The sequence below is a fragment of the Sus scrofa genome, chromosome X (genome assembly GCF_054392235.1).
Source record: "Sus scrofa isolate SSC_HxYL_T2T_F1_AM1 chromosome X, Sscrofa_HxYL_maternal_Yorkshire_Landrace_v2.0, whole genome shotgun sequence".
NCBI classification, from domain to species: Eukaryota; Metazoa; Chordata; class Mammalia; order Artiodactyla; family Suidae; genus Sus; species Sus scrofa.
Window position 1 is genome coordinate 65,173,774 of NC_139401.1, and position 143,206 is coordinate 65,316,979.

General features: G+C 49.2%; 1 protein-coding gene and 1 long non-coding RNA gene across 8 annotated transcripts; both read right to left on the minus strand.

Annotated features, from left to right (window-relative positions):
• Nucleotides 1-24,959: 24,959 nt before the first annotated feature.
• LOC106506983 (uncharacterized) lies at nucleotides 24,960-88,150 on the minus strand. Of its 2 annotated transcripts, XR_002340616.2 has the most exons (9): nucleotides 87,993-88,150; nucleotides 84,679-84,807; nucleotides 76,038-76,067; nucleotides 75,441-75,541; nucleotides 62,598-62,777; nucleotides 48,100-48,470; nucleotides 43,000-43,212; nucleotides 31,487-31,527; nucleotides 24,960-27,313 (listed from the first exon to the last, which is right to left on the minus strand). It is a non-coding gene; the product is annotated as an uncharacterized LOC106506983 (long non-coding RNA). The 2 variants fall into 2 exon arrangements; XR_014834766.1 differs by lacking the exons at nucleotides 76,038-76,067; nucleotides 87,993-88,150 and having other exon boundaries at nucleotides 25,452-27,313.
• A 20,732-nt stretch (nucleotides 88,151-108,882) lies between these two features.
• Nucleotides 108,883-115,094, minus strand: PJA1 (praja ring finger ubiquitin ligase 1). Of its 6 annotated transcripts, none has more exons than XM_005673705.4 (3): nucleotides 115,014-115,094; nucleotides 112,437-112,625; nucleotides 108,883-111,869 (listed from the first exon to the last, which is right to left on the minus strand). In XM_005673705.4, the coding sequence occupies exons 2-3, from the start codon at nucleotides 112,562-112,564 to the stop codon at nucleotides 110,822-110,824; spliced, it is 1,176 nt and encodes a 391-aa protein (XP_005673762.1). In that variant the 5' UTR covers nucleotides 112,565-112,625; nucleotides 115,014-115,094; the 3' UTR covers nucleotides 108,883-110,821. The 6 variants fall into 6 exon arrangements, with proteins under 6 accessions (XP_005673762.1, XP_005673761.1, XP_005673760.1 ...); XM_005673704.4 differs by having other exon boundaries at nucleotides 112,437-112,631; XM_005673703.4 differs by having other exon boundaries at nucleotides 112,437-112,957.
• Between the last annotated feature and the right edge of the window lie 28,112 nt (nucleotides 115,095-143,206).

Below are 143,206 nucleotides of genomic sequence, written 5' to 3' on the forward strand. Positions count from 1 at the left end.
ATTTAGGATCCCACATTACATTTAGTTGTCTCATCCCCTTAAGCTTCTCTTGGCTGTGACAGTTTCTCAGAATTTCCTTGCTATTGATGACTTTGACAGTTTTGAAGAGTATTGGCTAGGTATTTTGTAGAATGCCCCTCAATTTTGGATTTTAAAGAACCGTGATGCTTTCCTCAAGGTTAAAGTGGGGGATGGGTGTGAGGAGGATTATCACAGGGATGAAGTGTCCTTCTCAACACATATCCCTGATGCACACCATCTATTGACTGCTGATAGCAACCGGGATCACCTGGCTGTGGGGGTGTCTGTCAAGTTTCTCCACATTACTTTTTCCCCTTTTTCACAAAATCCTCTAGGAAGTAAGTCACTATGCGCAACTCATACTTAAGGAATGGGGAGTTATACTCTACCTTTTTCTTTCAGCTGCGCCTGCAGCATGCAGAAATTCCTGGGCCAGGGATTGAACCAACACTACAGCAGTGACCAGAGCCACAGCAGTGACAAAGTTGGATCCTTAACCCACTGAGCCACCAGGGAACTCCTATACTTTGCCTTCTTGAAGGAGGACATAGTATTGGATTTTAACCTGTAGAATAAAAGAAATATCCATTGGTCTATATTCACACTAATAAATAATTTAATGAATAAACAGAGAAGAAGGGACAGATTTTCCTTGCAGTAAAATTCCAATGAACAGATGTAGAAAGAAAGAAGGCTATAGAGCATGACTATTATTAGGATGGCATCACAGGAATAAATATTGATTCACCAACGAATGCTATAATTAGTAGACAAATGTGAAATGTTTAAGGAGAAATATGACTTGCATAGTTTCAAAATAGCTTCCCAAGGTATTTGTCAACTACACATCAAAAGGAAATACAGTAACTTTATAGTGAGGAAAGCCCACAGACAGCAACTTAATCAAGTGACCACAATGACATCACAAACCTCGTGGTATGATCTGCTGAGAACATCAGGTCTCTGGTATATAAAGTCACTCTAATTATGAGAAAACATCAGGCAAATCCAAACTGAGGGGTGGTCTATACAAGACCTGTCTAGTACTCTTCCCAAGTGTCAAGATCCTAAAAAATGAGCAAAGACGGAGGAACTGTCACATATGGGAGGACGCTAAGGAGAAACTACTCAAAGCAATATGGGGTCCTGATTAGGATCCTGGAAAGAAGAAAGGACATTAGTGGGAAAACTGGTGAAATTTGAATAAGATCTATAGTTTCACTAATAGTATGATACCAAGGTTCATTTCTTGGCTTGGAGCATTGTACTAAGGTTATGTAAGATGTTAATATCAGGGGAAGCTGGTGAGGGGTGTACAGGAGCTCTCTGTTCTATTCTTTTTCCATTTTTCTGCAAGTCTAAAATTAGTTCACAATAAAAGGTTTAAAAAGTTGGAGCATAAAAGAGTGAAGGCAGATACCTGGAAGGCCTCTCTGGTGGCAGAAACATGAGATGTTTCAGCAGATTTTTGAAGGGTGCTTGTCTCAGACAGTTAAAGGAAAAAAAAAAAAGCCAGGGATGAAGGCTGGGAGTTGCACCTTTGGGTTCGCAGAGATCCTAAGAATGTTCTGGCCCTTTTTGGATCTGGGTTTAGGAGACTTCCTCTCCACAGAGCCATCCTCCCCAAAGATGGGATCACTGGAGTGGCTCAGCATCAGCTGGGCTGTCTCCAGCGCAGGATCTGGCTGGCCCCTGTGTACAATCTGGGACTGCAACCCTCCCCCTCTCTCCTCTCCAGCATGGTGCCAGGAGGGGCAGCCCAATGCACTCCCCCTCCTCTCTTCCCAGGATTCCCACCCTGCAGGGCGAGGTGGCTGAGGTGAGGCTGACGCAGTTGGGGGAAGGCTTGGCAAGCAGGCCAGCAGCAGAGCTCAGCCTCCAGAGGGAGGGCAGCTCAGACAGTGGTTAGCTTCGGGAGTGGGGCTTAGCAGAGGGAAGGGGAAAGGGAGGGGGCTGTCCTTCTCAAGGGGCCCTTTCATGTTGAAATCAGCCAGCGTGAACGCCGACGGCGGCCCAGGAGCCCAGCCGGGGGAAATGTGAGAGCCCCCTTATCTCCCCTCTTGTCACAGCTCCGTCTGCGGTTCCCAGCCGGCCAGCGAAGATGCATTAGGAGAAGTGTCGGTGGTGGGGGGTGTTCTCTTCAAGACCTTGGGCTGGGACCTCTTGGTTAAGGGGGTGGGGAGGCTTGGATAAACAGGTTCCAGACCCTCCTGGCTCTGGAGATGGGGGTTCCTGGAGCGCCTCACATCTTGGAGCAAGGAGAGACTGTGGATGTGGTGGGAATTGGAACAATGGCCTCGAGTCCCATCTCTGTACAATATCCCCTCACCCGCGCTGGATGAGCAGCCCCTGATCATACACCTGCAGGAATGAGGAGCTCACTCTCTCTTGGGAGAGCCCTGGAGTCATGGTGCTGGTTCCACCCTTGGATTCAGTTCAAATTTCTGGGCAGGAAACCTGGGGCATTTGACCAGGGAGGTTGTGGCCCCACCTTCCCCAGGACACTTTCAGCCCAGGAGTGACCCCTGCTGTCCAGACAACCTTGGAGGCCTGAGGACTGATCCAGTCAGCTTCCTGTCACTTGAACTGGGTGGCCTTTCCTGCCCCCTTCCAACCGTACAATCTTGTGTTTTTTTTCTAAGATGAGCTGTGAGGTTCTTTGTAAATCTGCTGCTGCAGCGGTGAGGTAGGTGAGGCCAACATCTGGACTGTGGGGGCACTATTGGCCCCCACAGCTGGAGCTGTCAGCAGCGGGTGTTTTCAGACACCACTTGCCCATGCAAATTTCTGGCCCCCAACACGTTCCCACTGCCCAGGGCTCCGAGCCCCCTCCCCACCCCTGCACAGGGATCTGAGAGAACCCTGTCTGGCCAGAGCGGAGGTCCTCCCAGGAGCCTCTACTGCCCGAGAGAGGGAAGGGTGAAGAAGCCAAGGGGGCTCTCATCAAGGTGCTGGTATGCAGAAAGTAGGACGAGGCGAGGGAAAGAGTGCGAGGAGTCTCCAGAGACAGCCTGGCACAGGGAGAGACACAGGGCTGTAGATCGCTGGGTTCTGTCCTGAGTTCTGCCAGCACCTGCTCAGTGACCTTGGGCCAGTATGTTCCTGTGTCTTCCCAAGTGTCAAAGGGGAAGAATCCCTTAGCACCCTACTGAAAATCGCCTCCCCCACCAGATCGTGCTCTTTCTTGCCTGTATTTCCTTCATGGCCATCATCATCATCATCTGAGATGCTCTGTCACCTCCACTGGAACACTGATCTCCACACCATTGCACCCTCAGCTCCACAGCAGGGGTGAGGTGATCCCTAGGGCCTGCTCAGCTCTGGGCACTACCATTCCACATGCTCCAAGTGAGATTCTGGGTTCCAGCTAGGGAGGGGTGAACCATGATCTGGGAGTGGCAGGTGCCTAACGAAAGAGGATTTTCTCCTGGAGCTGTAAGAGCGTGGACCATGGGCTGGGCTCCAGGGTGGAAAAGGCTAGACTAAGGCCCCAAGGAGGAGGGTATGGGCCTGAGATGGCCATCAAGGTAAAAGACTTTGATTCACCCCAGCCCGGGGACGGGCCCTGGAAGAGAAAGGACTGGATTTGACTCCTTCAGGCATCCTTAGAACCAAGCTCAGGACAGAGCAGGGCAAAGGGACTCAGGCAGTGTTTGTTGGTTGGAGACAACTGACGGTTCACCATTTTGCACCTGCCTTGATACCCGTCCTCTTGGCTTCTGGAACTTCCTGACACTGTCCTAAGTAGGCCCTGTATCTCTCACAGGATGGCTGTGCTTTAGACATCACCCCATTGCACACTCACAGCAATGCAGTAGGTACTATAGTATTATCCTCCTTTTCCAAATAAGGAGACAGAGAATCAGAGAGGCTTAGTGACTTGCCCAAGGTCACACAGGCAGGAAATTCCAGAGCCAGGATTTGAAAGCAGGTCTATGTTCTCCTCTTTACCCTGCTGCATTCTGTAAAAGGCGTACAAGGTTCCAATTTGAATTGCCACACTCTAGTGTTTGCACACGTTTTTTGCTATCTCATTGCATTTTTACTCCCAGCCTGCATGGGGAGCAAGGCAGGCACTATTACATCATTTCACAAACTGGAGAGGGGCTCGGAGTCACTCAGCCAATAAATGGCACCGCCAGGACCTGAGCCCAAGTCAGCCTTATCATGGACCCTTACCTAGAAGTAGAACCCAGGCAAGCCTGACTGAAAATTCTATGTTCTCAATCCCTATGTCATCTCTCCAAAGGGGCCTGGACCACTGGAGAAGCAGGATTGATCAGGAGAGGCCAATGAGGGTCCAGCTGACTCCATGGGTGCACAGGGGCCTTGGGGAGATAGTGGCAGTTCCCTGCAACACCTTCTCCAGGATCCTTAGGCCTGGGAGCCCTGAGTGTGGCTGAGGTAAGGCTTGCTGGGCAGAGTAATCCATCCCTGAATGCATGGGAGTGTTCTGCTGGTGCTTCCTCTACAAAGCAGATGGGCTCAGGGCATAGGGATGGCAACACAAAGGACCGAGAGAGAGCAAAAGAGCAGGATTAGGGAGGAGGGATGATTGGAGAAATTCTGGCTAGGAAATCTCTAGAAAAGCTTTCAAAGTAAAGGATGAAGCCTTTAGAGTTGTGAGTCAGGAGTAGCATGGAGGACGTGGCAGGTGGGAGGCACTAGGGCTTCTCTTAACAAAAGATTGCAGACAGTGTGAGCCAGGCCTCTATTCTTTGTCAGGCAAATTCCATAGCCACCATCTCCCTGCCTTCCCTTCTTTCCCTCCCACCTCTTCTTCCTCAAAGGGATGGGACTTAGTAGCCCCGTTTTACAGAGACCAAAACTGAGGCCCCAAAACAAGACCTCAGGAAGCCCAAAGTGCATAGTTATAGGAGTTCCCCTTGTGGCTCAGCAGTAACCAGCCTGCCTGGCTAGTATCCATGAGGACGCAGGTTCAATCCCTGGCCTTGTTCAGTGGGTTAAGGATCTGGCGTTGCAATGAGCTGTGGTGTAGGTCGCAGATGTGGCTTGGGTCCCACATTGCTGTGGCTGTGGTGTTAGCCGGCAGCTGTAGCTCTGATTCAACCCCTGGCCAGGGAACTTCCATATGCCACACTTGCGGTCCTAAAAAACAAAAAACAAACAAACAAAATTGCATAGTTAGGAAGCAGGCAGATCTGGGCTGTGAGCATGGGTCCATCTGGTGTCAGAGCACATGCTCCCAAATGCCCTAAAGGAGGAAAGAGAGAAGAACCCTGGGTGGTGGCAGCAGAAAGAGTCCCCTGAGCCCAGAGCTGTGTGCCTGGGGCTAGTGTAGCTCAGCCTCTCAGCATCCCCTGGACAGCGGTAGCTCCTTCTTAGAGACACCCCAGGCTGAAAGGGAAGGGGAGGACATCAGGTCCAAATCCCTGCCTCCATTCCTCTAACACTTAGGTTCTCTCTGCAACATCCATGACGAGGGAGATTTCACTAGGCAGAGATAGGAGTCAGTATTCCAGGCCAAGTGTGCAGCCTGAGGCATGGGGGCTGGTGAGACATGCAGGGCAGTCAGACTAGTGCTGCCAGAGCCAGAGGAATGGGAAGAAAAGTGGGAGCCCAGCTGAGTCTTGGTCTGAAAAAAAAAAAAAAAAAGGGACCTCCAAGAGTCTTCAGACCAGATTCTCACCCTGGCTTAAACCCCCTGTACAGCAGCCCTGGGCCTCGTGATTAACGTCCATCCCCTTCTCCCCCAGGCATCCTGCAAGATGTCCTGCAGGAAGCCAGAGGAATCTTTACAGCTCATCCAGCCTGGTGTCAAGGCCCAGAGAGGGAAAGTGACTCATGAAAGGGCACACAGCCAGTCGGGGGTAACACCGGGGCAGAATTTTTGTGGACACTCAGTAAATATCCATTGACTCGAAGCTTGCTTCTGAGCAAGAGTACAGTCAGCTTTTGGTCAGAGAACTCTGTAGACATCCTGTAACCCTCTCTTCTCCAGAGTGAGCATTGCCAGCTCCTGGGGCCCCTCCTCAATACTTATAACAGTGCCTGAGTAGGGCACAGAGTAGGAGCTCAGCAGTATTGGTTGAATGAATAAAAGCTTAGGTCGGCAAATGGTGGGAACTTTAGGGCAGCCTTGAGACACTCAGGCAAGGGGTGTCCTAGGAGCAGAAATCTAGCCCAGGCTGCTTTCACCAACCCATGTGCCTTTTTTTTTGCTAACTTGACACCCAAAGGAGGCACTTTTTGCTAACTTGCACTGAGACACTGTCTAGGGTGCTGGGGACCTCAGAGGGCCAAAGACCCAATCTTCTCAGCAGACTGTTCTCTTCCAAACAGATGTTCCTTTGGCCATAGCCTATCTAGCCCACCCCCAGAGGGATGCCAGAGCAAGAGGAATGCCTTTTGCCCTTCTGGACCCCTGCCATCAGTTAATGCAGGAGCTCTCTGGGCCACTGTGGCCCGCTGCTGACTCACACTAAGTTTCCAGACAGGTACTTCCAAGTCCTTTACTGCTCACTCCCTTGCTCACCACCTGATGATATACCATCATCTGTGGAAGCTTTTTCCCCAACATATCCTCCCATTGTGGGCACTTAATAGGCACTTCCCTCCTGGAAACTTGAACAGTGTTGGGGCAGGCATTTTACAAATGAGGGAACCAAGGCTTAAAGAGGTTAAGTAACTTGGCCAAAGTCAACCAGCAAGGACATCCCAACTTGGATTGAAATTGAGATCTGTCTACTCAGATCTGCCTTGCCCGTTGTTCCCCTGCCAGGATCTCCCTCCTGATGCCTGATGACAGAGCCTTGCCCATCCTCTCTGCTGCAAGGTGTCTGTGTCAAGTTGACATCAGCATGTCTGGCCATGTGCTGCAGATGCCTCCTGTGTAACTCCAGGCAGGAGCTCCCACCTGGCTTCTTAGTAGGGGACAGATGGACTTTTGTCTCACCCACTGACCCTGCCACTTACAGCTACAGTAGGATTCTGAGAGTAGCCCCCGAGTCTATCCAGCCTCCAGCCTACTCGGGTTGGTGGCAAAGGCTGGGCAGTGTGCTCAGGATCCAGGCCCTGACTAGACGAACTGCCATCTATAACCTGAGCAGCATTTCCCTGAGAAGGAGTTATCTGCAAATCTTGCCATCCAACCCCCCAGAAGGAATGTCAGCTTCAGTCCTGCCCTAGGTGTGGTTCAGTGAGGCTGGTGGGCAGATGGGAGGAGGGGTCCGCTGATGCCCTATTTCAGGAAGACCCTGGACTTGTGTGGGGCTGGGGCTGCCTGCCTGGTGGCCTGATCTGATGCTGATACCTCCTGGTGGAAGGGGTGAGAAGGCTACTCCACAGGAGATGGAAGCCTCAGGCACAGTCCACCAGCACACTGCTCATCTTTGGCAGGGCCGGCCAGAGAGCACTGAAAGAAGTTCTGATGACTTGGAAGCTCCAACTGTTCAGACCCTTGGAGGCAATGAAGAAGACATTATGTAGTGAAGGACAGGGCGAGTGAGAAAGCCAGCAGCAGACAGAAAGAGGGTGAAGAGAATAGAGAGAATGAGAGTCAGTGGATGAGCAAAGGAGACAATGGGTTTCAAGAGGCCTGGATGCCAGGCCCAGCTCTATCACTGAACTGCAGAGGGCCCCGCCTCACTCACTGCCTCTCTTCAGGTCTCTAAGTCCCTTTGTCAGGCTGTGGGGGGCAGGGGTAGGACTGACTTAGGCCCCTTCTATGGGCCTGCTAGCACCAACCCTCTCAAGTTCTGTGAAAGAGAACTTACTCTTTCTGTGATGGCTCTGGAAGTGGGCGTTTCTGAAACTCCCAGTAATGAAAAATAGCACAAACCCAACTTTGGAAATTCCAACTGTGTCTGTGGCCGGGGGATGGGGGAGGCCAAATTGCAGAACTGCTTGTCTATGACTCAAAGCCTCTTGGAGGAAAGATCACACATTTTCAGAGGCAGGACCAGCCCCCTCCACCACCCTAGCTGCCCACCCAGCTTGACCTCAGTGGGGCTCTGGCCCGGCCACCACCACGTCCGCTGTTGTGGCCACCACCCATTTCCTGCTGACCCTCCTGGAAGAATCAAGAATGAAGCCAAGGCCCCAAAGTCTCATTAACTTGTCTGAGGACACTTAGAAGTCTTCATGTTGGAGTTCCCTTCGTGGCTCAGCAGAAATGAATCTGACTAGCATCCATGAGGATGAAGGTTCGATCCCTGGCCTCACTCAGTGGGTTAAGGATCCAGCATGGCCCATGAGCTGTGGCGTAGGTCACAGACATGGCTCAGATCTGACATTGCTGTGGCTGCAGTGCAGACTGGCAGCTAGAGCTCCAATTAGACCCCTAGTCTGAGAACCTCAATATGCCATGGGGTGTGACCCTAAAAAGACAAGAAAAAGTCTACAATTGCTTTTGGAATTGATTACCAATGAGATCCAGCTGTGTAGCACTGAGAATTATCTCTAGTCACTTATGATGGAGCATGATAATGTGAGAAAAAAGAATGTATACATGTATGTGTAACTGGGTCACCATGCTGTACAGTAGAAAAAAAATGTATTGGGGAAATAACAATAAAAAAATTTTTTTAAAAGTCTTCATGCTAATCCTGACATTCTGACCCTGAATGTGGGAAGGCAAAGGGAGGGAGGGAGTTGTGTTCCACTGCTGCAGCCCCTCCTGGTGCTAAGCGCAGTGCTGTCCTTCCTAGATATCATTTTCCTTAATCTTCAGAATCACTCCTCAGAGTGGGCCTTAGTAAGCCTGAGACCAGCTCTCAGAAGGGCACCTTTGTTTCTTCGAGGTCACTCAGTTAATAGATGATAAAGCTAAGATCTGAAATTCAGATGCCAAGTTTGTGTCATAGACTGAGGGTCCTGTCGTGGCCGCAGCAGGGGTCCTCCCTATAGTTGGACTTTGTCGCTCTGACCGGAAGTTTCCTTGTCCCACACAGGCCTGGCCCTGAGGCAGGGGCTCCAGCTGCATGCTGGCCAGCTTGGGAGTGAGCGAGGCTGAAAGAGGTTAGCCAGGAAAATCTTGGGGAAAATTGATGGGGTATCTGTCACTGGGCTTGTGCCTCGTTACATCTCTGCCCCCTCCCCTGCCCCTAAGAGGGGCACTGGGTGCCCCCTAAAGGCAGGCCTTAGTGGCCTTTCTGGGCCCTGGAGCCCTGCCTTTGAAACTTCAATTTGATCCGATGAGGGGCGGGCAAGTGGGAGTTACTACCCAGCTTACAAGAGCAGAGCAGGCCACAGATACATACGCACATAAGGAGCTGGAGGCTGAGAGGCAGAAAGACCCAGAGACAGGGGCAGAGAAAAGTAGAGACAGGGAGTTCCCATTGTGACTCAGTGGTTAGCGAACCCGACTAGCATCCATGAGGACACAGGTTCAATCCCTGGCCTCACTCAGTGGGTTAAGGATCCGGCGTTGGCGTGAGCTGTGGTGTAGGTTGCAGACACAGCTTGGATCCCGAGTTTTCTGTGGCTGCAGTGTAGGCCAGCAGCAGCTACAGTTCCCAGCAGCTGCAGTTCCGATCGGACCACTCGTCTGGGAACCTCCATATGCCACGGGTGCAGCCCTAAAAGCAAAAAGACCACAAAAAAAAAAAAAAAAAAAAGAGAGAGAGAGAGAGAGAGAGAGAGAGAGGGAAACAGAAAAGTAGAGACAGACCAGACAGAGCCAGGGAGACAGGGAGAAGCAGCCAGATAGAGACCTAGAGGCAGAAAAGCCTACAGAAAGATAGAGATAGAGCCTGGAGAGAGATACAGAATCAGAGAGGCAGTGAGAAATGGAGGGAGAGGCCAGGGAAAGTCCCAGAGGCAGAGAGACAGAAAAATGGAGACAAAAACAAGGACAAGGAGCAAGGGAGACACAGAGAACAGCAGCATAAGGCAGGGCCCAGAAGGACAAAGAAGCATGGCTGGGAGAGGTAAAGAAGCATGGCTGGGAGAGGTAAAGAAGCAGTGAGGGAGGCCTGGGCACCTCTCAGATCCCTATCTCTGTGTCCTCCCCCCACCCCCACCCCAACCCTCACCAGCTGTTTTTATCCTGGGTACACAGAAGAAAAACATGACTATTTGTATGCAAACTGGAGTAAGTGGGGGCTGGGGCCACCTCCAGCCTTACTGTGCACCCCCCGGAGGGCGGAGAGAGTGAATATCTCAGCAAATCTGTAATCCATTTGACACAACAGTTGAGAACCTTTGTCCCCAAGCAGTGCTGGGATCCCAGCATGGCACCAGCGTTAGTCTACAGCCAGAAGGGAGGAGTCCAGAGCCCTGCTTTGCTCTTACTTTTTTTCCATGCGCTCTCAGCTTCCCCAGTGCCCTAATGCTTCCAAGGCTCGGTGTGCCTGGCCCACAGGGCAAAGGGCCCAAGGCAATTGTGGAGCCCACCAGGAAGCCATGGTTTCCTCCCCAGGAAGCTAGGCACCCTTTCTCCCGCTCCTCCTGGACTCATTTGTGCACCCACCTCTGTTGCTTGCCCTCTGCTCTCTCTTCAGGCTCAGCTGAGGCCCGCTGACATGTCACCTCCTTCTGGCCACCACCTGTCCATTGGCCCCAAGTTCCAATCTCCCCCTTCCAAGCCAGGTGAGCCCCAGGAAGCCAGGATTTTGGCCAAGATTTCAAAGACTCCATGGCTGCTGCCTGCTTAAACCCAGGAAGAGGGCCCTAGTGTCCCAAGGAAAGTTTCTTCCCGCCATCTAAGCCCTGCTTGATCAGGCTAGTCTGGGTGAGAGAGAACTTTCCTTGGCAGGCCTGGGTCAGGCAAGGGCCCATGCAATGGTGCCTCCCTCCCCAGCATCCCACTTCCCACACTTCAACCCACAACCTTATCATCTGCATCTTTTTCTCCAAGCCCTGCAAGGGAGGAGAAATGCCCACTCAGCCACCAGCAGCCAGCCCTGCCCTATGCTAGCTGCCAAGGTGATGGGACCCCAAACATCCATGGGGCTTATGGGATTGAGGTTTCAGGCTTCAGACTAAGAGGTGTGTGTGAATGTGCGCGCGGGTACGCGCATGCACCCTAGTGGTAGTATACTCCCAGAAAGCCGTGGGCTTTCTATGGGTGCAGGAAAAGAAGGTGGCAGACTCTTAGAGGACCTGGGGACAATACTTGACCTGATGGGTGGAGCAGCTGCTTCAGACCCAGAAGAAAGAATTCTCCATCTCAGCCAGAATGTCTCTGCCTGGGCTTTTGGGGATGAGAGGAGAAGTCCAAAGCCCATTCACTCAGTGCCCAAGAGAACAGGCAGACCAGGACAGTTTTGGGGGTGTGGGGAAGGGGACAGAGGCTGGGGTGGTAACCCTCCTTGTTGCTTGGTCACTCAGGGCTGGCATGGAAGGGGGCATAGATAGTCCTGACATGGATCCATACCAGTATCTCTCTATGCCATCTGCTCCCGTCCCAGCCAACAGTCAGGGCCTTGGCTGGCATCCTTTCCCCAGGCACCAAAGGAGGTCCCATGCAGTCTGGTCATCCAGCCCAAAGAAAAACACCATTCATATGTTGTCTACACATTTCTTACCTTGGAATACTGAGGCCTAGTCAGTAGGAATGGCTGAATGAGATCTCCCTCAGCAAGGCCAGGATGCCCAGAGGCCCTGAGTGACTAAAGCCTGTTCCTCAATAAACCAAAGTCTGTTCCTATATAAGCATTGCCAGCAGCAGAGAGAAACCCCTAATCCCACACTGGGCTCACTTGGTGTGGCTGTCTCCTGGACTACATTATGTGCCCACAGAGATGCCCACATGGCACCTGCCAGACAGCTGACCCAGTTTCTTTTTTTTCTTTTCCATAATGGTTTATTATAGGATATTGAATACAGTTCCCTGTGCTATAAAGTACGACCTTGCTGTTCATCTGTTTTATATATAGCAGTATATATCTGCTAATCCCAAACTCCTAATTTATCCCTACCCCCCAACTCCACCACCTTTCTCTTTTGGCAACCATAAGTTTGTTTTCTATGTCTGTGACCCATTTTATTTCTTTCAAAGAGGCAGCACGATATTGAAAAAAAGAACATCCATGTTTGTCTTCCTCAGGTTTAAACCTAGGATCTGCCATCTTCTTCCTGTGGGACATGAAACAAGTCCTTGAACTTCTCAGAGATCACTTTCTCATCGACCCAGATGAGGGTAAATTCTAGTGCCCGCCTGCCTTTCCTACCTCACAGGCCCCAGGTTGAGGGGTTGTCATTCACAAATCCATTCAAAAATAAATAAATAAATAAAGATTTGTCAGGCACCTACCATGGGGCCCTCGGGCCAAGGGGTACTACAGTAAAGAGAGGAGACAAAGTCTCTGCTCTCTGCAGTCAGGACAAATAGCTCACATAAAATCAAGTGGTGACAGGTCCTAAAAGATAACGCCAAATGAAGGGACAGAGAATAAGGGCAGAGGGGCCCCAGCTCTGCCTGCCCCGTCTCCCTGACCTCTGGAATCCGAATGGCTCCCCGCTTGTGAGTGGCCCAGCCAGGTAGGCAGAGCAAGATACTGATCTGGAAACCCAGTGGCCTGGCCTACTTCTGTTCCAGAGCCCTGGCCCCGATCCAGCCCCAATCCCAGTCTCCTTTGCTTCTCCAGCTCCAATTCACGAGCTGTGCAGAAAGCCGGCTCTGCTTGCCCTCCTTCCAGTTGCCCCAGCCACCTGCCAACAGTCAGGCCGGGCAATCCCTCAGGCCCGGCCCCCTGTATGGGCGCTCCCCTCCCCACCCTGGTCTCCTACTCTGGATACAATCGAAGCCGCCGCTGTCCTCCACCCAGGAGCTAGAAGGCAGCAGCTTGGCTTCATTGAAGTGGTACTAATGCCATCTCCTATGACCTGACAGGAGAGAAGGAAGGAATGAAATCAGCTTGGCTTCCCAGAGGCCCTCCAAAGCTCAGCCCCTCCCCACCAGCCTCCTCACCAGGGCGCCAAGGACACTGTGGCATCAGGTGTGGTGGAGGGTGAAGCACCCCAGGGGGCAGAGCAAAGGGGTCTCTACACCAGGCCCTCCACCTGGGCCTCTCTTTGGCTGATAGGTAGGGGGATTAGGGGCCTGGGGGCAGGTCTTGTCATTCCTCCTAAATGTATTTGCTTTTGCTTTTATGTTTTGATGACTTAACATGGATGGAGTTACTGTGCACATTTAAAATTGTTGAGAAAAACAAATGTGTTTTCCTGTTTGCAAAAGTTAATCAGGCTCATCATAAGAAATTGGGGAGGTATAGAAAGGTATTAGGAGGACAAAAATATATTTCTTACCACTCACTACCCAGATATAATCTCTTTTCACATTTTGGGTGTATTCCCTGTTATCATTTTTCTCTAGAGCCCTGGGTAGCTATATCAATACCTAAACACGTACATTTTCATATACTTGGGAACATGGATAATAACAATAGCCAATGCTTATTGCATGCCTACTCTATGCTGAACCCTGTTCTTTGCACTTTGCATGCATTAACAGGATTGTACTTCCCAATAATCCTTAAAGATAGGTGCTATTATTAACCCCATTTTCCTTCTGAGGAATATCCAACCCAAGGTCATGCCTCTGGTAAGTGGCAGAGCTAGAGAAATGAACCAAGACTATTGACTTCTGGAGTTGCCATCGTGGCGCAGTGGAAACGAATCCAACTAGGAACCATGAAGTTGAGGATTTGATCCCTGGCCTTGCTCAGTGGGTTAAGGATCCAGCGTTGCCATGAGCTGTGGTGTAGGTCACAGACGTGGATTGGATCTGGCATTGCTGTGGCTCTGGCGTAGGCCAGTGGCTACAGCTCCGATTCGACACCTAGCCTGGGAACTTCCATATGTCGTGGGAGCGGCCCTAAAAAAAGGACAAAAAGACAAAATAAAAATGAATAAATAAATAAAATAAAATAGTCTAGGATGTCTAATAGGCAGTGTATTTCAAGGGAAAAAAGAGCTATCGACTTCTGGAATCTATGAGCTTAATAATAATTATAGGAATTCCCATCATGGCTCAGCGGAAACAAACCTGACTAGTATCCATGAGGATGCAGGTTTGATCCCCGGCCTCGCTCAGTGGGTTAAGGATCTGGCTTTGCTATGAGCTGGGATGTAGGTCGCAGATGCGGCTCGAATCTGGCATTGCTGTGGCTGTGGTATAGGCCAGCAACTGTAGCTCTGATTTGACCCCTAGCCTGGGACCCTCCATATGCATCAGGTGCGGCCCCAAAAAAGATAATAAAAATAAAAATTATAGACTGCTTTCCTGTTTTTTAAAATAAATAAAGTATATAACACGTACAAAAGACTATATACGATGGTCATGCTCAGCTTAAGAGATAGTAATGAAAAGAGTGCCTCTGATATCACCACTCAGCTTAAAAAATAGAGCATCACTGTTGATGTTCTTTTTCCTTTCTGTTTCACAAGCTACCAGGCCTATGTCCCTAGATCAGCCCAAATTCTTGGTTAACATGGCTCTTTCGATGGTAATGAGACTTCCTCCCCCCCAGGTTTCTAAAATTCCCCTGAAAGCTATGCCTGCCAGTGACTGATGATAAGGCGCAGAGCACACTTCCCTGCCCCTTCTGGGCCAAGCCCCAGGACCCATAGTGGCTGGCCAACTGGGATTGACCAGTGGCCTAGGCAGCCTTGCAGGGCTTGCCTCTCCTGGCATCAAATACTGTCTCAGCCCTGCAGGCACTCCTTTCCTCTTGCTGTTGTCCATCAGCCTGTCCTCTGGCAGATGGGGGAGCAAGAAGAAAGGATAAGGGGGGGAGGGGAAGGGAGAAGATGTGAGCTCACAGAGCCCCTGAGGCCTGGACCTGGAGCCTGAAATGTGCTAGAACATGGTGGGGAGGTGAAGGGCTGAACGCACTACCTCAGCTCTAGGTCCCAAGGTGGGGGGCTGTATCCTTCAAATCTGGAAGGTAGGTACCAAACATTCCCATTCCAGTGGGCCAGGAGACACTCATTCATGTTTGCCTTCAATGTACTTTTTGGACTGCCCTGCTCTACAATGCTGTGTTCTGGGGACATTAAGATAGAGGACATAGATACCCATCCTGATCCCTTGGGGGGTTTAATCTAATGTAGGACAGATATTTGATGGTTACTACCTAAATAGTGAGTCAACTATGGTTGACATGAGTAAAGAGGGGCAGGTATGTGCTGCTAAGAGGGCACATAGCAGAGGTTTCTGACCTAGCCTTGGAGCCAAGTCTGGGCAGTGCATAAGAGCATGGCCTGACTCTTGTTCTGCAGGTGGTGGGGGTGAGGAAAGGGAGAGCAGGCAGGGCTCCTATCCACCTAAAGTCACTTTAAAGAGCCAGGATCTGCTGGTTGTGGCCCTTATCCTGGGCCCAGGTGAATAGGGTAGATTTTTCCTCTTCTTGCTTCCAAGTAGGGGAATGCTTGGCCCTGCTTCTTTGCAGAGTCCTAACTCTAGTGACACAGATTTGGACTGAGCATGCTGGGCAGCCACTGAGGCCAGAGCTGCCCCAGTCAAGCACAGTCCTGATAATGAGGCACCGGTGTGCCAGGGCTTGCCCACACTCCTACTGGCCCAGCCTATGTGGTCTGGAGCTTCACCCTCAGCTTCGGCCCTCCCTAGGGGTCTCTCTTCCTCATTCTGCACCCACATGTATGCGTGGGTCCTGGGGAAAGGAGGCTGAAAGTATCTCTGTTCCAGGAGTCACATGGAAAAGAGGGGATGGAATGTCAGGTGTCCAGGGCCAAACCTGGCTCACCTCTGCGGCCCCAAGTGGCAAAACAAGGCCTCTCCCTCCCCTTGCTCATCCATCCATTCTTAAGGCAAAGTGCTTAAATAGCAGAGTATACTGTGGTGAAGAACACAGGCTCTTATGCCAGGTGGCTGGGGTCTGAATCTTGGTTGTACCATTTACTAGCTGTATAGCCTTGGGCAATTTACCAACCACCCCAGGCTTTATTATCTCATCTTTAAAATGGAGTTGACAGGGGTTCTCTCTGTGGCACACTGGGTTAAGAATCTGACTGCAGCAGCTGGGGTTGCTGCAGAGGTATAAATTCAATCCCCAGCCCAGTGCAGTGGGTTAAAGAATCCAGCGTCATTACAGCTACTGCTCAGATTCAGTCCCTGGCTTGGGTACTTCATATACCATGGGTGAAACCATTTTTTTTAAAAAGCTGGAAAAAAAAAAGATTTGATAATATTAGTACCTATCAGCTGGTGGTCACAAAGATAAATGGATAGAAGGGCAATTGGTAAGAAATAATAGATATGAAAGTTAGCCCTTTGTAGCTTTGCTATCTTCCAGGGCCTGAAGTAAAAGGTAAGTATTGCTTTGAGCCCTGCCTTGGACTCCCACCCCCACCCCAGCCTGAAGCAACCTACTGCCTAGAATGTGGAGGATGTGAATAGTTTGTTTCTTTGTCCCATCAGAGAGTCATAGAACCTACAGCTGTCACAGCTGCAAAAACCCTCAGAGACCATCCAGGTCAGCCATTTCCTCCCTCTCAGTGGATGGGAAACTAAGGTCCAGGGAGTGAGTGACAGAGAAGGGGCTATGACCTTGGTCTTGTAGGCACCACTTTAGTCTAGGTTGGTTGCTAAGCACTCAAGCTGGGCTTCAAATCTGAGATTTACACCTCCTAGCACCTGGTGGCTGTGTGACCTCAAGCGAGGGATTTAACTCATGGGAGCCTCAGTTTCCCAGTCTGTATAATGGGAATAATAACATCTACCTCATAGAGTTGTTGAGAGGAAGAACTAGAATGATGCATATGAAGGGCTCAACATGGGGCCTGGCACAGAACAGCATATGTTAGTTGTCATTCTCAAGTCAAAGGGCTTTCACCGTACCAGGTTGCTGCTGCTGGTGACCAGGTGGCATTCATCGAGTAGGCCAAGCTGGCCCCAGGGGCTCACTAACTGATTCTGTGCCCATTTGGCTGGCATATTCCTCTCCTCTAATCTCAGGCCCTCTGTGCCTTCTGTGAAGGCAGCCTGACTGGCTTAAATTGTAAATGGCCTGTCAGGGGCCTGGCTAGATTAGATATACTCAGGCCCAAGGACAAAGGAGATACCTAGTGGCAATGTGACAATATCACCCATTCTTCCTGCCCAAAGGGGCAAACATGGCTTTCTCTGTGTTCTTCCTTATGCTGAGCTGGGTGAGAGACCAAACGGCCTTAAAGGTCATTTCTGGGGTCCCTTTGAGCCAGTGTTATTCCCTGTGGAGGCCAGCTCACAGGCCAGGTGGAGTTGGAGCCATTTGACGAAGAGGCTGGCACAGAATGTCCACCCCAGCAGTTTTCCTGCCTGGCTGCATGCCAGAATCTTCTAATGCAGAGTTAGAGAATGGTCATGTCTGGGCTCTACCCCTAGACTCTGCTCTATTGATCAGGGCTGGGTCCTGGGCACAGACATCATGTTGAAGTTCCCCGTCTGATTCTAATGGGAGCTCCTGCACCAGACACTGTGTAAGGTAGAGCAGGTAATTCTGAGATGCTTCGGCTGAGGCTCCTGGCCTCAAGAGACAGCCAGGTTAGTGAAGAGACAAGTAAAGAAACAAGGAAATGGTACGTGTGCTCTGACAGAAATGTAAAAGTATGCTGGTGTCAGAAACATATTTTGCCTGGGCTGCTTTGCAGAGGAGGTAGTGTTTGAACTTGAATCATCCATGCAGTCAACACTCAGGGACTATTCCCTGAGCATTTACTATGTACCAGGGACACTTCCAGGTGTTGGAGATCCAGCAATGACTAAGAGGAAGTCCACAATATCCTGGAGCCAATAAGGATGTCCTGTGACATGGAAGGCACTTGACAGGCATGGAAGCAGGGGCAAGGCATTTATTTTAGGGAGATGGAATGTCACGAGCAAGTGGACAAGAAGAAAGAGACTTGTTTTATCAATGATGTTTGACATGATCAAAGCCTTGGCATCAAAAGCAGAAGTGGTGAGGGAGTTCCTGCTGTTGTGCAGTAGGTTAAGATCTGGCATCACAGGTTCAATCTCTGGCCCAGTGCAGTATGTTAAGGATCTACCATTGCTGCAGTTGTAACATAGGTCAAAGCTACAACTACAGACTTGATCCCTGGCATGGGAATTTCTGTGTGCTGCGGGTGTGGCCAAAACAAAAAGCAGAAGTGGTAAAAGACGAGAAACAAGACCTGGGAAAGACCCAGATGGTGAGAGCAGGTATGCAGAAGCCAAGGTGTTGGAATTTAGCCTGAGGACAACAAGGAGCCAGGTCAAGGTTGTAAGCTGAGGAGTGAGTTGCTCAGATTTATGTTTAGGAAGATGACTCTGGGACCATGTGGCTCATTCTGGGTACTTTTTTCTCCTGAGTCTGCCACAGCCAGGATCCTAAAATGTTGCTTTTCCTTGGAGGGAAGCCCTACACGAGGTGAGAGTTGGAGGCAGGGAGTGAGGCCATCTGATGAGTATACTCTCCCAAGCATTGTCCAGATATTAACTTATTTAATCTCCACAGAACCCCCTTAGGTAGGCATTGTTCTTAACCTCATTTCACAGAAAGTAAGCCACTTTCTCAAGGCCACATAACTGGTAAGTCACGGAGCCAGGATTTGATCCCAGAGAGTGGATACTCTTAAGCGCTATGTATACCACTTCTTGAAATACCCATTAACTCCAAGAATTCATGGCCTTTAAGGGGTACCATGGGGGAACCAACATAATTCCTGTGCTTCTGGAAAGGCAAGGGGCATGTAAGCTCATTTTGAGCTTGAGTTTGTCCCCTCGAAAGGAAAAGATTCCCACTGGAGCAAGGCTGGCCCTGACCTGTTGGTATTTCAAGTTCTGACCACCTTGATGGTCCTGCACAGCAGCTTTATCCTAGATGGCTTCTCCTCAAACACATCTGGGGCAATTTGGAGGAATACAAGGAAGACATATGGTCTCTCTGTGCCTAGCACAATTCCTGGCACAAGGAGGTTATTCAAGAGACAGCTGGAGGTTGAATGAGTAAGTGATAAACAAAGAATGAGTGGTGCATTGGACTGAGCACCCCCAGGGGCTCCTGGGGAGCAGTAGAGCATGGTGGCTCAGCATGGGCTTTTGTGCCAGGAAGGTCTGTGTTCAAATCTTGACTTGACCAATTACCAGTTGAGTGACCATCCTAGACACCTAGACACACACATACACACACATACCCCAATTCCTGTCCAGGGCTGTTTGACTTGAGAACTAAAGCTAGGAGGTCCCTGGGAAGCCCCCTGAGAATCTAATATACACACTGGACTGTCTCCCCAGAGTAATCCACCAAGCTTCCGATTTTCCACATAAGATCAGGAGGTAAGGGAACCTCTAAAGACTGGAGCCCACATTTAAGACTCTGGCTCCAGGAGTTAATTACCCATATGGCTCAGTGAAAACAAACCTGACTAGTTTCCGTGAGGATGTGGGTTTGATCCTTGCCCTTGCTCAGTGGATTAAGGATCTGGTGTTCCTGTGAGCTGTGGTGTAGGTCGCAGATGCAGCTCGGATCCCAAGTTGCTGTGGCCATAGCATAGGCTAACAGCTGTAGCTCTGATTCGACCCCTAACTTGGGAACTTCCATATGCCGTGGGCATGGTCCTAAAATTAAAAAAAAAAAGGAATCTGGCATCTGGCTCCAGGTGCCATCACAGGAGTGATGCTGGGGTATAGGGTGTTCTTTGCTCACCCCTCTATCCACCCCCTCCTAAGACCTTTGTGTTTGAGGGAGCAGGTTAGAAAGAGAAGTTCAAGGAAGCTCAGAGAGATTCAGAACAAAGGGCCAGATCTCTTACCATCAGAGACCGGGTGGATGAGGCTACCAGATTTAGACCAGCTTGGACCAGGGGTCGGGGCAGAGCAGGAGTTAGGAAACAGCAAGGAACTAGCCAGTTGCTGAATAGCCACTTGGGCCTAGGCTGGGGCCTTTACAGCCATTCTTCTCCTTCCCCTCATATGCAAGACTACTCGTATCAGAAGAGACATTCACCCAATTTGCAGATGGGGAATGCAGGCTGGGGGAGAAGGGAACACAAGGCCCCTGAGCCTAGAAGCTACCGAGTCATGAATGGAGCTCCAGCCTGTCTCACTCCAATGCCCTATTGTCCCCACCACCTTGCCTTGAGGGAAAGCATGGCTCCCTGGCCAGCTGAGCTCAGCCTTGTGGGTAGGTGGCTGGTGGGCATCCCTGAGCAAGGGGCCTCAGATACCCAGGCCTGAGCACCCACCTCCTGCCCCACTAAGGTCTCAAGCAAGCTGCATCAGGACCAGCAGCCACCCATCCGGTGGGGGTGGTAAAGCCACAGCTGGGTTTATTAAGAGCAAAAGACGACTCCAGCTGCACAGGAAACTCAGTAACCCTGATTATGTGTTTATTCTTTCCCTTCCCTGTCTCTGCTCCCTCCCTCAAACCTCTTTCTCCTCATTCTTCTTGCCTCCTCCCTGTCTGCCTGCCCATCTTCAATCTTCTCTAGAATCAGCCTACTATGAGCTGCCCTCCACCCTCATCCTCTCTTTCCTCAGCCTCAGCCCAGCCAGCTTGCTCTAGTCTCCGAGGCAGGCATGGCCCAAGCACCACACAAAGGGGCCCAAGCCTAATTAATCCCTCTGGGAAGAAGCCACAATCTAGAGGCAGCCTTAGAGATCAGCTGTCCAACCCTACTCTCCCTTTCTTTTGGGTGGGGAAACTGAGACCCAGAGAGAGGACAGGACTGTGGTCAAACAGCTGTAACAGAGCCAGAAGTAGAATTCCAGATGCCTAGGGAAGACTTCAGGGAGAATAGGTGACATGATACTACGGGTACTGGAGGAAGGGCCAGGGAATGGGAGCACCTGGGGTCCTAGCTCTCCCAATAAAATTTAGAACATACTGATCCAGCTGACTCCTTAGGTTGGTCCAGAATCCTAGAGCTACCGGCTATGCAAGGTCACAGGAGCCACTAAGATCATCTAGCCCAATCCCTTGTGACTCAGAGAAGGAAACAGAAAAACAGCGCCAGGATGATCATTCACCCTGAGCCACGGAACCCCATGGCAGGACTGGAAATGCTCCAATGGTGTGAGCAACAGAAGGAAGAGGAAAGATTCATGTTCGACAAGAAATTACTTCCTGCCAGCAGGCTTTGTGGGCTAATGGAAATGGGTGAACAAAAGTGGCTAGGACCTCTCCTTCCCCAGAGAGCTCTCAGAGGAGAGCCTGCCAGAAGCCATCAAGATCCTGGTCCCTTGGCAGCCTTGTTTTATGTGGCACACAGGTGGGATGCCTCCTTTGGGGAGAAACCTGGGGATGGAGGTGGCAGGAGGAAAGGAGCCTTTGCTCGGCTGAAAAAAAAAAAAAAAAAAAAAAAAAAAACTCTATTAACCCAAGCTGACACATCAGTATTAGCTTTTCCTACGCTAAATTACACAAGGATAAACTTGGGGCTGGAAGAGAAACCACGCCGATTAGCGTCAGCTCCAGACCCACAGCATCATGACCAGGGGCAGGGACAGGCATTTGTGAGGTGGTTCTTTCCCTTCTTATTTCCTCCTCAGAGATTTAATTCCCCTGTCTTTCTGTGGAGTGCCAGAGACACAAAGTTGTCTCATCACTGTCTCTGCCGAGCCAATACGAACTCTCTGCAAGCTCGAAAAGTGGGCGGCAGGAGTGAAGAGCCATTCTTGGGGCCTTGGGGTTTGGGAGACTAGAGAAGCAGAGAGTAAAAGAGGAACTCTTCATTCAAGACATCAGTGGAGGAGTTCCCATTGTGACTTGGGGGATAAAGTCCTGATGTTGCTTCTCTGAAGATGTAGGTTGGACTCCTGGCCTCACCTTGTTGGGTTAAGGATCTAGTGTTGCTGCAAACTGCAGCATATGTCACAGATGAAACTTGGATCCGGTGTTGCTGTGGCTGTGGCATAGGCCTCCGTTGCAGCTCCGATTCAGCCCTTAGCCTGAGAACTTCCATATGCCACAAGTGTAGCCTCTAAAAAAAAAAAAAAAAAAAAAAAAGACGTCAATGGAGAGGAAAATTATGAGAACTTTAATGAAACTGACCAGATCTCACCTTGTTGCCAGAGTTGATTCCCAGCCACTGGTCACTGGGACCTGGGGTCTCTGAGAGGCTCCATGCCATGGGCAGTGAGACAAAGAGAGATGGGGGATTGGAAGGCACAGCTGGGATCCTACTCTGGGCTGGGGGCAGTGGACCAGTGCTCACCAGACACTACCTATGGGCCAGGAATTTCTCCAGGCACATTGCCCCACTTCTCGTTGAAACCCCCACAACAGCACTCTGCAGTTGGGATTATTAACCCCATGTTGCAGATGAGGGAACTGTAGCTCAGAGAGGTCCAGCAACATGCCAGAGGCCACACAGCTAAGAAATGGCAGAGCCCAACTTGAACCTCGGTCTCTTGGACCCGCTTCCCCAGTCTTCCTCCACACCCCACAGCATCTGAAAATCATCTTTGGAAGGGAATTGATGAGAAACAAGAAGCAATGGAGGAATCCCTTTCTTTTCTTTTTTTTTTATATTACAAGATTTTAAGATTTAATTTTTTTTTTTTCATTTCCAGATGGCTAGACGTCTCTTTGTTTTTTTTTTCTTTTTTTTTATTTTATTTTATTATCCCACTGTACAGCAAGGGGGTCAGGTTATCCTTACATGTATACATTACAATTACAGTTTTTTCCCCCACCATTTCTTCTGTTGCAACATGAGTATCTAGACATAGTTCTCAATGCTATTCAGCGGGATCTCCTTGTAAATCTATTCTAGGTTGTGTCTGATAAGCCCAAGCTCCCGATCCCTCCCACTCCCTCCCCCTCCCATCAGGCAACCACAAGTCTCTTCTCCAAGTCCATGATTTTCTCTTCTGAGGAAATGTTCATTTGTGCTGGATATTAGATTCCAGTTATAAGTGATATCATATGGTATTTGTCTTTGTCTTTCTGGCTCATTTCACTCAGGATGAGATTCTCTAGTTCCATCCATGTTGCTGCAAATGGCATGATGTCATCCTTTTTTATGGCTGAGTAGTATTCCATTGTGTATATATACCACCTCTTCCGAATCCAATCATCTGTCGATGGACATTTGGATTGTTTCCATGTCCTGGCTATTGTGAATAGTGCTGCAATGAACACGCGGGTGCATGTGTCTCTTTTAAGTAGAGTGTTGTCCGGATAGATGCCCAAGGTGGGATTGTGGGGTCATATGGAAGTTCTATGGATAGATTTCTAAGGTATCTCCAAACTGTTCTCCATAGTGGCTGTACCAGTTTACATTCCCACCAGCAGAGCAGGAGGGTTCCCTTTTCTCCACAGCCCCTCCAGCACTTGTTATTTGTGGACTTATGAATGATGGCCATTCTGACTGGTGTGAGGTGGTATCTCATGTTAGTTTTGATTTGCATTTCTCTTATAATCAGCGATGTTGAGCATTTTTTCATGTGTTTGCTGGCCCTCTGTATATCTTCTTTGGAGAAATGTCTATTCAGGTCTTTTGCCCATTTTTCCATTGATTGATTGGCTTTTTTGCTGTTGAGTTGTATAAGTTGCTTATATATTCTAGAGATTAAGCCCTTGTCGGTTGCATCATTTGAAACTGTTTTCTCCCATTCTGTAAGTTGTCTTTTTGTTTTCTTTTTGGTTTCCTTTGCTGTGCAAAAGCTTTTCAGTTTGATGAGGTCCCATGGGTTTATTTTTGCTCTAATTTCTATTGCTTTGGGAGACTGACCTGAGAAAATATTCATGATGTGGATGTCAGAGAGTGTTTTGCCTATGTTCTCTTCTAGGAGTTGGATGGTGTCCTGTCGTATATTTAAGTCTTTCAGCCATTTGGAGTTTATTTTTGTGCATGGTGTGAGGGTGTGTTCTAGTTTCCTTGCTTTGCATGCAGCTGTCCAGGTTTCCCAGCAATGCTTACTGAATAGACTTTCCTTTTCCCATTTTATGTTCTTGCCTCCCTTGTCGAAGATTAATTGACCATAGGTGTCAGGGTCAATTTCCAGATTCTCTATTCTGTTCCATTGGTCTGTCTGTCTGTTTTGATACCAGTACCACACTGTTTTGATGACTGTGGCTTTGTAGTATTTCTTGAAGTCTGGGAGAGTTATGCCTCCTGCTTGGTTTTTGTTTCTCAGGATTGCTTTGGCGATTCTGGGTCTTTTGTGGTTCCATATAAATGTTTGGATTGTTTGTTCTAGTTGTGTGAACAATGTCATGGGTAATTTGATAGGGATTGCATTGAATCTGTAGATTGCTTTGGGTAGTATGGCCATTTTTACAATATTGATTTTCCCAATCCAGGAACATGGAATATCTTTCCATTTCTTTACATCTTCTTTGATTTCTTTGATTAAGGTTTTATAGTTCTCGGCATATAGGTCCTTTACCTCTTTGGTCAGGTGTATTCCGAGGTATTTGATTTTGTGTGGTACAATTTTAAAAGGTATCGTATTTTGTATTCCTTTTCTAATGTTTCATTGCTGGTATACAGAAATGCAACTGACTTCTGAATGTTAATCTTATATCCTGCCACTTTGCTGAATTTATTAATCAGTTCAAGGAGTTTTGGGGTTGAGTCCTTAGGGTTTTCTAGGTATAGTATCATGTCATCTGCATACAGTGACACTTTGATCTCTTCTCTTCCTATATGGATGCCTTTGATTTCTTTTGTTTGTCTAATTGCTGTGGCTAAGACTTCCAAAACGATGTTGAAGAGCAGTGGTGAGAGTGGGCATCCCTGTCTTGTTCCACATTTGAGTGAGAAGGCTTTCAGTTTTTCCCCATTGAGGATTATATTTGCTGTGGGTTTATCATAAATGGCTTTGATTATGTTCAGGAATGTTCCCTCTATACCCACTTTGGCCAGGGTCTTGATCATGAATGGATGTTGAACTTTGTCAAATGCTTTTTCTGCGTCTATTGAGATGATCATATGATTTTTGACCTTTTTTTTTTTGTTAATGTGGTGTATGATGCTGATTGATTTGCGTATGTTGAACCATCCTTGTGAACCTAGGATGAACCCAACCTGGTCATGGTGTATAATTTTTTTGATATGTTGTTGGATTCGGTTGGCTAAGATTTTGTTGAGAATTTTTGCATCTATATTCATCAATGATATTGGCCGATAGTTTTCTTTTTTGGTGGTATCTCTGTCTGGTTTTGGAATGAGGGTGATGGTGGCATCATAGAATGTCTTTGGGAGTATTCCTTCTTCTTCAACCTTTTGAAAGAGTTTAAGGATGGGCACCAATTCCTCTTTATATGTTTGATAGAATTCACCTGTGAAGCCATCTGGTCCTGGACTTTTATTTGTAGGGAGTGATTTTATGACCTCTTCAATTTCATTTCTAGTGATCGGTCTCTTCAGTTGGTCTGTTTCTGCTTGATTCAGTTTTGGCAGGCTGTAAGATTCTAGAAAATTGTCCATTTCTTCCAGATTGTCAAACTTGTTGCCATATAGTTGTTCATAGTATTCTCTTATGGTTTTTTGTATTTCTGCTGTATCCGTTGTGATTTCTCCTTTTTCATTTATAATTTTGGTGATTTGGGTTCTTTCTCTCCTCTTTTTAGTGAGTCTGGCCAGGGGTTTGTCAATTTTGTTCACCTTTTCAAAGAACCAGCTCTTGGTTTTATTAATTTTCTCTATTGTTTTTTGAGTCTCTATTTTATTGATTTCTTCTTTGATCTTTATAAGGAATCCCTTTCTTTTCATGGATCACAGATCAGTTCTGGGGACTTATGTCTTGCCCAGCCTGATATAGTCTCTCAGTCTTCATCCCATCTGTTCATTGGCTGGCCATTCCCAGTCCCTGGGAAATATACTCACTTCCTCTTGTTGGATGTAGGGGTAAGTGAAAGCAGACCTCAATCTGTTCTTAGCCCTTGGCCCAGGGAGAAACAAGCCTCTGACTCATCAGACCCAGGAGCAGAGTCAACCTAGTGGTTCAGATGACCGGATTCAGACACTAATACTAGCTAAACGATGGATTGGTGGTGAGGTCTCGGGCCAGTTGCCTAATTTCCCTCTCTATTTATTTCCCACCTTATATAATTGGGGTGATCATAGTACTCTTGCCATAGGACAGTTATAAGGATTATGTGGGTTAACACTTGCAAAGTACATAGAACAAGGTCTGGCCCCTGGGAAGTGCCAAGAAGATGTTAGCTCTCATCATTATTCAGTGCCACAAGGAACTTCCGCACCACCAATAGGAGAAACTGCTCAGCAGGAAGCCTCAGGGGATCTCTCGTAATGATTCAATGAGGACTAGGATTGCCCGGTAGCAGGACTTAGGATGCCTGCTCTAATGATTCAATATGAAGAGCTATTGCTCAGGGCGGTCCTTGCAAAATCCACTTTACCAATTCGCTCCCAACAGTTAGGCACAATCAGGTCCAACCTGTATGAAATTGCCAATGCTTGACTACTTTTAACCTAGAAAAATGGCAATTTTATATGGCTTAACCTAATAGCAGAGTTCATTTCGTGGTGGGGAAGGACTGGTTCAGTCCCCATTCATTTCTTACCTCTTCAGCTGAGGGAGGTTGCTAAGCATATGTGACCCATTTCTACAAGGAGTAAATAGTTGGTTTCTGGTAGGTGCTTCCAAAGTGCTTAAAAACTGGGCTTCTTTGCGGAGTTGAAACATTCCTCCTGGAACCAATTTTGCACTATTAGAGCCCTTGATACTTAGAGCCAAGAGGGATCTTAGGGAAGAAATAAAAACCTTTATTTTTAGATGTCTGAAGATGAGTGGTGAGTAACCAGGGATATTGATGACACTGCTGGAGGTGCTGAAAGGCAGGGGTCACTGGCCATGGAGTCTGCAACCCTGGGACATGGCCGAGCCTTGTAGAAACTGAATCGAAAGGAAGATAGCAGGGCCCTGTCATCCCTGCTCTTTGATGGCCCCCAGATTTATGGAAAATGGCTCGAGAAGGAAGCATGTGTGCCTGTGTGGCATGCTTGCTCTTCTTTTATCTCTACTTTGCTGCTCATTCTAGTGGTGTCCATGGAGTGTTACAGTCCCCTTTGAACCTCAGTTTTTCCTCTGTAAGCTCCATGACATCAAGGACCACATGTGTCTCCTGGTCATTGAATCCTCATCACTTCTCCCATCGCTGGGCACAAAATAGGCTCTCAATAAATATCTTCTGGAAGAATGAATTCATAAACAAATGAAGCCATTGGGCTCTATCTTGCTTAGCAATCCTAGTTTCCAGGAGGAAACAATGAGCTCCTAATAAAATCCTTTCCAAGAACTCGAAGTGCCATACAAATGCCTGGGGATGTCACAGGTGTTGTCCAGGATTGCAGTCAAGCCTCCCCAAAGCAGTCAGAGCCCAAGGTCTCAGAATGATAAAAGCCAAGGAAGAGGAGGAAGCCAAGGGGCAGGCTGTGCCCCCACACCAAAAAAAAAAAAAAAGGATAATATGTGTCAGTAGCTCTACCAAGGGGTGATTAAAAAAATAGGGTTTAGCTGCTGCAAAAAGGATTTAGATCAGAGCTTCCACACACTGTGAGGAAGTGAGGCAGAATGGATGTCCTTCTCCAAACATCTTTAAAAAAGAGAAAGCTGTCATCTCATCACACCATCCCCAACCACTCACAGGTGGTGGGGTCTTGGGTTAATCCCTTCGCCTCTTTGGGCCTCAATTTCCCCATCTGTAACTGGGGGTTGAGGGTCAGTGGTAGACCCCATGGTCTCTACGGTTCCTTCCAGCTCTTAAAGTCTGGAATTCCGTCTGGAGGCTGGGCCATGCTGGCATAACTTCAGAAGGATGTAGACGGCCATAAAAGCAGTGGGATCCCTGGAGATGGAGAATCCTGCGGGGAAGTCCCCTCCCCCGGCCCCCCACCTCCTGCCCTTTTAACTGCTGCAACCACAACCTCCCCTGCTCTCCCGGGTTCCTCCTCCCCAAACCCCCGCAGCTCTGTCTGGAGGCCCCATTCTCTGACCAGCTTTGTTTGCTTTTAATAAAGTTAATCGCACTCCTAATTTGTATGTAATGAAAAGATAAAAGGGAGACATGGGGGCGAACCTTCCACTGGAGTGGGAGCAGTCCAGTTCCAGGGCCGCCAGCCACCTCCCCTGCTCCACCCGCACTGTCCTCGCCCGGCCCCGAAGTCTGAGCAAGGGCTGCCACCTGGGCCCCAGTCCAGCCCCTTTGTCCCTGAAGTCCTCCCAGGGAAGCCTCCTGGGGCCCTACTTGCTCTCTGCCTTCCACCTGTGGATCAGCTCCTTGAAGGCAGGGCCTGGCTGGGGCTACTCATACAGCAAAACTCAGTTCTCTGCTTTTGACTGTGTGCCCACCCAGTCTCTGGGAATTCCCTGGATTCTTTCATGGGAAAAGAGAGGAATATACTTGGGGTGGGGGGGGGCGATTTGATTATACCCAACTGTGGGTTTCTGCTCCATTAGCAATCCCTTCCTGGCACATCTTTTCCTACCTAAGTCCCACTCAACTAGTGAGTCATCTCAGGTCCTGGTCCTCAACCCAGCCCTGCCACCAGCTTGGGACCACACCTTTCACCTCCCTGGGCCTCAGCACTCCCATGTACCTCAAGGGAAGGTAAAGAGTTTGGTCTCTGTAGGTGGCAGATGGAGAGATGGCCGACTGTGATAGGAGTGGCGCCTACAATCCAGCATGCTGGAGAAGCTTGCGGGGCTGTTTCGAGGAGGCTAGGCCCCCCAGAATAGAGTCCCCGACACCTAGTGGAATTTCCCCCTGCACCTATAACCCTGGGGTAGTCCACAGGAAACTGTCCCCTAAGGTAGTGGTTTGGGGGGATAGGAAAGGAACCCTAGGCTCCCCATGAGATCAGCTTAATGACACAATTCAGTGAGGACTGTGGCAGGGGGTAGCAGCAGCAGAGGTCACCTCCACCTCCAGCCCTTGTCTCAGAGGCCTGTGTCCCAGGTCTTTGACTGTCCCCAGTAGAGAGACAGACCTGAGACTGGTGGGGGTCGGGGATGTCTTCATGTGCCGGGAAGAAGGCTGCAGAGCAAGCAGCACTACATCTGCCCTCCTGGGGCCAGGTCAGGCAGGGCGCAGGCTGGGCTCGAGACCCAGATGGGGGTATGGAGAGAGCAGCTCCACTTGGAGGGGGGCTCCCAGCATGGCACGCCTGAGCAGCAATCTGGAAGCTATTGGGCTCGTGCGTTTCTGCGATCCAGCGCGAATGCCATGCCCAGTTCATTTCCTCTAAGGAAACACAACCTCAGGGGATAATTAGAGCTTCTTTGGGTACACAATCCCATATTGTTTATCCAACACAAATTAAAAAACGTGGGCCCTGAGAACAAGGAGCAAGAGATAAAGGAGACCTCCTCCTCCTCCTCCTCCTCCTCCTCCTCCTGCTCCCGCCCAGCTGGATCTCATTACCCTGCCCGGCCAGGCCAAGCCCCGGCCCAGCCTCGTCCCCCCCACCCCTGGCCACCTCCTGCTCCTCATGCAGTCTTTGTGCACCCTCAGCCCTAGCCCCTCAGAATCAGAGCCTGGGATCCTTCCTGGCTTTCTCCCGTGTCTATCTGCCTGTTGCTCTCTCATGAAAGGTGGCTCTGGGGCAGGCTTCTCTGGCCAGAGTACTTGACAGAGAGTGACCATTTGTCCATGTGTCCCCTCAAGAACACTCCCACTGAGGAACATTGGGAAATGCCAGCCCACAAACATCACTCAGCGCCCAGGAGCAGAGGCAAAGCCCATGCCCTGGGGGTTTCTGGGAAGGAATGGCTGGTTCTCTTGGCCCTGGCCTTGGCCCTAGGTCCCTTCCACTGCCCAGATGCACTCCGCCCAGACAACAGGGAGCCCAGTCAGCCTGGCCTGGGGGCCTCTCCGCAAAGCCCAGCCCCTCTTTCCCCAGGCTTCAGCCCAACAAAGGAGGATTCTCAGCTGGGGCGGCTCAGGGCGGGAGGAAGGAGGGTTGCGGGTGGAAAATAGCTTCAGAACTCAAGGTTGGCCATCTCTATGAAAGCTCTATTATTGCTCGGCTTGCTAAACGTCTTGCTCAGCATGGCCAATTCAACTGCCTTCACTTCCCTGTCTCCCCCTAGGAATTCACATTCCAGTCCTGCACTGCCAGCCTTTCTCAAAACCATGGGAGGCGGGACAGGAGGCAGCATGGGCAGGGAGGGGATAAGGGGGTGGGAAGGCTGCCGAGGGACAAGTCACTTTCCCCAAGCCTTGCTGGCTTAGGGAGCAAAGATGGCCCCATGAAAGTCAGTGCATTGTCAGCTCTGACCTCCTGGTTCCTCTTCAATCACCACCTGCTTCCCAGGGGGCCCTCAATCTGAGAGGGCTGCCTGGGCTTTCCTCAGGGGCTGGGAAGGTGTCCCCTAGCCACTGGCTGCTAAGCAGTGTGGCCTGGGACTGGCAAGGACTGGCCTCTGTGTTCTATGCCCCTGACCCTTCCACCTCATCACTAAAAAGCCGAAAGGGCTGGGAGGACCAATGGACTCTCTCCTGGGGGCCAGGCCCTCCCCGACTCCCGCAAGCACAGAGCAGGGCACTGGCCGGCTGGGTGAGCAGGGAGTTTGACTCGAGGTAGAATTTTCTCTGGTTGAAGTGAAGAGGAAGTTGTGTGAGCTGAAAACACATTCCCCGTCTGGTCTGTCCTTTCAGCTCTCCCAGTATTTTTTTTTTCTTTTGGTTTGTCTCTGAGCTGGAAAGAACATGTGCTTGGCAGATTTTTTATTAACTCTGTAGCTCTCTCTCTCTCTCTCTCTCTCTCTCTCTCTCTCTCTCTCTGTCTCTCTCCTTTTCGCTTGCTTGACAGAATTTAGATTAGACAAAACATGAGCTCATTTCTGCCTGAGGGAAAAAAAAAGAAAACCACTCCTCCTCCCCTCCCCCACCTTCTCCTCTCTTCCTAGCCTCACCCACCTCCGCTCAAGAGGAGGGGGCGGGCAGGCCTGCAAAGACATCATCTCTAAGTCACAGCTTGGGGTGCCGTTGACCCCATATGGCGCCAACAACAAGCTCTGAAGGGCAGATGGCCCCAGGGTTTTGCAGTGGCAGGCCCTCTGTCTAGAGTAGGGGCACAGTGTAGGAGGTGGGGGGTAATCGGGAAGGGACGGGCCTGGGGTCTTGAGGGGTGAAAAGGCAAGGCAGGTTCTGCCAGGAGTGGCCAGGCTCCTGGCAGCATCTGTACCCAGCACCCAGGCCCCAGACCCTAACCCCACGTGGCCCTTCCCCTTCCCTCCCTGTCCACTTCACACTGCCACAGACATTCCTGGACAGTTGTACTACTGGCCATCACCAAGCCACCTAACCAGCTCTTCACCTCTCAGCACTGGCTGGGTCCCCTCCCAAACTGCTGACCAAATCACCGAAGCTCTCACTTGTCTCTTCCCAGATCCAGACATTTGGGATGGTGGCTTAGGAGTCCCATCTAAGGTTGAAATCACAGCTTTATCACTCACTTGCCAGGGCTTGGGATAATCATTATCCCTCACTGAAATTGACTTTCTTTTTTTCTTTTTGGCCACGGCCTAAGCATGTGGAAGTTCTAGGACCAGGGATTGAACCTGTGACCCGAGCTACGGCAACGACAATGTATGGATCCTTACCTGCTGAGCCACCAGGGAACTCCTGAAACTCGGTTTCTTCTCTGTGAGACAGGGATAGTAAAATCTACATTATAAAATTGCCCTGAGGTTTTGTGACACTTAAATCAATTCTGGCCTCCTGAAATTGGTGAAAACAGCTAGGAGAATCTATGATATATGGTAGATGGGCAATAAATCTCTTCCTCCTACTTCTCTCTCTTTCTGTCTCATCTTCCCCCCCACTCTGTCTATGTCTCTCTCTTTTTCTCCCCTCCACAACCCATCTCACTGACCAGGGGCAGAAACACAGCAGGAAGGACTGTGCTCATACCTAAGAAAGAACTTTGTACAAGTGCAGTGCTTAGGACCCAAGAGAAACACCCACTGGAATCGAATGGGTAAATTCACCTTTCAGTAGAAGACAGAGGAAATTTGCCCACACTGGAAGCCAAAGGATGACTGGAGTCCTTCCCTGGAGGGTCTGGGACAGTGAAATAACCTTGGACTCTGGTGGGACAGAGTCCTGACTTTGGTCACTAGTCTTTCTGGCCTTTGATTTTTCATCTATACAACAGAAAGAAGCTTTCCCCTCCTCTCAAAATTGTCATGAAGTATCCTCACAAGGTCCTGCTGGCCATCCAGATGAGTCCCCTGTGTCATTCCACAGCAGCAGGGCAGAAAGCCAGAGTGGGTTTCTGGGGCCTTCCTGGGAGCAGAGGCTGCTGGGTACTCAGGGACCCTGGCGGGCATCCTGGCAGGCATCAGTCCAGCCCAGTGGGGGCTGCAGCTCAGCCTCCAGGACTGGTGGGCCCCTCTGAGTCAGTTGACCTCCCCAACCTTCACAACCACCCCTCCGCAGCTCCCACCCTCTAGCTGTCCCTTAGCCAGCAAGGCAGTATTGCTCATCTAATCTTGTTTTATAAATTAATCCCTCTCTTCCCGTAATCATTTTCATTGCCTGCCTCTGAACCCACTGCAATCCATCTACTGCTCCTGCACCTTCTCCCACTTATCATCCCCTTCTCATCCTCTGATTTCGGAGGGGCCCCCCACATGGCCTGCTGGGGTTGCCACATTTGCATCCCCAGGTGAGGGTCAGCCCCGGTGCCCAGTGGGTCTGGCCGCCTTTACCTTTGGCCCTGTGTAGACAGCAGAGGGGAGCACATGAGGGCTGGAAACCGATGCATCTGGGCAGAAATTCTAACCCTGTCATTTACTGGCTCAGTATCTGTACGGCTGTCCCTCTAGCTCTCAAAAGCCTCAGTCAACTGCATCTGTAAAATAGGGCATCTGACAGGGCCCAAGGTGAGAAAGCATTTTGCAAAGGGCTGGACACATATTAGTCACTCTTTTCACTTGAGGGGAGGGCAAGTGTCAGAGTCTGCTCTCCCCTAGCCCCATTCTGCTTGTCTCCTCAGCTGAACCCTGTCCCCACGGCCCTGGCTCCCCAGTATGCTGGGAACAGGGTGCCACGGCCCTCCTTGGCCACAAACCAGAGCCCCAATCCCTAAGCTGCTGCCAGAAATAAAACAGTAGCCAGGGGCCCCCAGTGGTACGTGAGGGGGCCTTCTGGCCCAAAGCTCAGAGGGATAGTCAAGATGCTGGAAACATCTTGCCACCTCATCCCCTGGATTCTTTCCAGAGAGGGCAGCCCCTCTGTTTGGCCACCCGTGCCTCAGGGGGTAGGACAGGGTTAAAGGGACTTACTCTGGAGTACCTGCTCTGATGGGCCTTGGAATTTTCCCAACAATAGGCCGATGAAGTGAGCCAAGAGGATTCTCTCCATTTTCAAAACAGAAAAACTGAGGCTGACAGAGCTGAAAAAAATCTTGCCAGAGTGCCTGTGCCATGCCAGGCTTTTGTGAACTCGGCAGCAGTGAACAGGTGTGACCACCCGCATGCAGCTTACCGTCTAGACAGTGGCAGAAGCAGATTTTGAACCCTGGTCTATCTGATGCCAAATGCCTGTGTTTATAACCAATAACACTAAGATCCTCCATGTTTCAGACAAAAAATAAGTAAAACCATTCTATGGAATTCAGGTTATGGAGCAGCAGAAATGAATCTGACTAGGAACCATGAGGTTGTGTGTTCAATCTCTGGCCTCGCTCAGTGGGTTGGGGATCTGGCGTTGCCATGAGCTGTGGTGTAGGTATCAGACAGGGCTCTGATCCTGCGTTTCTGTGGCTGTGGTGTAGGCCAGCAGCTGTAGCTCGGGTTGGACAACTAGCCCGGGAACCTCCACATACCTCTAGTGCAGCCCTAAAAAGAAAAAAAAAAAAATTCTAGTCATAGGACAAAGGAGGAGGCTGACAGTGACCGACAGGCTTCTCAGGATCAGCTCCAGCCCTATAGGAGCTGATGATCTAGAGGAGTAAAAAATTCTCCTGCAACGTGGCTGGGACAAGGATGGGGCACACTATGGGGCAGGCCTCGTATGTGGAGCTAGGCAAGGCTTGCTGGGCCAGAACTTTTAAGCTAGCTTTTGAAAGAGGCCTAGGAGTTTGCCAAGCTGACAAGAGAGGGAGTGGCATCCTAGATTGAAAGATACAACGTAAGTGCCAGATCTCTTATTGAGATCTAACCCTCAGCCTGCCCTCCTTCAAGGAAGCAAGCAGTTTGCAGAGCCTGGGTTCTTAGCTTTGCTTTGCTCTTTACTGGCTATGTGGCCTTAGATGAGAACTGAACCTCTCTGAGTGAGCCTCAGTCCCTTGATCTGCGTTCTTGGGTACCCAGTCAGTGTGGGATGCTAAGGATCTACTAGTACTATTGTCATCACTATCTTCGCTAAAACTATTACCTTGAAATACACTGGGCTGCAGGATACCTCACCCCAAGCAGTTCCTGCCCTGTCCCCACCTGTTCTGCCTACTCTTTCCTCCAAGTTTCCTACCTTCTCTTACTTCACCCCGTCTCCAGCTCCTGTCTCCCCTTCCGTGACAAAATGGCTTAGCTCTGGAATGAAGTCCACAAGGTTGGGTCCTAGCAGCCTCCCTGTAGACTTTAGGGAAAGCACCACTCTTCCTGCCCATCCACACCATTTTGAGTCTGAGGTTGGGGGGAATGGAGAGTGGTCGGTGGAAGAAAGATGGAGCAGGAAGATCTTCTCTCCTGTTCTGCCGTGCATACTGCAGATCCAGGCTGAGGGCTGTCTCCTTCATCTGCTCTGTCTACCTCAGAGGCAGGGCCTCCCTCAGGGGAGGGAGAGTTATTTAGAGTGAGAGGGTGGGTGCAGGAATTATACCCCCCCCCACTGCATACACGCAGCTCACCTAGACCTCTACACTGACACCCAAAGGCAGCCCATCCCGAGCAGCACGGGGTTAACCCTCCCTGGGCTTCATCCACTGCTGAGGCCTGGCCACTCCCAGCCCTCTCCCCAGGCCAGGGAGACTGGGAGGGGACAGTGAGGGAGGTTGCGGGGGGAGGTCGGGGCCAGAAGTCCAGCCTGGTTCTGATTTCCCTGGCTAGAGCTGGGAACCAGAGCCTGGTCTGTCTTCAATACGCCACACCACCCCCCCCCCCCCCGCCTCCCCCTCGTGCAACACTTCTCTGTTTTCGGGAGTGGCCCATAACCGCAAACACATTTGCTAATGCAGCTAGCCTGCCCGCCCTGGGACAGCTGGCTGGGCCCTGTGCCTGGGGCCAGGCCAGGCAAAGGGCAGGGGGCCTGGCTGGGAAAGGGGCCTGAGGCTCCTCCTCCTGTGCTGAGCCGCATGCATGGCCCTGGTCACTGCCTCTCTGGCTCCATAGCCCCTCTCCACCACGACTCCTTCCAGGGCTCAACTGGGCATCAGAAAAACAGGTCATTACACAGCTGGCTGTCCTGCCCAAGAACACGGCAGCTTTGCTCTTTGACCAAAAGAACACCTTGCCCTGCCGGGCTAAGAATGTTTCTGGGCCTGAGGACTCCCACATAGCCTGTCCGTCTGACAGGGGTCTCCTACATGAATGGAAAACCTAGGGCTCAGGGAGGGCTTGGAGTTTGTGGGTTGCCCAGGAAGGCAAGAGCAGAAAGAGGCCAAGACTTTTCCTCTCCGTTACCATGTGGCTTGGGTCATCGTTTCCCTTCTCTGAGCCTCAGTTTCTCCATCCTGCCAGACTACATCATACGCTTTGCTATGGGCATAAACAGGCAAGCGTCTTGGAAACAATAAAGTGCTGTGTCCATGAGACTGATCAGTCTCTCAGACCCTATGCTCTGCGAGGGTGGGCATGGCATCTGAGCTCTCTCTGTACCGCCTATGACACAAGCCCGTTTAGGGGGATGGCTAGCAAGATGGGCCTGGGGACTGAGAGACACAAGTCAGTTCTATCTCTTGTCAGCTTGAGCTCCTGCAGCCTCTGAGAACCAAGACTGAGTCCCTGGATTCCAGAGCTGGAGCTGTGACTGGAGCTCACCCCCAACCAGACGTCAATCCCAAGGCCCCAGCCTCACTCAGCAACCCCCATCCTCCCCCCACCTCCTCCCATCGCACACAAAGCACACGGCTCAGCTTCCCCCTGCCAAGGCACCCCCACCCAGCCCCACAGCCCCTCTCCAAAGACAGGGGCCTTTCTCTGCCACGTTCCTGGAGGCTTTTCCACTTAACAGGGCCTTGAAATCCATTTGCCGCAGACTGTGAACTTCCTCTTCATGCTCCTGCCCGCTGGCCCTCTTCTAAGCTGACCCCCCCCCACCGACTCCCACCCCACCCTGGCGTCCGCCAGCCCATGGCCCAGCAGCCCATGGCCCGGCAGCTGTCACCATGATCTCCCCCTCCTCAGGCCTCTGAGGCCAAGCAGGGGGCACCTGGAGGAGGTATTTGGGGCCTGGGCTAAGACAGGGAGCTGAGAGCTTGCTCGCTTAGAGTGTCCTAAGTTACAGCTGAGACACAAAGGGCTGCTATCCCTTCTCCCAGTCTGCTAGAAACAGAGGCTGCTTCCTTCAGGCCCCTAAAGGCACCAGGTGTTCTCTCCTAGATCACACCTCCATCCTCCGTGGCCCTGGCTTCGACTGCTGGTGGAGATGCATGATGGCGCCTGCCAACCCTTCAGACATAGCAGGGAAGGCAGGCAATCTGGCTTCTGGTCTTGCGCAGCCAGAATCCATGACCTTGGGCCAGTCTGGTTCCTCCTCAGGCCTCTGATTTCCTAAGAGTTTCATCTCACCCAGCCCTGACCTCCTTTTGTTTCCTGAATTAAACTCTGCCCTTTGCTTTCCCAATTGGTTAACTCCAGGTCTCTGTGGCTTTCTTCCTGGAGTCCAAAAGGCTTACATGTTCAACCACAAACTTAGCTGCTGATTCCACGAGTCCCTCTGAAGCTGGAGAAATGGCGGACAGTGACCATCCACTGAGCACCTACTATGACGAGGTATTTCACGCCTTCTAGCTCCTTTTGGCATTGGTATCTCCATGCTACAGGCTGAGGAAACCAAGGCTCAGAAAGGAGAAGTGACTGACCCAGGGTTCCAGGGCCAGGAAATGGTAGAGCCATGACTGGAACCTGGATAGTTAGACTCTTCCATCTACCTTCTTCCCTCGCCTCTCCATAGCTGTGTCTGCACAGCAAATATACCTTGTAATGGAGAGAGAATCAGTGAATCCATATTTGCTTTGCAGTAGCTATTCACAAAGCTTCAGAGCCTGGTCAGGCTTCAAACGAGGAGGTCCGTGCTGACACAAGTGCGACTTGTGACACACTCTGACCTGAGGCTCCATCTCAGCTCCATTTCCCTAAAGTTACATTAGTCTAAAGCTAGAGCTCAGAGTGAAAAAGAAACATGTGCCCCAAGGACAGAGCACCTAGAAGAAGGAAGGACCACCTTCAAGCCCCTAGTCACCCAAGGCAACCCAGAACCAACTACATATCCGCTACTAGTGGCCACTTATACACGTTCTGTCTTGTTTAAATACTCACAACACCCTTTTGGGCTAGCAGTTACCTTAGCCTTATCATAAATGGGGAAACTGAGGCACTGACAAGGGAAATAAATAGCAAAAGGCCACACAATGAGAAGATGACACAATATTTCTCCCACCCCTACTCATATACCCTGCCTAGATTGTCCCTGGGGAAGGAGAAGTGATATCTACAGGAAGAGAACCCCCCTGTCCAACAGAAGCAGGGCCCAGACAAGAGTGACATAAGCACAGAGACTCTACATGGCAGGGGGAGTGCTCTATTGCCCTCAGTCAAAGCTGCTCTCACCCAGGCCACCTGGAACTCACCTTTGCTCTGGCTCTGGGGGCTGCCTGCCTCTCTCCCAATCTGTCTGTTTCATCCTTCCCCACTCCGCTTCTCAGCAATGCATTTGTGGGAAACCTGGACTGAATTAGCACCCATTACCCAATCTGCCTCATTCCAAATCCCTGGCTTTAATGCAATCAATGGATGAGAAGCAGGCTCCCTTCAGCTGGCTCCCTGTCACGCCCGCCCAGCACTGGCTTCCCGGTGCTGTGCCACATGGAGCTACCCCTCCTCCTGGCTCATGGATGGCCCCAGACGGCCCCGCGTACCATTCATATGTGCGCCTGTTGAAACCAAGCGGTTCTCTTACCCACACAAGAGGCCCTCCCGAAAACTCAATTGAATGAAGCAGGTATGTGCATATTCATTCCTCTGGTGAGCAGGTGTAGGGCACCAAGTATGCGCCAGGCACCACTTCAGGGCACTAAATGCAGAACAGTGAACAACCCAGAGTCCCTGCTTTCAGGGACCTTAGAGTCCAGCGAGAGAAAAAGAGGCTCACGGTCAAGTCCAGCATACAGCATACCCTGCCCCAGAGTGGGGCAGGAAATGTGGGGAAATTAAGGCAGGCTGATGTCATTGTGATGTTAGGGAGGCTATTTTAGTTTGAGTGGTCAGGGAGAGCCCTGATGAGGAGGTAATGCTTGGACTGAGGCTGATTGACAAGAAGGAGCCCTGTAAGGCACTGCAGGAAGGACTTGAGGGAGAGAGAATAGAAACCATAAGGGCAGTGAGGTGAGAATGAACAGGGGAGAGAAAAGGGCTCTCAGCTGAAGCTGAAGAGCTAGAAAGGGATCAAATCATATAAGGCCTTCTACGTCATGGTAAAGAGTTGAGTTTTATTCTAAGAGTGGTGAGAAGCCAGTAGAAGGTTTTAAATGTGTTTAAGAATATGACCAAATTTGGGTTTAGGAATGATTGCTCTGGGAGGTCCTGCTGAAGCACAGTGGGTTAATGGTCCAGCTGTCTCTGTGGCGGCGCCAGTTCGATCCCAGCCCAATGCAGTGGGTGCAGTGGATTAGGGATCCATCGTTGCTGCAGTTGCAGCACGGATTTGATCCCTGGCCTGGAACTTCCAAGTGCCAAGGCAGTGGCCAGGGGAAAAAAAAAAGATTGCTCTGGACTTCCCTGGTGACCTAGATGTTAAGGATATGGCCTTGTCACTGCTGTGGTGTGGGCTCGATCCCTGGCCTAGGAACTTCCATATGCTACAGGCATGGGGAAAAAATGAAAAGAATGATTCCTCTGGCTGCTACAAGGAGGATGGGTCTTTGAGGGGCACAGGTAGAAGCGGGAAGTCCAGGTGCACTAGAGCAGATGAGATATGGTGGTGGCCTAGGCTAGGCTGGTTGCCACAGAGAGAAGTGGATCTCAACTCAGTAATTAAATAAGGCAGTCTGGGCTTCAGTGGAGGTGTCAGGCTCTTTCTGATGACCTCAGATGGATGGTTCCTCCATACTCCACTTGGATGTCCAAGCGGGCATCTGAAATATACCACAGCCGCAAAAGAATCCTTGATTTATCCACCGAACCAAGCTGTTAGATGCATAAGCCTGGAGTTTAGGGAAGAGATCAGAGATGGAGATGCAAATTCGGGGGAGGTGTTGGCATTTAAATGGTATTTAAACCCATAGGGCTCAATGAGACCATCTGCTAAGAAAGTACAGGTAGAGGAAAAGAGAGCTCTAAGACTCATTCCAAATCCCTGGCATTAATGCAATCATCTGTGCTACAACAGTTAGAGAAGGAGCCGGCAAAGAATCAGAGAAGAGCAAATAAAGACATGGGAGGAAAACCAGCAACCAAGAGAGATTTTCTCCAGGAGGGAACGGTCCACTGTAGCAGATGCTTTTGAGAGAGAATTCCAGAAAGGCGAGACAGATCACTGGGTTTGGCAAGGTGGGGGTCACTGGAGCACAAGCTGGGGTCACAAGAGCAATTTCAGTGGAGATGGAAGTCCACTGGGATGGTGAGAATGGGTTGTGAGGAAGCAGAGATTTCACATGTAGAAAGCCTCTGGGGAGGTTTTATGGTGAAGGAAGCAGAAGAGATGGGGCAGAAGCCAGAGAAGCCTGTGGGTGAGGATGAAATAGTAGGGCCAATGAGTTGGAGGCCTAAATGAGGAGGCAGCATTGTTGGAGTCAGGGTACTAGAGAGAAGAAAAGGGGAGAATAAGAGATGGGGGTCAAAGGTAGGTTGGTTGAAATCAAGATTTTGAAAGTGCTGCAGTTAATAAGGACAGTAAGGTCAAGGGTATGGCCTTGGGAATTGGAGGCTGAGATGAGGTGGAGGACCAGATTGATGGAGGTGATGAACTCCAGGAATTGAGAAGCCAGGGTGGCACGTGGGTCATCTGTGTTGATGAAGAATTTTCCAAGAATGCTGCCAAGATTAGGAAGTGGAAAGGAAGCATGGAGCAGCCTACTGTCATCTCAGTGAATGGAGGGCACTGACAAAGAAGGGCAAAAATGACAACCTCAAAAAGAGCTAGGGGATGAGACAGTCTTAGGAGGACCCATGGCTTTGGAAAGAGTAAAGAAGGCAAATGGTCTGGAGGCAGTCATGGGAAACAAGCAAGATGTTGTCCCTACCTCCCTCCCAAGAAGTGTGTGGGGCATGGGAGAAACATAGAGACCCCACTTGAGGGAGTTGCAGTAGAGTTGTCCTCAGGGCATAGGAATGAAGGAAATGATCTTAAGAGATTGAAAGTGTAGGGAGGGGAACAGTGGCTGACTATGGACCACGGGTACCGGAAGGCAGAGTGTAAGACTTTGGGCAGCTCATAAGGAATGCAAGATATGGCCCAAATTAAGCAATGTCTAGAACAATAAAGGCATTAGAGTTGGGAAGATGATGGAAGGTCAAGGAGGCCTAGGATTCTGTAGTGATTCAGGTAGACAGGGATGTGATTCCTGATGGAATTGATGAGAATTTCTTAGAGAAAGCGTGGTCATCAGTTCAAATCAGAAGATGTTGGGGAGCCTGAGTTGCCAACTTCCTACTGCTGGGCTGGAGATGGGGAAGCCAAGGGTGATCTAGGATTTGTGACTTTGGTAGGCCTCCCATATAACCTGCAGGGGGCAGCGTCTCTGTGGAGGGAGAAAAGGTGGTACCCAAAACAAGCAAAGCATGTAAGCACACATCCAACCTGGCACACATGACCACTTACCTGCAGGTACACACTTGCACGTACACAGAGGCCTTAACCCTCCACCCACCCACAGCATGAGCATGTACACAAAATATTCCGTATGTGCAAACATGGGATGGGCACTTTTACAGGCACCCACATACACATACCACGAACACAGGCCCAACACACCGCACCCATATTTCCCCAAACCATCCTGACATACTCACACATGCGCACATGTACACACACACACACCCCCCAGAGGAGACTGGGTTTTCTTAAGTCTTGCCAAGCCACAGACAGCAGAAAATCAAGCTGAAGTTGAACAATCCAACCCAGAAAAGGGGGAGGAGACGAAGGGGCGTGAGAATGAGGTGTGTGCTGGGGGAGTCAGGCGGGGGGCGGGGGGAGCAAGGAAGCCAAGTGCTGAGGAAAAAAAAAAAAAAAACTAGACCTTTTGAAAAAGGGAAAGCCTTCAGACAGAGCAGGAATGCAGGCTGTAATTAGAATCGCTTTAACCGTCTCTAGATCCGAAGAGGATAGGCAAACTGGTTGCACATGCAGCATGGTGATCCCTAGCCTAGATAATGTCGGAAAAGCATGTGTGCGTGCGCACATGAGTGCCTGCGAGGTCTGTGCACGATGCACTTGACCACCCGGCATTGGACCCTGGGGAAGCCAAAGTGAGGTGTCCCCAATACTTGCCCTGCAGGCACCTGCCTTCAGGCTAGACCCCTCACTCATCCCAGGGCCACACCGACACACACACACACACACACACACACACACACACACACACACGGCCCGGAGGGCTTAGGACTTGCCCAAGGCCACACAGCCTGCCAAATTGAGCCCAAGGGGTAACATAGTGGCAAAGGCACTGGATGAGGAGACAGTAGCCCTTTAAGTTCAAGTCCCAGGTCAGCTACTGACTAGCTGCCTCACTGGGACCCGCAACCCTGTCTTTCTCAGGGACACTGTAGCCTAAAGAGACATCTTGAGGTCCTTCTAATCTGGCCCTGAGTATTCAGGTTCATCCAGAACGATTGGTTCAGGGCAGCTGGAAGCAGGCAAAGGAAAGAGATTTGTGCAGTGCCTGCAAGAGGAGGAGCTGGGCCAGGAGGGATGTGAACCTCTCTGGCTCCCCTGGCTCTGGCCACAGATTTCCCTGAGTTCAAACCTTCACACATTGGCCTGGCCAGTGTGCTATGGGCTCTCAAGGACTAAAATGGGCCCCAGAGGAAAAGACCAGTTGGCCAGACAGGGCCCAGCCAGCCACAGACATAATCCTTCATAGTCCCTCTGGCCCTCCCCGCCTCTTCTTTTCACCTTCCTCCTCCAGGCTAACTAAGAGGGCCTTGGGGCCAGCTGCTGTCGTCACTAAAAATAGCTCAGCCAGCTTTGGGTGTGAAAGAGCCCCTCTTACTTGCAGGGTCCCAGAGGCCTGGCAGGTGGCAGTTGGTGTCTATGGCCCCTCCAAGCCTAAGAGATCACATTCTCCTTTTCAAGTGCAAGTCCCAGCTCCAGCTGAAATCTCAGGCTCCCCACCCACCACCCTCTTTGTTCCCCAGTATCCCAGGGACTCCTCTTTAAATGTTCACACAGTGTATGGCTTGGGTTTGGATGCTTAGAGAATAATAATAATAATAAACACAGAGCATTTATGGTACATCTGGCACTCTGCAAAGGGCTTGGCCTGTCTACCTCCTGACTCCCCACAACAGCTCTTTGAGATAAGTGTTGTTACCCCCATTGTGCAGGTAAACAAAATGAGGCACAGAGAGCTTAGGAAAATTATTCAAAGTTACACAGCTAGTAAGTGGTGGAGTGGGGATGTTGTTATCCATTTAATAGCAGATTCCTTCAGGGAGAGAAAAATTCTGGTTACAGTAAGAGTGAGAATTAATATTTATGCATCTGCATGCAATGGGCCTCCCTGAACACTTCAAACTGGCTTTATGGTAGAGCCCACTGGGGCAGCTGAAAAGGCCCCGAGGCTAAAGGGATAAAGAATGAATTCCTTGGTTCACCCCTCATTGGCTGTGCTACCCTGAGCAAGTGCCTTCTCCTTTCTGAGCTTGAGCATCCTCATCTGTGAAAGAGAAGTACTAATAGCAGCTGGCTCTCAAAGTGGCATGAAGATTCTAGGAGACAACGAGTGAGAACAGACCTGGCACACGTAAGACTGTGTTGTCCTCTTCGCCCCATCCTGAAGACACCTGGGGCCTTCTTGATCTCATTCTTTTCAGTGGCTCTTTGGGGACCCCAGAAGTCCTGTGTCTGGACCGTTTTCTCCATGTGGCACTGTCAGTGTAGTACCCAGGGCCTCCAAGCTTTCCAGGGGCCTGTGCGAATGTGCAAGCCCCAGGAAAATTTATGGGCTCTAAAATATGAAAAGAAAACAGCAGAATTAGAATTAATAAATGTTCTATTATGTGTCTACAAAACATAACATCGACCTCATTAATTGTTAAATTTAGTATTTCTAAAAATTTCATTACATTTGAAAACAATTTGTTGGTTAGATTTCTTCACTTTGCAAGAATTCCCAAATATGCATGATGATTACCAAGAAATCATAACCAATTGGGAATGAAACGAGTTACTCACAGGCAAATCATTTCAAAAGCGGAATTATAAAAATCCTTTGAAAAAGTTTATAGCAAAAATTACATTTAATATGGGATGTGGGTGCATTTTCATATATTTGATATGCTGTGGGGTAAAGCCATTAAAAGTGAGAGTGCCTGGGGCCTTCGAAGGTCTAGAGAGGGCCCTGCCCCTGAGCGGAAGAGGAGCAAGGGCCCTGCGTGAGGAATAAAAGCGCCTCTGTGAGAATTGCTATTTGGGGGAAGGAGTCGATGGGCCATGGCAGGCGCCCACTCCTCTGGTTGTTCCCCTCATCTCAAAACAAAACAAAACAAAAACCCACCCGGGCCACATGCATGTAGGCGCTGGCAGAATGGCCCTCACGGAGCAGCCCTTTCATGTACTGCCCTCGGCTCTTATCAAAGGCCCTTTCAAGAAACAGGCATGCCTGTGTGCCTTTCATAATCAAGAAGAGAAATAAACATTATCTGATGAAAAGCGAGAAGAAAACAGCCATGTGTAAATGGTGTCTTTTGGCTTGTCAAGCCGTTACCCAGGACATTGTCCACTGGGCTCCTCGGTGCCCCTGGGCAAGGGCCCACACGAGGCATCTCTCTCCCAATTAAGCACCAGCATCAACTAGGGGTCCCTGGAGGGCCTGTCAGTTTCCTCCCCTCTGATACCCAGAGCAGCAGAGCACTCTGCTTCTGGTGGACTCACCATGGGAGGCCGCCTCGGCTTAGGCAGCAAGTGGGAGGAACACAGGCCACCACTTACTTCTACGTGACCTGAGGCAGGTCGCTCCCTGCTGAGCCTTCTGTGCAACACCAGCAGCATAAGTCACAGGGTTAGCGTGAGGACGCATTGAGATAATGAATGTCAAGTGGATAGAATAGGCCTCCGTGCAGTTGAGAACTCCAGATCAGGAGTGGGTTTGCTCTGGATGGCTGACATTTGATGACTCAGACCCCCTACCCCAGGATGCCTGCCTGCTCTGCACGGTCTCCTACACCTGGGCTCCGTGCCCAACACATGCCAGCAACCCTTGTCAAATCTGCACTCCCTGGAATCACCGAGGAGCTCAGGGGCTGGTAGCAGAGACTCCACCGTGACCCCACCTCCCCAGAAGCTAAGATGACTCAGCCTCACGTCCTTCAGACCTTGTCTCTGCTCTAGTGAGCTACCCTGGCCTGGTTTCTGCCCACTCTTCCTCACCTCTTCCATGTGGAAACCCCGTGAGGATACAGCTCTGCTAAGAGCTCTGTCCTACTTATTGCTGAGACTGATGCAGGGATGAACAAGCCCAAGAAAGAGGCTGGTGGCATCATGCCAGCTCATCAATGGCAGACCAGTACTTGGGCTAAGTCACCATCTGTAGCTGGGCCACCCCCTTCCAGGCCAAACACCTTGCTGCCAGCTCAAGAGCTTAGCCCACTCCTTGGAATGCTTTCTCTCCTCTGCCCCCACCCTCCCTCCCTCAGACCCCAGCCTCCTTCTGCCCCTCAAACACCATTAGCCCTCCCTCCTTTGTGCTCTTGCCATGCTTTGTATGTGGCTCCATTGCAGCTCTTAGAAACTCTTGGCTCCTTAGACCAACATTTCTGGGGTCTGGGGTGTGTAGCTCTTAGATGACAAAGGCAGAGGCTATATGGTTCATCTCTGGGTCTCTTGTGCCCCGAACTGGTCTTGGCACAGGTGTATCTGCTGAACGTGGGGGATCTCAACAGAGGCAGAGGGAGCTGGGATTTCTCCTTCCAGCCCGAGGTGCCAGGACTCAGAAGATCAAGGCTCAAGTCCTTGACCATTTTTAGTTGTGTGACATTAGGTAAGTCATTTCCCTTTCCTATGAGCCTCACTTTTATCACCAGAAAAATGAGGCTCCCCATTTCTTCTCTGTTCCTGGCAAAGGCCATTGTAGAGGTCCGATGAGAGAATGGCTGGGCAAGTCCATGAGGCCTCCTGGACTGCTGGACCGGCAGCTGAGGCTCTGTTCATTTGCCCATCCTGGGAATTCCTCTGAGTTTATTTCCATGAGGGGACAGAAAGCCCCGGGGAACATGCAGATGGTCCAGCTACACACACTCATGCCTTGCCTGCTAGGTGGCTCCGTTGCAGAGAAATCTCACTTGCCTATTATCACAGGACGACTCCCACCTGTGCAGTGCAGTCCCCAGCCCACAACATCCAAAGTGATTTTTCTGCCCTCTCATTCCCTTAATCCCCACTCCCACCTCACCTGCCAGGCATCCTGAACCCCATTTGTCAGGTGATAATATGATTCATCATAACAGCAGCTAGCACTTATCAAGGACTGACTATAGCTCTGAGTGTCTTATACTGATTAACTCAGTTCTCATGACACTAACAGGTACCGTGATTTCCCGCATTTTTAAAGATGGGAAAACTGAAAATCAAAGAGGTAAAGTCACTTGCCTAAGATCATAGAACTACTACACTGCAAAGGTGTAGTTTGCCCTTAGATATCCTAGCTCTAAAGTCTGTAAGTTTAACCATTTTGCTGCACTACCTGCCAGATAAGACACTAGGCTGTGAAAGAAAGTGACTTGCCCAAGGTCACGTACACAGTGAGTGGCATTGCCGGCATCCTCTAACTCAGCTTGTTAGCCATTTCTATAACCTGGACTTTTCTGCTAAATAGTAGATGATGTAGAAATGAACACTTAGGGACACTGTCTAGATGGAAGGGGGGAGGCCCTATGTGAAGGAAGTCAATCATAGGTGTTTCCTACGTTTACAATTCAACGAGCATTTCCCCTTGCATCCAGGAGATATTCATTCTAATATTCCACTGGAGGAACAGAGGTACTCCTGAACTGACAATAGCCCTGTGGACCAAGGAAGGGGCCCCTCATTTTCCCACTTGGGCTGGACCTGGGAGGTTGCAAATTGCTGGAGAGGCAGCAGTGAGTCAAGGGGCGTCGTAAGCAGGGCAATTACCCAAGGAGAAGCACTGCTATAGGGAAAATCTTAGCGTGTTCCAGGGAGACTGAGGAATCCAAAGCAACTATAAGACATTCTGGAAGAAGCTGGATCAAATGGATAAAGGATTTGAAGAGCAAGCTAAGAAACTGGGGCTTGATTTTTGCAGGTGACAGGGAATTTACTTAGATTCTGGTTGCTGACAGAAGTCCCACTCACAGAGTCATTCAAGAAGAATAGACCTGGAGTGTCATGGTTTGTCCCAGCTAGAAAGGATATTGAGACCTCAGTGGGGGCCAGTGGCTTGTGCAGGGTCAACTATGAGATTGTGGGAGGGATTGGGCCTTCATTTGGGTCTCAGAAGAACTTTCAGACTTGTACAAGCAGAGAGGAGGGAGGAAGGGCCACGAGAACAGGGACCCCAGAAAGAAGGGAGGAGAAAGGCTTGGCTTTGGACAGCTCCACATCCCATCCCTACACCCACCCAGGCTGGCAGGTGTAGCTTTGAGTAGTGGGCTCCTGACTGGGACAGTCAAGGTGCTGGAATCTCGGGCCAGGGCGTATGTCCCAGGAAGGACCCCAGAGCCGGGCCAATGGGTCTCCTTCTTCTCAGAAGCAGAAAGCCCACATGGAAAGTTTTGTCATGGGAATGGAAGGCCTGGCTGGGCCTGGATGGCCAGACAAGTGCCCTGGTTTGAGAGAAGCCAGGCCCAGCTTAGAGAGGGCAGCCATCCCAGCTTGCTTGGAAGCCAATTAGAGCAGGGGTGAGGTGGGGTCTTGGCAGCCTCTGCCCTGGGTTCCCCACTCCCACCTGGCAATCATTAGGTTGGTTCGGAGGATCCCTGCAAGAGAGACTTCTGGGATGGATCAAGGTGAAAGGGAGGCTGATGGAAAGGACCCCTGTGCCGAGATCTCACACTGATGGCCCCCCAAAGCTGCTGCCACCCCTGGGCATGTCAAAAAGACATTTCAAAGGCCTGGCCGACCCTTATCAAGCCACATGTGCTCCCTTCCACTATGTGGCAGGCCACATGTCCAGCTCTCCTGGGAAGTGTGGACCTTTGGGCTTAGAGGGGAAGGGCTGCTTCTCAGCGCAATGGGCTGATTAGTCAGACAAAAGCTACTAGGAGGGTGCTAAACTCTGGGACCGGAAATATTGGATACAGGAGTCCCCAGGATGCATTGCCCTGGGGGAGCATGTCCAGGAGCTGAGATCATGCCTCTTCTTCCCCCAACCTTCAAATTCAACGATCAATTCTCCAAAACTTCAATGTCCTCGTCTATAAGATGGGTGTAATTCCTTCCTCACAGGGCTGCTGTGAAGCTGAAACAAGAGACTGAACATACAACTTTCAGCACAGTCCCAAGCACAAAGTAGGCACCCAGTAAGCCCTAGGCCGGCTGACTCCCTTTCCACCCTTAAGGGTTAGAACAAAGCAGTTGAGGAGTTCCCATCTGGCTCAGTGGTTAACAAATCCGACTAGGAACCATGAGGTTGCCCGTTCGATCCCTGGCCTTGCTCAGTGGGTTAAGGATCCGGCGTTGCCGAGAGCTGTGGTGTAGGTCACAGACGTGGCTCAGATCCCGCGTTGCTGTGGCTCTGGAGTAGGCTGGCAGCTATAGCTCTGATTCGACCCCTAGCTGGGAATCTCCATATGCCACAGGAGCGGCCCAAGAAAATGGCAAAAAGACAAAACAAACAAACAAACAAAGAAACAAAACATAGCAGTTGAAAATTCACCAGTCTGTGAAGCTCCTACATAGTGGAATTTGGAGGGCGCATATCATCTAGCCCCTCCCACCTCCATCTTGCTGATTTGGCAGCAGAGGCCCAGAGAGGTTAAGTGGCTTATCCAAGATCACACAGCCCATCAGCAGTAGAGCTGGGACTGGAAGCCAGGGTGCCTGTATCATAGAACACTGGAGTATGGCTGTCTCATAGCCCTGGCTCAGCTCAGTGGCAATGCTTGGTGACTTCTGGAGTATCCCTCCTTCATAGGATGTCTCGATGAGGACGAGGACCGTGGAGCTGCTGTCCCAGCAAGGCTTAAGGCTGAGATGGGAGATCCTCTGCCTGTGCTCTGTGCTGCAGCAGCCCCGCCCCATGCAGGCCTTGAGAGAGAGAGAGAGAGAGAGAGAGAGAAGCTTTATTAGGCTACCATCACAATGCAAGCTCCTATTTTATTTGCTGTTCACAAGGCCCTGCCCCCCCTTCCCTTGCTCTTTCGCTGGCAGATCTGCATGGTTTGCATTATTTCCCTTCCCGCCCACCCCCTACCCGGATATCTTGGTTCCATATTTTCCACGCTGAGTCTCAGTTTACTCCTGGCTGGGCTCCGGGCCTGCACCTGGGTTCTAAGAGAAAGGTCCTGGGGTGGGGGATGGAAAGGGCAAGCATGCTGGCTGGGATGTTGCTGGTCACCCTGCCTTTCTCTCTGGGGGTACAGGCCACCAGGGCATCTTCCCTACCTCTGCCTTTCTCTACCTCCTCCTGATGCAGCAATTCTCAAAGTCAATGCCATAGACACCTGCCCCTGAATCTCTTGATCCTAGTTGAAAATGAAGATATCAGGGCCCCACTCTGATGGAATCAGGATTTCTGGGGGGACAGCCCAAGAGTCTAGATTATGACTAGTGTTTCATCTGTAAATATTCTACGTGATTATTTTCCTTTAACTCCTTACCAGCCATGGGTAGCAACTTCTCTCCTTATGCACGATGATCTTGATCACACCTATACTTGTTAAGTTCATTTAACAAGTATTTGCCAACCACCCCTGGTTCCCCTCCTAGCTCTTGGGCTATTCTTCTGTTTCTTTTACTGGCTCCTCTCTCTCTCCAAATCCTTGGCTGCTGGAAAGCCCAGAGCTCAGTTCTTCCTCCTATTTTTCCACGCCGCCCAATCTCCCCACATGAGCTCATCTCCTCTCAGCTCCAGCTCCTATCTGTGTGCTGATAATCCCCACCCCAGGCCTCTAGCCCAGCCCTCTCCCCTGAGCTTCAGCCCCATCCCAGCTTGAGCATCCCGCAGACAGACCCCTCGAATTCAATAGGACCCATACTGAGCTCATCTTCTTCACACGCCCAATGAACTTTCTGAAACATGCATCCGATTACATCACTTCAAAACCTTCTGGGAACTCTCTTTGACCTACAAGATAAAGTCCACACTCCATAGCCCCAAAGCAGGGCCTGGCCCCTGTTTACCTCTCCAGCCTGCTCCCTCCCGACTCCTCTCCTCAACCTTCCCCCACTTCCCCACCTCTGGCTTCCCTGCTCCAGATGATTTGAATGACTCACATTTCTGTAAAAGCACCCGGTGTTCCTCACCTCTGGCCCCTGTATATATTACTCCCACTTCCTAGGACACAGGGGCATAAGGAAGCGGGGGGTAGGGGGGCAGAAAGGGACCTCTACCTTCCAGGCTGGTCTATGGGGGTGCTAGTCTCAAAGTCCTTAGCAAGACTGTGGGAACCAAGGGTACAAACACATCCCCCCAGCACTGTTCCCCAGCAGTGCCATTGTTGGAACACCAAACCCAAGCCTACTTGTCTTTAAGGCACTTCCTCCTCTTGGAAGCTTCTCCTTATCCTTCTGGTCTGAGTTACGAGCGGGATAATGATCATAGATAAGCCTCTAAGAATAGTGCCTGGCAATAAATCTTTGTTAATGATTGAGGGAATGTGTTCCTCTAATTTTCCTCTGTCAATATATTATGATGGACAATGTCAATTCTCATTCCCACCCTAGAGCAAGAGTCCACCAAGAGCCCAGGGTAACGTCTTCTCTCCCTGCACAGCCCCTGCATCCTGCACACATCGGGAGGTGCTCCATGGATGTTTGATGAATGAGCTTATTGAGGCCCCCACTGTGCCTGGCCCTGCACTGGTGTTCTGGGGAAGCAGGCAATGATTAGAAAGCTGCTGAGATACTGGGCGCTCCACCTGGTGTACTGAGGGTAGAAGAACGGGCAAGATCACTTGCTCTTTGGAGTGGGGCGAGGAGGAGGCAGGGAAAGACTTCCTAGGGCATGTAGCTTTTGGCAGAGCCTTGTTGGATATGGTTATAAAAATGATTATAAAAATGAAGATTTTTTAGGGACTTTCCTCATGGCTCAGCAGGGTAAGGATCTGTTGCTGTTGCTGCTGTGGCTCTGGTTTACAGCTGTGGCACAGCTTTGATCCCTGGCCCGGGAACTTCCACTTGCCAAAGGTGTGGCCAAAAAATTAAAAAAATAAGTGTTTTTAATTTTTATTTATTTTATTTTATTTATTTACTTATTTTTGTCTTTTCTAGGGCCGCGCCTGTGGCATACGGAGGTTCCCAGGCTAGGGGTCTAATCAGAGCTGTAGCCGCCAGCCTACACCACAGCCACAGCAATGTGGCTGCCAAGCCACGACGGGAACTCCAAAAATAAAGTGCTTTTAAAATTAAGACTTTTTGGCCTATTGAAGCTAGGTGCTTCTTATTTAATACCTCAGTTCATCAGGATCACAATCTTAAAAATAGGTATTATTGTCATCGTTTGACCAATAATAAAGCAGAAGCTCAAAGGAGATAGCGAAGTGGTCCAAGTCATTCAAGAAATGAATAGGAAAATTGTGACTTGGTACCAGATTTCCACGACACCAGAGATTCCATGCTTAATGCCACATTCTCCTGCCTCCAAATCCATACACACTGCAGAACACAACAAACATGGTCTTTCCTAAAAATCACCTTCCACCTGCCCCCCTGGAGAGTGTCACAGTTAAGTTAGGCACAAAAGTACAGGCGCCTTCTTCTCTTGCTGTGGCTCCACAAATGAGAGTCTGCAGAGTCTGAGGACTGGAAGCCTGGACTCTGAGCCAGCTCTGCCACTTACTAGCTGTGTGTTACTGAGCGAGATGCTATCCTACTATGGGCTTCAGTTTCATCATCCGGAATATGGCAGTGAGAATAGTGGTACCTAACCCATAGAAGGGTTATGAAGATTAAATAAGTTATGAAACACTTAGAATGGAGCCTGGAACATAGTAAGCCCTCAGCAAGAATAAGTCATTATTATGTACCTTTTCTACAAAAAATCAGCAAAAACAAACAAACAAAAAAAGGAATGTACTATATATGTAGCTTGGTATCCTATTTCTTCCTGTGGGGTAGGATTTTGTCAGGTGGAGAAGGGCAACCTAAGCAGGTAGGAAAATGGGTACAAAAGCATGGAGGGGGAAGTTCCTGTTGTGGTGCAGCAGAAATGGATCCGACTAGGAACCTTGAGGTTGCAGGTTCGATCCTTGGCCTCATTCAGTGGGTTAAGGATCCAGAATTGCCATGAGCTGTGGTGTAGGTCACAGACACGGCTCTGATCTGGTGTTGCTACGGCTCTGGGCTCTGGCATAGGCTGGCAGCTGTAGCTCCAATTGGACCCCTAGCCTGGGAACCTCCATATGCCGTGGGTACGGCCCTAAAAAGACAAAAAAGACAAAAAAAAAAAAAAAAAAAAAAAAAAGAAGCATGGAGGTCAGGAAAATATGTGATGTATGTTTGGGGAAGTTCGGAGAGGACCACTGTAGCAGGTGATGTGGACGAGGGCTGGTCATGAGCGCCTGGAAGGCTCCCTTGACATGATAGGGCTGGGAAGGAAGCCCAGAACTCCACGAGGCTCCTGGGAGCACAGCTCTGCTGTTGGAGCGCAACATTCTCAGTCCTCGTATCCTCTGGCAGAATCCCCAGTGGGGCAGCTGGGATGGGGCCTGGCTTTCCCCAGGGGCCAGAGTTTGTGCAGGCCAGGCTGCTGTCTGCCCAGCCCCAGGCTCCAGGCCTGCTTTTCACTCAGGCATCTGTGGCATTCTTTCCTCCTTAGAGAAGAGAGGAGGGGGAAGGGGCTGCAGGGGGCAGGGCCCCCTCAGCATCTGGAGGCACCACCTTGGGGTGAGCCTGCCTCTGAAAGCCCAGGCTCGGGAAGGCAGGGCGAAGGGGCCAGGGCAGCCTGCCAGGGTGGGCTCCCCTTCTCAGCAGAGGTCTAATGGGAGCTGACAAGAGCAGCTGTGGGCCTTTGATCTGCCCTTCAGGTATGTGTCCCAGCTTGGGATGGGGAAACTGGAATGAGGAATGTTGATGGGGGCGGAGATAAGAGAGGATCAGTCCAACCAGGCAGAAAGGGCCTGGGCCACCAGGCCAGGGCTCAGAGGAAGAAAGAGAAAAACGGAGCTAGAAAAAGACCTGCATAGCCCTCAAAGGAATGGCCATTTGGGCCCTTCCTCACCCACTCAGGGGGAGGCCCTGAAGGTGAGAGAGGCTCATCTGGACTCAGCCTCGGCCTGGCCAGGCCCTACTCGCATGGGTGGGGCTCAGACTGCCACGTGGTCTTCATTTCAGGTCTGCACGTGGGCACTCCACCCTGCCGCACCTGGCCAGACAGAAGGTGGGGCTGCGCTCAGACAGGGGTCGGCCTGGGCAGGCGAATTAGGATGGGGGCCTCCTGGAGCTGCCAGCCCTAAGATCAGAGGCCCAGCCAGGGCCCAGTGGGTATTTTTCCAGTTGGCCCCGGCCCAGGAGACACCTGCTTGGCATGGCCCAGACAGATCCCAGGAGTCTTCCCCTTACAGATTCTTAGGCCATTAGGACTCCCTCAGCAGTGCTTTACCCAGTGGTCAACCAGCATTTTCTCGAAGACTTCCAGGGACAGGTTGCTCATCACCTTTCCAGGTGGCTTACAGGCTTGCTTTGTCACACCCAGCACCCCTGCCCCACCCTGGGCTGATTCTGTCAGCCTTGATTGCTGCCTCTTTCAATGAAATCCCCAGATGTGGACCCAGAAGGAATCAGGACATGAGCCCAGTGGAAGATTAGGCAGCGATCCTATCCTAGGGCTCCTCTAGGATGCAACAGACTCTGGGGGAGCCAAACCCATGGACGGCTATGGTTCTTGCTCCACGTCGGACTGTCTCACTTCAGCGTCAGGCCATTTCACCACATTCCCACCTCATGCCCTACCAAGAACTTCTCTCACACCTCCAGTCCCAGGGGACTTGGCACCTTTCCCTTCTTGGACTTGCTCTGGTCGTTAGGAAGTGATTCCCTATGAAGAGTCAGAATTCTCCTCTCTATCCCTTTCCTCTTGGGCCTACTCTGCTTTGTAAACTCTTAGAGTGGCAAAGCCAACTTTGGGAGCAGGAGAAAGAGTACCATGATCTACACTCCCACCTTGAGTTTTCCCTGGCCTCTGGCTGGTCCCTCCCCCTCAAAGTTGGACCTGAGGAGTTTTGTCCAGATCAAAAATGCTTTATAGATTTTCTGCCCCATGACAACTCTTCACCTTTCTGAAAATGGACACCACGCCTCCTACCCGTCCCCATAGTTTTCTCTGTTCCAGAATAAACAACTCCAGCTCCTTCAAAGATCCCTCCTACCCAGGATGTGAGTTCTTGTCCCCTCCACAGCCAGTTAATTCCCCAAAGTGGGGAGGGAAGGGCAGAAATCCATAGTGGCCTTCCTCAAGGACTCAGAAATGTTTGCTTAGGAAAGAGTGGGGAGGCCCATGTTGGACTCTCATCTTCTTTCTCTGCCCAGTCTTGCCCTTGGCCTTGAGTTGCCCAGTCACCCCTAATCATAATGCCCCCAGCAGCAACACCCCAAGCAGCCACCTGATGCCACTGCCAAGTCTTTGTGCCCTGCTGACTCCTCCTTTCCCCTCTTGCATAGCCTAAACTTTGTAGAGCACAAGGAGCTCCCCAGGAAGCAAACCTCCCCTCAGGACCTTGATCTTGTTAGTTCCTAAAGAACCCAGCTCTGTGAGCCATGCAGGCTTGACAACCTCTGTTTGTTGCCTGACTTTACAGTTGCCCCTCCTTCTGGATCCCCCTCAGCTTCTTCAGAGGCCAGACCTAGAAATCTGACAGATGCTAGTTTGAGGAAAAACGGGATCTGCTTCCATTTAGGAAGTGCGAGCTGGCCATCCCTAGCTCCCAAGGGCCACTACAGCATCAGAGGTGGGGCTGAACTCAGCGGCAATCCTGGGCCAAAATCTGAGGCCTGGCCCAGAACCTCGGGGGAGGCCTGGGACCCTGGCAAGCCCTCCAGGAGATGACAGCATCAGAGGGAGCTTGCAGACCAGCCTCCTCCATCCCCATCCCCTTGCCCCCTTCCTCCTCCTCTTCAGGCTGCTGAAGAGCTGGAATGTTACCCTCTCTCCCTAGGGTGGTCACCTGCTTCCTCCCCACCTGAGCTGTGGGCTGCTGCTGAGGAGGTGGAGGAGGGTGGGGAAGGGGCTGGGGAGCACTAGCTAACCTTGGACTAGAAGAATGTGCAGAACAGGCAGGCAACAGGGCCTCTTTCCCCGCCAAGGGCCCAGTGATAAAGAAAAGGGGAGGGGGGCAGCTGGAGGCCGGTGGTGGGGAGTACAGAGAATGTGCTGTGTCAGCCTTGTGCTCAGCCCTGAACTAACAACTCCCTCCCCCTCTCTTCCCGCCCCTCCCCCCCTTCCCTCTTTCCTCTCCATTCGAGGTCTCCATAGCCCGTTCTGTCTGTCTTTGTCTCCTCCTCTCTTTGTCTCTGACTCTTTCTGGTGGCCTCTGTTTCTCTTTCCAGCTCACTCTGTCGGCCTCTCCCTGCCCCTTTCCCCCCAGCCTGGCCTGTGGCCCTCTCTCCATTTTATTTCTCTGCTTGGACCTCTCTCTGTTTGCTTTTCTCCCAATGCATCTCTTTCTCTAGGTTTGGCCATCTCTCAGTGTCCCCATGCACATCTTCTTTTTATTTTATTATTTTATTTTTATTATTTATTTATTTATTTATTTACTTTTTAGGGCCGCACCCATGGCATATGGAGGTTCCCAGGCTAGGGGTTGAATTGGAGCTAGGCTAGGGGTTGAATCGGAGCTATAGCTGCTGGTCTATGCCACAGCCACAGCAAAGCCACACGATCCGAGCTGCGTCTGTGACCTACACTATAGTTCACAGCAACGCCAGATAGATCTTTGACCCATTGAGTGAGGCCAGGGATCGAACCCCCAACCTCATGGTTCCTAGTCGGGTTTGTTTCCACTGCACCATGATGGGAACTCCCCCCACATGTGTCTTCTTTTCTCTCTCTCTCTCTGTGTCTCTCTGTCTTTCTCCCTGCCTGTCGCTCTCACTCTCTGTCTCTGCTCTGCTCCTTCCCTGCCAGCTCTCCCTCTCCCCCACCCCCACTGTGTGGTTCCCAAGAGGATTTAGGCAGCTGCTGAACCACCAAAGGTGAACCCGGGCACCCACTGGTCGGCTCTGCCTCTGAGAGTGGCCAGGGCCTGGCTGCCTTTCCCAGCGCTGAGAAGGAGGGAGTGAGAGCAGGAGGAGGGCACCAGGGAAGGTTTGTACAGGAAAGACTGGAGAAGGAGGAAAGCAATCTTTCATGTCTGATGAACCATGCATAATACCGAGCACTTTCACAGATCTCTTCCTTTATCCTGTGACGGAAAGACCCTTTCATCCTTATTTTCCTGGTGAAGATACTTAGAGACGGAAGTGACTTGGCCAAGATCACACAGCGTGACAGTGGAAGAGCTGCTGGGAATTGAACCCAGGACTTTCTGCCCCCATTGCCCATAGGGAGAGGGCCCATTCTTTGGCTGTCCTGAGGTCACCTCGCCAAGCCCATGCCCACCTCTGTTGAAAGTGCTCTTGCTCTGGAGTTCCCATTGTGGCTCAGCAGAAACCAATCTGACTAGCATCCATGAGGATGCAGGTTTCATCCCTGGCCTCACTCAGTGGGTTAAGGATCCAGCATTGCCATGAGCTGTAGTGTAGGTCACAGACATGGCTTGGATCTGGCCTTGCTGTGGCTGTGGTGTAGGCCAGCAGCTGTAGCTCCAATTCGACCCCTAGCCTGGGAACCACCATATGCCACAAGTGCGGCCCTAAAAGGCAAAAAAAAAAAAAAAAAAAAAAGAAAGTTCTCCTTCTCTGGGATTCAGGTCTTTGGCTTTCCTAGTAAGAGCCTCATTTGAAGACCCACTGGAAAGCAGGGCTGCTGAGATTCGAGGTATCACAGTGAAGCCACCCTGAACTGGCCTCCAGGACAGAAACCCCTGGGGCCTCTGGGAGATGTGGCTGAACAGATGGCATTTTTCAGGTGACACAGAGAGTCCCTGCTGGGAGGGTCTTTGTCCTTGTCCTAGTCCAGCCCCTTTCATGGCAGACAGGGACACCGAGGCCCAGAGTGTGGGAATGGGCCCAGGCCACCTCAAGACGTGCCCTCAGAGGAAGGGGGAACAACACTGGAAGAGGAAAATTCTTAGGAGCTAGTTTGGCATAAATAATACGAAAATTCTGTGCAATCCACCCCTATCAAGCCATCCACAGCCCAGCTTTGGACAAAGCACTTGGGGAAAAGTCTGGGGCAAGTCCCTGTATCCAGTCTTTTCTAATCTCTGGGGCTTGCTGGGGTCTCTTGGTCCAAAGCCTTGGGCTCCTCCATTCTTTCCCTCTGGGGGGCTGTCAGGCACCAGCCAAGGCTGGCCATGCAGCTGGTCAGGAAGAGAACTCTCTACTGAGACAGAGACAAGAGAGAATGAGAGGAAAGCAGAGAAAAAAAGGACAAACAAAGAGAAGGGATAGCAAGAGACAGAGGCAAAGAAGGAGAAGCAGAAAGCGTGAGCAGGCGAGCAGGCCTGTGGTGGGCCCGGAGGGAGTGTTCTTCTCGGGGCAAAGAAGCACTAGTCCTGCCCAAGTGCACCATCTTCAGAGGACTGTTCCCGCACATGATCTCATTTTTCTCCTCACAACAGGCCTGAAGAGTTTCCTGGTGGCCCAGTTGGTTAAGAATCCAGCATTGTCACTGCTGTGGCGCAAGTTTGATTCCACATGTCAAGGGCAGGTCCAAAAAAAAAAAAAAAAAACAACAACAACCCAACAACAACAGGCCTGTGACCTTGGCAGGGCTGAGAACATTGTTGCCCATTTGCCAGAAGAGGAAATTGAGGCCCCGCAGAGCAAAGCCATTTGTCCAAACTCTGGTGCAGAGAGCCAGTGGCCAACTGGAGGCCTCCAGCAAGCTTCTGGTGGCCTTTGCCACTTTGCCCTTGGTCCACCCTCGGAGACAGTGGCATGGAGCTACCCTGAGAAATTCTCAAGTGAAAAACAGTCAAGGTAGAGAAGGGAAGCCAGAGTTGCTGGAGGGTGTTTAGAGGGAGAAAGAAAATGATTAAGGAAGAAGAGAGATTGGCTGAAAGGGGGATATGAAAGGAGCCAGCAGACAGGGTTTGGCGGCTGGGATGAGTCAGGCCAACGGCCTCCTGAGATAGAGATCTACAAATATCTCTGAGGTGTTAACAGCCAAGTTGGCTTCAAGGAAGAGGAGGAGGAGGAGGAGGTGAAGCATAGCCAGAGCAGGAAGAAGAGGGGAGGAGTGGGAAATAGAGTGGCCTGGCCATTCAGTGAGGGGACACCTGCCTCGGGAACTGCAGGAACTATGCTGGAAGAGGCAAGGTGGGCTGGGGACAGGGCCTTGGAGGGCAGCCCCAGAGAGCTACAAGGGACCAGAGCAGGAGCCCCCTGCCCCAAGGCGGGTGCTGACCTCAACCTCATCCCACCCCTGGAGTAGGCAGGCCACTGCTCATTTTCTGCCCCCCACCCTGAAGTCAGGCCCCGAGCCAACTTGGGTCTCTTTCATTTCTAATAGGACTGACTCTGATGTCCTCTGCCTATTCCCCAGCCTGGGCCTGACCAGCCATCTTCATGCACTACCTCAGGACTGGTCCGTCACCTAAGGGTAGGAGCTGTAGGGAGCAGGAGGCCACCATCCTGGGCTTGTCTCCTCCTGTCTCCCAGGGGCCCAGGTGCTGGGAGGCCTTGGTGACCTGGAGAGGGTGGAGCCCCCTTTCCTCAACGCAGAGAAGAGGCCATGTAGAGATGCCACCCACAGATGGCAGAGGCTGGTGCCTGGGCCTCACACCCACACACTTTTCTGTACTCTGCCCAGTGTCCTGATGAGAGGCCTGGGGCACTGATCCCACTTTAATCAGTTGTGGAAACTGACACTCAGACAGGGAAACGAGGTTCCTGTGTTTCAGATGAAAATGTGGCCTGGAGAAAATGGAAGAAATGGGACGGCCGCTGCTTTTCTTGAGGGATTTGAAATATTGTCCCACCCCACCATCAACCAAAGTGTACACAAACCTCTCTCTCTCTCATACACATACACTGACTCACTCACTCACATATGCATGCAGGTATCTCTTCTAGAAGCGCTCCCTCCTGCAGTAAAATGGAGGAACATGGGCAGGGCTCAGAGGGGACCGAAAAAGCCTCATATGTTTTTTTTTCTTTTCCTGTGTAGTAGCTCACTGCTGCCATGGCTCTGCAAGGTAGAGCTCATGATTCCATTTCACAGATGAGAAGACTGAGGCTTAGCATGATGGACTGAGTGACTGGCGCCCTCACAGCTAGAGAGTGGTAGAGCAGGGCCTCAAACTCAGGTGTATCTGTGTCCACAGGCTGTAGTCTTTGTAGTCTTTGTGGCCTCCTCTGGGGATGGAAATTCTGTAGCTTCCTCCCTTTTCCCCCTCTGTCCATTTTTTTTTTTTTTTTTTTTTTTTTTGCCTTTTAGGGCCACGTATGGAGTTTCCCAGGCTAGGGGGCAAATCAGGGCTGTAGCCACTGGCCTACACCACAGCCACAGCAACACCAGATTGGAGCCGCGTCTGCGACCTACACCATAGCTCAAGGCAGCGCCAGATCCTTAACCCACTGAGCAAGATCAGGGGCCGAACCTGTGTCCTCATGGATCCTAGTCAGATTCATTTCCACTATGCCACAATGGGAACTCCTCTGCCCACTTTGGTTGCAAGCTTAGCCTTCAGGATATTCTCCTTGGGGCCTCCTCTAAAGCCACATCTGAGGAAATGAAGCCAGGCCAGGCACATGGGCAACGGGAGATACCTGGTTTTCATTGCTGCAGCAGGAGGGATGAGTAACTTCTGTCTGCCCCTCTTGGCTCCCTGCAGGGAGGGCTGGATGGGCAGCTCCTTCAGAGTAGCCATGCTGGGGCCTTCTGTCTTGCAGCCAGGGATCCCCACCCTAGGGATGCTCTGGTACAGCCCACATGGGGTACCAAATGGCTGAGATGCCCCAGAGAGGAAACAGAAGGATGAGAGAGGGACAGGCACAATGGAGACTATCGCCTCCAAGACATAACTCCTATCTTCAAAGTGCTTCCTGAAATATGCCATGCAGACCTCACGCCAAAAAGGAATGAGAGAAAGGGAGAGGTTATTATTCCTATTTTCCACATGAGAAAATGAGGACCAGAGAGGGCAAGCAACTTTTGCAAGGTCACACAGCTAGACTATAGAACAGTGCATTGAGGGTTTTTCTAAATTGCACTCCATGGTAAAACAAACATACACACACGCACATATACCTATATAAAATACATACACATATATAGAATACATACATATATGTATTCTATATATGTGTGTATATGTAAAAGCATGTATGTATAAAATGGAAACAGAAGTTTCATGAAACAGTACTTATCCTTACTGCACAGACGTACTCTATTTCTTATTTTTTATAATATTTTGAGCATTTTATATTTCTTGAGATTTGTGTAATGATACTTCAAATGGTCTATGTGAATATACCTTTTTTTTTTTTTTTGGCTGTGCCCACAGTATGTAGAAGTTTCCCAGCCAGGGATTGAACCCGAGTTGCTGCAATGACAAGGCCAGATCCTTAAGCTGCTGCGGCACAAGAGAACTCCTCTATTTCCTATTTTTAAAATCCTAATCAAGGTTCCCGGAACTGATTACAAGACTTGCTAATAACTTGCACTCTGCAGTTTGCAAAAGACTGTTCCGGGGGCCTACAGGTCATAGACTCGGTTCCACCATCTCCAAAGCCAGAGTGGGCTCCTGGGTTGTGCTCTGCTGTCTAATTTTGAAAGAGAGCAGAGAAAATGGGCTGAGTTTGGTCAAGCGAGGAGATAAGCTAGTGGAAGATTGAACTGGGGTGTTGTGATTTCTGAGGCCAGAAGATCTCCTGGTTAGAGCTTCCTGCGCCTCCAAGCAAGGTAAAAGCCAGAGGGACCTCAAAATGCTGCTCCCTGAAGGTACAGAGAACCAGGATGCTAACACTGAGGCCTGATGGGGTGGGTCCCATGACATACAGGAAGGGATCTTCTAGAAGGGGAGGTGGAATCATTCTGTGAGAGGTGCAGCCCTCACGCGTGTGTATGCATATCAGTACACACACACGAACACACCAGAAAACTTCTATTGCAGCCCCCTCCCCACAGTCAGGGGTTTGGTATTCCCTCTCCAGACAGGTGTGGGCCTCAGACCCCTGCTGCTAGAAGGGGGACAGGCTTTAGTGGGCCTTGGTGACTTGGGCAGCTCAGAGGGCATGGGCCAGTGGCATCTCTGGTTCAATCCTGGCCTCCAAGGAAGACCTGGCTGGGAAGGAGGAAGTGCTGGGGGCCCTGGGAGGAGGCGAGTGAGTTGCTCAGGACTGGCTCCCATTTTGAGTCAGGGCTGAGCCCCAGCATGGCCCCCGAGCACAGCAGATGCAGAGTTCAGAGAAGCCAGGGCAAAGGCTGGGGTGGAAGATGGGCGGACTATGATCTCATTGCCCAACACCCTTCAAAGGATGATGGCTTGAAGGCTCAGGAAGGATGGGAGGACCAGAATAGCAGACTTGAATGTTGGAACTGCCTGGAGTCCAGACAAAAGAGGGAGGGTATTGGAAATAAAAGAACTACCAAGAAGATTTTCTAAAAGAACTCAGAGGAGTTTCCACTGTGGTGCAACGGGATCAGCAGCACCTGGACACAGGTTCAATCCCTGGCCTAGCACAATAGGTTAAAGGATCTGGCCTTGCTGCAGCTGAAGCATAGGTTGCAACTGTGGTTCAGATCTGATCCCTGGCCCAGGAACGCCATGTGCCACAAAGCAGCCAAAAAAGAAAAAAAAATTAATTAATTTTAAAAAATTTAAAAAACGAACTCCAAAATGGAAAAGTCATACACAAGGCTACCAAGTGAGGCAGACAACCATGCCATTGGGGAATGGAGTCACAGTGGGGGAAAATCAGAAGGTAGTGATGCCAGCAGAGAGGCATAGGCAGCGGGAAGTGTTTAAGAGCTCTACTTGGAGGCCACAAGATCCAAAGGAAAGGGCTGGGCCTGCTGTTCTGGGAAGACAGGGAGAAAGCCCACAGCCTGGTACCCAAAAACACTTGTGACCAGGAGGGAAAAGCAAACAGAGGCAAAGATGCAATGAAGAGCAACAGAGGCTACAAGATGGAGACTTGGGTGACTTATTAGTTAAGAATAAAGGTTTTGGAGTCAGACAGCTCTTGCTAAAAGGCTTGGCTAGGCCACATGCTAGTTGTGTGACCCTAGGCAAGTCATTGAATCGTGCTGAGCCTTTATTAGCTCCTGTACCAAATGAAGATGAGCATGCTTCATATCTTGTGTCTGCCTCACAGTAGGTATTGTGATTCCATGATAATATATGTAGAGTGCTTATTACAATCCTGGGCACATACAAAGGCAGCTATTATGATTATCACTTACCGTCCATGCTACATACCTCCAGCAAGGTCCCCACCTCCATGCCTTTACTCGGTCTCTTCCACCTGCTGAGAAACCCTCTCACCTCCTCAGCACTTATTCAAATCCTGCCCATGCTTTAAGGCCCAGCTCCAAAGTGACCTCCTCCACAAAGCCAGCTCTGATTGCCTCTCAGCTGCCCGGCTCCTTTTCCTCCAAAGCTCTCAACATTCTATCTGTGCCTTTTTCAGGCACTTGTCACCTTCTATCTTTTATTAAAACCTTTGGCATGTCTCCTCTCTCCCACTAGATGGGCAGCTCACTGAGCAGAGGAATCACATCTCACTCGGTGCTAACTCACCACAGTGCCCAGCCCAGGGATGTTAAATGCACTGTTGTCATTTTAAATGACTTCATCTCTAAGTCCAGAGTCCTGAAGACATTTGTAGGTATGAGGTGGGAACCATCAGTGACTCAAAGAACTCACGGAGACTGGAAGATTTTTGAGTATAGCATCGATTTTCAATGGGGGAAAGGTAGACTTTGCCAATATGAAACCACTTAGCTCAGTCTGGAACTTTGACAAAATTGTCAAGAAAACCGTCAAGTTGCTAGTTGTCAGGAAACCTCCCAGGAGGTGAGGAAGCAGTACCAGGGCCAACTGGGCCTCACTCTATTTTGTGACTGTGTCAGTCTCTGGAGTTCAACAAAGCTCTGACAAGTCTACTCACCCTGTGCTTGTGAACAAGGTGGAGAATTGTGGGCTGGAGAAGTTCCGGTGAAGGGCTTTTGCAGCTGAACAATGGAACTTGAAGAGTCTTGATTGATGTCAGCCAGGAAGGAACTATTTAGCATGCTGCTACAGGGTCTTGGGCCTCCATTCTTGCCTGCACATCAAGGTTATCAGTGACCTGGAGGAGGATGCAGAAGGCATGGTCACCAACAGATTTCCCAAGACCCGAAGCTGTGAGGCCTAACTAATATGTTGAATTTAAAAATGAAAACAACACAAAAAAATCTCAATGGACTGGGAGCAGGGGCTAAAACCCACTAGATAAAACTGAATGGAGGTCAACGTGAAGTCTTGCGTTGAGACTAAAAGCCCAACTACATAAATACAGGCTGGGGAGACGGGGCTTAACAGCCACATGTGTGAAAAAGTCCAAGGACTTTGAGTTGACCACAAGCTTCACAGAAGCCAACAGTGTGACGTGGTGGTGACAAAAGCTAATGAAATCTCAGGCTGTATGAATAGAAATACAGTTCCCAGATGCAGGGAGTTAATAGCTCTATTGGACTCTGTCTGTCCAGACCATCTGGAATATGGGGCCTGATTGTAGTCAACCCACATTTGCCAAGGCATGCTGATAAACAACAAGGGCAGGTCACCCAGGCCAGAGATGTAATGCATGAGAAATAGAGAAACTGGGGCCATTGACCCTGTGCAACAAGGCCCCTGAACCTTGGTCTAAAAGAGCAATGTCTTCCACAGGTTCAATCATATTGAGCACTCACAATATGCTGAACACTGTGTGAAGGGATTCGTGGATGTGGAACCCCCATAACCACCCTAAGAGAGTCACCATCATCTGACTCAGAGAAATGGAGTAACTTGCAGGAGGTCACACATCTAGAAGTGGCAGAGCCAGCCCACAACCCAAATCTGCTTGGCTCCAAAGGTCATGCTTCTGTGCAAATAGCTAAAGATCAACACAAGGCAGGGGGAACAAGGATGGTCTGTACGGTCTGAGTAGGCATATCGGGGATCTGTGTGTGGAAACTGCTAGAAAGTATGACTTCAACTCAACACATACATGGTTTTGCATTTTTGCTTTGTTTTGTTCAGTTTTGCTTTCACTTTTTATTATGGAAACTTTCACATATATGTAATAGTAGCCAAAATGGCTTCATGAGTTCCCATGTATGTACCAACAATCCACCTTTAACAATTATCAACTTATGGCCAATCTTGTTCCACCCCTATCTGCACCCACTTCCCATCCAAGGATTATTTTGAGGCAGATTCCAGACATCCCACCAGAGTGTAAACAAACAGGGATTTTAAACAGACTATCTATCACAGGACAGTCAGCCCTGTCCTGAGATAGAACTGGAATCCAGGAAAGAGATAGAAGGAGCATATTGTCACTGGAGGGGCGAAATTGTCTCTGAGGCCATTCTCCATTCATATAAATGAGGAATAGCCACAGCCTGCTCCTCTCTTGGACATAACTAAATGGATGGAGGCAGATCAAAGAGCGGGGGTTGGTGCTGCCATCTGGGCAAAGAAGGCTACTAATGTGCACTGAGCTTGCAAGACTTTTCCCCAGGGGCATAAGCTAGGAAACCCCTTACCCTCTTCAGCCCAGAGTAGCACTGCCCTACCCTTGGTACCCAGAGTTTGCTCAGAAAGAAAATGGAATATATTTCTCTACCCCAACACACACACACACACACACACACTAACACACTCTTAAACACACTTACATACTCACATACCCTATTAGAGTCTTTGGTAGGCATATCCTAGGCTGCCTCTCACGCCTTGCCCTGGAGCCTGACATGAGTCACCTCCTCTCCATTAACATTTGGGCACAGGTCTTCATGGGAGCCAGCCGTGGGAGCAAGCAAACTTCAAGGCTTTGGGGACCTCCAGACCCCAGGTCTAGCCTACACTTCTAGCAGGTGGTTCCTCTGGGCCCTACCCATCCCCTGCCAATAGCCTTTTAAGCATGGCCCTTCTTCACCAGCCCCTCCCTCAGGCATCAGTAGGGCTTCCAGCCATGCCCAGATGAACCAGGGGAACAGCACTTGACCAAGTCAAGGCCCAGAATTCCCTCCCCCTTGGCAGGGCTGTGGTCCCTGACCTGAACAGACACTCTCAAACATGTCAATAGCATGACAGGTATACAGGTTGGGTTTGATGGGTCCCATAGGCACATGACTATGTTAGTTCATCAGTCTTTGACTAGAGGGCAGAGGTTGGGCTCCTGATGTTCTCTCTGAATGAAAAGCAATGCCAATTAGTCTTTTAAATAAGTAAACATATTTTCAGAGAAGATCATGGAGGAGGTAGCAGTAGGGGGAAATTACATGACTGGCAGTATTGGTGGTTGTTGGTGATAACAGTTGTGGCACAAATGTTAAAGTTGAGGCAGGTGAGGACAGCAATGTCAGATCTAATTAACTTAGTCATAATGCTGATGAAAGTGTCAGTGGTGGCAATGAAGGTAGAAGAAATCGTGGTGGTGGTGGTCATGGTGGTGGTAATGACTGAAGGTTTGGGCTCTAGGCAGTTATCTTTGGTGATGTGGAAAATGCTTCCCACAGCAATTCTAAGAACCAAGGCAATTTCTGCAGGCTCAGAGCCTGCCCTGAGAACAGCCCCCTGGCCAGGAGCTGACTTGAACACTCAGGTTCTTGAGATTTGTCATAACGATATCTGTTCAGTTAGGTCAGAGGAGGCTGGAGGATAGACTATACATATGACATCTCTGAATACCTCTTGGCACAGGATTCTGTAACAGGCCAGACAGTGAGTTCTGACCTACACTGGTCTCAGGCAAAAGAGGCACTCCCAAGCACTTTTTATCCAATCCCCCCATCACTAGATATGGCTTCATAAAGACTCGGTCAGGGAGAGCACAGGACTAGACTCGGCCTCTCTTGTAACTAAGGCTCCATCTAAGCTGGGAGAAAAGAGGCTGGATCACTGATGGAGGCTCTTTTCTGTCTCCAGGCAGACAAACCCCATCATCCTGGGATAGAAGCCTAGCAGGGCGCAAGTTGCATTGACTGCTGAATCCTCAGGAGTTGAGGCCTTCTGAGATGGTAACATGAGGTCCCTAGGGAGAAAGAAAGTGATTTGGGAGCCTTGGCTACCCCAGATCAGCTGGTTTTCTTGGGGAGGGCCAGCCCCACTCATTCTGTGGGGGAGTGAGAAAAGGAAGGTTTTTGAAGCTAGATCTGGAATCCAAGCTCAGCTGCTTGCTAACTTTTTGCCCTTGCTCAAGTCCTTCCACTTTATTGCACCTTAGTTTCCTCATCTGGAAAATGGGCTTCTGGAATTTGCAGAGGCTTCCATGACATATTTCTTAACTAGGCCTGGGGGGGCAGCATCAACCCAGGACAGCATCTCAGGACAAAGTCAGGGGTGATGAAGACCCCGGCTGTGTGAACAACATTACTGATAAATTAAGCAAAGGGAATTACTGAAAGAAAAAAGATATGCAGGACTCAACTTCCAGCTTCTTCTTCTCCAATTCATCTTTCTCTCTGAGGCCAGAATAATGTTTCTAAAATTGTTTCTCCTACCTGGAATAGAAAATATCCATGGGTCTCCTCTCTGCCCACCAACTAGAATGAAAGCTCTGGGAGGACAAATGTTTTGTTTGGTTGACTGCTTGATTCCTGGTGCTTAGAACAGACCCTGATACATACTCAGTGTGTGAGACATATGTCAAACATCTAATCCACAGAATTACAAGATAAGAAAATTGTGTTGGAGAGACAGGATTAAGATGGTGGAATAGAAAGACTAGAGCTCACCATCTTCTCTCATGAAAACAACAGAATTACAACCAAATGCTGAACAATCTTCAACCAAATGGACTGTAAACCTTCAAAAAGATATTCTACTTCAGAAGACAAAGAGGAGACCACATAAAGATGGCGGGGGGGATTATATGATATAAGCAACCCCATACCATCAGATGGAAAGCCCACAGACTGGAAAGTAACTGTATCAGAGACTCACCTACAGAAGTGAGAGTTCTGAGCCCCATGTCAGGTCCCCACGCCTAGGGATCTGGCATTGGGAGAAAGAACTCCCAGAGCATCTGGCATTGAAGGCCAGTGGAGCTTGTGCTCAGGAGCTCCACAAGACTGGGGGAAATGGAAACCCCATTCTTGAAAGGTACACACAGGCTTTCATGTGCACTGGGTGCCAGGGCAAAGCAAAGGCTCCATAGGAATCTGGATCAGATCTGATTGCAGTTCTCGGAGGATCTCATGGGAAAACAGGGGGTGACTGGCTTGTTGTGGGGGAAGGAGATAATGGAGGAAAAGGTCTCAGGAATATTCATCAGCTGTGTTCCTCTAGAAGTGGCCATTTTGGGAAAACTGGCCCCACCCATCAGTCAGCTGAGAAGCCCCAGGGCAAACAACAATCCAGGCGGGATTACAGCCCCACCCCTCAGTAAACAGGCTACCTAAAGACCCCTCAGGCACACAGCTGCCTCTAATCTCACCCAGAGACAAAGCCCCACCCACCAAGGGGATAGGAATCAGTTCCACCTACCAGTGGGCAGGCACCTATCCCTCCCATCAGGAAGCCTACAGCAAGCCCCCATGCCAACTTCAGCCACAAGGGGGGCAGACACCAGAAGCAAGAGAGATTGCAACTCTATTGTCCGCAAAAAGGAGACCACACCAAAAACCTATAAAAATGAAAAGGCAGAGAACTATAATTCAGATAAGGGAACAAGAAAAAAACCCAGAAAAACAGTTAGGTGGTCTGGAGATTCTCAGCCTTCAGGAAAAAGACTTCAGACTTACGATGCTGAAGATGATGCAAGGCTTTGAAAACAAACTGGAGGCAAAGACTGATAATTTACAGCAAACACTGAGCAAAGAAATACAAGATTTAAAACTTAAGCAAACAGAGATGCAAAATACAATAACTGAAATAAAAAATTCATTAGAAGCAACCAACAGCAGAATACAGGAGGCAGAAGAATGAATAAGCGAGGTGGATTACAGACTGGTGGAAATCACAGATGCAGAACAGAAAAAGGAAAACAGATTGAAAATAAATGGAGACAGTCTAAGAGAACTCTGGGACAACGTTAAATGCACCAACATCCATATTATAATAGTGGTGCAAGAAGTGGAGAGAGAGAAAGGGCCAGAGAAAATATTTGAAGAGATAACAACTGAAAACTTATCTAACATGGGGAAGGAATCACTCAAATCCAGGAAGCACAACGAGTAACATATAAAACAGACCCAAGGGGGAATACCCCAAGACACATTAATTACACTAAACTATGCCTGTCACAATGTCCAGCACACAGTGGGTGTTCTATGACCAGCAGGAGTTCCTTTTCCTCCCTTTGAATCTCACTGAGGCATCATGGCCTTCCCCATCACCTTACCCCCTTTAAGTACCTGAATATCCCCTAGTAGGAGGCTAGGTGGCTGAGAGACATGAGTTGCCACCATTTGACCCAATTCATTGGGAAAACTCCAGGTTTTTCACAGGGAACTCTCCCAGAATGCCAAAGGCTGATGATTTCTTTGTGACCAGGAGAGAGGAAAGTGGCTCTTCCCTGATTCCTTGGGCAGATGTGGCAGGGCTGGCCAAAGAAAGGCCACTGTGTGCTTTCTTCCTGCTCTAGTGTCCTCTGGCACCTATTCCCAAGCCCCTCCATCTGGCACAAAGCATATGCTATCTGGTAACATCTCATGCATTGTTGTTAGGAAACTTTCTATTATTTAACTTGGCGTGTGTATCTGTGTGTGTATTTATGTGTGTGGGGGGGTGTTTTCTGTCTCTTCAAACTAGACTGCAAAGTCCCCAAGAGCACAAGACATTCCCTTCATTCCTTCTCTCTCCTCTTAGCACAGGGCTGGGCACCTGGAAGGTTTCAGTCCAGTCGAGTTCTTGCTTCTATGATAGGGCAGCTGTTTTGGCTCCTTCCAAAAAGTGTGGAGATTCCAAATCCCTCCCAAGCTCTGGGTCTCTGGACTGAGGGGCCTTCCTGGCTCCACTGAGACCATCATCCTGGTTGTTTCTCTCTCTGGGAAAATCTGTGCAAGCCTCTGACCTGAGATCTCTTGTTCTCTCAGGTGTGTCTCTGTGCCATTGTCTCTACAAGTGAATGTCTTCCAGTCTCTGGGAAATGAAGGCAGGGCCAATGCAAACATTGCAACTGAATCGAATCTTTGTGGCCTAATGATTTTGGAAAATGATTTGCATGGCAGGCTTATTATTTGCAGGATGGGAACCAGCTGTTCCCCCTCTCCCTGACAGCAGGATAAGAAGGAGTGGACTAGAAATAAAGTTGCAGAGACTGAGGTTTCTGACCTAGAGGTCCACCAGCATCCTCTCTAAAATCTCCCAGGGTGGATCATATTCTCCTCCAGCTCCATCTGGCTGAAGGGTGCCTCTCCTTAAGAGGCTCATGGAACAAGAAGCCACAGGATAATCAATAATAGGCAAGACATGGACAGGAAGCTGGAAGTAAGAGGGCCACATGAAGTCTTGAGATGGAGATTGGGACTCCTTGGACCAGGAACATTTTTCTAAGAGACTGTGAGTGGCCACAGGGGGAATTATTCCTCATTGATGGCCAACTGTGTCAGGTGATCTTGAATTTATTCATCTCACTTATCCCTCAAGGTAAGTTTTCAGGGCAAAGGGGCTACCGTGTCTATTCTACTTATGAGGAACCGAGGCTCATTTGGAAAGGTGAAATGACTTGTCCAAAGTCAAACACAGACTACAAACCATGGGGCTGAGATCTGAGACTAGGTCTGGCTCCAAAGTCAGTGCTCTTTACACCGCTCCCCAGACTTTGGTGTCCAAAGAAAGCAGTGACAAGTTGGGCCACTGCTGCTGGTAGCGAGGAAAGAGGGGAAGGGTGTGGCACCCATTCACTGGCACTTGCCAGGAGCAAGGTGGTACCTCAGGCCAGGTTTCATGTGTGAAGCTCCTCGGGACCCAAGTACCATTGGACCTTGATGCTCCAGGCTGGGTGCCAGAGATGGCTGGGGGGCAGCCTCTACACTCCAGCCCTTGCTGGCTCTGAGGAGAGCAGGTGTCAGCACCCCAAGGTCCACAGTCAGTGAGAATGGGCCTGGCCCCATTTAAGGTAAAACTCTACCAGGGCGTCCGGAGCTTTCTGCCAATGCCAAGGTAATATATTCTGAGATGTGATGGCTGGTTCCTACTGTCACAGCTACTGAGAGGCTGCAACAAGAGAATGTGTGTACTACTGCCTGGAAATGGTGCCATGCTCCTGGGTACTCATTAGGTGTTGGAATCTACCTGGCCAAATGAGGGCTAATACAGTGAGGAGACCTGGGGCCTTTGGAGGTGGTGAGGGGTGGGAGGAGCTGGAAAGCCACAGGACCTGGGGTCTGGCAACTAGGAGCCCACTACCTCTCCCTCAAGACAGCCTCCGCTTTCTCCCACAAGCCACAAGCAGTGGACTCAGCTCTTTCTACATCTCAGCCACCCCACCTGCTCTACCTCTGCCCACCAGGGAAAACAGCTCTCCTTCCTGCTGTCTCTGCAACAAATCCATGGGCCCTTTTGTGCTTTAAGGACTTTCCAGCTACTCTGGACAGAGAAACAAGTTGTGGCAGGTTTGGGGGAAGGGGATGGTTACCAGAATAACAGCTGTGGGGAAGCCTCAAAGAGTCAAGAGAGTAGAGTTCCAGTTGCCCTTGGCATTCATTGAAATGGAAATGGAGAGGGGGCAGCCATTCTCACAGGCCTTTCCCACACTCCTTTTCTTGCATGGCTCCATGGACATTGCTTGTAACTTCATTCCCTCCCTCTTTTATGCCTGAGCTTGGGGCTCCTGTATTCCCCAGCAAAGCTCTCTCATGCTTGGCTCCCACCCCCATCCCTCACTGGGGGGGTAGCAGAGACCTTCTTAGGGCAAAACACTAGGCATCACAATTCCATCATTCACATTCACCCACGCTCAAGTGGGTCATTTATATGAACCCTGGAATGGCAGACCTGGGAGGAATCTGACAGGACATCATCAAGGTCATCCTTCCCCCCACCCCCACCCCACCCCATCCCTACCCTCTCAGGGAAGGAAACTGAGGCCTAGATAAGGGAAGGGAGCTCTCCAAGGACATACAGTGAGCAAGAGTCTATGCCAAGACTGGAGGCTAGGGCTCCTGAGGGCTTGAAGGGCTCCGGCCGCTCTCTGCCTTTAATCAGATTTTTCAACTCTGAAGGCCCAATGGTCTGGACCCAGGAGATCCTCAGAGAGTGAGGCCCAGTCAAAACCTGCCTGCTTTCTGAAGGGGGGTTTCAGAGGAGTTTTTCCCTTAACTAAAGGGAGCCTTAGACAGTCCCTGGTATCTCAAAGGAAGGAAGTTTTCACCTGTTGCTAGCCTACTGTGTGCAAAATTCTCCCACATGTGATCTTTTATTTCATCCTTAAGACAAACCTGCAGCATTGTTATCCTCATTTTGCAGATGAGGAAACCAAGTGTCAGAAGGGGCTCATATGTGAATAGGTTACATAGCTAGAAAGCAATGCTCTGGGCCCCGGAGCCTGTGCCCTGTGACCTCCATCCCACTGCCACAAAAGACTCCTCAGAGCTCATTTCAGCCGTGCCCCAACTCCAGCCCTTGCTCTTTTCCCCCTCTACCTGTGACCCACCTCCCATTCACCTGGCGTGACCTGGGGAGGAGTGACTGGGTGAGGGATCCACAGAGCAGTGCTCCTGAGAACACCTGGGTCCTGACTCAGCCACCTCTGAGTACCCTGAGGAGTTGGGCAGTAGCTCTCAACACATGGAAGAACTGACAGTATGTGTGCGTGCATGTGTATGTGTGTGTGTGTGAGAGAGAGAGAGAGAGAAATAGTAGGGTGTCTAGGTCAATTCTCTGTTGTGCGTGAGGCTCTGTACGAGTATCTGAGTCTATGCACTTGGGGTTCCATTAGTCTTAGTGGGTCGAGATACATGTCTGGAACTGTGTGTGAGTGTATACATGTGTCTGTCCACACGTGTCACTGCATCTGTGGATTTGTATTTCTTTGCATAAATTTATGTTTCCCTTATGCACCCGCAACCGTGTATATACCCAGTTGTAAACATGTTTGGCAAGCTCTGCCATATCTGGGTGTGGGTGTGGCCCCTATGCCAGTATTTGTGGCTGCTGACCCTGTGATTGGTGTGGCTGACCAGGTGGGCAGAATACCATGCGTTAATACATGTCACTGTGCCTACAGGGTCTCTTTGTGCCACTGAGGGAAAGTCTACACACGTGTCCAGGTCTGGGGCTTTGTGTGAGGACAGCTATTTGCTGTGCACACAAGTGAGTATATCTGCACACGAGTCTGTGACTCTGGGCACCTGGTACACATGGATTTCCATGAACACTCAGGCCTGATGTCAATCTCCACCAGTAAGGCTCAGGGGTCCCCAGCAGCCCTCAGCTTTTGTGTCCCACCCCCACCATGCCGAGGAATCAGGACCCATCGGGTGTGAGCATCCCTATTACACCCTGCCAAGTGCACTAATCCCCCTGGGGAAGTCATTACCAACAACCATACACAGCCGGAGTTGCTTAATCACTCTTAAGAAATTTCTTTATAATCTGAGTAAATTACTTTAATTACTTGCAACTAACAATTAGCGTTTGAAGGTTTCCCTTCCAGAGGAACAAGCCTCCTGCTCTGGACTTCCAGTCCCCTCCTCCTCCGGGGTGAGGGCGGCTCACCTGGCCACCCCTCCTACCAGGCGCCAGGCTGCCCCCTCCTCAGCCCAAAGAGCCTCACCACAGTGGCCCAGTCCCTGGCTTGGCTTCAGTGGGTACTCAGTTTCTCAATGGCGCTCCAAGTGCTCCTTCCTGACCCTAACACCCTCACCTGAAGAGGAGGCAAGAACAGCAGCAGGCCCTAACTTAGCCTCCCCCAATACACCCCCACAGGGCTTGGCTCAGTTCTGGTCTTATCCTGGGCTCTGCTCCCAAAGGCCAGAACTTTCCCTCTCCAGGCCTCCTCCTCCCCAGCCACCCTCTATCTCTCCTGATATGTAGGACAAGCAGCCACTGCCTCTCAGCTCCTCGAATGGAAGGGGCACAAGGGTGCAGGTATCTGAGAGCCAAGCCAGTCTTCAAGTCAGGCTGCTGCCAGCTTCTCTTAAACCTCCCCCAAAGAAGTGCTGGTCCCACTCAGCTTGTACACACTACACAGGGAGCCCTCTGGAAGTTCCTAGAGAAAAGGTGGCATGCTGTAAGAGGAGGATAAGGGACACTGGCTTTAGTTAGAGTCTTACCTCTTCATCTTGGCTCTGCTGCATGACCTTGAGCAAGTCGCTTCCCCACTCGAAGCCTCAGTATCGTTATGTGTAAAATGTGAGGCTGACCTCACACTTGTGTGTGGAGATTAAACTCCTCCCCCCAGTGGCACCAGGGAGACACACACGCTAATTCCCCCACGTGCCAGGGGCAGGGGGCATCTCTGTGTGGCTGGATGCTGCATGCATAACCATATAGAAGGGTACAAGATGTCCCCCAGATTCTTCTTCTCATGTGAGTACCTTGGTGTGTGTGTTTATGTACACATATGCATATGAATGCAGAGATGAGTGTGTGTGTGTGGGTGTGTGTGGGTGTGTGTGTGTGTGTGTGTGTAAAACTTGAAGGAGGAAAAAAAGTAAAAATAGAACTACCATGCAATCCAGCAATCCCACTCCTGGGCATCTATCCAGAGAAAACCATAATTCAAAAAGACATATGCACTCCAATGTTCACTGCAGCACTATTTACAATAGCCAAGACATGGAAGCAACCTAAATGTTTATCAACAGAGGAGTGGATAAAGATGATGTGGTACATATATACAATGGAATATTACTCAGCCATAAAAAAGATTAATGCAATCTTGCCATTGCAATAATGGATGTAACTAGAGCTTCTCATACTAAGTAAAGTAAGTTAGAAAGACAAACATCATATAATATGACCTATATGTGGAATCTTAGAAAAAAGAATACAAATGAACTTATTGGCAAAATAGAAATAGACTCACAGACTGTGAAAAACGTGGTTACCAAAGGGGATAAGTCGGGGTGTGAGGGGTGAACTGAGGGTTTGGGATTGTCATGTGTAGACAAAGGATGCGGAATGACTGGGCAATGGGGACCTGCTGTACAGCACAGAGAACTCTACCCAGTATTCTGTGATCATCTATGTGGGAAAAGAATCAGAATTAATGGATATGTGTATATGTATGACTGGGTCATTTTGTCGTAAAGTAGAAATTATCACAGCCTTGTAAATTAACTATACTTCAATAAAACTTAAAAAAACAAGAGTGAGGATAAGGAAAGAGGAAGATGCTAGGGAACAAGTCTCCTGCCTCCTCCTCCCTGCCAGCAACTTTCTCCCTCTGCCCAGTGCCGGGCTACAGCTCCTGCTCACAGAGCACAAGAGGCCCACCTCCTCACCCATTCCCCCTTAAGGGCCCCTCTTCCACTCAGCCAGCCCTTTCCAACCATGAGGCAGCTTCCGGCTACTCCTGATTTCTTCCGATCTTTATTTGGACACAGTTCCCAGAGCATTCATTCTTGCCATGTCCCATTAGATCATCCCCATGGTCCTGACAACTAGGTGCTGTTAATGCCTCTTGTGTTTTTGTTTTTGCTATTTTAGGACCACACCTGCGGCATATAGAGGTTCCCAGGCTAGGGGTCAAATCAGAGCTACAGCTGCCAGCCTATACTACAGCCACAGCAACTCAGGATCCGAGCCGCGTCTACAACCTGCACCACAGCTCACGGCAACATCAGATCCTTAACCCACTGAGTGAGGCCAGGGATCGAACCGGCAACCTCATGGTTACTAGTCGGATTCATTTCCGCGGCTCCACAACAGGAACTCCTAATCCCTCTTGTTTTAAAGATGAGGAAACTGAGGCACAGGGAGATGACAGGACTGAGCTAAAATAAACTGTGTTGTATGATAACCTCTTCAACCTTTAGCCCCTTGGCTGTATGGCTTGGCCTCTGAAGCTCCCACCAGCCATTTGAAGGGTGTACCCAGGGAGGATTGGAAGGGAAGGCAGCTTCCTTGTCTGGAATGCTGGGATCGCTTGGGTCCCAGCTCCACACCCATTCTCTAGGCTTCAGTTTCACTGGCCTCCCCTTTCCCCGCCCCATGGAGATGAGGGAATCAGCAGCTTTTGGGGCAGGCAGGAGGGCTATAAGGGTTAATTAACTGTTTCCCTCAAAGCTTTGAAGATGAAGGCTCCTCTGAAATGGGGGTGGGGGCAACAGAGTGTAAAGCAAGCTTCAAGGCAGGCAGAGCTGCTAATGAATTGGGGTGCCAGGTTGTTATTAAGGAAAAATCCCCAGCTTCTGGCCTGCACTCCACCCACACTCTTCCAGGTGCTACCAGTGGGCTCTGCACTTTGTAAGCTCTCTGGTCTCTTTGCCCTACCATGCCTGGATGTGCTCTCTGGAGGTGTGTAGCCCTGGCAGAGGAAGGGGGAGACCTTTGTCTCTGGTGGGCAAATAGGGGAGGGAGAGGAGGGACCCCAGGCTGGAGACAGTGCAGGTCCCAGGGGCTACACGGAGGGGAGGATGGAAGCACTACCCAAACATCCTGTCTGTGAGCTCGATGTGGGGAGGGAGGCTGCTGGCTCCTGCCTCGCCTCACCCAAGCCAGGATGCCTCTTCAGTGTGCCTATATGTGGGCTGGATCCAAAGGTCCAGAAAGATGGCTCTTGATTCCATGTCCTGTGTCCTCAAAGGGCCAGAACTGGTGTTGGAGATGTTTTTCACCAGAAGAACCAGATAGAAGATAGACATCCTCTTACCTCAGAAGGTTTCCATCATCACCTCCTTGATCGCTTCCTCATCTCCTTCTCTCTCTTCCAATGCTCCAGGACCCTGAGCCTGTCCACCAGGAGCTTCCAGTCTAGTTGCGGGGACAGAGTTGTAAGAAGATAAAAATATAACTATTTAAGCCAACTCTTATTCTTTGAGGTTATTTTCCTGTAGAAGTCCTCACATAGGCACAATGATAGCCACAAAATTGTAATGCATATTAAGAGGGGCAAATTGTACACAACCTAGATGGCCATCATTAGGGGGCTGGTTTAAGAAAAGATTCCATACTATGGGATCTGCTGCGGCTGTTCAAAATAAGATAGATCAACACACTCAGAATGGAAAGATGCCCCACACCTACTGTTAAGGTTAAAAAGTAAGTTGTAAAACATGCATGCATGGAGAGTAAGACCCCCTTTGTGAAAAATGAAACCAGTTCTATGCTTCAGTGTATACTTATGTCCATGTGCAGATGGCCCAAAATAAAGGGTTGGCTTCTCCCCACCACCCTTATGCCGACCGGACCCCGGCACTGCTCCACTAGGCCTGGCCTGCAGGTGGAGGCCTGATGCTTCTTCACTGACCTTTGTCTTCTTAGTCCAACAGTAGCGGAACTACAAGGCAAGAACAAGAAGAAAGTTCGCACCTGCTCTGGGCCAGCCCTTGACTAGGACCAAACGCGTGTGGCTAAGGTCTCCCAAGCAGAGGCTGCTCAGCACCTCTGCAAGTTATCCATCCCAACCCCTGCCTCCACCACAGATGGCTTCCTCTGGCACCTGTCAAGCAGGATCTCCGCGGAGCATATAGCATCTACCCAGCCTCCAACAAAGCACAGCTTCCTTCCCCAGTCAGGGGTGAGGAGTCTGCAAGGGGGTGTGTGTCAGGCCCTGAGAAGGGACCTGGGGGGCCAGAGGCAGGTTGTTGGCCCCCACAGTCTGGTGGAGGGTGAAGGAGGGAGGGTTCAGAGGGCACAGAGACACCAAAATGGGTCACCTTGAGTGGAAAGGAAATTTGTGCCAAGATTCCTGGAGGGGCACACTCAGAACTCATAGGAGCTCAGAAGCAGACCTGAGAAAGAACAAGGAACACAGTGTGGCAGAGCTTGGCTAGGATACCTTTGCCACCACGCAGCCAACATGGCCGATATACCCCCCCCACCCCCATGCTGTGGCACCTGCTCCAAGAGGGAGCCCCAGTCACGCACCAGCCCCTTTGACCTCCAGAGTTGAAGCAGTTGCTTTCAGTTCCACCCCACCCCCCACTGTGACCACAGAAAATGGAGAGAAGGAGTTTCTCAAAATCAGGATGCCATTAGGTGGGGTGGGGGGAGCCTCAAATGACAAATAACCATGACAAGGAAGCCAGGACACAGAACAAAGCTGTGTGTGTTGAGGGCATGGGTAATGTGGGGAGTCCATTTGGAGCACCTCTCTTTCCACATGTCATCTGTTCCATGCTCACTGCAGCCCTGAGACAGAGACAGTATCACTTCTGTATACAGACGACGACGACGACCTGCAGGCTCAGAGGCAGGAAGTGACTCAACCAGTGGCATCATTCACCAACTGGCTGCATGTGGACTTGAACCGAGGATTCAGGCTCTGCTTTCATCCCTTCCCACCCCCTGGTTGGGGGAGGGGGAGCAGCATCAGCTGTTTGAGCAGCCCCTAGAGATCTGCCTTGAGAGCTCTGCATCAGCAGCATCCTCTGGTGCTCCCCTCTCCCTCCTTTCCCTCTCCTGCCTCCAGAACTCAATCCTCAGCAAATCTCTGAGCTCAATTTAGAAAGGGTGCTGAAGGCCTTTGGTGCCAGCCGGCCTTGTGGGCAGAGGCAGGGTGAACTGTGGTCACATTCCCTGGAGGCTATCCTGCCAGCTCCCTGCAGGGCTGGCCAGGATCCCTTGGCTATGGGTAGGCCTAGGAAGTAGCCTCAGCCCGGTACTGTGGGGAAGGGAGAAAGCCAAGGACTCCTCTACCCTGACATCCTACTCCAACAGGCAGCACTGAGGCAGGTCATGGGCTGCCTAGAAAGCAAGGGGAATGGAATATGGCTGCAGACGCCACCCCAGCCTGCTCAAGACACAAGGCCAGGGCGGGTATCCTTTTGGCTAGAATGTGGGCTCCTAGGTTCTCTTGTTACCCTCCCCCTCCTCTGAGCAGATTATCCAAAGTGGCATGCCTATCTCCCCCGTGTCCCCCCGCCCCTGACTGCCAGGCCACAGCCATCAGGACACAAGTCCTTTCCCAGTACTTGGCTTCATCACAGACTTGGCTTCTCACTCTTGCTACCTGAATTGCCCCCTTAGGGAGATAAGTCTTGGGGGACACTGAGTGGCCCTTTTGAGGGCCCCAGACAGGTCTAGGCCATTGGCTTTGAGACCTACACTATCTCTCTGAGGCCATGGCCTGAGGAATTAGCCATTCTCTAGACTCAAGGCTTAGAAATTCTTGACCTGTTTCTGTTGGCCCATCAAATCATGTGGCAAACGTGAGAATTTCAAACTGGATTAAACTTCCTTTCCACTGTTGCATAACTGAGCTGCAATGGGCAATGCAGGGAGGTACCTGGTGGCCTGGCAGGTGGCCAGGAATAGAAGAGACTTGAGTCCCAACCCTGCCACTACTGGCTGTGACTTGGGGTAAGGCCCTCCCCTCCCTAGCTTTCCATTGCAACCCCCAGGTCACAGGGTTGATAGAGGCTCCAATGAGTGAATGGATGCAAATAAACTGTGTAACAATAGTAATTTACTGGGTGCTCACTATGTGCCAGGCACCATTCTAAGCCCTTTACGAGCATTAATTCACTGAAGCTGCACAGCAACACTACGACCTGGGGAACTATTGTTCTCACAACTTTACAGAGGGTTTGAGGGAGACATAAGGCACAGAGAGGCTAAGTAACTTGCCCCAAATCACAGGGCTAAGATGGAGCAGAGACAAGAGTTAAATCAGGCAGCCTGGTTCCAGAACCTTCACTGTAAACCACTGTGCTATATACTATAATACTATAGTATTATGTTTATTTTTATTTTATTTTGCTTCTGGCAGCTCCCACAGCAATGTGCAAGTTCCCGAGTCAGGGATCGAACCTGAGCCACAGCAGCGACCAAGGCCGCTGCAGTGACAGCCCTGGATCCTTAACTCACTGAGCCACAAGGGAACTCTGTGGTATTATTTTTGGTAGCTGCCTCTAACTCGGGTTCGGTTGTGGCTGGAGTTCTTCAAAGAGGGGACACAAGGGAATATTTGGAAAGGAGAAACCACATGCCTGCTTTTTCAAAGCGAGGGGAGGGCTGCAGAGGTAGGTTCCACCAGCACTGACCAGGGTCAGAGGGCCCCTTCCTGGCCTCAGCCTTGGATTTGGGGGAGCACCTGGGCGGCTCCCGTCTGGGAAAAGGGTGGTGGGGCCGGAGCAGCGGGTGAGCTGCTAATCAGAAGCAGTGGGCCTGCCTGGGCAGCCCCAATCCTTGGCTCACGCCTCAGCAGCGAGCGCCTGCTGAAAGGGCACTGCTCCACCCGGAGCTACTGGCAGTGGCTGCGGCGGCGGCGGGGTGCTGATGGAGGGCCCTGGAAGCCCCTCCCCGGGGGCCGGCTCCCCACCGCTCCACTTTGATAGCCCAGTATGAGCGGCAAGTCCACAGTCCGGCAGCTTCTCGGGCATCGCAGGCATTCTTCCCAGCCAAGAAGGAACGCAGCAAGCTAATGGGATCCAGATGTTCGACTGCATTGGGTTTGAACCCCAAATACCAGCGGGGGTACTGGGAGACCTGGGGACTCACAGGAAGGCTGCTGAGCCTTCAGGAGGGCCAGGAACTCAGCCTCAAGCACCTCTAGTAGTTCTCTAGGGGCCTGGGGGCTGGGCCCGGAGCCTGGACCCAGGCCTCTGCTCCCTCTTTTGATTCTGTGCTTCATCCTGATGCTCAGCCTGCTGGGCAAACTAGCTCCCTCGCCATGGAAGTGGGAGAGCCCAGTGGGTAGCTAAAGAAGGCCATCCGCAAGGCCCTGTGCTCCTGTTCCAATCAGAAGCCCCATCCTCTGATACTGGCAGGCTGAGCAGCCACCTTGAGATGGTCCTCTTTGTTGGTGGTGGTGAGGACTTTGGCCAGCAGTGAGGTTTGGGGATTACAATATCTGAGTGCCAACTCCGGCTCCACCCTGTCCTAGTGTCATGGTTTTGGGTGCATCACATCACTTTTCCAGGCTTCAGTTACACTATCTATAATATGGGAGTCTGTGTGAGTAATTCTACCATGCAAGGAAACATGGACCTTGGCCCTAAAAGCTGAACCTGGCGCCTGGGGGCACAAAGGGAAAGGAGGATAACTCCTTAGAGAGCTCAAGTGGGTGCCATGGCCCCTTGTTCTCACTCGCCTCCTCTGCCCTCAGGGCCAGACTGTGCTAAGCAAGAGGAAATGGTGCCTGGGACCCTGCCACTGGAGCCAGGGGGCTGGGAAGAAAATGAGCACAGGCAAATCTTGGAGCCTCTTCGGACGTGTTCCTTTAAGAGCTACTGCCACTCAAGCCGTGGCAGTGTGTTCATCAGTATGCTTTGATCCCAGACTCAGTGAATATGTGGCAACACAGAGTGCTGGATAAATGGTTTGTAATATAATGTGATGGGCTCTTAAAAGCTCTCCCTAGCCCCGAAGCTCTTTTCCAGCCTCCAACAAGCCCGGAGAGCCTGAAATTGCACCATGAGCACTTTACAGTAAGTTATTATTTGCCATTGACACCACAGTGTGAATTAGTTGATTAGCTGGCTGAAGGACTAGGACAGATGGGGAGGGGGGGTTGGGGAGATCAGTTCAGAGGCTTGTAGAACTGCCTGGAATGATAAATCTCGGCCTGACTCAGGTACAGGGGAAAGCAGCACAAGGCCCACAAGATGATTCTGGCTACAGATGGGAGGGCTGACAGGGAAGGGAGACTGCATCTCCTGGGGCACTGAATTGGGAAACAGGAGACCAGGGTTCAAGTTTTGCCCTTGCCACTGACCAAGTTGTGTGACCTAAGTCGGGTCACGCCCCCTTTCCAAGTGTCAAGTCCTCATCTAGGTAGAGCCAAGGTAGGTGGAATGATCGCTAAGTACTGTCTGAAGGAGAGCATGCAAGGATTTGAATTTCTCAACACAGCTCTGAGCTGGGCCCACCCTAGGGTCTCCCTACAGTCCTGAAAAAGTGAAGGAAGCAGAGCCTTGGGGAAGAAAAGTAAGAGAGATTCCGAGCCACTGGAGCGAGGAGCAGGGCCTTCCTGCTTTGTGGGAGACCGATTTCTCATCTACACAGGCTCAGAAAGGTAGCTAAAGAAAGAGGGGAGGAAGCAGAGAGGGAGTGAGAGGGCTAACCCCAGTCTATCCCCTCACTGCATTCGCTTTTAAAATAAAACCCATTTATATATAAATGTTGGCCTGATGCCCAGTCTCTGTAGAAAAGCTTTTCTGTATTAAACGCTACAATGAATTAAATTAACCATAATGATTTCTTTGTGAATGAAAACCTCTCTCTCTCTCTCTCTCTCTCTCTCTCTCTCTCACTCTCTCTCCCCCCCCTCCATTGTGACATGGTTTTGATCAGGTTTTCCCCTCCTTCCTCAACTCCAACACCCCCCAACACCCTCTCCACATGCACCCCACCCCCACATTCCCCACTCCCACTAACAGCACTGCCCTCCCAGCAAGTGACCAGTTCTGTGAGCCCTTCCCAAGGTTAAGCCGATGGGCCCTAGCGTCCAATGTGGAGCAGAAATATGGTCAGCCTGAGGTAGGGGGACACATGCAGGAGGACATGTGCACAAACAGGGCGGAGGACATGGCCTGGGAAATCATGTGCCTGCCAGAGCTTCCGTGTGAGGTTTTCTGGCTGCAGGACACCTCCCTGAGCCTTGCTTTCTTCATCTATAAACTGCAGTGAGTGGTACTGAGTCCAGCAGACTAATGAGGGGAGAGTGGAAGGGGGGGTACACGTGCGTATAGCGGCAGCCGCGTGCAGAAGAGGTGCAGAGGTAGGCATGGACATTCATGGGGTGTACCTGAGAACACCTGCACCCTAAGGGCATCTCCAAGTGTGGGCCCCTGGACTCTGGCACGCACTCGTAGGTTTAGCCAAGTGTGTACCTGGCAGAACATGTGTGCACGTGGGTCTTGATCTGTGGGGATCCCACCCAAGGCTAAACCCTGCACGGGCAGAGAGAAATCAGAATAGCCCTGCCTTTGGGCACTCCCATATTCTATGCCAGGACTGGTCAGAAGAGGCGCTATGACTCCCAGCTAGCAAGGACCAGAGAAGGTTTCCTGAAGGTGGGAGCTTTGAGCCTGGGGGCTAGAAAGAGGGGCTCCAATAGTAATGATCTTTCCCATGGACACAGAGCTTCATATTTCCAATGCCCTTTTGTAGGCATTATGTCATTTCTCCCACACATCAAGCCTATGAAGTATGTGCTATTATCCCCATTTTAGAGATGAGAAGATTGAGGATTTCAAGCTTCTTGTACCCGTTGACTCAACAGCCATGGCCTGGCCCCAGCCAACCACACACATTCTGTCTCTGCCAGGCCCAGCGGCCCTTGGCACCCACTACCAACATGGTGTCTGCAGTCCTTAAGCTGTGCCTCATGCAGCTTTTCCCTACTTCTTGCCTACCACCTCACAAGGGACAACCCTTGAGCAAGGACATCCTTTCTATTGCTCAGTGTCTCATCAGGACCATGAGAGGTGCTTAGAAACCAAGCCACAGCCCCCAGAACCACCAGGCCATTGTGTGTGTCCAGGTCTCTTCCCACACTGCTTCCTCTGCCTCCTTGTCTGCCTCCCACATACCTACCGACCTTGCAAGTCTCCCATGCACTGAGTTAGATCTCCATCACTGCCTCCCTTGCTCTCCCTCCCTGGACTACCAGCATGACATCGAAATAAGACATTGGATGATCAAGGGACATGTGTGTGTCTCCCACCAGATGGTGAGCTCCATAGGGGAGAGGTGATCTCTGGAGCATTTCTCTTTCTCCATGACCCAACACAGAGCCAGACACTGAGATGCTTGTGGAAGGGAGGGAGGGAAAGGGGAAGAGTCTTTCCAATGCAGAGTGGACTGAGGTATTCATAGCCTTCATTCTCCCCCAAAATGTTGAGAGCGAGGAACAGTTCCACAATACATCAGCTTTGAAAGGGCAAAGTCGAAGGCAGGGGGCTGCTATCCAGGGCAAGTGGAATTAGGAAGAGAGAAGTGTGCTACAGCTGGGGCTACTGATGGGAAATGGATGCCTCCCAAGTCTTCCTATCAAGGCTAAAACGCCTCCGGAAAAATCAGGTCCCCATAGCAATGGAGCACAGCAGGCAGATGTTGCAGGCCCCCAAAGGCCAACTCCACAGACAAAAGCAAGTCCTTTTGTAGTAGCTGGAGTCGGGGGAGACACAGGAGTCTGGTAAGGGAGCGCATCTAGAGTCACAGGAGAAGCGAAGGGCAGGAGCATGGAAGAGAGCCCTGCTACCACGTTCTTCCTCTCACTCCCCCTTCCCTGCCCTTTAACTGATGGGCACTGACCCAGTCCTGGGACTGGTAGGGTTGCCCCTGGTTCCTGAATGCGCAGACACCCAGCTCGGGCAGAGGCCAGAGAGGTTGGCTCCTCCGTAGAGGGTGGCCATGGGAGCCACATGGGAGGGAGACCAGGCAGTGGAGCTGGTCCTGAGGAGTTTGGCAGGGTGCCAACAGGCCTGCCCTGGCACAGAGATGTGAGCGGATGGCCGTTGCAACTGGTCTAATTGCTGTCTCATCTGCTCTCCCAGGGGCTGATTCCAGAGCCAAGCAAAGGGAGGTTTCTGCTGTGAGACTCGAGACTCAAGGGAGCCTGAGGAGAGATGGAGGGCCGGCACGTTGAAAGGCCCTGACAAACCCCAGCACGCCCAGGGCACAGACCCAAGTCAGCAGGGGGAGGGGGAGGGTGGACAGGGAGCAAAGAATCCGGCAGGGTAGGGCCTAACATTCGCATCATGTGCTCTTGACTCCCCCTTGACACTACATCTCCCTCGAGCTCCTTTTCCCAGGGTCCTTGATCTCCTGTTCCCACTTCCCTACCTGCCCTGGCCATCTCAGACCCAGGCTGGTGGGCTCCCACCCCTACTTCAACTCTCACCCCAACCCCAGAGATCTAATGACAGAAGTCAGTGGATGCTTTTCTCAGAGTTCCCACTGTGATGCAATAGGATCAGTGGCATCTTGGAAGCTCTATGGCGTCTTGGAAGCTCTGTGACGCAGGTTCAATCCCCGGCCCGGCACAGTGAGTTAAGGATCCAGCATTGCCACAGCTACAGTGGGATCTGATTCCTGGCCAGGAATTTCCATATGCCTCGTGGTAGCCAAAAAAGAAAAAAAAAATCACTGGATGCTTTTCTATCCTTAACCCCCTCCCAGGGGACCTCTCAGCCACATTTGATATTTGTGACCCCCTCTCCTGCTCCAGGAAAAGCTCTACTTCCTAATTCGAGCCTCTCTACTTAGATGTGGCTTCCCTGGTTCTCCTACTTCTCTGACCATTTTTTCTCAGGCCCTTTCACAGGCCCCTCTCCTTCAGCACCCCCCTTATATGCTGGGTTCCCCAAAGTGCTGCTTGCAAGCCTCCCCTCCCCACAGATGCTCCCCAGGTGCTCAGCCCCTCCTGTGACTTCCACCATCTCCTCCTGGGCCAGTGAATTCCAAATGTCACCTCAGCCTGGACCATTCCTCTGAGCTGTAGCCGATACCAACATTTACCCGGTGGTCATCTCTGAAGACACTGCAAACCCACTAGCCCCAAATAGACCTTATCATACTCCCAGGCCACACTTCTGCCAGTTTCATTTATCAATACACTCAGGCACGCTCTCAAGCTCGAAACCTTCTCTCCTCCCTCTCCCTAACCCCTCACATCTAATTAATTACCATGACCTGCCAATTTTACCTCCTTAATAGCTCTGGAATCCATCCCAAGCATTCCATCCCTACAAACACTGCCCTAATTCAGGCCTTTATCATTTCTCTGCCACCAGAGTGCGTCCTCCTCTGACCAGCCTCTACCCTGCAGCCAGAGAGCCCTTCTCTGCAGACAAATCTGAGCATGTAATTCCCCAATTAAAATCTGCCAGTGATTCCCCCATTGTCTCCAGAGTCGAGTCTTAACTTCCTGAGCCTGGCACACAAGGCCCTCTGGGATATGGCCCTGCTCACCCACCTCACCTCTGAGGCCCAGCACGTACCACGCTCTTTCATGTTGTGCTCACTTCTCTCAGCCTCCTCTTCAAGTGACAAACTTCATCACAGGGGCAGTTTGGTGGGGTGATTAAGCGGGCAAGTCACACACCTTCTCTGTGCCTTGGTTTCCCTATCTGTAAAATGGGGATAACAAAGGTTTTTCGCTCAGAAGCTTGTATTCATCTCATAAGGAAGTAAATTAGATCATGCTTGTAAAGCACTTAGAACAGTGCCTGGCACATACTAAGTGCTGCATAAGTGTTAGCTGTTATTAGCTATTATTCCCCCTTCAAAGACCAGCTCACGCATTACCATCCTTGCGAAGCCACCTCCTCCTCTGAGACTAAGATAAGTGGCCCTCTTCTGGGCCCCTAGAGCCCTGGCAAAATTCCATCATGGCACTTGAGAACATCTGCCTGCCGCATGACCTTCCTCCCCTGCTACTTGATATCAAGGACTGAGGTCTATTTATCTTTGCATCTCTAGCCCCTAGCCCAGGACTTTTCATTTGAGCCTCAGACCAGCCTAATAGTACTAGTATTATCTCCATTTTACAGATGAGGCAACTGAGGCTCAGAGAGGTAATGGGAGTTTTCCAAGATTGCATAGCTTGAAATGGGACAGAACATGATTTTAAACCCAGGTCTGCATGATACCAACCCCCCTGATGGTTCTACTTTATCTAGTGGCCTTGGGGGAAGGGGTCTTGAAATCTTGTCCTGGAAGGAGGGATTAAAGGAACTAGTGGATGGCTGGAGGAGAGACAACTCAGGGGCAAGGCCGATCACCTCCCACCCATCTGTTTGAAGCTTACCAGTGCTGGTATGTGTATTTCAATAGTGGTGCCAATGCATGTGTTGGACACGTGTGCAATGAGGTCATGCCAGAATGCTAGGGATGGAAACCCAGAGATGACGACCTTCATCTCAAAACCCCCACTTGCCTCTGTGCAGCCTTCTGGAGTTTACGAAATGCTGTCCCATCCCATGTTGTCACTTGATCAGCCTCACACGCCTGGAATGAGGTAGCTCAGGCAGGGCAGTGACTTATCCCAAGTCACCCAGCTCAGAAGTGGCAGAGCCAGGACTCCAAAATCTAATCAACCCATAAAGGTTTCAATAAGCCCCATTTCTTTCCAAGCTACAAGTGTGAAGAGAATGAGACTGTGGCCGGGGAGGGTTTGTCCCTGAAGAAATGGGTATGTGAGTGCTATGATGGTTCGGGGTGGCCTTCCCAGAGGGTTGAAAGGCAAAAGAGAAGGTCTTTGAGACTCATGTTCTCACCTGCAGATGGAAGACACCCCCATCCTCACAAAGTAGGTGTAAGTCTCCAGTGAGGTGATACATGTAAAACAATCAAATAACTGGTGCATCAGTAAGCACCCAGCAGAGAGAGCATTGCATCTGAGTTCTTAGAATGTTCCCAACAGTAACAAAGGTATTTGAGGAAAGTCAATGTGTCAAGAGCCAGGCAGAGCTGGGTTTTGAAATACCACCTCTGCTGCTTACCAATGGTAGGGCCTCAAGGAAAGCATGTAACCCTGTGAGCCTTTCTTGCCTCATTCATCTGCCTTACACAATTGCTGTATAGGAGAGTACACATGCTGAATGACTGGCAAGGGGCAGGCATTCATCATGGTAGACAGTTATCAAGACTTTGGAGCCATACCACCTGGGCTCCAAGCCCGACTGCTTTACTACCAGCTGTGTGACCCTAGACACATCACTTCTCTGTGCCTTGGTTTCTTCCTCACAGAGCCGGTTGCAACGATTAAATGAGGAAATACATATAGATGCTTAGAACTGCTTCTGGCACAGAGTATGTGTTCTAGGAGAGCTAGTGATTATTGTTATTAACAGACAAAGGCCTGAGAGGCATGAAATAGTCCCCCCCCCCCAGCTCTTCATGAACAAAGACATTAGTTGAGGCCAGTCAGAACAGATTAATGGGGTTCCTTTCATTCAGCTTCCAAAAGGCACAGAATGACCCCTTCAGGGCTGGGGCCCTGCTTGTAAGAGTTGCTGTGAGCAAACCAAACTTTAGCCAAGATGCCCCAGGCACTCTCCCAGACTAGGCCAGAACTGTTGAGAGCCACTGCAAAAGCTTTGTTGGGCTTGGAGAGCTCAGAAACGTTACCTGCCCACCCACTTGCTGGGCGGGGGGCAAAGGTGGGAATTCAGGAACAAATTCATCTTTCAGACACCTGACTCTAGAGCCTATGGCTGCACAGGCTACGGAGACCTGGGTTAAAGGGCTCAGCGGCAGCAGGGGGCAGGGCCGGGCTGAGGGGTATGGGCTGGCACCTGGGGGCAGGCACAGCCCCCTGAAATTCACGTTCTGGCTCCATTTTACATCAGGCTTCCCAGAGACCCACTGCCTTTTCCCAAGTGCCTGTTCTAGGTTTTCGTAGCTTTTCCCAGTCACCCAGGCTCACCCGGGGCTTTGGACACCCACAAAGAAGTAGGAGACCCAGTCCTGGTCCCCTTGGGTCAGCGATGAGGCTGGGGCTGGGCTCGGGCAGGGCTTTCACATACAAAGCAGCAGGCGTGAGCAAGCGACCCCTCCCCGCCTCCGCCCCCTCCCCGCCTCCGCCCCCTCCCCAGCTCAGCTCGGGCTGGCCCCACCCCGGCCCCCTCTCCCAGTGCCGCGTGGAGGGAAATCAGGAGAAGCCGAGGAATTGTTTGTAATTAGTGTGTTTTTAAAGGCTTTTCCGTGAGCCTTTAGCAGATTTCGGGGGAGGGCAGCTTGCCAGGGAGCATTGAAATGGAAATCCTGTGTTCTGGCTAGGACCCTCTTGGAAGGAGATTCTTCCCAGAGAAAAGGCCAGAAGCCCCGCCTCCCTCCCCCAGGTCCCCGCGCGCTGCTGTGGTCAAGGAAGGAGGGACTCAGCGATGTGGGGCGGCTTTGTGGAAAGGCATTCCTGCCCACAGGCCCCAGCTCTGCCTCAGGACACCTCGGTTCAGCCCCCACATGAAAGGCTGCTCCGCAGGCACCCAGCCCCTATTCACCCCCCCCCCAACCCCAAAGGCACATCCGTTCACCTCCCCCGACACAGAATAGATAATCACCCGCTTTCCCCACTCTCCCCAAAGGGGAGGCAGTGGCCCTGGAACATGGCACCTCCAGGGTGACCTCCTCCTAAGTTACCCAGAGGTCATGTATACAAGCGGCAATTCTCAGAACAGAACAATCCCTCTGGCCTGAACAGCATTTTAGTTCGCAATGCCTTTGCATGCCGCCGCCGCCGCCGCCGCCGCCGCCGCCAGAGAGCCAGTTATTCCTCATAGCAACACCCTGAGTAGCTACTGTCTACTGTTACCAGTTCACAGATGGGGCTGGGGTCACAATTTGCCTGAGGATCCTCAGCTAGCAGAATAACAGAACTGGCTCTAAAGTCAGGGTCTGTGTAGGATGCCTTCTTCCCCTCCCCACCCCAGGCTGCCTCTCCCACACCCTGGCTGACACGCAGGCAGGACTGTTCTGGTGCAATCCCAGGGCCTTGTGGTCTGGGATCATTTCCTGTGGCCTGAAGTACTTATTTGCAAGTTGTAAGGACTGCCCGGTTTCTACAGGCTTCGATGAATGCTTCCAGCTGGGAATTTAACCTTCTCAGACCCAGCTGTGGCTCTTGTGAGCAGTCCAAGTTCCCACCCATTTTCCTAGATTCCCCCCTCCTAGAGGTAAATCAGTCACATATGGGTGGGGGACAATGGAGAAGCACTGGACTGGGACCCAGAAGACCTGGCTTTGCCACCCACTTGCTCTGTGACCTTGGGCAAGTCCCTTCACCTCTCTGATCTCCAATCAAGACTTAGAAAGTGTGCTTCCCTGCCTGAGTTCCAAAGCCTGGCCTCTTGTTTTCATTGGAATGTGAGTGGAGCTGACCTCTCCTCCCACAGCTCAAGGTCTTAGGAGAACCACGAATTATTGCATGTGAGAGCTGGCTATGCACGCAGGCTCTTGGGGCCAACGGAAGCCTACCCCTGCCCCTCCGGCATTGTACAGATGGGCAAACATAGGCACAGGAAAGAGGAGTGACTTGTCCAAGATCATCCAGGGATGCTAGTGCTAAGATCAGGATTCAAATTCAGCTCAGAGGTGGTGGTACCACAGGTGAAGTGGAGATTTTAGCCTCCTGTAAGTTCCCACCAGACTCCCTAAGCCATTCCCGATAAAATAGTGATATTGTTAAGTGCATATTTAGAGTTCCAACTGTGGCAAAGCAGAATCGGTGGCATCTCTGCAGTGCCAGAACGAAGTTTCAATCCCCAGCCTGGCACAGTGGGTTAAGGGATCTGGCATTGCCACAGCTGCAGCATAGATTCCAACTGCGGCTTGGATCTGATCTCTAGTCTGTGAACTCCATATGCCACGGGGTGGCCAAAAAAAAAAAAAGTGCATATTTAGAATCCTATGTAAAGTGTGAATAAAAGCATCTTCAGAAAACTTTGTTATTTTTATTTACCTTTAACACCCATCCTCAAAGGAAACACGGTGTTTGCTGGCCTCCAGAGATGCCCCACCTTCCAGGAGACAGCTGCTGTCCTGAAGACCCTCCTAGTGGGGATGCGCAGCCATGGGCTCCTTGCAACTCTCCCCAGCAGCATCTTCTATGATTCTGTGAACACATGCCATCCCTGGATCCCTCCTTTCAGCCCGGAATTAATGGTCCTGGGTCTCCCCTCCTCAGCCTTCCTTAACAAGGGGAGGATTTTCAGACACATTCCCACTCTCCTCCACTTCTGCCCTGACCTTGGCTCTAGGAAAACCAAAGTACAAGGAAAGTCTGAGATTTACAAAAGAGTAAAGGAAGTTGCATGCCTATTTCAGAGGTGACTCTGGGTATCTTTCCCTGGTATCCTCCTTCTGCATAAAGGAAGAGTTTCTGAGCCTGCCCTAGTGCACAGAACATCAAGGAACTAGAGCAGGTTAGAGCCACAGGAGCCCTTAGAGATTTCCCATTCCTCCCTCTCAGGTTACAGATGGAGAAACTGAGGCACAGAGATGGGGAAGGACCTTAGAAACCCAGAAGCGGAGCCAGGACCAGAAACCTCTTCTGCCCCCGCAGCCAATGTCTTTTTTTTTTTTTTTTTCACCCTCCCCTGTACCCTGCTGCTTCTTGCGCCCACGTGCAGGCTCACCCATGTGTGCACTAATGCAGGCTGACGGCTGCTGGGAGGGTCACACATGGAGCCACACACCGGCCCATTCACTCTGACACATACCCCAGCTGGCTGTCCCCCTACACACACTCCTCCATCCCCTCTCACTGGCACCTACCTGCCCCCCGCATCCCCTCCACCATCCTTGCCCAAGTACACAGCCAGTCCCATGCTGAATCACATGCCCCTCCCTGCCTGCAGTCTCTCTTTGTCAATATGACTGCCCATGGCTGCGCAGAGAAGAGGTGGGCTCAGAGGTGCTCCTGGGGTTGGGGGCAGGGGTGCTCAGTGCCGAAGAGCTGGGATGTGTGTATGACCACAGGCTGGATCCCAAAGGCCCCCATGGGAGGCCTGGGGCTGGGCCACACCTTAGATAAAGCAGAGCAAGAGGAAGAATCTTTAGTGTTTGGAGAGAGAACAGGAGAGAAAAAGACACAGGGCTAAATAGCCTGCAAGAGATAAGCCTAGGAGTGGAGGCCTGTTCTGGCAGAGGTGGAGAGTGTCCTGGGGAAGCAGCCAGGCAGCCATCCAGAAAATGTGAGCTCAGGAGCCATTGAACATTAACCTGGGCTGAGGTGGGGTGCTGTGGAAGTGGGGCCAGCCTCTCTAGAGTATGGGGGAGAAGTTACTGAGCTGAAGAGGGGCCAGGCAGGGGCCTCTGACCACAGAGATAGGTCTGAGGGTGATAGGTCTCTTGGACTGGATGCCGTTGGACAGTGCCCGACACACTGTGGGTGCCAATACATGCTTGCTAGATGGATGAATAAATGAATGAGTGAATGAATGAATGGGCTCTCTCCCGTTTTACCATGAAGGAGCCTGGCCCCATCCTATTCACAGCTGGGGCTGGCTCCATGTGGCTAGCTGCAGGTGGAAAGGTTAAAGGAACAGTCGCCTGGAAAAAAGAACCTGAGCTCTAGGTCACCGCTGGCAGCACCTGATGGCCTTCTCCCCACCTCCCCCACCACCATGGGGTACAGCAGGTGGGGCCCCAGTGCCTCATGGCCATCTCATCTAAGCTCCCTCCCCTTCTTTGTGAGATGGGGAACCTAGATTCAGGTTGGGGAATGAATCTTCCAAGGTCCAGTAGCCCAGTGGTGGCAGAGCTCAGCCTGGAGCTTGCCTTTTTCACCCCAAGTCAGCAATCACTGTTTCCCCTGGCTGCCGCCCATCTCTGTTGCCTCTACAGCAGCATCCTCAGACCCAGACCCAATGGCTTCTGGGCCTGGGAGAGCCCTGGGGAAACCAGAAAGGGTGGAGAAAGAATAAGAATAAGAGAAGAACTTCTCTAGGAAAGCAGAGATGGGGCTGCCTGGCTGTGAATACAGGGGCCATGCCTCTAGGAGGGAGATGTCGGCCGCAGCCCCATCTGCCCACCCTGACACTGGTGAGGCCAAGCCAAGTGCCCTCACTGCCAAAGGTCCACGGGGCAAGGTGTGTGTTCCCCACACACTGCACCACGCACGGGCCCAGAGTGTATGCCCTGCTGTGTGACAGAGGCGATGGTTATGGAGACAGTGTCCATCCTCTCACTTCACAGCGGAGCCTGGCGTTGCAGCTGGAAGGGAAGGACTGGGTGGCTTGGGGGACAAAGGCCCTTGGATTCTGCACGCCACCAATGGGTATTTTTCTTGTTAACACACAATACTGCTTGCGTAACTGGAACTGGCCAGACACTGTGAGAAATATTTAGGACTTGAGGAAAAGCAGGAGGAGGAATAAATAGCCACAAAGCCACAGGGTCCCATGGGCTGCTTTCCTGAGGACATTCCACTCCCCTACCCACCCACACTCCTGCGAATGGGGGTCTGGAAGGGAGGCTACAAAGATGGGACCAGCCCTCATCTCAGCGGCCCAGACTGGCCCCATCTGTTCATAGGGCTCTCCTCTGTGGGAAGAACCCAGGTTCTCCATGGCTTCCCATCTTTTTTCCCAGCTGGTCAAGCACCCCACTACCCACCAGGCCTGGCTCCCTACAAGCTCAATCTCTAGACTGGGAGAGCAGCAGTGGGACTGAGCCGGAACCAAAGGGATGTCTCCACACACCATGGTTAGGTCTACGGAGTGAAGCCAGTTGTTTCAATTCAACCCTGATCCTGACCCAAAACTTAGCCCAAGTTCCAGCATTAAAGACATCCCTGAAATGGGAAGCAGTGGCATAAAGGCCTGGGGAAGAGATGGGGGAATGAAAAAGGAAACTGGTTTTAGCAGATGATTTCAGAGAACTACTTTGGCCAAAAAGTAGACAACTTCTTTATCTCCTCAACTGGTCCCCTCAGCAGTGAAGAACATATAGATATTATCTTTAGGCAGAGGGCCAGGATGAAAGTGCAAAGAAAATGTGCCAGGATGCTTCACCCAGGTGCTCAAAAATTCACCCATCTGAATGGAAGTTTAAGTGTGCAAGGCAAACGAGCAAAATGACAGAATGCCTGTCCCCTGTAGGGGGGCAGGGCCCAAGCCATCCAGACCCATCGACCACAGCTTTTATAAATACTTGTTCTCTGGAGGGAGTAGAGTGTATAGTAAGTGGCCCCATGACTTCTGAGATTCTCCCATTCTAGGATTTGGGGTGGGGAAGGTCAGAAACATCACCTTCCCTGGCCATTGCTGCTCAGTTATTTTGCAGACACCAAACTTCCTGTCTCCATTACCCTATGCCTTTTCTGGAGGAAAGTCTTCCTGGAACTTTATTGTCTTTCCTTCTGCCTTTCCCATCCCCAGAAAATCCCTGCCACCTTTTGGGAGTGGGACTCCTCGAAAAGAGTCCATTCTAGTCCCCAGGCATCCCCACTCCAGTTCCCGCTCTGCCTGCCCCCTGGAAAATGGGTAAGTGGGATCTGGTGACTGGCACCCCTGGGTCCCTAAATTAGAAGCATGTTTGTTTATAGCCAGATGAAATCCATCCCTACTCCCACCCTTTCCCCCAGCCACGTCTGTGTATATGTCTCAGAAGTTCCTGCCACGGCCTCTACACCAAGCTGGCTTCTCGCAACCTTCCCACCCCTGGATCCCCGAGAGGCGGGGCTGAGGCAGCTGCCACATTCAGCGTGGCAGAGCAGCTAGCTCAGTACAAATCAGAAACACATTGGAAGCAGGCAGGGCGGGAGCAGACAGGCCAGGGCTGGGGCCCATTAAGGCCGGAGCCCGGCCACGCTGTTTGCCGTCTCAGCACAAGGTTTCAGGTCTGCCTCCTGATTGTTTGTTTGTCTCGGTGATGAGAAGGGCCAAGAAGGCAGCTGACAAGGACCATGGGGGGTGGGAGGTGGGAGGTGGGGGGAGGCCCCCCGGCTCTCACCATTCTCCCCACCCTGGAACTCTTGGAGTGCAGGAAAAGCAAACTGCCTCATTTCCCTACCCCCACCCCCAAATTCCAAACAGATGTGCCGTCAGATTCTTCCTCTCCTTGGTTGGGGGAAACAAAAGAAATTAAAAATGGGACCCAAGAGACACTACTTTCAGGAGAACCCTGGTATAAAGAAGGGATGAAAGAGAGATATGGGAAGGACTTCTGGCGGGGGGGGGGGGGCAGGTAAGATGGGAGAGGTGGGGGCAGCCGCCCCTTCTCCTAAAGACAAGTTCGTGAAGATTCCTATCTGGGCTGGGGCAGTGGTTGGGGGGGAGCGGGGTTTGCCTGGAAGGATGATTGCTCTGGGAGGTCCCACTGAGTCTCAGATAGAAAGGATTCAAAGACGTCTGCAGATATGCATACATTCTCTATATCTTGATTCGGTGAGTCTTGACTTCATCAGCGCTGGCCTTCACCATCATGGAGCCTGGCCCTCCCTCAGAGACAGACTCCTCGGCCCAGAAAGGGGAAGGCATTGCTCAGGGTCACACAGGAGACCAGACTCTGGACTAAGTCTAGATCAGAGGCCTCCTGAGTCTCCGTCCAGGGCTCCCTTCACTTTATGCTGGCCCCCTTTCTCAGTGTTCTCTGTTTTCTAGGAAAGCAGATACCCTAGCCCTCTCAATCGGTCTCACCCCAGCGCCAACTGAGGGTCTGGGCTTAGTCTTTCATGGGCTCTCTGTGAAGTCTGCAAAGTCTCTCTGGATTTGCTTGTTTATCACAGCCCCCCATAAGGAAGTTTATACAAGGGCCCACAGCCACCCCACCACTGCCCAGGCCAGCCTCAAGCGCCCGTAGTTGATTGAGGGCAGTGTGGTCAAATGGTGAGCACCCACCTCAGGTGACAGTGACAATGGCCTTGTCTCTGGCAACAGAGCTTCTAGCCTGCCACTGGCTAGGCCTTCCCCTGGGCACGAGAATCTTGTGTCCACCCCATTACAGTCTCCGCCCAGCTCTTCCCTCCTTTCAGATCTGCCTGCCTCCTAGCCAGGCCTGCTCTAGCCCTCGTCACAATCCGTGCCCACCTGAGGCCAGACTGAGGCTGTCTCTGGAGGCCCTCTGTGCTCCTGGCAGGGCTTGGCTGCAAATATCCCCAATGCATACATGCCCACACATGCACGAGCGTGCACACACTCACACTTGGCATATACACACACATACACCAATGCCAGAAGCTCCTGATGATGGTTGCTTTGCTTCTTTGGCCTAGGGAGCTAACATAACCTCACCCTACCATTAAGACAAGCAGCCCGGCAGTCACCCATGACCCACTGTCCACTCAAAGCCCTGGCCCCAGGGGGCTTTTAAAAACTCCTGACTCTGCTGGCATCCAGGCCAATGCTGCCAAAGAGCAATGCTAAGGAACAGGTTTGGGGAGATGATGGCCAAAGAGATTAGATTCTCTTTCAGTGCTCTTGTATTTGTGACTCCCCCCCAACACACACAAACATCCTCCTCATTCCTCTCCCTCTCTCTCTCCCAGTCTCTCTCTCCCTTCCTCCCTTCCTCTCCATCTCTCTCTTTTCTTGCAGTAAATTCCAACCAGATGGGCAAGCCTTCTCTCCCACTTCTGAAGCTGAGAGGGAATAGCAGTCATGGGGGAACCAGAAATCACTCCCTTCCTCAGACTGGATCATCCCAGCTTCACTGGGTCTCCTATTCTAGTACCTCACGCCTCACTGGATTAGGCCAGATATTAAAAAGTATTTCCTAAATCCTTTCTGTTCCGAGTCTACTATTGACACTCACGCTTCCCTCTCGGTAGGGCCTCAAACAGAGTAAAGGGAGAGGGAGGGAGGGGAGCAGGACCCACTTTCAAGGATTCAGCTCTCTGCAGGGCTGGACCCAGGCTGCAACTCCATTATCAGGGGGAAGAAGAGCTCAACTCCTGGGCATGACCAAGAATATCAATGGAGTGTTGTGTCTGCCTAGACCCCTCTCTAAGCCCAGAGCCAAGCACAAACAGAAACAGCAGACTTCAGAGCAGTCAAGTGCCGCTTCTTGCTTTGCAGCAAGAGCTGGGTCTTGTTACTCGAGCTACAGACAGAGGGATTTATATGTCTCCGTGTGATTTTCCCTTGCAGAGCTGAGGCCCAGAATCCCTATGCATGGCAGGGCTGGGACAAAGCCTCTCATGTCTAAGGATGGTCCCAGAAAGAGTAATGGGGACCTGAGTTGGGCTGAGCTGTCTGGTTTCCTGGGCCTGCAGCCTCTTATGCCCACAGCTGTGGCCACAGAGCCACCATCATGGCCCCTAGGATTGACCCCAACCTCAGGTGAAACTTCTCTTGGATTCCTGGTCGTGGGGGTCAAGAGTAGCCACAGCTGGTCTCAACTTCTGCCTCTGCCTTGTACCCCAGATCCAATAGCTAGCCCCCTAGCTCATTAGCCCAAGCCCATCCTAGGACTGCAGAGGATGCTGTAATAGCACAATCCTGGCTTGCTTCCCTGACAAGCCATGATCAAAATGATAACTAATACCTTTTTTTGTTGAATAACAGTTGATTTACAAGATAACTAACACCTTTTGAGTAGTTACTATGTGCCAGGCACTGTTCCAAGAGCTGTACATGTATCCTGCAACATAGGAACTCTTAGTATTACTCTCATTTTACAGAAAAGGAACCCGATGCACAGAGAGGTTAAGTAACTTGCCCAAGGTCACACAGCTAGCAAGTGGTAGAACTGGGATTCAGCCCAGTGGAGAGATCAGGCCTCAAGAGCTGCCCTCCAGGACTGCTGCCCTCTCCCCATCTTCCCAGTCTTCCCAGGATTTCAGTCAGGTCTCCCAACCCCATGCCCTGTGGCTCTGCCTCCACGAGCTGCCTGTCAGAATCTCCTCCCCAGATATCATCCACCCACCTGACTCCAGCCCAGACTCTGACCCTGGGCTCAATGGCCTTCCTGCCTGCCAGTCTGGGCCCTGGCTCCTTGCCATCTGCTGTGACCTTCCTCCATTATGTATCCTGCCCCACCTGGGCATCTCTTCAGAACTGACAGGATGGTTACTGCTGCCGGAGATGTGTCACATTGTTGTCCAATAGAAATATAATGCAAACCACTTATGGAATGTTCTAGTAGCTAGGTTAAAAAATGTAAAACCAAAGGAGTTCCCGTCGTGGCCCAGCAGAAACGAATCTGACTAGCATCCATGAGGATGCAGGTTCAATCCCTGGCCTAACTCAGTGGGTTAAGGATCTGGCATTGCCATGAGCTGTAGTGTAGGTCACAGACATGGCTCAGATCTGTCATTGCTGTGGCTGCAGCATAGGCCAGCAGCTGCAGGTCTGAGTCGACCCCCTAGCCTAGGAACCTCCATATGCCACAGGTGTGGTCCTAAAAAGATTAAAAAAAAGAAAAAGTAAAACAAAAAAAAAAAGAATTTTAATAATGTATTTTATTTCACTCACTATATCCAAATATTATCATTTCAACATATAATCAATATAAGAATTATTAATGAGATATTTTATTTTCTTTTTTTACACTGCCTTCCAAGTCCAGTGTGTATTTTACACTTCCAGCACATCTGACCTGGGCGCTATTGAACTGAACAGCACAAATCTTGAGGCAGAGTGTGGGCCTGAGGAACCCCAGGTGCAGAGGTAACTAAAGTCACCAGACATAGGGAGTGGTGCACTGAGAGGGGGAGGCAGAAAGGATGCACACATGGGAGTTCAGAGACTTGGGTTCTGATATCAAGTCACTGGTGAGCTTGAGTCACCCCCTTGCCATCTCTGGATATTACAGTTAGAGGGTTGGCCTAAAGACACTTTCAGCTGGAACATTCTATTCCCGCGCCCATGGTATCTAGTTATCAGTAGGAACAAGGTCCAATAAGTGATGAGCACCAGCACAACCCTCTTTCTCCAGAATGTCAAAACTGTGGCCTTTTCGGCCTTTTCTGGAAATATCCCTGGCTGTGTGAAGCTTGGCCCTTTATTCTTCATGACCAGTGGACTTGGCCTTGGACTGTCACAGACAGACTCCTAAATCTGAGCAAATAGAGTGTGGCCATCTTTCCAATCACAGGAGCAATTTGAGCAGAGGTGAATTCAGTGGTATAATAGGTGGTCAGGCCTAGCCTTTCTAGAAGACTCGGTTGGCTCAATGTTTCTAATACACATCCCCTCCATATTCCATGGATCCCACACCAACCAAAAAGGTTTTACCACAAGCTCAGCTTTCTAGAGCTTAGACCATGGGAGAAAACTAGGTCTATTGAATATAATTTTACCAACTACCTATGCCCTTGGGAATTCTGTAATCCACAGCCCCCACTCTCCTACCTCCCAGCCCCACCCAGTCACTAGTAAAAACTGAAACCCTAGAGCTTCTAAAGAAGCTTTTTTCCTTTTTTTTTTAAACTATGGTTCTGATCCTGAGAATTGAGGAGATGAGGATATTTCCAAGTGGTTTGGACTATTATAATCCAACTAGAACAATGTTGGCCTATTAAAATGATTCTTTTAAATAACATGTAACCTGTTTAAAGTTAGCATTGGAGTAAAGTGACCTTCTTATCACCAAGGTCAAATGTCTGTAGAATTAAAATAGGTATTCTTCTTCTAGTGCAGGAGATGATTTTTCTGTGGTGATGCAAGACTTTGTTTATGGAGGTGGAATGGGCCAACATATGTGTCCCAACATAGGTGTGAAATCTTGCAAGGAGGTACCACAACACAGCAAAGGGGGTGTTTTGCTTGGGCCTTAGCCCCGAGAGCACTGTTCCAAGACTTGGTCTCAGTTCCTGGCCATGGGAGCTGTAGACAAGTTACTTCGAGGCTCAGCATCCCCATCTGCAGGGTGGACTAATCAGAGCTCGCCCTGTGCTACTGTGTCCCAAAATGGTTGTGAGGGAGGCCCTGTTGCCATAACTAATGGGTGCAAATGGATTCTGTAAGCTTCAACGTGTTGCACTCACCTAGAGGAAAACAGGAGTGCAAACGTGAAGATTCCTGGTGGCCTCTGACTGTCTTCTGCATGTTCAGTGCCCATGGGGAGGCTCAGAAAATGCTTTGTCCACAGTGGTCCTGGGGTAGGTCAGACACTGGGAAGCAGCTGGAGCCCAGGAGGGGTGAGAGGCATCCCTGAGTCAGAGATGAGGCAAGAAGAGGCAAAAAATTAAAAGGTCTGGGAGTTCCCGTCGTGGCGTAGTGGTTAACGAATCCGACTAGGAACCATGAGGTTGCGGGTTCGGTCCCTGCCCTTGCTCAGTGGGTTAACGATCCGGCGTTGCCGTGAGCTGTGGTGTAGGTCGCAGACGCGGCTCGGATCCCGCGTTGCTGTGGCTCTGGCGTAGGCTGGTGGCTACAGCTCCAATTCGACCCCTAGCCTGGGAACCTCCATATGCCGCGGGAGCGGCCCAAGAAATAGCAACAACAACAACAACAACAAAAAATTTAAAAGGTCTTAAATAGGATCTTGAACAGAATTATTATTTTTTTATTTTTTGGCAACCCCATGGCATATGGAGTTCCCAAGCCAGGTATCAGATCTGAGCCACAGTTGTGACCTATGCCACAGCTGCAGCAACGCCAGATCCTTAACCCGCTGTGCCAGGTTGGGGATCGAACCTGCCTCCCAGCAATCCAGAAATGCCACTGATCCCATTGCACCACAGCAGGAACTCCCATAATTATTAACAGTAATTTTTAAAGCATAGAGTGTCTATGGCATTCTACCTTTTGGGATAATACTTGTGCAAATCTTAATCTTTATAACAACTCTGGAAACTGAGAACCACGATTAGCTCCATTTTATTGCTGAGGCCCAGAGAGGGTAAGCCATTTAACCAAAGTCACACTGCTAGTAAATGGTAGAGCCAGGATTTGAATCCTAGGTTGTCTGATAATAAAGCTTACACTATGCTGATCCTGACATCAGAAGACTTGTGGATGAACACACAATAACACTACCAGGCTCCCATAGTGCTGTCCAGGCACTATTCTAGGTCCTTTCCTCATATTAACTCACTTAATGCTCACTACAACCTTATGAGGTAGGTACAATCATTACCCTCCTCACTGTATAGAAGAGGACGCTAAGGCACAAAGTCGCTTATCTAAGGCCTCCCTGCTGCCAGGTGGCAGAGGCAGGATCTGAACCTGGTATCTGGCTCCAGATCCTTTAACCACTTCCCCATGCAGCGATTTAAGCCAGGCCATGTTCCCCAGGCGGTGGAATCCTTGGGTTAGCAGCAGCCACGTGAAACCACCCAGGACCTCCTCTGCAGGCTGAATCCAGCAACCACTCCCCAGGAGCATCCAGCCGCCTAGCCCACTTTTTAAGAAAGCCCAGCCAAACAGAAGCAAGCTCAGCCTGACAGAGAGGCAAGGTGGTGTAGTGGAAAGAATGTGGCCTCGGCATTAGACAAACCTGAGTTGAAATATCTTGGCTTCAGAAATTACTTTGTGACCTTGGGCAAATCACTGAACTTCTCGAGATGTCAGTGTCCCACCGCTAAGGGCGGTTATGAGAAGCAAATAAAACAGCTATATAGAAACGTGAATTATATACTCCAAAGTGCTCTTGAAGGTTAGTTGGAATTGTTAGTTGTTCTATAGGGCTAAGTTCCTCTGCCCAGGCTGAGCCAAAGCGCGATCAGGAGAAGAGGGCTTTAGAAATGCTAATGGTCTGCATGAGTGACAGGCGGGGACAAAGGAGGAGGGAGCCTTGAATGGGGCAGCCAGCCTGGGAGCGGGGCTCCCCACTTGGGAGCGCAGAGGAGGAGGGGGCAGGAGGGGGGCGGCCGATCCCAGCGGAGTTGATAGGAGACTAGGCTAATTGGAAGGGGCTGGAGCTGCGGGGGCAGGAAGAGGGAGGGGATTACTTGCGGGTCGGGTCCCAAGGGGGCGGGGCTCCCAGGAGGGGATCCTGCCGGGAGCCGGGATGGGGGTGCAGGAGCCCTGGGCCTGGGGCAGAGGGGAGCAGAGGCAATGTGCGGGACACCCAGAGATGGAGGGGGCGGGGAGGGCAGGGGCTGGAGATGGAGACCACGCAGGGGACTTTGGGTTGGGCAACTAGAGGCCCAAGCCTAGGTTGGAGCTTGGGAAAATAGGACAGTTAGCTTCTAAAGCCAGCTTGTATCCTGACCTCCTTGAGCAACCTGGGGATCAGTGTCCCCAGTGCCAGTACTCAATGAGGACAGTGTGTGTGTGTGTGTGTGTGTGTGTGTGTGTGGTGTGTGTGATGGGCTGGCTGGGGGGGTGGGTTTGGGAACTGGGTCTGTAACCTTCTACTCTTTTCCCTCCTCCTCCATCCATTTCTTCCCTCTCTTCCTCTCCCCCCCTGTGCTCTCCCGGTGCCCTCCCCTCCCCCTGTACCATGAAGGCTGTTTTTGTTCCTCCTCCTGGCCTAGCCCCCGAGGTGTGCAAACAGGAAGGACCTCTCCCCAGGCAGTGAGTAAGGAGGGAAAAATGAGGTGTTGAAAAGATGACAAGTCGCCCTGTCAGAGCTCACCTTGGCAGGGAGCAGGCGGCAGGGGCCGGCGGGTGGTGGGAGGGGGAGTCCGCCCTGGAAGCCAGCCTACATGTGCCCAGAGCCAGGCAAGCTGATCCTCAACAAGCAGGCACTGTGTATGCGTTTGTTTGGTTTAGAAAAGCACCCCCCACCCCCATTCCCACCATCAAAGATTCCTTCCTTCCCTTCCCAGTAGGAAGAGTAAAGGCCGCTGGGCCAGAGGTTTAGAGTGTGATTGAAGGGGGCGGGGCAAAGGGAGGGGGCTGGGCAGGGGGCCCAAATCCCTCTTCTAAGCCTGAGCCTTGCATCCAACAGCTTCCTGAACATCCCCTGGCATGTCTCAAAGGCACCTCAAACTCGACATCCTCAACCGAATTCATCAATGCCACTCTCCCCACCCCTGCATTCTGTCCCTCCTATAGGGTTCCTATCTCAGTAAATGACCTCATCATACAGTCACCCAAAAGCCTAAATCTTGGGAGTCATCCAAGCCTTCCTCATACCCCCAGTTGGATCAGTTTCCTAATCTGGTCAGTTCTCCCTCTTATCTCTTGAATCCCTCTCTTTTCTCCCTCCTAATGGCTACCACCCTATGTTAATTTCATTCATTCACTCACTCATTCAACAAGGATTTATTAAGCATCTACCATGTGCCAGGTACTATGTTAGCCATTGAAGATTCAGCTGTGAACAAATATGACTGGCTCCTGCTCCCATGGAATTTGGTGCCAGACATGGCTGGGTTTGCTGCAGTGAGATGGGGCTGCCTGAATGAGCCAACTTCCAAAACTCTTCCTTCCAGAGCATACCAGTTTAGAGCAGTGATTCTGGAGCCAGCCAGCCTGGGTTTGGATTCTGGCTCTACCACGTCTAGCTGTGAGGCCTTGGGCAAATCGCTTAATCTCTTTGCACCTTTGATTTTCTCACGTGGCAAATGGAAGTGACAGTAACATCTACCCCATAGGGCCACTCTAAGGACTGAGTGTCAATTTTTTTAGATCTATTTTAATATTATGTATATTTTAATGTACAAGCACAGTGTTCTATTAGCATGGTTAATTTTATTGTTTAAAATATGGAGTGAGGCAGGGCCTGATGATAGACCAAATTATCAGAGCCCAGGGGTAGGCCTGCCTGGAGGGCAGTGGATCAGATCTCAATAATATGGCAGCTGGTGCTTGCAATGGCCCCATCAAGAAGTCCACATGGGAAAGCCAACAGAGTCCTGAGTAGCTAACGGAGGCCTGGCATAGGAAATCCAGGTACAGAATCCAGAAATCCAAAGGGTAAGAAGCAAAAGATGGCAGAGTAGTTACTGTCAGGAAGACTAGGGTACCAGCACCAGCTCTGCCACTTCCTAATTCTGTGATCTTGGTAGGATATTTCCCCTCCTGAGCATTAGCTCCTTAAGGATAGCAGTTAACAAATATCAAAAGCTGAATAGTCATCAGGCATTGCTCTCAGCCCTTTGCCTCTCAAAGGGAGCTACTATTATTGAACTCCCATTTTACAGATGCTAAAACTGAGGCACAGACAGATTAAGGCACTTGCCCAAGATAGCGGAATAAGCAAAATGCAGACCTGGGACCTGAAGGCAAGTATCTTTGAGATGGGTGATCAGCATACCTCCTTTGCAGAGCTATTGTGAAAATTTGTGATATACTTCCAGAAATAAATGGTAGCAAGCTGGCAGGCTGCCCAGGGAAGACTGTCTCCAGGCTGTGTGCTCCGGTCCCTGGACTGAGGCAGGAGGAAGCCTGGGCCTCAGGCATCTAATAGGACCTGAGCAATGCCATAGTCTTGGGGACAGGCCAGAATCCCCTGGTCAGAAGCAGGGCTCAAGGTTAAGCCTGGGCTAGAGGCCAAGGGGATGGGAACCCCTGAACCTGCTTGAGGGCAGAGACAGAGACAGTCTTAGTCATTTCTGCATTCCCCAGTGCTCCACAAAAGGAAGCACTTAGTAAATACAGGAAGGAAATGCCACTTCTGAAGGATCTCCTACAAACCGCCACTGCACTAGGCCCTCATGTCCTCTTCACAGTGGTCACATGAGGTTATTGTCCCCATTTTACTGATGAGAAAACTGAAGCCCACAGAGGTGAAGTGACTCACTCAAGACCGAGAGCTAACAAGTAGTCAAGTGGCTCTTTGAATGCAGAGAAGAGAAAAAAAAAAAAAAACAGAAAACAAAAAGACCCCTGCCCCCATCTATGGCCAAATAGGAAGATACATTTTAACACTCTAAGATACACTTTCTGGTGACCACGGGCCTCACTGCCTCTACCTCATGCTGCCTGCCTGCAGCCAAGGCGCAAGCGCCACCTCTACAGAACCTACATGATGACCAAGCCTGGGGGTCCATCAGATCCTGGTATTTATGGTCTAGGCTTTGACCAAAGATATTAGAGAAGACCCCACCCCTGGTTGGCCTGAACCTGTCACTCTGGGACTCCTTCATTCAGGAACAAAGAGACCAGCGGGAGCTTCTGACTTCCAGAAACCCAGAGGAGTTCCACTCTCTTAGCCCTAGGACTCTGGGCAAGCCTCAGGTTTTTCTTTCCCCATGCCCAGCCTGCAAGGGAGGAGTCAGTGTAGCAGCCATGCCTAATCAGGCGGGGGGCCCTGGGACACAGAAGCTCCTTCATCCAGGCCTGAGGAGGGGTCAGGCCAGGGCTCAGGGAGGGGCCGGGGCAGACACAGAGCCCATCCAGCCGGGACCAGCCCACATTCCTCAGCGGGTCTGGATGGGGTGGGCACGCTCGACAGGAAGCCAAGCCCTTCTTGAGAGGGGCTCAGCCGCCATCTGTGCACAGACAGTGGTGAGCAAAGGGCCTAGGCCGGCAGAGTCAATTGCATAGAAAAAAACAGCAAACATTTTGCTTCCTCCTCCTCCTCCCCCATCTCGATGCCCTGCCGCACTCTGCTTCCAAAGGGAATGTTGGACTCCTGCTAAGTATTTTTCTCCAGACCAGGGCCAGGCATCCGGAGTTGGCCTTGCTCAGTTGCTGAAGAGGGAACGATGTGTGTGGGGGGATTCTTTCTACCCAGGGAGTAGTGGTTTTTCTTCTGAGCTCCGGGCTCCTGCTGCTCCAGCCCAGAAAAAAAAAAGCCAGCAGAAATGATAACAACCATCCCCTTATGCTTATACAGCGTATTCTGTCCATCTGTTACTCCCTTTGCTCTATCAGATAGGGATTCTTTTGTCCCATTTTATAAATAAGCAAACCAAGGCAAGAGAGGGTGTGTGCCTCGCTCACCACTCACAGTGAATTAGCATGAAAACTGTTTCTGACACAGACCTGACTCCAAATGCCCTGGTCTCTGGGCCAGCCTGCACCACCCGGCTGAGGACTGGGTCGGCTGCCCATGGCCAGCTTAGCTTCCCTCAGGAAGAACCAGCCTTTGAGAGGCCTGAGTCACTGTTCCATTAACATTCCAATTTTGTTTTTCTTTTTTTTTTTTTTTTTTTTGCCCTGGTCACCTGCTCATTGAAGGGAATTTGAGAAATGCCCTCCAAATGGAAAGAAAATCAAAATTACCCATAATCCTACCACTGAGAGAACCACTGCTAACATGATGGTCTAGGTAGATTTCCTGATAGTTCCTCTATTACGCACATAGACAATCTGGAGATCTTTTTTTACATACCTAAGATGTTATAGACCTGCTCTGGGTGCTGGGTCACCCTCCAGCCTTCACACTGTGTCCTCAAGAAACCAGCTAAACTCCAGTTCCTCTTTTCCCTATAATAAGGGCTGCTCAGGGCAGAATTCTGCTTCCCAGGGGCCATGCATACACACAACAGGCTATTTCATACCCCTGCCTTTGTTCATTCAGTTCCCTTCTTCAGAGGTCTCTGCCCTCCTGCCTCCCCCCTCCCCAACCCCTTGGTTATGTATACATGTGGTTAAAAAAAATCAAATTAACAAAAACTCCAAGTGGGCAAAAGGGCATACAGGAAAGAGTGAGGTTCTTTCTCACCCCTGACCTCAGCACTTGTTTTATGTGTATCTTTCCAGAGACATTCTATGTACAGGTAAGCACAGATGTGTGTGTATCTTTTGTGAGACACTCATGGTAACTGTGCCCACTGTTCTCTGACTCACTTCTTGGTTTGGGACACTCTTTTATTTATATATTCATATATTTATTTATTTATTTATTTAGTCTTTTTAGGGCCGCACCTGTGGCATATGGAGGTTCTCAGGCTAGGGGTCGAATTGGAGCTGTTGCCACCAGCCCACGCTGCAGCCACAGCAACACCAGATCTGAGCCACGTCTGCAACCTACACCACAGCTCATGGCAATGCTGGATCCTTAACCCACTGAGCAAGACCAGGATCGAACTCATGTCCTCATGGATGCTAGTCGGATTTGTTTCGGCTGAGCCAAGACGGGAACTCCCGGTTTTGGATACTCTTACACTGCAATAGCTGCAGATCTGCTTCATGCTGGGGAAAGGCTATCTAGTGAAGCATCTGATGGCTATGTTGTAATTTATTTAACCAGGCCTCTAGTGATGGACGTTGAAATGCTTTCCAGTCTCTTGCTACTACAAACAAGGCAACAATGAATATCCTTGTACAAACAACCTTGTGCTTTCACTCATGTAGGAGAAACTCTACCAGTGGAATTGCTAGGTCAGAAAGTGTGCAGATTTTAAATGTTAATACATTTCATTAAATGGCCCTTCAAACAAACTGATTGACACTCCCACTGATAGACAATAGGGGAAAGGCCCCATCCTACCCTCCTGCTCTCCTTTCTTTACCTGGCTGATGCCTATGCATACTTTTGGAGTAGCCTCGTCCAGGATGCCTCCTAAGATCAGTGCCCCTGCCCAGCAGAGCCAGCAGGGCTTTTGGCTCCCAGGTCACCCCATGTTTGCCTCCATGAAGTGCTTTGCACAGAAGGTTGTAATCCTCTCTTTACATGTCTGTTTTCCACACTAGACTATGAGCTCTTTGAGGGGAGGACTAAGCTTTATTCATGCCTTGCAGGCCCTGATCCAACACACCCCAGGCAGAAGGTCAATAAATATTTGTTGAACTAGTCAGTTCTGAATCCCCAGCTCCCAGTGCAGAGAGAATAGGAATATGTTGACTGAATATAAGCAGTGCCTTGGGTATGGTTCCCCTGGGTCTCTAGACATTTGTCTTCATGTGTTTAGTGCCCAGTCCCTACTTTCCTTCAGGCTGGCTCTCAGGCCCTGCTTGGACTGCATTCCTCGACAATCTGTAAGCAGTGACCCTCTGCTAGTCTTCAGCTGCTGTGGAAGAAATCCTCTACCATCTGGGTCTTGTTTCTCCTCTTCCTTCCACCCAAATGCCTAGTGTCCTCTTATCTGGGTGCCCCCAGGCTGTTCTTGCCCAGTCCCTCAGTGAGCTGCAGGGTGGCTGGCAAGCTGGGGTGCCAGGGCCCAGCACCCCTGAATGGTGTCTAGCTGGAGCCAGGCTGGACTTTTTACGCTGAGGACCAGACCCCTACCTGCTCAGCTCACTGGGGCTGGGACAGGTGCAGACAGGATGTCCCTGCTGCCTCCCCTATCATGCACACATATTGTCACTCTCCCTTCAGAACTGCCACAGCCTTTCCAAATCGCCTCTATCTTTTTATGCTTCACCTCCGGAGGTTGACAGACGGGTCAGGTGACATCACTGAATGTGAAGAGGTCTGGGAAACTCTTATTCAAATGTAAGGATTGGAGTTCCCATTGTGGTGCAGCAGAAATGAATCCGACTAGGAACCGTGAGGTTGCAGGTTCCATCCCTGGCCTTGCTCAGTGGGTTAAGGATCTGGTGTTGCCATGAGCTGTGGTGTAGGTCTCAGACGCAGCTCAGATCTGATTTTGCTATGGCCATGGTGTAGACCGGCAGCTGCAGCTCTGATTGGACCCCTAGCCTGGGAACCTCCATGTGCCGTGGGTGCGGCCCTAAAAAAAATAGATTGATTGATTAATTAATTAAAAAACAAATGTAAGGGTTATAAATCTCACTAACATTCTACTACCTTCTTCAGAATAGTGAAGTCAGATGGCAGAAATAATCTGAGAGGTATGCAGGGGTCAGCAGAAACCTGCAGCCATGTGCCTAGCTGCAAAGTTCCATTCTACAGATGCGAACATCAAGGCAGGCTGAAAGTGTTCCTCAGGGGTCCCGGAACCCAGCTTGCTCCACACCAGGCCTTGGCAGAGGCAGGGGTGAGGTGGCAGATTAACAAGTGCCCTATCAGCCCCGTGTTTGTCAAGAGTTTCAAGTCAAGTCAAAGAGGAGTATACTGAGGTTGCTTGCCATGCATTTCTCCATGTGTGAGATCACCACCACTTCCTAGGCGCTGGCCCTGGGCCTGAGAACAGCCTCTGAAACACTGGGGATTCAGCAGGACAAACAGAAACTGGGACAGAGGGTGTGAGGAGTAGAGGATGGCCAGTGGGGGGGGGGGGGCTTGCAGAGGCTGGGGGTAGGGGGGCACCCTGTTCCTGGTTGGGGCAGGGCCCCAGGACATTTCCTGGGTTCTCTGAACACCACCCCTGCCCCTGAACTTACCTTGGGGAGGAACTCATTCATCCTCAGCAAATGCTGCTGAACCCTTTTGAGGCCAGCATTGAGAGCCAGGTCTATGGAAATGACTCAGACATAGAGAGCACCTGACTGCAAGGACTCATAGGGATGGGGTGCAGAGAGCTGGGAGCATCAGAAAAGATTATTTTCAGGAGCTGGCCTGAGAACAGGACTTGTTAGAGAACGGAAAGAATTGACAGAGCTGGAAAGGACATTTCAGGTCAGAGGTGCTGACACAAACGGAGAAGGATCTAGCTGGAACAGAGGGCTGAGAGAAGGCGGAGCCTTAGAGCCAGGAAGGACCTTAGGATGATCCAGCTGTAGTGCCAGCTGTGGGGACCATGTCAGGAAGCTGGGGTGCTCTCTCACAAGATGAAGGGATTTCTGCTCCAAATCAGCAAAGAAAATGGGAGGCTGTTTATTCCGCAGCCAGGAAACATGTCCAGAAACCAAGATGTGCAGTGTGGTGGGTGGCACCTTCAATCAATATACCAAATAATGTACTCTCAAAAGTGTCTGCTTTGTGTACAGAAGCACCCAAGGCCTGCTGTTCTAGAACCATGGCAGGAGGTGTCAATAATGGGTCCACTGCACTGTAAACAGAAACCACCTGACCCTTGGCCATCAGGGATCTCTCATATGAGTAAGAAAACATGCATAACAGAGGGCTAGGGTGATGGTAAGCATGCCACTTGGGGTTCTTAGTTACAAGCAATGGAAACCAACTCTAGTTAATTTAAGCAGAATGGTTTTATTGGAAAGCTATGGGGGAACTTGGGGAATTGTCAGAGAGGACAGAGAGTCAGAAACTGGCAGGAACAAGGGAACTGGGCAGCCAAGGACATGGCTACATCCCTCCCAGGAGCTCTGGGCCACCACCCGCCTTAGTAAACCTTCCGGTCCTCTGACTCCTCCCCCCAGACAGACGCCCCATGTCGGATGTGATGAGACTGAGGTCTCGGCTCAGGCTGCTGGGTCTGGGGACCTGAGTCTCAGGCCTTGTTGATGTCCCTAGTCGGGAGAGCCTGACCTCTGGTTTGACTCTCTGCAGCCATGGGCTTATCCAACAGGGGACCCGCAGGGGCTGAGGAGAAGTCCCCTTCCATGGATTTACTAATTCTGACTCTAAGGGAAATTGGGGCCACCACTATTCAAGGAGGAGGGAGGAGAACGACCAGGCTGCAAGAGGGTTCCTAACACCCCTCCTTGTGTGGTTCCAGTCAAGGGACTGCAGAGGTTAATATTAGGCCAACCACCACAACCCCACCCAAATGAGGTCCCTCCAAGGTCACAGACTTCGGAGTCACCATGACAGCTGAGGTGCTGGCTGGAGGCCAAGGGGGAACACAGAATGGCTGTGAGGGATGAAGTTATAAATAGCAGCTTGACCAGCTGCAGCAAAAATAAGGACGGTGGCTTCCACCACGTTTCCATACTTGCAGAGATAGAAAAATTCTTTCTTTTTTATCAATTGGAAACTTTTTTGATTTGACTTATTTTGTTAACATTCATGAAAATACACTGACACTGGAAAAAAAAAATCCGGCAGATTAACTATTTCGGGGAGGGAAAAAAATCAAAAGCCTCACTCCTTTCCCTTAATCCCCTATCCTTCTCCAGAGGTAAACATTGCCATCAGTTAGGCTTCCAAACACTTTTATGCATTCTCACATATAGTTCAGTTTTGCAAGATTTTATTTTACATCAAGATTGTACATATTGCTCTACAATATGCTGCTTTTTTTTTTTAACTTAACATGTTTTGGAGATCTTTCCATAGCAGTCCATACAGTTTATAACTGTTGCATAGCACTAATTCCATACTACCACCGTATCTAATTTGCACTCAGGGACACGCACCATTTTCCATTTTGAAAGATAGCTAGCTACTCCTCAAACTGCTCTCCAAAAAGGCTGCTTTCGTTCACATTCACACCCCCCACACGAGTGCTCCCATTTTTTTCTCCTTCCAGCCCACACTAGATTATTACCACCATGAAAAACTACTGCTTTCTGGTAGACACAATCAGTTTCATTGTCGTATTAATTTACACATCACTGATTGCCTGTGAGGTTGATCATTAGCAGTATCCAAGCTGTTGGAGCCAAAAACAGTTCTCAAACTGTTGGTAGCAGTATCAATTAGTACAATCGCTTTGGAGAGCAGGTTGGCAATATCTAGTTAGAATGAAGATGCTCTAACCCTAAGACCCCCAAATTTCACCTCTGTACATTTACCCCTAGAGAAACTCATACATGTACACAAAGTTAAGTATGTTCACTGCTGCAAAATACTGGGATGAACCCATTCCCACAGTGGAAAATCTAGTATGCAGCAATTAAAAATGTTTGTATCACAATGGCTAAATCTCAAAAACAATGTTGAATGAAAAAAATCAAGTTGCAAAATGATACATACATTCTAGCAATTATGTCCATTTAAAAAAACATAAACATTCTATATCAGTTATGGAGATACAATACACATGTATACATACATATATACACTAATACACACACACACACTCACACACATCTAAAAACACAGACAAGAAGTAAACACACCATTTCCTGGGTAGTGCTTACCTCTGTGGAGGAAGGAAGGTAAATATGACGGGGAAGAACTTCACCTGTGCCTGAAAAGGTATATTTATTGGAAAGAGAGAGAGATCTGAAGCAAAAGGCCAAACATTCAAACCTACTCCCTTGGTGTGGGTGGGTACCTCTGTTTTTCACAGCACTTGTCTGGCATATAATTTTCTATTCCTTTTGTGACAGTGTGTTAAGGTATAGAATTAGCATACAGCTTTATTTTTTTTACCCACTCCCTCTGAGACTTCCTATTGTTGAAAAGGAGATTTTTAACTCCTTCACCCCTACACTCCGTTTGGACGTATTCCTACCACCACTGTTTATTTTTACTATGCTTTCTTGCTGTTTATTTACTTTTTATAGACTGACAGTATTTTCTACTCAACCTTTGTTCCTTTAGAAATAATTGGCCTTACTTTTTTGCTGTTGTTGAAGCCAGCATTTCCAGTGAAACTAAAGTCTTTCTCCAAGTAGAAACACCAAAAAAACCCCTATTTGGGATGCAAATGCAAGAGATTAATTATAAAGTCACTTAATGCCACCATTGTAGATGAAACCAAACAATTCCACTATACCATGTAAAACCAAAAGAACTTTAATAAGCTTTTACGGCACTGCAATTACAGGAACATTAACCCATAACATGCAACAGAAATGATGATGCCTTTTGGACAAATTTAACAGATAAACTTGACGTTACAATCAACAGCAACATATTCTACTGAAAAAAAAACCAAATGCAACTTATTTCACTGTTCAGGTTAGAAAATGTATGTTCTTACTGCAATCTCAAGTAGCATTTAGAAAGTTTAGTTTTCCCTTTCTAACCTCTAAAAGACAGGATGACTTTTTTTTTCAATGCACTCACAACCATTTTCACATTGGAAATAATCACAAGGAATCGACAGGTGGAGATTAATCGACTGATTGGTTTCATTTCAATGGTTAATTTGGAGAGGGCTCCTGCAGTATGGTGGATTTCAGATGGGGAAAATCAGCAGACCAGGAATAAAGAGCCTTGGTCTTAAAGCGGGGGAGGGAACATGCAGCGGCACACGGGGCAGGTGCCTGATTTCTGAAGCCAGATGGACACGCAGGGCTTGTGGAAATAGTGGTGGCATGGCAGCTCTGTTGCCACCTCCCCCTTCACATATTCACTGCAACAGATGGGGCAACACATCTCCTGCCCCACTGCGCTGTGATCTTCGGTGACAAGGATCTCAGGAAGAGCATCGATGCTCTCCTTGCTGGCTGGTGGATTGGCCACCTCCACATCCACCGCCAGAGACTCCAAGTGTGCGAGGGCAGTTTCCATCGCCTGGGCCAGACGTTCTTCAAGTGCCATGTATGTGAGGAACTGAGGATCCACGTAGGAAATGGCTTCAGCCACCCCCAACCCATCCGCAAACCCATCGAAAAGGCTCCAGTCCACTTCGAGGTCTTCACTGACACTGGAGTCATCTTCAAGGTTGTTGTTGCCATCCAGCATGAAGACGCCAGGCTGCAGAAACTCCTGACCTGAATCATTATCTCCCTCACTGCTGGTCTCATTCTCATTGTACTGAAGCCAGGGAACTTCTCCTTCTTCAGGGGATGCCTGCTCCTCTTCCTGGACAGAGGGCCCTCGAACTTCTTCAAGTTCACTGCTGCCACTGCTGCCAGCACTGGCACCAGCACTGGGGCTGGCCCCGGCGCCGGCATTCACTCTGGCTTGCTCAGTGTCCTGCTCTTCTTTCCCCGGCAGAGTCTCCCAGCTCTCGCCACTGGATGACATATTTTGCTCCCGACCTCGATACTTCCGACGCAGAGCCGCAGTCCACTCTTTGTCGCTGTCAGAGTCTTCTTCGAAGTATTTGTAGTAGTCATCGCTGTACGTCCAGAAGTCAGGGTCAGCCATGGTTCGTCGCCGTCTGGGCACCTTTTCTGGCTTCACTTGGTCATTCCTGGCCTCCCTCTTGTCTTCAGGGTACTTGGGCTCAGGGTAGCCACTTGAACTCTCGCCTCTGCCTCTTCTTGCCAGGCCATCCGAGTGGCCTTCCTCAGCGCTGGCAGTCTCCCTCCACCTGGAAGTACTGTGTGGCATATCATCGTCATCATCAGTATCAAAAAATATTTTTGGTTTCACGCAGTTGGGACTGGCCAGATTTCTGATTTTGGGCCTCACCACCGGCTCCTCTGCACTCTTTGGGGTGTTTTCCCCACCACCACAAATACTCACAGGAGCCCTGCTGGGACGCACAGGTAAATTCTGCTCCCGTCTCTCCCTCTCCAGGCTGTTGCCATTTGTCACCACCTTGCCTTCAGCAGAAGGTGGCTGAGAGGTCATGCTATTTGGCTGCAGGAACTCAGCTCTGTTAGCAGAGCGTCTTGCTGCAGGGGCTGGGTCTAACTTGTCAAGCTCATCTCTCACATCACGGTTAAAACTAGAGAACCGTGGGGGCACCCCAGCCAAAGACCTCGCCCCCTTCTCTGGGTCATACAGCTTATCATCTTTAAACTTGCCAGTTTTCCCTCTCACTGGCACTCGCTCAACAGGCCCAGCCCCCTCCTCCTCACTATCATCTGCCCCAAAACAGTCAACATGTCCATAAGCCATTCCTCTTCTGCTCCCTGAAGCCCTGTACTCTCTGGGCGGGTACCTGGAGTAGTCCTCATTATCAACATTCAGGCTGGTTCCCGAGCTCTCGCTGTCGTCCCAACTACGACGGGTGGTGGAAAATGGTGATCGGCTCCTCTTGGTGGTTTGACTGGGGGCTGACCTGTGCATTGGGACTTCAGATGGCGTCTTTCTCTGGCCGAAAATCCTTTCCTGCTGGCTCGTGGAAGGCCTGAAACTGACACAAGCATGCCTTCTTCCATACCTCCTGTCTGTGTTGGACTGATACCCTCCTGCTGGCTTGGGCCATATAGGCTTGCTAGATTCCTGACCCATTGCTCTGACTTAGGAGGATTTCCAACACGGCTAGGGCTTGATTGGAAAGGCTCCTGCTCCCTGAACACACTTTGGAGATGGGCAAGTCAAATCAGTTCAGAATAAAGGAGCAGGGAGATTTATTTTCACTTCAGCAGGCAGGTAACAGAAAGAATAAGGGGCCTTTAAAATTAGTTTCACTTTCTTCTAAGGCCTGGAGTAGCATTCCAGTGACTGTCAGGTGTAGACCTGGAACACATTTTTAATGTTGGCAAAATGATTACAAAACTGGGTTTGTAGGAAAGCCAGACTTAGAGGAGAATCTGAAGGAAGATGGTGGGGGGGGGGGCGCTGACTGGACGCTTGAGAGGTGGGTGAAGCACTGGCATGGTGCCAACATGGAAAGAGGAAAGACTGCTGTGGTTTTTTTATGGGGTGTCTGCGTTTTTCTGAGCCCTGCAGACATACAGGAGAAATGCAAACTGGAAGAGCATAGAAAATATAGATCCCCACCACTGTGTTGCAAGAGTGCCTATGTGTCTGTCAGGAGGAGAGGGGCAGGTGGAAGGGGGACCAGCAATCACTCAGCAGAGATGTCTGTGTAGGGAAAATGCAGGTGACACTGGCATTGGTAACAGGCATGAGTGTCAGGCAGAATGAGTCCCATTCTGGATGTAGTTATGAAAAAGACCGGCATGGCTTCAGAAGAGAGGGGTGGGAGTATGTATGAGAGAAAGAGAATGTGCGTGTGGTTTGCTGTATGATGGCTGGAACTCTAGTGAGGGAATGCCTGTATTTCCCCATCTGTGGCAGGCCAGAAAGGGTATAGAAGCACTGAACAGGGGTGCCCTTGAATTTGTGTGCATGTGTTCGCCAAATGGGAGGCAACAATGGAGAAATGTCAGTGTGAGTAAATGCATCGATGGGGGTACAGCACTGGAGAGGGATGTGAGTGTGGCAGGGGGGCAGGCATGTGGGCACCAGCAATCAAAGAATGTTTTTTGGCAGGAAGGGGGGAGGCAGTGTCTCTGGAGAAGGATTTATGTGAGTGTGAGTGTGTGCACCACAAGGACCAGCGAAGGAGGGTGTCTAGGCTCATATGCAGCAGACAGGGAGCATCTGAGAGAGGTATGTGAAAAAGGTATGGATGCATAGTATGCATGTAAGTGGCGTAGGAAAAAAGCAATCCAAGGATATCCTTATGTGTGTGTGGTAAGGCAGCCCGGAGGGTGTGTGGGAGGATGAGGATATGTGTGTGTGTGTGTGTGTGTGTGTGTGTGTGTGTGTGTGTGTGTTCTGTGTGCTCACCAGTGCACGCAGAGGCAGAGGGAGGAGGGGGAAGCTTCTGGAGGTGTGAATGTGGCAGTCCGTGAGAGGCTTGGAAAGGCACAGGAAGGTGTGAGGCCATGTGTGTGTGTGTGTGTGTGTGTGTGTCAGGGGAAGGCACTAGAGAGCGTGAGAGTGTGTGAGAGGGTTTGTGTGTGTGAGTGTCCAAGCATGTGCGGGGGAGGGGATACGCAGGAACCTTGAGTATTGGGGGTGATGGTGGTAAGGGAGCCGCAATGGAAGGTTTCTGTGCATGCGTATGTGTGTATGTATATGTGTGTACGTGTGTGCGCGCGCGCACAAGCGTGTGTGCGGGCATGTGCGTGTGTGTCCCTGCTCGCGCGCAAGACACACGGATGGGAGGGGGCCGCAATGTCATAATGAGAAGGGGAGACTTATCGGCTCAAAAGGTAAATCCAAACCAATGGGAAAAGGGGGAAAAAAAAGAAAGAAAAGGGCGTGTGGGGGGGTATAGTTTTTCCCTGGGAGTGATTTTGTTTTTCTGACAATTCTTTTCCTGAGAGCAATATATTTACCTAAAAATCTTCACCATTTACCATTCATCAAAACAACTGCAAAATGGGGTAAGAAAGGCCACGGATCGCTCCGCAGAGGAGCCAAAAAAGGAAGGCGGAGGAGGGAAAGGACAGGCAGAGAGAGGTGGGAGAGGGCCTCGACCACCACTCCCCTCTCGAATAACGATTCAAGCCCCCAGAGCGGAGTGGGGGCGGGCCACACGAAAGGGGCCGTTGTTGGGGCCGGGTGACGGAGGATGGAGCCCTAAATCAGACCGATGGAGGACACAGGCCTCCCTCTGCGGTCAGGACCCTCGTCCGCCCCACCCCTTCCCGAGGGGCGAGCCCGAAAATCTGTTCACTTAGAGCCCCCACCTCCACCTCGCCTCCCCCCCCCGCCCCCCGGCCCCTCGCCCCACCGCCACGTCTGGAGGGATCGAGGAAAGAAACAGCCTTTCACTCACCCAGTCGCGACCCCCCGCACACTCTGGTGAAGAGCAGAGCTTTCGGACCTCCGACCGCCACGACCGCCAGAGCCGCTGCTCCCGGGGCTCCAGCTCCTCCCCCTCCAGACAGCAGTGGGGCGGGCACGACTGCGGCGGCGGAAGTGATTGTGGCGTCGCGGCGACCCGCCCCCTTGATGTGGCGGGGGCAGCAGCTGCTCTCGACAAATCAGGGTGGACCCGAAAGCATTATTTCATTTGAAATGATGAAATCGTCAAGGATACAGAAAAGGACAGCGAAAAATGTAACCAACAGTCGGCTTTAACAAGTGTTAAACATTTAGTCATATGCCTTTCCATTCTGTGCTTTTGGTAGCTGTTGTTGTCTTAAATAAAATGAAATCTGCAAATTCTTTCTGGTTCATTCTGGTGTGAAAATAATTATATTAATATACCCTATCCTATGTGCTATGTTATGGTTTGTATTGGAAGTTATCACTGTATTTAGGGTTGCAGTAGGCTTAAATTTTTTTTTAAATATGGTCGTTGAAGCAAATTGAACTGTTTACAGTAGAATTTGTTGCTGTTTATCACAAAATCGAGCTTCTCTGCCCAAAAGAAATTTTCAGTCATGAAGCACAACCTGGATTCACATTCTGGTAATTGCATTGCACTTTTTAAATATTATAATATTTAATATGCCTTTTGGATTTATACAATTTTATTGAACTCTGGAACTCCTTTTTTTAAATTGCACTTTACAAATATCTCTAGTATTTGTACCAAATGTAAAGATTCTCTATGTTCCTAATAGCAATGCTTTGTTCTTACTGGAAATAAAATGCATAATAGAAAAACAGGAGATTTTAGGGGTAGCAACAACAGAAATAGGATGTATAACTTTCAAACCATTAAAGAAATAATATGTACAACAAAGAGAAAAGCTCAATCTAACAAAAGGCAGAAATGGGATGGGAGGCAATTTAAAAAAGCATTTTTTAATGGCAGAAATAAAAATATATTAATATGTATTTTGGGTTAACATCTCCCATAAAAATTTTTAAAAAGCGAACTCTCATTTTGAGCATTTAATTTTTAGAAATCCAGTTATATGCTGTTTATATGAGATTCACCTAAAGCAGAAATAAGATTGGAAAATATATGCTAGTAAATATCAGCAGAAAAGAGGGAAAGAAAAAAAAAGAAGGAAGGGAGGGAAGGGAGGAATTTTTAAAAGGAAAAAGAAAGAGGAGGAAAGAAGGAAGGAGGGAGACTTATAGCAATGTTAATGTCAGAAAAATCAAGAACTCAAAGTAAAAAGCATTAAAAGAAAACAAATTGAGTTGTTCCATTCACTGAGAACATACAGTCACTAAAATTTATATGCCAAACAATGTAATTCCAAAATGTATGAGGCAAATATTGTTAGAAATATAGAGATTAGAGAGTCTGCAATTATAGTGGGGGACTTAACTGCATTGATTTTGGTGTAGATAGAGCAAATCAACTGAGAGATAAACAAGGATAGAGAGATACTGAACAACCCAATTAATAAGCCTCATCCAATGTATGTGTAGTTTTGTACTCAAGAAATAATGTCTTTTTCACTAAAAAATTTAAAATATTTCAAACATAAAGAAAAGTACAAAATTTAAAAAAATTTAAAATATTTCAAACATAAAGAAATGTACAAAAATGTACATTTGCAGGTACATGTCACACAGATCGAGCAAATTTTATTTTCTTTGGATCCTCAGATTCTTCTTTTTTGGAAACAAAATATTACAGTTGAAGCTCTCACTTTATCTTATGCACCTTGCTTCTTTCCCCCCAAAAAAGCACCACTTAGGAATTTCCTTCTTGTGTATATTTTTCTACATATGCTTATATCTGTACAAAACACATTATTGTTTTGTATATTTAAATTATTACATATGCTTATATCTGTACAAAACACATTATTGTTTTGTATATTTTAAATTACATGAATGGTATAACAAATATCTTCTTTTGAAACTTAAATTTTCATTTAATAATTTTTTTGAAATTTAGCAATTTGATACATTTAGCTACAGGTCATAATTTTAGCTGCTAAATACAATTGTATCAATTCCCCAATATGATGTTACTATATCATTTTATGGACTTTTGTTACATGAATTATCCAATTTCTTTATCTGTTTGCCTGGTGGTGGACTTGGGTTTTTTCTGTTTTGTGCAATTATAAGCGCAGATTTAATGAACATCCTGGCACATGGCTTCTTGTGCCCATATTGAAGTTTCTCTGAGGCAGAGCTTCCCAACTGGATCATGAGGGTTTTCATATACCGATTCCCTTAGCCCTCCAGAAAGATGGGCCTGGCTTCACCCAGCTGCTGTGTTGGGGGCTGTTCCCTCTGGCTAAGAGCAGACTGTTCATCCCAGTGAGTTCATACAGATATTAGCATTTTTAACATATGCTCTGATGTGAAAAGGATTGGAAAAAACTGCTTTAGTGTATACACTTTGAAGTGGAATTTCTGGGTCAAAGTTTACGTAGCAGTTAACTATTGCTGTGTAACAAATTGCCTCAAAATTTAGCAGCTTAAAACAACAGACATTTATTGTATTTCAGTTTTACAGGTCAGGAATCTATATGTGGCTTAGCTGGGCGCCTCTGGCTCAAAGTCTCTCATGAAGTTGCTCTCAAGCTGTCACCTGGGGCTGCAGTCTCATTTGCAGGCAAAATTGGGGTGTGAAGGCCACATCCAAGATCTTTTACATGGCTGTTGGAAGACCTCAGAAAGATCCACTTCCAGGCTCACTCAGGTGGTTGCTGTCTGGCTTCGATTCCTTGTCTTATCAGGCTTCCTGAATCTCCTCACAACATGGCAGCTGATGAGAGAGAGAGTGTGCACGTGCTAAAATGAAAGATACTGTCCTTTTATGACTTAAACTCAGAAGTGACATCCCAAAACTTTTGCCATATCCTATTAATTAAAAGTTAGACATAAAGGAGTTCTCTTGTGGTGTAGTGGGTTAAGGATCTGGCATTGTCCCGGCAGTGGCTCAGGTCACTGCTGTGGCAAGAGTTCAATCTCTGGCCCAGAACTTCTTCACGTCACAGGTGCAGCCAAAAAAAAAAAAAAAAAAAGTAAGCCATAGAATTTGTCCATCTAAGTCATCAGATTTGTAGGCATAAAATAGTTAATGTTTTATTATCCATTCAATGTCCATGGGATCAGTAGTGATGGCTCTCTTTTCAATTCTGATATTAGTGATTTTGTCTACTCTCCTTTTTTCTTGGTCAGCCTGGCTAGACACTTGATCTTTTCAAAGAATCAGCTTTTGCTTTCATTGATATTCTCTATTGCTCCATTGTTTTCAGCTTATTTCTGCTCTTTTATTATTTCTTTTCTTCTGCTTACTTTTGATATAATGTGCTCTTCTTTTTCTAGTTTCCTAAGATGAAAGTTTAGATGATTGATTTTAGATCTTTCTGCTTTTCTAATATATGCATACAATGTTAAAAGTTTTCCTCTAAATCACTGCCTTTAATGCATCCCACAAATTTTGCTAAGTTCTAGTTTCATTTTCATTTATTTGCAAATATTTTTTAATTTCTCTTGAGACTTCTGCTGAACCCATGTGTTATTTAGAAGTGGGTTGTTTAATCTCCAAATATTTTGAGATTTTCCAGCCATCTTTCTGTTATTGATTTCTAATTTAATTCTGCTGTGGTCTGAGCACACATTTTATGAGATGTCTAGTCTTTTAAATTTGTTAAGGTGTGTTTTATTGCCCAGGATGTGGTCTATCTTGGTGAATGTTCCATGAGAGCTTGAGAGGAATGTGTATTCTGCTGTTGCTGGATGAAGTAGTCTATAAATGTCAATTAGATACAGGTGATTGATGATGCTATTCAGTTCAACTATGTCCTTACTGATTTTCTGCCTGCTGGATCTGTCAATTACTGACAGAGGAGTATTGAAATCTTCAACTATAATGGAGGATTCATCTATTTTTCCTTGTGGCCCTACCAGTTTTTGCCTCACATGTCTGATGATTTTAATGCTCTGTTGTCAGGCAAATGCACACTAAGGACTGTCATGCCTTCTTGGATACATGACTCCTTTTATCACTATGTAATATCTGTATTTATTCCTGATAATTTTCCTTGTTCTGAAATCTTCTTTGTCTGGAATTAACACAGCTATTTCAGCCTTTTTTCTTTAAATTAATGTTAGCGTGTATATCTTTCTATATTCATTTAATTTTAATATATCTGTGTCTTTATATTTAAAATAGGTTTCTTGCAGACAAATTATAGTTGGTTATTTTTTTTAAAAAATCAATTCTGATAGTGTTGGTCTTTTAATTGGTATAGTTAGATCACTCACATTTAAAGTGATTGTTGATGTAGTTGAATTAATATCTACCACATTTGTAATTGCTTCCTATTCATTCCCCTTGTTCTCTGTTTCTCTTTTTTTGGAGGGGGTGGTCTTCCATTCTTTTTCTGCCTTTTCTGATTTTAATTGACCATTTTATATGATTCTAGTTTTCTCTCTTCTCTTAGAATTTCAACCACGTTTCTTAAGTTTACATTTTTTTTTAGTGGGTGCCCTAGAGTTTGCAGTATACCTTTACAACTAATCCAAGTCCATTTTCAAATGGTACATTCCACTTCATGTGCAATGCAGGTAACTTATAGCAGACTATATCCAATTCCTTTCTCCTGTCTTATAACATCACTATCACTCATTTCCCTTATCTGTAAGCTATAATCATCTGACACTTTGTTGCTATTTTTTTTGACAGAACTGCTATTAGTTAGGTTAGTTAGAATAAGAAAACTGAAAGGTTTTGTTTATATCTTCATTTATTCCTTCTCAATAATTCTTCCCTTTTTTAATGCAGATCCAACTTTCTGACCCATGTAGTTTTCCTTCTTTCTGAAGAACTTTAATTTTTATTCTTTTTTTTTTTTTTAGGGCCACACTTGTGGCATATAGAGGTTCCCAGGTTAGGGGTCAAATCTGAGCAGTAGCTGCTGGCCTATGCCACAGACACAGCAACGTGGGATCTGAGCTGCATCTAAGACCTACACTACAGACCTACACCACAGTTCATAGCAAAGCCTGATCCTTAACCCACTGAGTGAGGCCAGGGATCGAACCTGCGTTGTCATGGATATTAGTCAGATTCGCTTCTGCTGAGCCATGATGGGAACTCCCTGAAGAACTTTTAATATTTCTTCAAGGCAGATCTCAGAAGTGACATCCTAACACTTTTACCATATTTTATTTATTAAAAGTGGATTTATCCTGTGGTGCAGTGGGTTACAGATATGGCATTGTCACTGCTGTGGTTGAGGCCACTTCTATGGTGTGAGTTTGATCCCTGACCAGAGAACTTCCACATGCTGTGGGCATGGCCAAAAAAGTGAATTATGAAATTTAAACTACACTCAAGAGGAGAGGATTACAAAGGACAGGAATTCCAGGAGGTGTGAGTCATTAGGGTAGAAGGGGCAGGAGCATTTCAACTTTAATAGATATTACCAATCTGTTTTCCAAAATAGTTTTGTTTTTTTTTTGTCTTTTTGATATTTCTTGGGCCGCTCCCGCAGCATATGGAGGTTCCCAGGCTAGGGGTCCAATCGCTGTAGCCACAGGCCTACGCCAGAGCCACAGCAACTCGGGATCCGAGCCGCGTCTGCAACCTACACCACAGCTCACGGCAACACCGGATCGTTAACCACTGAGCAAGGGCAGGAATCAAACCCGCAACCTCATGGTTCTTAGTCGGATTCGTTAACCACTGCGCCACGACGGGAACTCCCCAAAATAGTTTTATCAATGTATACTCCCACCTGCAGTTTACTCACAACAGTATTTCTCTACATATCACCATTCTTGATACATGCAGAATTTTAAATTGTTGTCAATCTGATGGATATGGAACATTGTTGTTTGACTTGCCTTTTTCCTAAAGTAGTATGGAAGTTAAACAACTTTTCACATTTGTTGGCCATTTAGATTTCTTCTTCTCTGAACTGTTTGTGCATATATTTTGTCCATTTTTCTATTGGGGTTGTTTTACTTATTGATTTCCAGGAATTCTTTATTCATTATGGCTACCAGATATCAGTTATATTTTACAATTGCAAACACCTTCTTCTAGCCAGTGTTTTCTAAATGTAAATATGCAATTATAAAAATACCTAAAATAAACCATGGGGGAATGCTTTTTATAATCCCAAAGTAGAGAAGAACTCTATAAGTTAATCAAATGTGCAGGAGCAAAAAAGGAAAAGGCTCAACTCCATAAAAACAAAATATTCTGGCAGACAAGAAAAGTATATAAATAAATAATTCTAAGGAAATTAAAAATAAATAAAAACCTAGGGGAAATAATTTCCGTTAATTTCACAAAGGGCTCATTCCCCAATACATGAAGAACACCTATAAAGGAATAAATGACCAAAAAACCAATTTTAAAATGAGCAAAGGATACAAATAGACATTTTGTTGGAAAAGAAACACAAATGCTACTTAAACACATGAGAAGATGTTCACTCATAAAAATAAAATCAGACACCATTTCACCTGTGAGACTGATCAATATGAAAAAATTTGATAACACACTGTGTGGTGGAGGACACAAAACCTCAGGCACCCTCAAATATTGCTGAGGTGGGGGAAGGTAAGTTGATAGAGCATCTTAGTTGGCAAGTTGGCAATATCTATCAAAATTACTAATGCATATATTTTTTGACCCATCACGTCTACTTCCAGGAATTCACTTGCAGATATACTTGTACATGATTGAAATGAAATATGTGCAATTCCATATTCATTGCATAATTTTTCTTAAAAGAACAGAAATAATCTATATGTTTATCCAAAGAGAAATGAATAATTGTTACGGTGGAATATTTACTATAGAGCGACTAAGAGGCAGAATCTAAATCTCTGGTGTATCGCAATGGATACACCTGATAGACAATACTGCACGAAAAAAAAGCAAGATATCAGAGCATATGCACAGTGTAATAGCATTTATATATGCTTTTGAAACACATGCAGGGCATGTAGGTTAAGGATTACTCCATCTTCCCAGAAAATTTTTCATTTTCTCACTAAATGATTCTCTTTGTCTCTAAAAATACTTTTGGTGTTCAAGACCATCTTGTCAGTAATCCTGCTAACCAATTTTCTTTCCTTTTTTTTTTTTTTTTTTTTTTTTTTTTTTTTTTTTTTTTGTCTTTTTGTCTTTTTAGGGCCGCGCTGGCAGCATATAGAGGTTCCCAGGCTAGGGGTTGAATCGGAGCTACGGCTGCTTTCCTACACCGCAGCCACAGCAACACCAGATCTGAGCTGCGTCTGAGACCTACACCACAGCTCACGGCAATGCTGGATCCTTAACCCTCTGAGTGAGGCCAGGTATTGAACCTGCAACCTCATGGTTCCTAGTCGGAGTCCTTTCAGCTGCACCACGACGGGAACTCCTTTTTAAAAACATTTATTCATTTTTTTTCCCCCAATGTTTGTTCATTCTTTCTTTCTTTCTTTTTGTCTTTTTAGGGCCGCATGCATGGTATATGGAGGTTCCCGGGCTAGGGCCTATGCCACAGTCACAACAATGCCAGACCTGAGCTGTGTCTGTGATCTACACCACAGCTCATGGCAACGCCGGAACCTTAACCCACTGAGCAAGGCCAGGGATCGAACCTGAGTCCTCATGAATGCTAGTCGGATTCGTTTCTGCTGAGCCACAATGGGAACTCCCCAATTTTCTTTCGATAATTTTTTTCTGGTATATTTTGCATCTCTTCTTTAAAATATTTTAAGGTAATTTCTTTATAGTTATACACAAATATCTATGTAATTTTAGATACACATAAAAAATTCTATGTGCATGTTTTGTAAAGTCGTAGTCTCTTCTTTCTAGTTTTACTTATCTCCCTTCTCTGTCTATATCACTGCTCCCCATAACCTATACCAATAACCTAGTACTCATTTTTTTCATACTTGCATAATCATTAGAGGTAGATGTATATTTATGTGTGTGTATAAATATATGTGCAATACATGTGGGGATTTTTATTTAACCTTTTTTATGAAAATGAGATCATATATATATATATATATATATATATATATATATATATACTTCACCACTTCTTGCTGTTCTCACTCAATAACATTCCCTGAAATCAATGGGTATGACATGACTCTAATTACTAACCTTCAATGGCTGCCTAGTATTTTATGGTGTAGATGTACCATAATCTATTTGGCCATTAACTTATTGATAGGTAATTATGATTTTCAAGGTATTTTTTTCCCTTTTTTGGCCACCCCGTGGCATATGGAGTTCCTGGGCCAGGGATCAGTTCCGAGCCACAGTATTGACCTAAGCTGCAGCTGCGGAAATGCTGGATACTTAACCCACTGTGCTGGACATGGGCTCCAACCTTCGTCCTAGCACTCCCAAGATGCCACCAATCCCATTACAACACAACAGGAACTCTGATTTTCAAGTTTTTTTTTTTTAATGCTATGATCAGTGCTGCAATACATGTCTTTGTGCCAGGACTTTTGTTTCCATGGAATGATGTCCCAGAAGTAGGATTGCCAGGTCAAATGATATACGTATTTTTAATTTTAGTGGATGATACCAGGTTGCTTTCTCTAAAGATTGGAGCCCTTCCTGTCTCCACCAGAAATGTGTGGCCATGCAGCATGGCTAACTTAACTAATCCTGGAGCAGGGCTTCCTGACCCGGGCTTGGCCAATCAGATTTTTTTCCTGTGGATTCGAAACTCAAAAGAGACGCACAGACTGGGAGGATTGGAGTAGAGTCATGTTCACATCAATCAATTCTGAAATCCCTCCCAATATCTTTGAACTACAGTCTCACTTTTTGCCCAGGTTAGCCAAGAGTTGAGTTCTGCTGCTTAGAACCAAAAGAAATTTACAAACCCTGGTCACACAGACTGAGCCCTACACCTGGTCACAAACTCAGCTTGTTCCCAGATACAGACTCAGTCCTCACCCTAGCTGGAGACTGAGGGCCATTCCTGGCCCCAGACTTCACTGGCCCAGCTTGGCAGCTGTGGGGTCAGTGAACTTGTGGGTACATCTCAGCCACATTCATCCAGAGTCTGGAACCCACAGTGAAGGCCTCTTTGTGGCAATGAATGCTGATGACTTTGGAGACAGAGGAGAATTTCTTATGAAAAATAATTGATAAAACCTAAGTCAGAGATGTTTGAGGGGTGGTGCTCTGGGTTGCAGGGAATAAGGGATGAAAAGAGAAAGTGGTGGGAGATGGGATCAGGGGTTTGGTTTGTGGAGGCAGAGAATGAGGACAGCAAGCTCTGGGTCTGGCCCAAGATAGTAGGGACAGAGCAGGGAGGTAGGGAGGGTCAAGCATCTGGAACTGGATGGGACTGGATGGAGCTGCCTACTAGAACCTGGGGGTTCCTAATGAGAAAGAGATCCTATGCCCTGGTATGAGCTAAGAGGAGTTGCCATTAAGAGACATACAAGCAGCCTATTATAGCCCAGGGGCCTCTTCCTTTGTCTCTCGCAACCATCTGGCACTGCCTAGACCAGCGGCTGGGCTCCCATGCTGCCTGGTCCCCTCCCCTGTGTCCTGCATTCCCACAGGCCCCAAACCACCTGCCTCCTCCTCTTTCCTTCCAGTTGCCCCCACCTCTCATCTTTTCCCCTGGCTCGGCTTCCCATTGCGTGCCTCCTGCTGAGTTTCAGGGATTAAGACTGTCTCCTGCCAAGATCGGGTCCCAGCCTTAGCCCAAGGATCTCTGGCAGGAATCTGGCAGAACTTGCTGGCAGTGGGGCTGGAGGGGCAAGCCCCAAATGTGGGGAGGGGACTAACATTTGTCAAATACCTATTAGACGCCAGGTACTTGACTTAGGCTCTGTCATTGGATCTTTAGAGCAAGCTGGTGAGGTAGCAAGTCTTAGGTTCAGATGGGGAAGCTGAGGCTCAGAGATTATAAGGGCTTTGTCCAAAGCCAGAGGAGACAGAGCTGGAATTTGGAATTAGGACTGTTGACTGCAAAGCCAGCTACTTCCAGGCCTAAGGTGGGAGGAATGTGGTGGCCTCCATTCCTGACTGAAAGGGAGGCCTACCAGGTAGGGAGTTTCCTAGTGGTGGCCTAGAGCAGCTTACTGGCTCCACAGCTGGGTGCCTGGTCCTGAACTGCAGGGAATGAGTAGACAAGGTTAGCTAAGGAATGACGGTGGCTAATCTAGAGAGGCAGAAAGTAGGTTCCCCTCGCCCCTATCCTACAGCCTCTACTTGGCCAGTGCTGGACCATTCTCTTTCCACAGGATTTCCCCTCAACCCTGGGTGCCTCTGTGCTTCCATCCCGAGGGAGAGAAGGGAACCAGCTGATGATGCTGGGAGATGGCCAGGGTAGGGGAGGGTTGGAGGGAGGGCTGGGAAGAATCTAAAGACCAGAACACAGTTAGTTCAGGCAAGAACTCAGAAATTCTTCCCACCCCACCCCCCGCTGGGCCTCCCTGTTCCCATTTGGCAATGAAGAGATTGTATTAGACGATGGCTGAAATCCACGGGAACTCTTCCAATGTGTGTGTGGTGGGACCTGCCTGGGTAAGTGCTGTGGCCATGTCAGTTGGGACAACTTTGTCCCCATCCTCATGGATACTAGTTGGGTTCTTAACCCACTGAGCCACAACGGGAACTCTGCCATGATTTTTTTTTAAATATAGCTGTCTCTCCTCTCAAATTCCCATGAGCTCTGTGAGGGCTGAGACCTTGTTTATCTTGTTCACAGCTCTACCTCTGATGTCTAGTAGCCCAGAAAACTTTCAGTCAACAAATATTTCTTGAAAAAAAATTCCCAGCAGCTACGTTGTATCGAAGACCTACTGGAAGCCAGGCACAGACATACAGGGTCTCATGCAGCCTTGGTATCACAATCCCCCTTCTCATTTCTTAGCTGAGATGATGGAGGGACAGAGAGGTGACAGATTTTGTTGTGCCAGATTTTGTCCTGGGTGAGGCGGCTGGGCCATGCAGAGTTGGGCCTGGCAAAGAGATCTGCCTGCTTCACGTCTCCTTTTTCGCCTGCCACCACTCTTCGGAGAGGAGCAGCAGCTGTGGCCTCTCCTCGTGTTCCCATAGCAACCAGTGCTTACCTCCCGCTCACACTGGTTCCTAATTGCCTGATTACACATCTTCTCCCCCGCCAGCTCTGGAGCTCCTTGAGAGCAGGGTCCATGGCGGGCTTTGCTCACTATCGTGTGCTCCGGGCTCAGCAAGTATTAGTTAAATGAACAAAAATGAATGCATGACCATCCATGCCCATGGGTTTTTAAAAGCTTTCATCACAAACAAGGTACCTGGCAGCCTGTAGCGGCTGGAAGGAGGAGCACTTGAGGACTCCTCAGCTCACCTCTGCTGAGCAGTGTGTGTAGTCAGCCCCCCTTCTCTCTCCCCTGCCGCCTGGGGAAGCTCTTTAGAAAACAGGCCAGGCAGCCTGCGTGGTCGGCTGCTGTGGGCGGGAGGGGGATGCTGGTGTGATGCCTTCCCCTAACAATGCGAATGCGCACACACATTCCCCACCACCTCCTTCTGAGGGAAGCCATCTCAAATGGCCAGCTTTTGCTTTGAGAATTACCAGCAACAATTGAGTTTCATATTCATTTCAAACGCTCAGTTCATGATCTTGCTAGTCAGCCTCTTCCTCTCTCCCCACTGCAACCATCTTAATCCTCTCGCCGTCATCTTCCACCTGAGCTGCTCAAACAGACATCTCCCCACGCGCCCCCTCCTCCTGTCTGTTTCCCTTCCTCCTTCCTCCCCATCTTCCAGGGCACAGACAGAATGAGCACCCTGGACAGAAATCAGCCCATGTTATTCCCAGCCAGCCTCACAAGAGAGTCATCATTTTTGTGACATGACAAGAGTCTGTCCCAGCCACTGAAGATGCTAGATGTGGGGAAGGCAGAGCTACCAATCCATTAGTTTAGTCCTTAAATGTTTGACTCTCAACCAGGTACTGAGCTAGACCCCTGAGCTCAGAAAAATGGGACAAAAGTGAATTCCTACCCTAGTGGAAGGGAAGGGAAAAAAAAAAACCCTGGTGTGAGCTGCACTTTGCACAGGATGCTATGGGAATGTATAGAAAAGTATATACAGAGTATAGAATCTGTACAAGTGAAAAAAAGCTTATGTATGATTAGGGCAGGATTCACACAGGAAGGGACATTTGACCTGGGCTTTCTATCAGAAATTTTTGGTTATGAACAACAGAAATCATCTCTGAGTAACTGAAGAGAAAAGGGAATTTGTGAGGTTTGGGAGTACTCTATAGGGAGTCTATAGCATCAAGGGAAAGGCTGGAGAATCGGATTTGGAAATAGTCATAAGCAAAAGCATTATAGGAGGGGCTGGGAAGGTGCGGGAAGCAGGAATGGTTTAATCAGGATGCTGCCAGTGAAATGGATGAAGGCTGTTTCCTCTATTCTTATACTGCTCACTCCAGATTCACAGTTCAAAGAGAATGTCCAGGTACCAAACTTAGTTCCATGCCTGCCTCTGTGGCTAGACTGGGCTAGGGACGGGAAGGCTATGTGCCTTTGGCGTCCATGGGTGTTGAGAGAGTTAGCTAGGCATCCTGGAGCCAGGGAGGAAGACATACACATGTATTTACTGTTTCACCAACCTTACCCCAAATGAGGCAGAGACAATTCACTTAAAGAAAGCAAGAGTCTCACAGACATGGAGAACAGACTGGTGGTTGCCAAGGGGGAGGAGGAGGGAGTGGGATGGACAGGAAGTTTGGGGTTAGTAGATGCAAACTATTACATTTAGAATAGATAAGCAATGAGGTCCTGCTGTATAGCATAGGGAACGATATTCAATCATTTGTGATAGAACATGATAGAAGATAACATGGGAAAAAGAATATATACATATGACTGGGTCACTTTGTTGTACAGCAGAAATTGACCAATCATTGTAAATCAACTACACTTTAATAAAAAATTTTTTATAAGTGATATCATATTATCCAGCACAAATGAACATCTCCTCAGAAAAGAAAATCATGGACTTGGAGAAGAGACTTGTGGCTGCCTGATGGGAGGGGGAGGGAGTGGGAGGGATCGGGAGCTTGGGCTTATCACACACAACTTAGAATAGATTTACAAGGAGATCCTGCTGAATAGCATTGAGAACTATGTCTAGATACTCATGTTGCAACAGAAGAAAGGGTGGGGGGAAAAATGTAATTGTAATGTATACATGTAAGGATAACCTGACCCCCTTGCTGTACAGTGGGAAAATAAAAAAAAATATTAAAAAAATTTTTTTAAAAGAAAACAAGATTCTAAGGAAAGGAGAGGAATAGATGCTGCAGAGCCACAAATCAATGAGTGGCCACTTCCTCCCTGATGACAGGAAAAGAAGAGAAGGAGGGTCCAGGCAGAGAGAACCAAATGAGCAAGGAGCCAAAGCCTGCTGTGCCTGAGGCAGGTGGGCAGCTTCTTGAGACTGGAGTGTAAAGGGGGAAGGCAAAACCCCCCAGGAGATGAGACAGGAGCAGAGAGAAGACAGATCACGGCCTGCCCCATGGAGTGGGCCATAGGCAGCCAGACTCTGGGGGGCAGGGGGAGGGTTCCGGTCAGATGTCATTTTAGGACCTTCCACTATGGAGGTGTCAAACATGGATCAGAGATGGCAAAACTGGAGATGGAGAGACCAGTAAGTAACTCTTCCAGACAAGAGGTGATGAGGCCTAAATTCCAGCATTGCTCACAGACAGAGGAGAGATGACAAATTCAAGAACAGTTCAGGACCTAGAATCTATAGAAGTGTGAGGGATGGGGGTAAGGAGTAAGAGGTGATTGTGAAGGGGTTCCAGAAGGAGGAAGAAGGTTAAGAAAAAGAGTTTGCACCTTCCTCATGGACCCCAGGATGCCTAGCTAATTCTCTCAATGCCCATTCATTCAGTAATATCAGCCTAGCCTTAATCACATGTGCCAGGTACTGTGTTATATGAAAGAGAGAGATAGAGAAGGAGAGAGATGGAGATACAGATCTAGACCTTAAATGACCCCTCTCCTACTCTGCTGGTGGCTGTATAAACTGGTAGGCTGATATAATTGTTGTGGAGAACAATCTAGAAATATGTTTCACTTTTTAAAATATGCATACCTTGGCATGTTGACTTCCAGAAATTTTTCCTAAAGACATAACAAGTGTGTACAGACAGACATATGTACAAGGAAGTCATAGCATTGGGGTTTTTTAATTTATTTTTTAAATTTTTAAACATTTTAAGAGTTCCCATTGTGGCTCAGTGGTTAATGAACCCAACTAGTATCTATGAGGATGCGGATTCCATCCCTGACCTCACTCAGTGGGTTAAGGATCCAGCGTTGCTGTGAGCTGTGGTGTAGGTCACAGACACAGCTCGGATCTGGCACTGCTATGGCTGTGGAGTAGGCTGGCGGCTACAGCTGCAATTCGACCCCTAGCCTAGGAACCTCCATATACTGCTGGTGCAGCCCTAAAAAGATAGACACATAAATAAATAAATAATTTTACTGGAGTATAGTTGATTTACAATATAGTTTTAGTTTCAGAAGTATAGGAAAATGATTTGGTTATACATATACATATATCCATTCTTTTTCAGATTCTTTTCCCATATAGGTTATTATAGAATATTGAATAGAGTTCCCTGTGCTATATAGTAGGTCTTTGTTATCTATGTTGTATATAGTAGTGTGTATATGTTAAACTCAAACTCCTAATTTATACCTCCCATAAAGGTATAAGTCCCTTTGGTAACTGTAAGTTTGTTTTTGAAACATGTTTCTGTTTTGTAAATAGGTTCATTTCTATCATTTTTTAAATTGGATTCCACAGATAAATGATATCATCTGGTGTTTGTCTTTCTTTGACTTACTTCACTTAGTATGAGAATCTCTATCTAGTTTCATCCATTTTGCTGCAAATGGAATGATTTTGCTCCTTTTTTAGGGCTCGGTAATATTCACAGCATTGTTTATAAGAGCAAAACACTGCAAACAACCTCAATGCTCATCAATAGGAAACTGGTTAAAGAAGTGTTGGTGCTCCCATACAGGAGCTTACTCTGCAACCAGTAGGGAGGGACAAGAGGGCACACCCCGACCCCTATGGCAAACCCAGAAGAGGAGGGGGAAAATCTTCACTTTTCAGTGAAGTTTGGAGTTTCATCTGTGACACTGGACTTAGCTATGTTAATTCCTGAGAGTATTTGGAAGGAGGAAATTTTTTTAATTATATGAAAATGAGTGAAAAATTAATGGGTCTGCAGATTTCACCCAAGAAGCAGAGGAGAAGTAGGTCACAGGGAGAGTTGAGGGAGAAAATGAAGCTGTTTCTGCTCATGGAGTTCAACTTGTGCGCTAGAAGTTAGAGTAACAACAATTATCTTGGTGTAGTTAGGATAGAGGGAGGAGGCAGAGCTTTTACTTAATACTTTAAACACTTGGTCATTGTTGGAATGTTTTACAATGTGCAAAAATCACAGAAGTGAAAAGTCAATAAAGGAGTTCCCATCTCGTGGAGTGGCGGAAACAAATCTGACTAGAAACCATGAGGATGAGGGTTCGATCCCTGGCCTTGCTCAGTGGGTTAAGGATCCAGCATTGCCATCAGCTGTGGTGTAGGTCGCAGACGTGACTCAGACCCAGCGTGGCTGTGGTGTAGGCTGGCAGCTGTAGCTCTGATTTGACCCCTAGCCTGGGAACCTCCATGTGCAGGGGATGCGGCCCTAAAAAGCAAAAAAAGTCAGGGGCAGGTGAAGCTGACAATTTGCTTGGTTCCCAGATTTTTGAAAGCAGAGTGGGCTCCGGATCTCAGCACTATGGCACATTGGGCCCCATACTCCTCTGTTGCCAGGCCTGTCTTGTCCCTTGAAAGTCATTTAGCAGCCCTGAGCCTCTACTCACTAGCTGCCAGTAGCAACCCCCACCCCAAGTTGTGACAACCAAAATGTCTCCAGACATTGCCAAATGTCCTCTGGGGACGGTCAGATCACCCCCTGGGTAAGAACCACTGCTCTAGAGGGATCTTCAGAATACAGAAGTGTTTTCTGAGCCTCAGGGCCTGGTTGATTCACCAATCCCATCTCCTAAATGTCTCTCTGCCAGTCCCTCTCCATGGTTCCATTGCTCTGGGAGGCAAGAGATGTGGCTTGATTTGGCCACTTACTAGCTGTGTGTCTATGAGCTTTCCTTGAGCCTCATTTTGCTCAGCTCTAAAATGGGATTCATGGTAATAACACAGCAGGCAGGACTGCTGTGAAGGCAAAATGTCTGGGAAGTAGCAAGCGAAGCTCTGGGACACGGAAGGTACTTGGATGATATCAGGACCCAGTGGCCCACTGGGAGGGGATGATGTGTGTCCCCTTGGGGGCAAAGGCTGAAGCCATATGGGCTCTTGAGTCTTCCCTCCCTGGCTAGTCACCTCTTATTAAAATAGAGAAACCTTATTTTATGAAACCCAAACTTCCATTTGTACTTTGGGTCTCCTGTCATTCTGCCTGCCCTGGCAAATCTGGCCCCACAGATTCCTTCCCTCTTCAGGACAACCAGGATCTCCCTTTCAACTGGGTCTTTCCCATTTGCTTTGAAACAGCTCAGGTCTCCTACACGGAAACAAACAAACCACTTTTTCTTGACCTTACTTCCTTCTCCGGCTACTGCCATGGCTCTCTCTTCTCGTCCCACTCCTTGAAGGTACTTCACATTCAGCCTGTCCAAAAATCCATCACACCATCTTCCTCCCCAAACCTCCTGTCCCCTGTCCTTTCTCATATATAGAAAAGTGCACAGACTTTGGCCTAGGAGCCACCATCAACCTCTCCCACATTCCCAACCCTGATCCTTTTACTAAGTCACTTTGGCTTAGAACATTATTTCTTTCCAAATGGGTTGCACATTCAAAAATCAAAATAACAGAAGGGATGGTGTGAGGAGTCTGAATCCATCCACCTCCATCCACCTCAAGCCCCCCACCCCCAGACCCACACAAGTGGACCACGTTTATTATTGGAGGATAGCCTTCCCATGCATCTTTATGGAAAAATGAATACAATGCATATTCTTTTTTTCCTCTCTTTTTAGGGCCATACCCATGGTATATGGAAGTTCCCAGGCTGGGGGTTGAATAAGAGCTATAGCTGATGGCCTATGCCACAGCCACAGCAACTCCAGATCCAAGCCGAGTCTGACCTACACCACAGCTCATGGCAATGCCAGAACCTTAACCCACTGAGCAAGTGAGGCCAGGAATCAAACCTGCGTCCTTATGGATGCTAGTCAGATTTGTTTCTGCCTTTTTTTTTTTTTTTTTGTCTTTTGTCTTTTCAGGGCTACACCCACTGCATATGAAGGTTCCCAGGTTAGGGGTCCAATCGGAGCTACAGCTGCCAGCCTACTCCAGAGCCCCAGCAACGCCAGATCCGAGCCACATCTGCAATCTACACCACAGCTCAGGGCAACACCAGATCCTTAACAAGCCAGGGATCAAACCCACAACTTCATGGTTCCTAGTCGGATTTGTTTCCACTGTGCCATGATGGGAACTCCCACAGTGTATATTCTTATTTATCCCTTTCTTCCACAAATATGCTATGCTTTACATATTGTTCTGTACAGGGCACTTTTCACTTAATGATGTGTCTTGTCAATCTTTCTCTTCCATGCTTAGAAAACTTGTCCTTTCTGTTTACCCATCCTATTCTCCTGGGTAGATCTACCATTGTTTCTTTTACCAGTCCCTTCTTTCTTAGCACTAGTTATATGAACTCTTTTGCTATGTAAAGGATATCTAACTGTATTTTGTAATCCATCCACCTGTTTCGGTCTCCTTTGTCTCAACTCTAAGACGAGCTACCACCATGTTTTACTTGCAACCAAATAGCTTCCTAAATGCTCGGCCCAAATCATCACTTTCCCTCCTTTCTCTTAGCAGCCAGAGTGCATTTCCAAATCACAACTTTGGTCATTTCATGTTTAAAGACCCTATTTAAAGACCTTCCATGCCCTCCCATACTTTTAGGGTAAAGACAAACCCCTCACGAGAAGCCTTATCTGGCCTCCCTCACCCACTGGCCATCCTCACCTTGCCCAGCCCCACCTTTCCCTTTTCTTCTCTGGTTATGACATGTCAACAATTCTCCTAGATGCAGAGGCCTCATGATAAGCAAAGAATTGTTGTCTGAATTAATGAAAGAATGAGGCATATAGAGTGTCAAACAGGGGAGTTGACATGTCATAGCAGATCTGTAAACATGACTCTCCTTGCTGTCACTGTCTCCTCTGTGCTCTGGAGCCCATGACAGGTCACTTTTCATGCTCCCTGCTCAACAATGTTATGGACTTTATCCTGACCTCCCTCACCTTTGTGGGTTTCATTTGATGGTGGGTCATCATTCCTTCCTCTTGGAAATCCACTCTCTTGTCTCAGCTTGATGCCTCAGGAGCCCCCTCCTGCTGATTGCTTCCTCTCCAGCCTCTCTGCCTCTGCCCACCTCTGAAATGTCAGGCTTCCATCCCAAGCACCTTTGCTTCTCACCTATACATGTTCTGTTTGGTCATCTCATCCATGCCTCATAGCTTTCTGCTACCATATACTTGCAAACTATGGGTTTCTTGCCACAGTTTCTATAATATGCCCCAGTCCCGGTATTTTGTGTGTGTGTGTGTGTGTGTGTGTGTGTGTCTGTGTGTGTGTATTTTTTATCAGGGCCGCACCTTTGGCATTTGGAGGTCCCCGGGCTAGGGGTCAAATTGGAGCTACAGCTGCTGGCCTACACCACTGCCATAGCAATGCCAGATCCAAGCCACGTCTGTGATCTGCACCACAGCTCATGGGCAATGCTGGATCCTTAACTCACTGAGCGAGGCCGGGGATCAAACCTGTGTCCTCATGGATGCTAGTCAGATTCATTTCCACTAAGCCATGATGGGAACACCCCTGGCCCCCCACGGGTCCCTGTATTAATGTCTCCTCTGCCTGGAGAATGTAAGTGGAACCAGAGAGTATACACCATGTCTGTATTTGCTGATGTCTGTATTTGCTCAGCTCCTAAAGTACATAATAGTCACTGAATTAAATGTACAAAATGAGGGACGTGCTAGGATGGAGAGAGCTGCCTCCTTCAGATAGGGCCTCTTTCTAGGCAGAGAGGGGGGCTGTGTGCCAGGTGCCAGGTCCTGGCCTCACCTGTGCTGGACCCTAGCAGATACCTCATATCAGAATAAGGGGGCAAGATGGATTTCCAGGCAGAACTTGCATCCAGGAGCCAGTGGTCCCCAAACTAGCCAATTCTCTTAGTTGGAGTTGTTTCACCTCATCAGCAAGCCACAAGGTAGGCTTTGAACAGAGAGGGCACCTCATGAGAGCACATGCCGGTACCATGTCCAGCCACATTGTCCCAAAGGGGAACACAGAGCTGGCCATTACTGGTGGCAATGTTGTCAGAGGGGAGGAGGCCACAGACTGAGTGAGCCAGAACAGGGAGCTGAGGCTGAATACTCTCACCACTTGGAGAGGGGCTGGGCCACCCTGTTCCCAAGCCCAGCCCCCGCCCCCGACAAAGGTCAGGGGTCGGGAGGCCAGATCGAGGGGCAGAGGAATCCTGTTTGCAGCCCTAACACTGCTTGTGGTGCAGCCTCCTACAATAGGCTAGTCTGAGTGAAGTCCAGGGCCCTGCTCGGTGTGCCATGAAAACTGGCACAAAGCACAGAATGTCCTAAGTCAGAGCTAAGCAGGCCCTTTGAGACCACTAGTTCCACCCACTACATGCTTCTAATGGGCAAACCAATGCTCTGATTAAGGCAGAGACTGTCCTGTAGTTATTAACTAGCAGACTGAACTATCTGGCTTATTTCTTGGCCGGTTGCCTTGGGCCTACTTGGCCCCACAGAGTTGACAGTCTCTTCCTGCTTACACTGTAGAAGGAAAAGACAGTCCACAATTTTTTTTAAATATTAAGTTAAAAATGTAGCATGAAAAATGGTGATAAGTGTCATGGATAAAGAGGGAGCAGAGAAGGGGGATTGGGTGTACTGGGAGGCTAGGATTTTAGAAGGAGTAGTCGGGAAGGCCTCCTTGAAAATTTGGGCATTTGAGGCGAACCTAAAGGCGGGTGAGTGCTTGAGCCAGGTTGACTACACCATGCTAGTCAGATGCCCATGAGGGGGTCTCGACCTCAGACCTTAGACCCTCCCAGGGCCACACTAAGAGAGCTTCCCGGGAGTTTGCCACATGAATTTTGACCTGGTTGCAGGGTCATGAATAGGTATATCTTCCAAAACTGAAGCTGGGCACAAAACCAAAAACCAACCCCAGGTCAGATAATGATAATAATAACAATAGTACATACATACTACTATATGTAAAATAGATAAGCAACAAGGACCTACTGTATAGCACAGGAAACTATATTCAATATCTTATAATAACCTATAATGGAAAATAATCTGAAAAATATATGTATAACAAAATCACTTTGCCGTATACCTGAAACATTAAAAAATCAACTCTATTTCAATAAAGGATAAAATAAATTTTTAAAAATAACAAGAACAACAACAATAATAATGGTACAACTGAACCTGCACTAAGTACCAGTTGTATGCCAGGCAAACTTACATGTGTTATTTCATCCTCACAATGACCCTATGAGGTTAGTACTATTCTTATGTCCATTTGAAAGATGAGAAAACAGAGACTTAGAACAGCCATAGAACTTGCCCAAGGTCAAAAAGCTAATGAGCAGCAGAATCAGGCTTAGATCCCATGTCTTTGGACTCCAGAGCCAGGGCTTTATAGACAGCGGCAGGTTTTAGCCATCTGAGCTAGGATAGTTGTCTGGGGGCAGAGGGCAAGTTGCACAATCTCTTGGGCTCTCTTCTGTGGCCCCAGGGCTGGGCAGCTCAGAGGGAGCTGAAAATCCATGTCTAATGTGGCAGCTGACCTGGGTGTAGGACAGCACTGGGGACCTCCAAGGAAAAGGTGGACTTCTCCACTAGAACAGAATCTTTATGAATGCAGGGTCTGTTTGGCTCACTGCTCCATCACCGGTGGCTAGCACAGTGCCTGACACATATTAGGTGATTGGTCAATACTGGAATCAATGAACAAATAACAGAATGAACAAACGTTCCATTCTCACTAACCGAAGGCTGGCCCAGACGTAGAAACTGTCTTTCCAGGAGTTCCCACTGTGGCTCACCAGGTTAAGAACCTGACTAGTATCCATGAGGATGTGAGTTCTATCCCTGGCTTTGATCAGTCGGTTAAGGATCCAGCATTCCCCCAAGCTGTGGCATAGGTCACAGATGCAGCTCAGATCTGGCGTTGCTGTGGCTGTGGTATAGGCCAGCAGCTGCAGCTCTGATTCGACCCCTAGCCTGGAAACTTCCATATGCCACATGTGTGGCCCTAAAAAGAAAGAAAGAAAGAAAGAAGGAAAGAAAGAAAGAAAGAAAGAAAGAAAGAAAGAAAGAAAGAAAGAAAGAAAGAAAGAAAGAAAGAAAGAAAGAAAGAAAGGAACCATCTTTCCAAGTAGCCAGGCAATCTGGATTCCTGCCTCCTTGAGAATGCAAGTTGTGGAAAGGCGGAGGGGAACAAGGAGCAAGGGGACGTGGCTGGGACAGAGTCTAGAGTTAAGGCCTGAGAAGGTGATGGGAAGGGCTGTGTGCTTTGCATACACCACAGCACCAGGAGGCAGGGATTGCTGTTATCCCTAACAGAAAGACCAGGAAACTGAGGCACATAGAGGTAAATGGCTTGCCCTAGATGACAGGGCTATTGTGGAATGGATCTGGGATCAGCAAGGCAGGCTGCTGGTGCGCTATGGTCCCTGGCTGGGGTGCGGTCAGGAGCTCCTTCTCTTTGGCTGTCTGCCCTCACCCACCCCAACCTCCTGAGCACCTCTGCTTGCAGCTGTCCCCAGCCTCTGCCTGGGAGCCGGTCCTGCCTCTTCAGTCCCCCTGAGGAGTAGGGGCTCCAACACAGCAGCCCCTCCCTCCCACCACCCACCTTTGAATTCAGGGCCAGGCGAGGCCTTGCATGGAAGAATAGGCTGGGAGTGAGAGAGATCCAGGTTCAAGCCCTCATTCCTCCACTTAGCACTCAGGGAGGCAGACCTTCTACCTCATTGAGCCTTAGGTTCCTCCTCTCTAAACCGGCGACATTGACACCCATCCCATAATGCTGTTAAGAAGATTAACTGAAATCCTTTAGGGGCAGAAGCTGGATTCCAGGCAAGCTAGGGATCAGGAGAAGTGGTCATAATAATCCACCACATCACAGCTTACACAACATATTTCCACTCATTTTTAGGGTCCCCTTTATTCTGCACAATCATCCTGTCAGAATGGGCTATTATCCTCATTTCATAAATGAGAAAATAATCAACCCAATCACAGGCATGTAGTCTGGAAGTCACAATGCAGGGATTCAAAGCTGGGTTCATGTGACTCCTAAGTGTGTGAAATGCCCTCTTCATCACATGCCCAGCCCTCCTTTGCCCTCACATGCCAGGTCTGAGGGAGATGGTGGTGGTCTTACAAAGAGCTGTTTTAGGAGCTCCCATCATGGCTTGTGGTTAACGAATCCAACTAGGAACCATGAGGTTGTGGTTCAATCCCTGGTCTTGCTCAGTGGGTTAAGGATCCAGCGATACCATGAGCTGTGGTGTAGGTCACAGACGCGGCTCAGATCTGGCATTGCTGTGGCTCTGACATAGGCCAGCAGCAACAGCTCCAATTAGACCTCTAGCCTGGGAACCTCCATAAGCCGCGGGTGTGTGGCCCTAAAAAGACCAAAAAAAAAAAAAAAAAAAAAAAAAAAAAAAAAAGAAAGAAAGAAAGAAAAAAAGAAAAAGAAAAAAAAAAGAGCTGTTGTATCCTAATCACCTGTCCAAAGCAAAGCTCAGTGTACTGGGCAGATTGAGGTCACAGCTTCATGAGGAACTTTTCTCCCAGCCCCCCTCATTCCTCAGTGGCCCCAACAAAGAAAGGAAAATGGACGTTTGATCACAAGGACTGGAAAAGGTGTGGAAGGTCAGCAGGAATGCCATGCTGAGGAGGTGCAGCTCAAAGCCATCAAAACTGTGTCTCTGCAAAACTGTAATTCAAAAAGATACATGCACCCTTATGTTCATAACAGCACTATTCACAATGGCCAAACATAGAAATAACTTAAATGTCCATGGACAGATGAAAAGATAAAGAAGATGTGGTACATAAACGCGATGGAATACTACTCAGCCATTAAAAAGAATGAAATAATGCCATTTGCAGCAACATGGATGCAACTAGAGAGTCTCATATTATGAGAAATAATTCAGAGAAAGACAAATACCATGTGATATCACTTATATGTAGAGCCTAAAATACTCACACAAGGAGTTTCCACTATGGTGCAGTGGGTTAAGAATCTGACTATAGCAGCTTGGGTTGCTCTGGAGGTACAAGTTAAAGGATCTGGCATTGCTAGAGCTGCAGCTCAGATTCAATCCCTGGCCTGGGAACTTCCATATGCCGCGGGTGTGGCCATAAAAAATAAAATAAAATATGACACAAGTAAACCTATCTACAAAACAGAAACAGACTCACAGACACAGAGAACAGACTTGTGGTTGCCAAGGGGTAGGGGAGGTAGAGGAGGGATGGACTGGAAGTTTGGGGTTAGCCAATGAAAACTAGTATATGTAGGATGGACAAATAACAAGGTCCTGCTATATAGCACAGGGAACAATATTCAATATCCTATATCCTGTGATAAATGATAATGGAAAAGAATATGAAAAAGAATGTATATATTATATATACATATATATTTATAACTGAATCGCTTTTCTGTACAGCAGAAATTAACACAACATGGTAAACCAATTATACTTCAATAGCAATGGGATCCTGCTGTGTAGCACTGGGAACTCTGTCTAGTCACTTATGATGGAACATGTAATGTGAGAAAAAAGAATGTATACATGTAAGTGTAACTGAGTCATCATGCTGTATGGTAGAAAAAAATATATATATATATATAAAATATAAAAAGATTATACTTCGATAAAATAAAATTAAAAAAAACTATGTCTCTCTTTGTTCAGGCTTAGAGGCAGCCTACCAAAGAGGCCTCGACAACAGTCTATCCTATTATGGAGTCACAGTGGCCACCTGTCATGCAGGGCTCAGCCTTGCACCAACAGCTGTGCAGCACAGTAGGTGGGCTTGTTCCTTTGGACAGAGCAGGTCTCTTCTTTGCTGTTGCCTGTAAGGTCTTCTCTTTATTTTCAATGGTATGATAATTTCTCACAAATTTTCCAGGTATAGATTTATTTTTATTCATTCTTCTCAGTCCTTGGAGCAAATGCCATTTCCCCCTGAGAACTCATTTCCCCCTTCTTTCAGTTCTGGAAAATTCACAGCTACTGTCTCTCAAGGGTTGCATTTTCCTCATTTGTTCTCCATCATCTGTGTAGACCTTCTGTGAGACTTAGGCTGGAGCTTCTCCTCAGCGTCTGCCTTCGTGCTTTTTTTTTTTTTTTTGGCCATACCTGCGGTGTGCAGAAGTTCCCAGGCCAGGAATAGAACCCAAGCTAAACAGTGACCCAAGCTGCTGCAGGGACAATGTTAAGTCCTTAACCCCCTTGGCCACCAGGGAACTCCCCACCTTCATGACTTTCAACTGCTTGTTCAAAGTTTAAGTATCTATGCTGCTGTGATTCCCTTGGTACTTAGCCTTCAAGTCACTAATTCTTTCCATGACCCGGTGATGAAAAGAATTAGTGACTACAACTACATCATTTTTGGAGGTTTTCTTTTTTATTTCAAAGACCATATTTTTTATTTCAAATCGATCTTCTTTTCATATCTCTCTTCCTCCCTTTCTGCAATCATATCTCATCCTTTTTAAAGACCATCATGCCTTCATTTATCTCTGTGAGCATGCTAAACATGCTTATTTTCAAAATCTGTCAGCCTGCTCTCCAAAACTTCATCTGGAATAAATTTACGTACTGATTATAGATTTTGTTGGCTCTCTCCAAGCGTTAGATTTCTTTATATGTTTTGGAATTTGGGGTTGCAGCCTCATTTGGAGAGGGAGAGTCGGTGCTGTTTTGTTTGTGTTTATATTTGATTGTCTGTCTCTCTCCCTCAGTGTTACCCCTCCCTCCCCAGCCAGTGGTTTCATGGTTGCCTCTCCTGGTCCCCCAGATGCCCCTGGTCCAGAATCAGTTCTTATAATGGCAGCTCAGGGCTCTGCCCCAGCAGATGTTAGGGATCTCTACCTCCATCCTGGAGCCCTTGTGGCTCGCTTCACTTCCTGGTCATGAGTTAGGGTCTGGCTCCTCCAGGTCCCCTTGGCCAGCCCAGTCCATCCTGCCTTGTAGGCAGAACACCCAATAGCAGCAGGCATTTCCACCTCTTACTGGGAGAGCTCTTTCTCCTCCCACTGATTTCTATAGCGAGCTTAGCTCTGGCCTCCCACCCCAAGGCAGAGCCCTTGAAGCACCCCAAGAGCTGAGTCCTGGGCTCCCCACCTCTTGTACTCCGACCTGGGGGCTGGCCGGCTGCCACACCGCTTGTCATTGTGTGCTTCTGTTCCTGCCAGATATCTCAGTTTTTGAACTAGGCTGTCTTTGGGGGTTTTCTCTTTTTACAGTGTATTGATGATCCATCACTCTGGGTTTGGTGTAAAGGGATCTGTGACTACCTCAACTGGAAGTGTGCTCTGCTTCATTGCGTGTGCTGTATGTACCACAATCATAAACTATTTAACCAATCCTCTAGCGTTGGACTTTTAGATTGTTTTCCATTTTTGGCTAATACAAACAAGAAGGCATTAAGCGTCCTTCATGTATTTGTCTCTTTCCTAATGCTAAGTTGCTGGATCAAAGGGTGCAGCCATATTTCAAATGGATACAGGTTGCATTTCATGTGTACCATACCTACCATCACCATCACCACCATCAATACATTGTCCCCAGCATCTGGCTTGTGGAACAGAACCGAGATGGTACTGGAAATGAACGAGACTGTGCTTTTGTGAACTCTACCTTGGTGTACACGGGTAAGGCATTTTCAGACCACTTCTTTCCTGTTCCCGGCTGGTCTGGAACCCCAGCTCCCTTCCATGAATTATTTCGGTTAATTTGTATGACATCCCCACAAACTATGGTAACATTAGCCTCACCTCACTGAGGACAAAGCTGAGGCTTAGAGAGGTGAGATGACCACCTAAGCTGTCTCTGGTAGAAACGAGTCACCATGATGCTCAGAAGAAGCATGGTGCTCCCAGCCCACCAAGCTGCAGAGAGGAAGACTTTAGGCCTTCTCTGATCTGGTTGTTTAGGAATTTGGCTCCTTCCATGGGGCCATGATGTGCATGGGTTGTGAGCAGTGCCTAGATGTCTGGGATTAGGGCAGCCTCCACCCTGTGGGGGCCAAGTGCTGGCTTTGCCACTTGAGCTCAGCTACCAGCTAGTTAGGCAACCATGGGCTCTTCCCTCTCCACCTCTTCTAGTTTCTCAACCAGGGGCAGCTGGGTTTAGGGAAGAGTGCCTGGACCCTGGATTCAGGATTCAGATAGACCTGGATTTTTTTTTCTTTTTATGTAGAGCCTACTTTTTTTTTAAATTGAAGTATAGTTGATTTACAATGTTGTGTTAGTTTTTAGTGTACAGGAAAGTGACTCAGTTTATAAATATTTTTTCAGCTTCTTTTCCATTATAAGTTATTATAAGATATTAAATATAGTTCCCTGTGCTATGCAGTAGGTCCTTGTTTATACACCTGGATTTCAATAGCAGCTCTGCCACTTTTCTGCTGCTTGAGCTTGCACAAATCACTTCACCTCTCTGGGCCTCAGTTGCCACATCTGTAAAGTGGGCATAAAAAGGTCTCTCTCTCAGAGAGGCATTGTTAAGATGAGAGGAAGTCCTGTGCACTTGGCACATACACAAGATTCAAATAAAGACTGTTTCTGACAACAAGGGTGAAATGGCAATTTTCTGAGCCTGCCCAGCAATCAGCTGGGGCTCACTCTGCCCTGACTCCACATCCAGTGTTTTTCCCAGTGCAAGAGCCAAGCCTCCCTCAATCCTGTGTTTCACTGTCCTTCTGCCCCACTTTGTTCCCTCCTGCCAAAAAGATGAATGAATGGAAAGAGTCTGAAGCTCTGGCCCCTACGTACCCTCTGTTAGCACCCACTTGCCTCTGTGAAGACCTCTGGCAGAGCCGGGCTGGCCAAGCTGCCCAACACAGGCATGGGCAGCTCAAGGATGCCCAGGAGGCTCCACCTGTGTCGCTGGGCCCAGCACAGGTGTGAGCCTGGTGCCTGGTTTGGCAAACTGTGGCATATAAGGTGGGTGCAGGGACTGAAAGGCTGGATTACTTGGGAACATGAGGCTGCCCCTGGGGGCTCCAGCCTGCTCCTGGGTCTGGAACCTACAAATAGATGGGTCTGCTCTCTTGGACGTGTCAGTCAGCAGCCTGTTAGAAGCCAGAGGATTGCTTGCATTTGCATTGCCTCTGAGGGGCAGTCAGGGCTTGGGCCGGCTTTGGGAATTCTGGAGGATGCTGAAAGCACTTCAAAGCCATGAGTGGATCCTCCCCTCTGTTCTGGAGAGAGTAGCCAAGGAGGCAAATCCCAACCACTCCACAGATGGGCATCTGATAAGGCTGGCTTCAGGTCCACAGTGGCCTAGGATAGAAGCCCTGGCCAGGAGGAGGTCTCCTTTGCATAGGACTGTGGCACATGTAGATGTTTGATCATGGGCTCATGTGAGACAATAGGGTTCAGTGAGCAGAGGTGAGGCGAGGATCCTCGAAGCCCCAGATGTCCACAGCTTTCAGTTTAAAACTTGGCTCTCAAGACAGGCTGAAAGACTCTGTCACTGGAAGCTAGCAAGCTGACAACTGAAGACCCAGTGCCACCTAGCCTGGGTCACAAGCATCTCCTGAGGGTGACTGGCCAAGGTCCACAGCACTCTATCAAAAGTTTTTCTTTCTTTCTTTATTTTTTTGTCTTTTGTCTTTTTAGGGCTGCGCCCACAGCATATGGAGGTTCCCAGGCTAGGGGTCAAATCAAAGCTACAGCTGCCGGCCTACGCCACAGCCACAGCAACACCATATCCGAGCCTCGTCTGCAAC

Coding starts and splice junctions, on each gene's coding strand:
- PJA1 (XM_003135160.6), bottom strand. CDS start 112,729: ATGGGTCAGGAATCTAGCAAGCCTATATGGCCCAAGCCAGCAGGAGGG.